The sequence below is a fragment of the Oreochromis aureus genome, linkage group 2 (assembly GCF_013358895.1).
Source record: "Oreochromis aureus strain Israel breed Guangdong linkage group 2, ZZ_aureus, whole genome shotgun sequence".
Taxonomy (NCBI): domain Eukaryota; kingdom Metazoa; phylum Chordata; class Actinopteri; order Cichliformes; family Cichlidae; genus Oreochromis; species Oreochromis aureus.
This window is the reverse complement of record NC_052943.1, coordinates 15,887,121-16,019,503: the sequence shown is the minus strand read 5'-3', so window position 1 is coordinate 16,019,503 and position 132,383 is coordinate 15,887,121. Positions and strand designations below refer to the sequence as shown.

The window sequence follows — 132,383 nt, the reverse complement described above, 5'->3', positions numbered from 1 at the left end:
CCCCACAAGCCATTGATCACATGTCTTCAGGACTGCTTTTATATTTTATTATAACCATTTAACTGTGTGTGTGTGTGTGTGTGTGTGTGTGTGTGTGTGTGTGTGTGTGTGTGTGTGTGTGTGTGCGTGCGTGCGTGTGTGTGTGCGTGTGTGTGTGCGTGTGTGTGCTGCCGGGCTCATCCTTCTCTCCTCTTTGTTCTGTTTAAAAGTTGCTGTGACGATCGTCAAACTCTTCAATGAAAAGTGAAGTCCTTTTAATGAATGGCACTCATGAATAATTTCAACGCACGCGCAAACGCGGGCCAATATTGCGCAACCTGCAAACCCGGTCTCCGGTTGCACGTGAGGTAAGCAGCGCCTGTTTCTAAAAATAGACCTCACCGTTGACCGACACAAGGACTGCGAGGCGCGCCCCCGCACTCGGCTCCGATCGTCCCTATTTATAGAGGAGAGATTTCACATCTCAGTCTCCCCGGCATCGGTCTGTAGTAGATGTGCTTCAGTCGCGGAGCCGATCACAGCTGGATCTGTTTTGCCGTCCACACACATATATGCACATATATACGTTTGTATTTCTTTGTTTATCTCTGATGTTTGTGTGTGATAGACGGGAGCGGTTTGGTAAAAGAGGCTGGGGAGAATATTTTGGCACATCTCTCTTTTCGATTATCAAAGCCACTTTTCGAAGGTGATCGAAAATCTACTTTAATATATTCAGTATATGTGTGCGTGTATGTGTGCGTTTGCTTGTATTATTCGTGTTGCGGAGACATAAATCTGTCTACAAGGTCGCACTGTAGAGACAAAAGAATAGTCCCCCATAACGCCAGTCGTTAAATTTAAGGGGGAAAGACTTTGATTACAGGGCAGCCTTAGTCATCGGGAAATTAATGTAAATCAGTGCATTGCTCTTTGAAGTGCAGTGTGTGTGTGTGTGTGTGTGTGTGTGTGTGTGTGTGTGTGTGTGTGTGTGTGTGTGTGTGTGCGCGCGCGCACTGATATAATGTTTCCTATGCATACAGAACCTGATCCGTTTTATCTTCCATTATCTAGATTGTCTATAGATCTTGAAACCACTGTTTACCCACTGCGACATTTTCCAGCCCGCAGAGGATATCTCACTGATGAATTCTCTTTTTTGGGGGGACCCTCAGCTGTATTTCTTTCAGCTCCTGTGTGTGTGTGTGTGTGTGTGTGTGTGTGTGTGTGTGTGTGTGTGTTTGTGTGTGTGTGTGTTTTCCCATGTATTTGTTGCTCAGGTGCTTGTAGGTCTACCTTCTCTTATTCTTATTGGATGGCTCAGACACATCTGCTTCCTCCTCAGTAGCTGTGTTTCCATCACTGGTTCCACTTCTGTAGTTTGGTGGCATCTAAGCAGAGAATGATTACAGATTTTCACCTAAAGGTATGTTAAATGGACCGTTTTCCTCTAAAATTGACCCCTGCGCGTACATTTCTGTATTTGTAGACTTTTAATTTATTGTCTTTCCCCCCCAAAAAAGAACCCCGAAGCCATAAAAATGAGAGCTATGAGTTTGTCCTCTCTGCTGCGTATCACATGGGTGAGCAGCGCCCCGAGAGCAGGGAGAAATACATCAGACAACAGTCTGCTGTTGAGGTTGTGGCCACAGTATGTCAGGAGAGTGACATCAGTTTTCCTTTCGGCTATTCTGGATGCAGCATCACACTCATTCATTAGTGCAGATCAGTCAGAGAAAGAGTAAAGGACTAAATGTGAGTCATGCTCTTTGTTTCAAGTGTGTCACATAACCTTTTGTTTGATGTGTCAAATGTCATCCAGCCAGTGATTTCTGGATTTGCTAAACTCGGCGTGAACGCTGAAGAAAGGTGAGTTTAAAAAAGATTAGTTAAAATGAGCATGTCATGAGGGCAGCATTAAAAACTAAAGCAGTCGAAGATGTTATATGCTGTATTCAGGGTCAGTTTGGACACACTGTGAGACTTTTTTAAACTGTAGATGTGGACTTCATTCATTCATATTAGCTCTGAGCAACTTGAGCACATTGCCACAGTTCACACAGTCTAAATTCCTTGTTTGTGAGGGGCAGTATTACAATTTGTACTACATCAAGATTCAAGCTTATTGTCTCCACTGAGGATGTTTTGGTTTATCTATTTCTTTCTTCACTGATTGATTTATTTCCACCACAATTATACTAAAAGACGGGCTGGCTGAACTTTTAAGACTTTTTGTATCACTCCAGGTGCAGAATTTTGGGACTGTGGGCTTTTCAGAACAAGTCTTTACTATTACAGATTGGGGCAAAATTAAACATTTTTTCATATCCTCACAAATACATATACTGAAATATAAAAAACCCCCTCAAATGCCTTGTTTCAATTGTTCTTAAGAAAGTACCGTAAAATAATCTGGATCCTTCTGGGTCCAGCGACTCAATTCATTCATGGCATGGAGGGCATTTCTAACCAAGGTTTGCAGTCTTTGACTGTTTGAATTTTCTAAACAACACAAGGTTTTACAAGGAAATTACAGACATAGTTTTCCTTTTTGCTAATCACAAAACGCACAAAAAATCTCTCTAGAAATCAGTTATCACAATAAAAAACAGATAAAGAATGATGCCAGAGATATTTCTTACAAACACAAGATTATTTTTGTTGGTGGGCTTTAAAAAGTTAAGATGCTGTGAAATGTAAATTTAAAATAGAATCTAATGGCTCACAAGTCTCATAAAGCCACATTTTACTCACAATAGAACATAGATAACATCAAAACTTTAAACTGAGAAAACTTGCCATTTTAAGTAAAATATTTACTTTATTGCATATTGAGTTTGATGGCAGCAGCATGTCTAGAAAAAGTGGGGCAGGGCTACGTTTACCATCGTTATAATGGCAGCCTATAAACATCTGGGAACTGAGGATACCAGCTGCTTGACTCTTGGGAGAGAAATGTTTTCCTTTTCTTGTCTAATATAAGATTCTAGCTGCTAAACAGTCCTGGGTCTTCTTTGTTTTCAGGCCAGTTCAGCACATGGACCCTCCCACTAAGAAACCATGCTGTCGTATTAGAGGCAACACATTGTGTTTTTGAAGAATGCGTGGCTTTCCTTGAAAAAAAATGTCACTTGGATGGGAGTGACATCCCAAGTCAATATCTTTGTCCATGTAGAGTACATAGAGAACATTTCCTGAGCAGATAACAGTGTTAGGAGCTCAACCGCATCAGCAACCACTCCCGTTACTGAAAATATCACTGATGAAAGCTTTTTTGTCATCTGCATGCTTCTCGCTCTGGGATGGTAATGCTAAGGCAGCCCTTTAATAACAGAATAGGTCCCTCTTATATCCCATGTCGTCACCCACCTTCACATCATGTCGAGCGTATTGGTGGAGCATTGGTAAACAGCATTACACTGAAAGAATACTCTAAGTGTCTCCAGCTGTAATCGAAAGCTTTCCCTCTGCTAGTGTAAAGAGGTTGTTTATTGTATTGACCCATGCCACTTTCTGAGGAAACAAGCTCTCACTTTCCTGACATTTCCCTTCAGAATAACCACACGCTGCATCATGGCCATTTCACTTCCTCTTTGGTAATCTTATATGAAGACATTTTCGCTCTCTCTTGTCATCAGTTTGACTCAGAAACTACACAAACCTCTCATGTTTTGGTTTCCATGAGGTAATGAATTCTGCTTTCCAAAGTACACACATTGTGGTTCTCTGAATCTTGGTGTCATCTGCTATTAGAAAGTAGAATATTCAGATTTTTCAGCATAACTACGCCTTCATTCGTCCTTCTTGTTAAAAATTCATTAAGCAGATAACACATTTAAGTCTGCTGCATCATTAACTAGCCCATAAACAAGTCTGTGGACTTGTCTCTTATTGGCTATCGTTAAAGTAATTAATGACAGACAACAATCTTTAACTACAAAAAGTTTCTATTTTTACTTTACAAAGGATGACGGAGTACACAATCACTCTCTGGGATGTCGATTCAACCACGAATTAATCTGATAGTGGATAATTTCATTTCTAATACCCTTTATGCTTAAAGCACCAGTCGTGTTTTTCATTTCCTTATCCACATATTCATTATGACTAACTTTTTACTAAAGCTGTTTTGTTTTTTCCAGTTTATGAATCGCTTTTGGAGTCTAAATCATATTTTGTGAGTTTTTTTTGTTCCCCCACTTCGGTGATGTTTTAGCTCTTAAATAATCATCTTGGACAAGGCATAGACAAAGATAACACCAGTAAATACAAAATGCTGTTTTTATGATGAATGATGAATTCATTTATTAAGTGTAGCTATCCAAACCACTCTGGCCCTCTACAGTAAGGTAATTTTTTTGACCTTTTGAGCCCTCTTACACCTGGCGTAAAACTAACCCAGCATTTCATGGTGCTGTGTTTGACATGTTTGACCTTTTTCATGCAAACAATCAAACATGGTTATAGTAGTGAGATGGTTTACAGGCTGCTTGGCTGCTTCAGGAACTGGACGACTTGCTGTAATTATTTATGGCAGACTATGTAAATCTAGATCTTGGACATAAAGGTTGCATGACACCAGCGATGAAAATGTTTATATTTTGGCTATTTGTTTGTCATCAGCAGCTTCTTGCTGGTTGTTGTTGGGGTTTGGAGCTATTTGTCACACAGCTAAACGTCACCTAAAATTCATTTTTTGAACTCTATTGATTACATTAGCTTTTATCCAATTCAATTCTTGCCTCATTCAGTAAATGAAATAAAAAGTCGTAATAGGTGTCATTTCCAGTGTGTGAACCAGGATCTACAGGCTGCTTAATGAGAGCTACAAAAACAGAGTTACAAAGAGCCTGATAAGTACAAAAAAGATGATAAACACACTTTGGTGTTTGAAGAAAAGAGGAGATAAGAAGAATAAGAAAAAATCAAAGTAAAGAAGCTTCAGTGAAATTGAGTAGAGAGCTAATTCAAGCAGGTCACAAAGTCAAGCTCAGTCCTGGTACATGATCTGATAACTGTTGCTCTCAGTGCCAGCCCTCATATGTTTTTATGCATCCAGCTCACAAATCTCATATAGGATACTCTATTAAGCTGTTTTAATCCACTGAAAACCACTCCGCAAGAAGATTTGCAACCCTTTCATTCTGTGTCTGACTTTATCTCACGTCTGCTCTCACTGATGTCTGTTCTTTTCTGCATTGGGTAGTATTGTTGCTCTGCTCAGGCCTATGCACATGGAAGGCTAGGGAGGTCTGAGAACAGAGTCCAGCAGCAACCGCCAACTATAAATTACAGCTGATAGACGTAACCGTCTGGTCACATGATTCTTTAAATTCTTACTCCCTGCGACCAAGAGACCTCTAAAGGGTCAAAAACTTACTAATACACTGTGGATCAAAAGTCATCTTTTAGACAGGAAGTCTGCTCTGATGTGATACTCAAATGCCAAAGAGCTTTTGATCTTGCTGTAGGGAGAAAGATTAAATAAAGTATTCAAAACAGTCTTTTCTTATAAATATTCACCAACTTCTTGCCTTCGACAGAATTATTGTGCAGTGCAATAAACAAGGAAGACAAAATGATTCATGTTTGTTTTGAGGTTTTTGTGATTTGTGTTTTAGCTGTGGTTGCAGAAGCATCTATCAGTGGGTGCACAACTGTTGTCCAGATCTACATATTACAGTTTATATTAAATTGGCTCATATCGTAGCGACTAGTTGATTCATCCTAATGAGGTTGGTGAGCCTGTCACTATTCCTCTTGCATATCCATGAGGTTTACATTTTACTCAGCTGTTTGGATGGACTGCCAGGAAATTTATATTTATACAGACCTTAATGAACTCCTGGTTACATCACTTTGCTCGAGTACTGTGATTGGTTCAAAATAAAGAAATGGCTGCAAAACTGCAAGCATGCTCGTGCAAAATTGTACTTAATGTTTACCGATTATTTAATCTAACCATCTAACATTATACCTTAGAGAGTTGTTAAAAAAAACTGTTTCTTTAGGATTGATGTCATGTGTTTATAGGGCGGCCAGATCCCAACAAACTAAATGTGGGACTAATCTGGTGTTTGTGACAAACACATCAGCAGTAAATACTAGTGACTGCCTCCACCATGTTGGACAAATGATCCAGATTAATTCATCTGATTAACAAAGGAACATGAAGCTGCTTTTCAGTCAGTTATTTTAAATTATTTTAAATCCTCTGATCTGTGTATAAAAATGGCTGCAATTCCTAAACAGAAATGGCAACATTTTTAGTTAAACCCCTTCAATTAACCGTAAAAGTCTGTCATTGACCAAAAATGTATTAACCCAACTGTATCTGATTGGCTAACAGTGTTGACTGTTACTCACTGACTTCTTTTCTCTGAACAGAGCGCGCCCGTCACTCTGCTGTTGCACACGTGAATCTTGTTTTCTTGGTATCTGTGACCAAGCACACGTCACTTTCTTCAAGATGTAGTGTTTTCAGAGATGCCTTAAAAACAGGAAAAAAAAAAAAAACATCGCTGGCAGCGTTTCTGTGCAGGGCAAAAATAGCACACATCTTTATTCAGGAGCTCCCAGAACAAAAACACTCAAAGCTGTTTATTTTTCTCCAGCCAGGAGTCTCGCAGGTACTTAAGCTGTCCCGGTGTCCCACACACTGTTTTGTCTCAAGCGCTGCTATTGTTGTGGTTGTCATGAGAATCTCTGGCATTATGAGACGAGGCTGTGTTGGTATCACTGGTGGGTGGCTGTGGAGAGGTGGATGGATGAAGAGCGAGGGGTCGAAGGGATGAATGCCTCGTCTCCCTGACAGCAAATGGACTCAAGTGAATCCAATTAGTGTGGTGTCTTTGTGCTAGAAACTTCTGTTTGTCTCGATATTCATGTGGAGGCTCATTTAGACTTAAAACCCTCTTTAGTGCAACCACTCATCCAGCCCGCATTAACTCAGATGCTCACTCGCTCATTCATTCACTCATGTCCCCTCTCTCTCACATCTTCACTTGAATGCTCATGAATTTGTTCATTAAATCACTTTTTTTACTCAGTCCTCTAATCGTGGGAGAAAAAAAAGAGGCAATTTATCATGAAAGTTATCAGTTCATCTAATCTCTGTTCATATGTGGCAAATAGATAAAACTGTGAGGAAAGGCAGAGACAAAGAGTAATTAATGTGTTGCTTTAGCATGATCAGCTAATGATCCATAATAAATGTGAACAACAGAAAATATATCTCTACATATTCATCACTTGTTAAGTTGATCACATGGTTTCTGGACATTTGCAGCCCTGTAAATAAACAAAAAAAGAACAAAGTTTGATCAGTTTTTTATCACTTTGTAATTATAAAAATATCAAATAATGTGTCACATGATCTCCAAGAGTCTGCAGCTCCTTTTGACTTCAAATTATTTAGCTTTACTGGGTGTTTTCATCCACTGCAGGCAGCTGTTTTCAACCAAAAAGGTATTCACTCATGTCGTGTGTCCAGAATATGGAACTTGGAACTTCTTCAGCATTGCTAACTGTTCCCACATCCACTTACAGAATAAAGAAGATGCCAGGGCCCCTCCTCAAGTACTACACTCAGCAATGTAGGCCGTTGTCTTTAGGTTGTAGCTGTGTACTGTCAGCAGGAGGCAGTGTCAAAAATATGACGAACAACTAGTCTGTGAGCTGCTCTTAGCTGCTCTTTTGTTTGTTTGCGTGCTGCTGTTTGTTCTTTAGTTTTGTCACAAGAAGGCTGAATTTGTCATATATAAAGAATTCATCTGCAGTGAAAATGAGGGCTAAAAACAATGAAAACTGTCCTCTCCAGCCATTTTCTGTCTGTTAATGCATGCTTTTTCAAATCTTTGGTTTTCTTCTTCTTCCACTTCTTGGTGCTGTCTTTTCTGTTCAAGCAAACTCTTTAACCAATCAGGAGTCTAAGCACAACTTCTTGCACAAATGTCTGCATTGGTTGTAAAGACAATCCTTAATTAGAGAGAGAGAAAAAAGTCAGACTCCTTCTAGATTTATAGTAAAGTAACAGTAGCTTAAATAACCATTTGTTTCAACCGAAGTATGCAGAAGAGCATCTCTAAATGTACAACACATTACAGCAAAGGAAGCCCACATCAATGCCACTCCTATCAGCTAAGAACACGAAACTGAGGCTCGAGTTTGCACAAGTTCACCTGAATTTGACAATATAAGATTGTCAAATTCAAAAAAACATTGCCAGTCTGATGAGTCCAAGTTTCTCCTGCAGCATTGGGATGGTAGAATCATAATTTGACGTAAAATGAAAGCATGGATCCAACCTACCTTAAATTGACAGTTTAGTTGTTGTTGTTGGTGGTGGTGGTAGATATTTATGTGGCACATTTTGGACTCTTAGCACCAAATTAGTATAATTGAAACACCAACGATGTGAAAGATTCTCATCGTGGACATCCAGGTGACCAATTTGCAGCAACTGTGTGATGTTATCATGTCAGATCTGAGGAATATTTCCAACACTATCTTGAACCTGTTCTACGAAGAATTAAAGCAGCTCTTTAAGACAAAGGGCGTCCCAACCGGTACAAGCAAGGCGGGCCTTATAAACTGGCCGATGAATGTAAATTTCCTAGAATTCCATCTTGCAATCAGAATCATGTTTGGAATTACTTTTTTTTTTTTTTTTTAATCTGAGGACCTTCTTTAAAAAAAGAAAGAAAAATCTGACTTTTTAAAAAATAACTTTTAAATCTTATTTAAGGTTATTCTTAATTTTTGTTTACGCTGCACTTGAGTTTTGCATGGTGCTGCCTTAAAGTCATGCACATTGGAGTTTACATTTATGTCTTTTTAACCTTTTAACATGTTAAAAATGGTCTTGAATAATGTTTATTTCCTTTCCTGTTTATATTATTCGTATTTTACTTCGTTAATTACTTGCTTTTGTGGTTTGCTTTGTAGCTGTGATTTAGATTAGTGCTATTTACAAACATCACTATTTTCATAGCACTTAACAGCTAAAGGGCCAGATATTCATCAGGTGTCAAGAAACATGCCTCCAAACAAGTGACACTGTCGTCGTGTGCAACAGTGAATGTGCAGCACTGGGAAGAAATGTCACCAGCAGTGATTTAAAAAAAAAGTATTTTATTTTGCCGGTAGTGATGAGCATATTGTTAAAGTGACTTTAATAGTTCTGTGTGATTAATTAAGTTCAGTGCTGCTTAGTGTAACATCAGGGTGTCAATCCTTTTCAGTGCAGTGTTTAACAAAATGTGCTTCAGCGTTTGCTTAAAAAAAATAACTCTGTTCACTCACTTGTTGTCACTCATACTCATGCTGTCACTCACCCACTCATACGCTCTCAAGTGTGCACACACGCACTCATTGATCAGCGTGTACTCTCTGTCACTGTCCTCTCCACACATACACACACACACTGAGCAGATGTTCAAAGGGCAGGAGTATTCTGGCTCTCTCTGTGCACACACTTTTTCAACAACAGGTGTGACTTTCACAGCTTCGGCTGTTGGCAGCGAGTAAAACTGTGGATGAGGGCTGAGCAGCCTGTTCCTCCACAACCTTAGTCATCACATCACAGGGTACAGAGCGGACAGATCATCAGCACAACAGCTCCATCATAGCCTAGTGTGAAAGTTTATTACAGACAGTGAGAGATGCCTTGTTTTTATCTCAGATGTAAATGCAGCTATAAATAAGTGAGTTATTTTTGGACCACTTCAGGATGTAGATGAGGAGCTTCGGGGGGTGGGGGGAGAGGGGGAGGTGGTTGTATGGAAAATATTTTCACGGTAAACAAAGAGTGTGGCTCTCATGCCAGAGGTGAATGATACTTGTCCTTTTCTCTCTAAGTCTGTCTTTTCTTTTTCTGTTTATTTTTACACCCAGAGAGTCAAGGTCTGCACTCTTTTTCTTGAAAAGAAGGAGCGGATCTGTCGCCTAGCAACACCTCCCACTCCTGCATCGGAGCGGGAGAGGATGAGAAGTAAATAGTAAGAGTTGAGAGAGAGAGAAAAAAAACATTTAGGGAAATTTAGGGGTACAGAGAGACAACTGGGAACACTGGGAGCTGAAGCTGTAATCACCTCCTGAAGTCTAAAAAAGTGGAGGTAAATATTCCTCTGCTCTCATGTGAATGTGAATGGAGTCACGTACAATACACAAGCCATAGAGGCACGAGTCTGTGGAGCACATTTGCACAGTCAGCTTCATCTGCTCTCTTGATTTTATCACAAATCTGTTGAAACAGTTTGTTTCTTTGGTGTTTTTTTCACAGGAAACTGACAAATTAGTTTTAGCCAAAGTCCTCCTGTAATACGGTTTCTGTGCTCTTCGTGTTGAAGTGACTGACTTAGGGCACTTGCAAAGAGTTCTGAAAATTACTGTTAATATGTAGAAGCCAATTAACAGGAAGTTTATAAACATCATCCAATCTTCTGCTTTGAGAGCGAATGGAAATGTGCTTTCTTTAAAATGCATAGTGATTCTTTATTTTCCCCTTTTTGATTAGGAATCATCCAAATATAGATACCTACAAAGCTGTGGAAAGATGTGGAAAGTCCAAACTTGTACCTGTGGTATTGAGATCATTGTGAGCTGTAACCCCTCCAGAGGTCTCTCACATTCAAATCCTTCTCCTCACTTTCAAGGTCTTGAATAATCAGGCTAATCTTAATTTACCAAATCACCCCAATTGAGCACTTCACTCTCAGACTGTGGGCTTACTTGCCGTTCCTAGAGTATTTAAAAGTAGAATGGGAGGCAGAGCCTTCAGCTTTCAGGCCCCTCTTCTGTGAAACCAGCTCGCAGATTGGATTCATGAGACAGACATGACTCTCAAGCCTATCTTGAATGCTTTGCAATAAGCCTAGGCTTTTGGAGAGTGTTTCTTCTTCACTCACCGTGTGTTTATACGCCACTCTGCATTTAATCATTACTTATCATTAATCTCTGGTTCTCTTCCACAGCCTGTCTTTGTCCTGCCTTACTCCCCTTGCCTCCAACTATTCACAGCAGATGACCTCCCCTCCCTGATCCTGGTCCTGTTGGTGGTTTCTTCCTGTTAAAAAGGGTTTTTTCTTTCCCACTCTTGTCAAGTGCTTATTCTCAGCGAAGCTGTCTGGTTGTTGGGGTTTTTTCTCTAATATTGTAGGGTCTTTACCTCATATTATAAATAAAGCTCTGTGAGATAACTGTTTAATAGAAGATTGCAGTCCTAGGAGCAGCTAAGATACTGCACAACGCTATCAAACTCCGATGCCCAAACCACATTGGTGGTGATTTGGATCTCATTATGATGCCTTTAGAGATGGTAGGGATCAATTTTCTTATTATGGTCCTCAAAGTAAATCAGCAGCGACCCTGTGGAAGAAGACAAACTTAGTCCAGTTTAGAGTGGAAGAATTTTGAACTTGTCTGCCACCAATTCAACACCTTCGGACTGCATCAGATTTGAAGCCGACAGACAGATTCAACCTGTGAAAATGAAGTATACAAACACCCACATACACCTCCCTCCCCCCACACACGCTCCTGCTCCTCGCCTCCATCAGTGCCTGCCTCCTTCTCTCAGTTTGGCTTTGTGAGCCAGTAGCCTTGTGCCTTTTCTCTTCCCTTTTCAATATCTGGTTTATTTTTAGCAGCCAGGGCACTGAGCAGGGGGCAGAAGTTTTTCACTAGTGGCTCTTTGTTTGTACTCGAGTTTTGTCTCCTCAAGGTCCCTGGATTATACTTAGACTCACAGGAGAACATGGGGACAATAATTCAGTGAATAGCTCTGATGTTTCTATTGAGGATGGAGTTTGCCACGAGAGGCTTTATTATACTGAATGAGGCTGAATGTGTGCCTTTGCTCAATGATAGGATCTGAATATTTCAAATGCTCTATGCAGTTTTCAAGGAGAAACCTTTGAATTCAAGCAAAGCCTGTGGACAGTTTTAATCCATTTGAAAATAGTCACTAGTGAGTATTCATTTAGTTGCTATGCAATGTTTATTATTGGCATTTATATAATAAATGGAAAGGTACTCTTATCAAATAGAAATTTGTACCCATGGCTCTTATGTTTTCTGCACAGATACAGACTTTTTCTCCCAGGGTACCGTACTGTAACATACCAGCACAGACACTGGCTCTTCCTCCCCACAGCCAGTTGGTGCTGATGCGGGGTTGCCATGGCGACATGATGTAGATGTGTTACATCACGAGAGACCTCCGAGCAGCAGAGCTTTCATTGAGACTCCCTCTCTGCCTTCCCCTCGCTCCTCTGTGTCCTGCTCCTCTCCATTACCTCTCAGCCGCTTTTTTTTTTCAGGCAAAAGGTCAAGCGCAGATAAAGCCGGACAAAAAAGACAAAGACGGCGGACATCACACACGGACGCTTTTTCCATCTGGTGTCAGCCAAAGAGTTCATTTTAATGTATCTCACCTGGACGTATGTTGGAGATGTGCCTATAGATCGAGTTGTTGCATAACAAAAGCAGAGAGTGGGTTGTAGGCAGTTAGGAAGGAGCAGATTGAATGCATGCTTTTCTTAGTCTCAGTCCACCCTTCCTCCTTTCAATCCCTGTCCTTGTGCAGAGCAGCTCAAAATATATCTGCATTGTCCCACTGTTTTGATACCAATCAAATAACTATTCTCACATAACTTCTTTTATTTAATCCCTCCCTGTTATCCAATACAGACCCATTCATTCTGTACTGATTCGTGAATGGATAGGGTCAATTACTATCAGCTAACTATAGCGCTCCAAAAATACATTAACTCACAAACAAGACCTCTGTGGGGGTCAACAAGCTAGGAAACAGTTAGCAGGTTACAGGCAAGCCTTTTACAGGATGTTATTATTATATTTGTATTATTGTAACACTAAATCAGAAACGCCTATTAAAAATCAGGCTCAGAAAAAAATAATTGCAATATTGTGGTCTCTTAATGGCCTGATTCTTGTGGATATTAGTGGTTTGTCGTGCTTTTACCGGCCAGAGGGATTTTTATCTATTTTAGGTTTAGGTTTACTGTTTGTGAGCACATGTAATGGATCCCGTGGGCAGTGTTGGGACGTACCTAAATATATTTACTGTAATACACTTGTGTTTTAATAAAGTATTAACATATTTTACAGCACAATAATTCAGCTGGAAATATCCATGTGTTTACACTACGAGTGGCTTTTATAGATTAAAATGTTGCATATCGTGTTCTACCAAGCAGCAACCTTTGGGACTGAAGAGAGCAAAAAATGGAAGTCCCTCTTGTGACCACTTGAGTTTGCTCCATGAACAAGTCAGTCTCCCCTAGACTCCACTTTTAGAACAGATGTGGTTAAAGCTTAAAGTTAGAGGCTTAGCCACTTTCACTGATGGTAGGAAAGGACACATACAGCTGTAGCTGATGCTGTCCGTTAAGTCCAGTCGTCGCAGAGAGTCTTTCAATATTGTCAATATTTTTTGTGCCTTTCGGCGCATATTAATTTAATTGTCTCACTAATACACTATGTTACCAAAAGTATTTGCCTGTGTGCTTTTACACACATATGAGCTGGAGTGAAATCCCATTCTTAATTCATAGGGTTTAATATGATGTCAGCCCATCATATTAGGAATGTGTTTGTGGGAATTTTGAATGCAGCTGCTCAACCATGGAAACCCATTTCATGAAGCTTTCTACGCTATGTTGTTGAACTAATCTGAAGGCCACATGATGTTTGGAGGTCTGTAGTGATTGACTAGCAATCACTGGAAACTAACTGAATATTTCAAAAACTGCTGTTCTACTGCTATTTTTCATCACAACCATCTGTAGGGTTTACACAGAATAGTCTGAGAAAAGAAAATATCCAGTGAGCTGCAGTTCTCTGGGTGAAAATACCTTGTTGATGTCAGAGGTCAGAGGAGAATGGTCAAACTGCGTCAAGCTGATAGAAAGGCAACAGTAACTCAAACAACAACTCATGACAACCAGGGTGGGCAGAAGAGCATCTATGAATGCTCAACACTTCAAATCTTAAAGTGCACTTCACCCCGCTTAGCACCAAGTGAGCATTGTTTACACACCACAATCTGCCTGAATATCGTTACGGACGTGCCCATGTCGCAAAGCTCAAATCATCTCTAACTGGTTTCATGAACGTGACCACAAGCTAACTGTACTCAGATGGCCTCCACATACACCAAATTTCCATTCAATGGAGCACCTTTGGGATGTGGTGGAGTGGAAGATGTAACTTGATTCATGATTCATGCCGTGAATGTGCGACTGACAAATCTGCAACAGCTGTGTGATGCTGGTTGAGGAAATGAATAGATAAGTGGTGTCTGTAACAATGTGCCAGTGTAGACGGGGGGCTGTGGATCAAATAACCTTTACTTTTGATACCCTAGTTTGTTTATACAGGTGCTAAAACCAAGATTAGTTTGACTGTAGAAATCCCATCATCTACAGCCATCCAGCAGCTTCTTCCTGGGATCTTTACATTGTGACGGTAACACTTGATTAAAATCCAACGGTGGACAAAGTACTCTGGTCTGTTACTCCATTAGAACAAGCAAAGGTCAAATTAGCTTGAGTAGAGGTATTAGCACAGACGATACTTCCCTCTGCATCACCACTAACCCTGCAGTGGGTGGTGCATAATTTGTCTGGCAGCACTTGAGATCTTGAGAACATGTGGGCCTCATCCTCTATTTATTGTTTCCTTATCAACAGGATAATTTGTCTGTTAATGAAACCTTTATTTTTGTAAACCCCGGTGGTTGCGATGGATAAGTTTGTGTTACTGTTTGCAAAATCAAGGCTAATTTCTACAACTTTACACACAGCCAGAGTGTAAAATCTATTTTAAAAAAATCGATCTATAGATCATAGTTTATTCACACACCGTATGTTTTTGAAAAGTAACTATTCAAGTACTCTGGTGAGTTCATACTGAGTTGTTTTTTAGCGCCTCAGCAGCTGCCCAAGTATCTCTTTCACAGTCAGTTTGTGTTTTGTGATTCACAGAAACTCTCTCCAGCCTTCTGTTTCCTGCAGTTCACATACCTTTCATTTTTTCTTCTCTGTTATTTTTCTCAGGGCTGAATGTCTTTTCAGCATCGGTCCCTTTTGCCGCTCTACACCCACACACCCATAGCAACACGTCTCTTGGTAACCACATTTACGCAATGAGTAAAGAAACTGGAAGTAAAGTAGACACGGGTCTCGCTTGGAGCCTTGTATAAATCTATCTCCGCTGCTCTCATGTAATCGAACAGCTCAACTATTTGGTGAAGTTTTATTTGGTGAACCATGCAAGAAGTTGTCTGCGTGCTTCTGAACGGGGCTCTGTGTTCTTGTTTGCACCTGTATTGCAGCATGGTTTCCCCTCACAGCGCACTATGTGTGTGCAGACTCCTGAACAGTCATATTTTTAATTAACACTGTTGTTAATCACTGACACGTGACCCAATATCCTGCTCGCTGCTATACCCCGCTCTGAATTCCCAGGGTGTTCGCGGGAGATTGCATTGACCCCAGGCAGTGAACAAACCCAGCAATTGAACCTGTAATTGGACCAGACTGATAAGATAATTATTTCCAGAGCTAATAAGAAGTGACTCTTGTTGTATTACAGGATGACAGTTTGGAGCGTTTTACATGTAAGCTCCTGTCTTATAACATTGAGTCAAATCTGCTCTAATGATCAGTTTTACACAGAAGAATATCCCACTGAATAACAGAAAAACACTAGATTAGAAAATAGGGTAGCCGTGGACAAATACAGTCAGCGGACACTTCAGTGGGTACGCCTTGCAGATCTTAATTGTATGTATTTAGATCTGCTGACTGTGGAGGACATTTGAGTAAAGTCACATGTCATTTTCAGGGAGTCAGTTTGAGATGATTTGAGCTTTGTGACATAACGAGTTATCCTGGTGGAAGCAGCCATCAGAAGGTGGGTATACTGTGATCATAAAGTGATAGACATGGTCAGCAACAATACTCAGGCAGGCTGTGGTATTGAAACAATGCTCAGCTCGTGCTGAGGGATGCAAAGAGTGCCAATATCCCCTACAACATTACCACATGCCTGAACCATTGATACAAGGGAGGATGGAGTTTATGCCAAATATCGCAGCAGAAATGAAAACTCATCTGAGCAGGTTTGGAATAGTAGCCTCAGTTTACAGTTCTTAGGAGACAGGAGCGGCACCCAGTGTGCTGCTGTAGCACATCAGTCCGTTCTATTCTGCATGTCTTTGCACTGTGGGTTCAAACCAGAATCCACACAAACACAGGGCAAACCTCTGGCCCCAGCCAGACGGTGAAGCCAAACTCAGGATCTTCGTGCAGTGATGCAACAGTGCTTATCACCGCGCCACCGTGTTGCCAGTATAGTTCGACCTGTTGTGTTCACAAATGCTCTTCTGCATACCTTGGCTGTATCGAGTGCTTAAGTTACTGTTGCCAAGCAGATAGAAAGGCCATTCTCCTCTGACCTCTAGGATTACCAAAACTTTTTCAACCAGAGTATTTCTGCTCACTGGATATTTTCTCTTTTTCGGACCATTCTCTGTAAACCCTAGCAATGATTGTGTTGTAAAGCACCCGAGTCACTTAAATCACCCTTCTCTTCAATTCTGATACTCAGTTGGAACATCAGCAGGTCGTCTAAAATACGTCTGCATACCTAAATTCATTAAATTACCATATGATTAGATGTTGATTAGATATTTTCAGTAACAAGCAGTTGAACAGGTGCACCTAACAAAGAGTCAGATCGTCTTTAAAAGCACTTTAAAATATATTTGCAGGAAATAAAAGAGAAATTAAGCACAAAATCTTTGAGAGTATGAAAAAAAGTAGTTTGTTAAATAAAGTTTTTATATATAGTAAAAAAAAAACTAGAAGACAACGAATTACCATTGAACAGATAGGCCCAAGGAAAGGTAGGGAAAGCAAACATATACTATAATGACAATGTCAAACTATAATGTCCATTCTAATTTTCTTTTACTATTTTGTTGTTTTAATAAGTAATTAAATTAATTAATTACATTTAAGAGTTACTGTCAATTATTAAATTAATGTTCAGGTAATTATTTTAGAGAGGTATTAGAATATCTGGTCATTGCTAATAAGTGTTTCTACCCCCACCCCACTATGTCACCATAATACAATCTACTGAAATAGTATTATTCACACCATAATGCACAACTTATAATTTAATTCTCAGTTTTTATGAACAATAAATAAACTACTGATAAACCTCACACCAGTTTGGCATGCAATATATGTGTTTACTATTTTTAAAAAGGATCTATTACATATTTGCTTATTTTCTGTCACATATATACAGTTACAAAATAAATGCTGAAATTATCTACCCATGTTCTTCCACTTATCTAATTCAAGGTCACGGTTGCACTGGAGCTTATCATAGCTGTTATATAGCGTAAGAGGCAGGGTACATCCTACACAGGCCACCAGTCTATTGCAGGGCTAACCACTTAATCACTAATTAACTTAACCTCCATGCGCTATGAGAGGAAGGATACTGGGAGAGAACCCATGCGGACACAGGAAGAACATACAAACTCCGGTCCTAGCCAGCCAGTGGATTTAAAGCTTTAACTGCTCTAAATGCTCAATTCCAGACTGTCAGACTATCTACTGTTGGCTTTGCATGATGTTACTGAAGGCAGATTTCCTTAATCTGCCTGTTTCAGGTACCTACACAGGTCCAAGAAGAAAACCTCACCTATCAAGACCAGAGTTTTTCTGTCTTGTTCACTAATGTGCATTGTCTAAATGTGCCAAAACATCTAAAATTAACTATACCCCTCTGGGAGGTTGGGCTTGTGTGACCGAGCTCCACCCAACTCCTATTCAAGCCTTCTGTTTTTGACAGCCAGCCACTCAGAAGTAAGTTACCTCAAAGGGAAGGTGGTTTTTAAAAGGGAGAGGAGCTAACACAGTGGATGAACTAAGGAGATGTACCAGGGCCTGCTATAAGATAAGCAAAGATCTTTTTTTTCTTCTTACTTTTAATCATGCAAAGCTACACTAGTAGAGCCCAAAAATAAAAGGATGGAACTTGAAATTAGTTTTTTTTCCCCTTTAATGCTGTAGTTTTATTCCTTGCAAATTAGCTGATCTACTCTGCTATCTTTCCTGCTGTACACAGCCCGCAATATTATTAGCGATGTAATGACTGCACTTAGTTTAAGTCCATCTTTAGGCTTTATGTTTTTATTTCCAATCAGAGATGTTTGATTGCACCTAAAAATGCAATACATTAGTGCATTAATGCACTCTGTTTATGAACCTGTGTTGTTTGTGGAACAAAACACTGTCTGATTTATAACCTGTCTGTAAATGGCAGTATCCAGAGTCAGAGCCATGTCTTGTTTTTTTGTTTTTTTAAATTAGTCCTTCATGCTATTGTTTATGTTGTATTTCATAATTGCCCTCCCCCGCTGATCACCCCTCTCCATATATCTATATATACTCCATGCAAATATCCAGAGGAGAGAGCCATTTCCTGCCTCATGCCCTCACTAATTTACACTCTCTAATCACTCAGCCCTCCTTGTACTGTGCATCCTGTTTTTCATGTCCTGCAGATTTCGCTCCCCGCTCTTTTCATTAATGAACTCATTCAGTGTTCGGGGTTGTGGGTGGAGGGAAATGACACTCCACCTCGCTCTTTCATTCATAAATATAATACCTGCATTGTAGTGTAGTGGAGGGGGAGGCTTTGAGAGCTTTTTGTAATGCAACAGGAGGAGATCAAAGGGGAAAAGATTGCTCCTCCATCATGGCAACATGTCTCAAATTGAGGAACAGAGCATGATTGTACGACATGGAAAGATATCATTTCTGTCGGCCATGCTTGTTCCATTGCGTCGAAGTGGTTGGTACCACCACATGAAGCTTCAGTTCTGAGCTTCCGCACCCACGCCATTCCCCCACTGCGGCCTACGGGGCACGGCTTGCCCAGAAATGAGATCATACTCCAGCCATGGAGCCAAAAAAACTGAGGCCCAAACGCTCCAGCACTCCCCTCTGCCACCCCAAACACTCCTCCCCCTCATCTGTGTGGGCACTGACACTCTCAAACACATGCTCGCCTATGTAAACACCCACACCTTGCACTCACAGCACTCACACATATATATAATCACATAAACATAAATACATGCTGGATGCACGCACAAATCTACTCACGCACTCTCCTGTGGATCCTTTGAACCATTACACCCCGCAAATATGGATTATGAGACGTACACAAGACCTTGCTACACCATCTACACCATCCCAGACGTTTGTGCTTCATTCTAATCACCGTCTTCATCGTTTGGGCCTCTTTTAGCTCCGTCTATGTCTTTGTCTTCTTGGTCTCTTTGTTGTCATCTTTCATCTACTTTAACCCAATTTTCACCCTCTGTTAGTTAAGATCATTTCTTGTCATATGGGATCATTTCTTGGTTATTTTGTATTACTTTATGGTCTCTTGGGTGTCTCTGTGGGCATTTTGCACCCCTTGTGGCTGTTTTGCACCTATTTGTAGTCATTTATGAAGCTTCTCTTTATTGCAGATATGTGACACGCTCAGTAAAATTTTGCGGGTGAAGCCCAGAGGCCGGCTTACCCACTGAACCCCAGTCCTGCTGAGAAATTCCTGCCCCTGTCAGGGTCTATTTCTGTGTGAATGCAAACAGGAAATGCCAGGGCTACTCTCCCCTTAAGTGAGCACACACACACACACACACACACACACACACACACACACACACACACACACACACACACACACACACACACACACACACACCTCCTACTCTGCTGCACTCTTTAACACCATCACCAGACTCATGTTTGTTCTCCATGATGTCAAGTTATACAAAGGGGGGAAAATGAGCTTCTAAGTTGCTGTACAGTACATTATTTGAGAAAAGTAGACAAAGTTCCCATCAGTTGTTCCTCCTACAGGTGCATGAGTCGTGGAAAATTGGAGAAAATGTAGGCCCGATAGTCAATTAGGTTATAAAACCAAGCACTGTCTCCTCTGGTTGTTGCTATTCTTGGCCTGCTGCAGAAGATATCTGCAGGATCTGCTGCCCCCTGGTGGCTTAATCCTGTCTGCTCCGATTACGTAAAACAGGGCAGTGGGTGAGTCATCATCACCCCCCCATCTCCCTCCCATCTTCCTCCTCCTTCTCCGCCCCCCCCCACTGAGAACAGATGGGAGGTGTGCGTGGTGTTTCGGTGTGTGAGTGTGTTTGTGTGTAGGACTGGGCGGAGAAAACAGCAGTGGACTGTGAAATAAGGGCTTCCCCCTCTCTCTCGCTCCCTTTTCTCCCTCTCTCTGTCTGTTTTTCCTCAGTTTTTTTCTTTTTTTTTTGTGGGTCAGGAGAATCAGTTACTGCTCCAGTGAAGTTGCTGTGACAGTAAAAATGGAGCAGATGCAGCAGAGCTCCAGTGGTGTTTGACTAAAACACGGCTGGAGGTCCTGAGGATGTTAGGAGGCGCATATGAAATGCAACTGCCTCTTCTTTGTGCAGTTATAGGGAATATCCATATCATTAATGAATGAAACAAAAAGGGAGAGCAGTTTCTCTGTCTTTCATCACTGAGTTTGTTTTGGAGAGCCTGCTGAAAGCTGCCATGATGTTGAAAACAGGAGCACATTCTGTACATCTCTTTCTTGGGAGGCTCGTGCTGAGTGTGTGGGTGCAGGTAAAGAGGAGGTGGTTCCGGGACGTTTGAGCACACTGTGTGAGTTGTTCTCGCTGTCGTGGGCCAACTCAGCAAAACAGCAGTTTATGAGACGACCCTGTAGACTTGGCTGCACTCATATAGTGCCTGACATACAAAATCAGATGATCATTTTTTCCTTTGCTGTAAAAGGTCACGGGGCAGACTGAGGGATAGAGTGGGACTGGTGCAACTAGATAATTTAGGTTGGAGTGCCGGTCTTTGCTTCAGGTAAGAGTAGGGTTGAAGGACATTTTAAAGGTGCATTAGGTCAGAGAGCAATGTCTAAAAGTTTCTGATCCAACTAGCAAGAGTCTGTAAGGCTAAAAGAGGGAGGATGAACTCTACAGGTCATATAGATGAAGCAGCACGTCAGCTGCTCAGCCATGATCAGAGCAGGCAGATACAGCACGGCTATAAAACTCGGCTGCGGTTTCTTTGTTTGTGGGAAAGTGCAATTAAATGTCAGCTTAAAGACACTCCCCACTGTGCGGGAGACGGTCCTGGGTAGACACTGCAGTGCTGTTTATAGAAGGAGGGTCAGTTAGGCAGACATACCAATCAGTCAGTCCAGTGAAGCATCTCATTTGTTTGATGATAAGCAGAAACTTCCAAGCATTTAAGTACAAACAACTGCAGTTCCTCTAGTGGCCACGTGAGGGTGGCAGCAAGTCCATTCTCACCATGTTAGCAGAAAAAACGGGTTCACAGCATGGAACAGAAAACTATTATGGTCTTTGTGACTGGGTCCTTTCTTCTGTACAACGGGTGACTTTCTTTAATTTACTTCTCTTAATTGTTATTTATGCATTTTCTTTAGGAATTTGTCTGCTTTGAATAAAATGTGCTAATTAATTAGGTTAACTAGATTTTTGTTGGGCCACTACAGCCAAAATGGCTATCTGTTTGAGTGCTTGTAAGCCCGGCTAGCTCAGTCGGTAGAGCATGAGACTCTTAATCTCAGGGTCGTGGGTTCGAGCCCCACGTTGGGCGTTCCCATTTTGACACAACTGACACGGTGAGAGTAGAAAAGAGCATGGAAAAGTGAATGTATGTCCTCAACACCACAGGAATGTGGCCACAGTAAAACAGGTCTCATTGTGAAAATGAAAGGAGCAATGAAAGCGGCTGAGCTTGAAAAGTAACAGTACACAAAAGAAGTAGAGGCTAGCAGTAAAAACGAAAGGGACTTTCTCAAGATGACAATGAGACCTGCTAAGTTTAATGTTTCCCATTTATATCAGGCAGGATTTAAAAAGAGTGCATTAGAGAGCAGGCTGTTGATATAGAAGAGAGGCAGGGCTGAGATCATTTGGTCATTTGTAGTGGGGGATATGGTACATATTTGGTCATAAAGAGCTTAAAAGTTGTTGGATGAGTTTTATTAATCCGATTCTTATCACTGAATAGAAAGTTTATATGTTTGTGTTGAACCCAGACAAGAAATAATAAGAGCATCATGGGCGTTTCAGGCTGATAAAAACAAAAAAAACAAAAACTATAAATTATTTGATGTAGACAGGCAGTCTGTGGAGTAACAGGCTCATTACAGCTTTTTGAAACTGAAGGATGGAAAACACTCAATGGTAATAGTGGTTTTTCCACCAGTGGCAACTCAACAAGTGACACAATGGTCAGGTTCTTAAAAAGAGTTTTTCTTTTGTTTTAAAAGAAAAAGAATTGATAGATCAGGATTAACGGGTTAGTCTGGGCTTCAATACAGAAGTACAAAGCAATTTCCCAGTGCTACACTATGCTTGTCAGAGAATATGAGGTTTTCTAATATTTATGATCTGCTGACCACTCCTTAATTTTATGGCGCTCCAAACATATTCCATTATATAATATATGAAAGATTAAATGAACCCTCACCAATTAATTTATCAGAAAACCGACTACTTCTTTCAGCTCTCTAAGCGTGTTAGAAATTCCACAGAGACCTAAAATAAAGAAACTGTATTTAGTTCTTGACACGTGGTTGAAAGGGTTTATTGTTTTATTTAGGTTCAAATCTTAAAAACAAAAATTTAAAATTAAAAAAAAAGTACAACACAAACAGCAACGTGACGAACTCAGGAACAACAGTGGCGGAGATTTCATTGGGAAATGAACAGCGGCGGGCGAAGGAGGAGTGTGGGTGCTGAGGTCTGATGTGAGTGGTTACTGAATCACGTCTGTCAACAGGAAACAGGGCTGACAAGAATAAAGTGACAAACAGAGGAAGATAAGGGTGTAAACTGTGAAACAGATAAATCTGGTGACGCTGGGCGTGAATCATTCCACCTGAAGGCAGACAGAAAATATGTCACACAGATTCGTTATCGCCACGAACGCAGAAAAAACCCCCTCTTTTCTACACGAATGACTGAATAACCGTAAACATGATAACAGGAAAACGGGGAACGACTTTGACAGGACTAATTATTTTAAGGCTGCTGTTTATCTGTGAGACATTGCTGCTACGATGTGTTTGCATAGGGTACTGCATGTATATTTTTACGCATAGTGAGGGCAGACAGAAAACTGTCACTCTCTTTGGACAACACAGTATAAAAAGCTATTAGTTTAACATCACAGTGACTGGTTGAACTGCATCCACCACTTGTGTTTTACAGCTTCTTTTTCCTTGTTTGTGTCTGTGTCTCGCTCTCTGTGTCCCCTCCAGCTCTTCTTCTTTAAAAGGTGTATGGCCCGACGTAGATGGAGAGTCTGAGGGCGGAGCTTGTCTGATAGTTGTTCTGGTAGTTGACCAGAGGGTTAATGGACACCATCTCCAGGTCCAACGTGTACTCTCTGGGCCCTGACACGGCACGGGCCAGCACCAGCATGGCACTGATGTTATTGATTTGCTGGGGAAGACAGAAAATAATAGTGTTAAAGCAGAGTGGCATTTACACTGGTGCTCTTCTCACTGTCACATGTCAAAGTGTCTTCATTTGAAACGTCTTATCACCTCTATATGAGGTGAGCTTCTTTTTTTTTTCAAGAATCTGCACATCCACACAGATGTTTTTCATTTATTCCAGCTGATTAAAATTCTCCTCAGGCTGACATTGGGCTGCGCTTACCAAAGTACATGTACCAATAAAAATGGTAATAGAGTCAGTTTTGCCCTAAACAGGAGCTAGAAAACTAGACGAGTGAGGGAAAAGCTGAACACGGGCTGCACGTTAAGAAGTCCAAGCAGAAAAATAAAGAAGAAATATGTGTAACGAACCACGTGTGCTCATAAAAGTCAAAACAATGTGAGATAAGGTTACTTATCGTACCTTTGTTTTGTGTGTCCGTGGAGGAGGTTTCAGAGATTTTAGTGGGTGTGTGGGCATTGTTGGGGGCAGCTAAGGGCTGATAAAACACCCAACATTACATTTCTTATCAAGTTTTACTTGATAAGACAACTATTTTGCAATGGACGGTAGTGAGACCTGATATATGATATGGTTTGGAGATGGTGGCACTGACCAAAATAGACAAGGCAGAGCTAAATATGTTGAGTTTTTTGATGGGGGTTACCAGACTGGACAGGATTAGAAATGAGCTCATCAGAGGGACAGCTCAGGTTGAGCAGTTTGGAGACAAAGTTAAATAGGCAAGGCTGAGATGATGGACATGTGCAGAGGAATACAAATATTCAATGTCAAACACATACGAGATTTAAAATAAGTGAGTCTTGCCTTTTAAAATTGTACTAATAGCATATAAACTCTACATGTCCAGGCTCCTGGGTATATAACTCAGTTATTGAGGTCAGCCTCTCCAATCATGTGATCAGGGTCTTAACTGTTTCAGCTCATTCAGTGGTTTGTTTTAAACAACTATTGAACATTTATTTTGATAGGATAGGTTTTCTTTAATCATAATTTTTGGTTATGGATAAAAGTGTGTATATGGGAATAAATATGAGACCATATGTTTACCCTGTGTGCTGGAACATGTAAACTTATTTTTCAAGTGTGGTTTTATTCAAACTGTGAAGTGCATTGCAACTGTTATTGTTATTATTATTATTTTTATTACCAGTCTGAAGTTTGTATTTAGACCTAAAGACATCTGGTGTTGTGATTACAGGATCCCACTCTCCTCACCCTGATGTAAAAGTCTCCGTTTTCATCACCGGAGCGGATGCGGAAGGTGTTGTAAGCTCTCGCAGAGACGCTGGTAGCCTGAATCTGGAAGATGTCCGAGGGGACGGAGCGCTCGGAGGTGATGCTCATGTAGCGGTGCACGATGGAGAAAGGCAGCTCTCGACAGGCAGGGTTGCTGACGGGGCACACGCAGCGGCTGGATGTACAAATGCACACACAGAGGAACAAACGGTTAAATTTAAGAGAACAGTTGTGCGTTAGTGGTAGGAAAACATCATGGGCAGTTAGAAAACCAGCCAGCAGAGGGAGTAGTATGACTGAGAGGAAAAACCTAAACAAATATTGAACAGTGACCATTTTTTCCTTCATGTTTTTCTAAAAATCATTTTATACTACTAAATCTTCAGGGATATGTTAATAGTGACCCACACCTGTTCCTGAGCCAGCACTTGTTCACAGATGTAATGGTTTTCTTATTGCATTGGAACACGTTCAAACGAAAAGGTTGAAAAGTTGGACTCATACGTGGAAAAAGTAATTGGGGTAATCTTAGAGTTTGAGCCAAACTCAGCACAGGGGCTGATTATACTCGGAGCCGATGGCCAGCACATATTTGAGTAATTGAGAAAAGGTGTGTGGAGGTGCGTGTTCGTGTACGCACACAGAAGCTTTCACGAAGTGTCACTCACTTGTCAGACACTTGGATGTAAGGTTCCTGGCAGCTGTTCTTGTCCATACACTGGTATCGTCCGTGGATGTTCACGCAGTTCTGCGTCTCCGTACACTCGTGTTCTCCCGTTTCACATTCGTTTATATCTAAAGCGAGCAAACAGCTTGTGATGTTTCGCTGAACAGCAGACAGGGGCACGAGAACAAGGATGAATAGGCATTGACTCAGTGCACCATTTGTGACTCTGAGAGCACAGAGGGGAAGGTGTTAGTTTCAGGAGGAAATGGAGGCGGGCGCGCTCACCCTGACACATTCTGGTGCCCAGCAGTCGGTATCCCTCTGGGCACACGCAGGAGAACTTCCCTGGTTCGTTGACACACTGGTACTGGCACAGGTAACTGGAGTAGCTGCACTCATCGATGTCTGACGATTCACAAGGTTGGGTTTTATTAATTGTCGATCAATAAGCGTGCGGGATAAGCGTGCACTATCACTGTAACTCCTTTTATCCCTCATTACCTTTACATTCAAAGCCATCGGGCCCGAGCTCGTAGCCCTGATCACAGCGACAGAGGAAAGTGCCGTATGTGTTGTAGCATCTCTGCGAGCACGGGGCACCCATCTCACATTCATTCACATCTGAAAAGAGGAAAAGCGGAGAATCTGAGGTCTGTTGTAGGCTCTGGATCAAAGGATTTTAATAAAGTTAAAAACCCCAAACTCTGTGCTCATGTCAGTGTGTACAGGTCCAAGTTGAACATGCAGTTTTCCAGTTTTATTTTTAATGTAAGAGTGGATCTGGTGGAAAAAGGTGATGTCATGAACTTCTGGAAATCAAAGCACCGATTAAACTTGAACAACATGATTTATTATGTAGTGACAGTTGTGGAGTTATAAGCTAATGATGCAATTCAAATCCCATCAAATTTAACTCACATGGATTTGATGAAGAAGAAGGAGATCAGCTGAGTTTTCCCGAGGTCAAAGCCTCAATAAACAATTCCAACTTAACTTTAATAACTACTCATTTCATCATGAATATTGAACGTTTCACTCAAGCTTTTAAGAGCTTTACTTTCTAGCTAAAAGCTGGGTGCAGATGTTTTGTCTGTATACTTTTGAAAGTAGCTGTGACAGCTGTACTCACATACAGTTTGGGGGCCTTTTTTTTACAGAATAGGCAACTTATTGGACTATTTGGCAAAAACTATGCAACTAATGTAATTAATTGTTTTATTGAAGCCCTAATTCTTTTAGAAAATGTCTTATTAAACTGCCAAACAAATATAAAGAAGTTTAAATTAACTGCAGCATTAACAAGAAGTAATGGGGAGCGATACTGAGAGAGGGAGGCAGCAATATACATTTGCAAGCAAAACATCCAAAAACTGACATCATTACACATCAACTATTACAATTCTTGATGTTAACCTGACATACTCTTACTTTAAATTGTTATTATTTCAGAGTTTTTTTAAGGCAATATTAGAAATGCAGGATTGTTACTCACACTGCTGTACTCTTAAAACTCACCAATGCAAGATCGATTGTTTCCTGCCAGCTGGAAACCAGGTTCACACTGACAAGAGAAGGAGCCGGGCACGTTGACACAGCGATGCTGGCAGTACCTGTACCTGCACTCATCAATATCTGCGAGACAAACAAGAGTTATTAAGAACAAGATTTACATTTCTAAAGATTTTTGGGCACATTGCCACAGAGGGGGGGCTATGATGCTCTTTTCCAGCTTCATATTCGTACTCTGCGACTCGAGTAGCTTTGAATGATTCACAGTTCAAACAAATTGTTATTTATTTCTGTCTGTTTCAAAGGGCCATGGGCTGTTAACACAGTGCTTATAAGCCTCGCCTTATTTCCATATAAGGAGGTCTTTGCTGAGCTGCCATTTGCTCCCACAAGAGGAGAAAAAACAGTTGGAAACTGGGCATTTAGAGCAGTCTGAAGTCTGACTTCTTGGCTCACACTTTTATGTATGCAGACTTCATTATTTGAGGCTCAAATCCACCATTGTATATATGAGAGAAAATAAAGAAACGCATAATAGCCCAGTTAAGCTTAATTACACCAATTAAAGGTGAAATTCAAAATATCTCACCAACGCACTCTGTGCCGACTTTCCGGTATCCGTCCGGACACTGGCAGGTGAAGGCGCCCACCGAGTTGATGCACTCCTGGCTGGGTTGGCAGTCGTGCTCGTGTCTCTCGCACTCATCGATGTCTGTGTTTGTGGGTGAGGCGATACAAAGGTACACGTTATTGTGAGCGAACACAGCATCATGCAGCATGACTGACATATACAGTGTGAGTGTTACACGCCACTGGCCACTACGTTCCCCTCACTTGCACCCAGCAGCTGAGAACATCATGTTGAGTCATGTTTGCTGTGTCATGCAGGCCACTTTCTCGCTACAAGTCTTAAAACACAGCAGCTGTCCTCGTGTGAAATCCTCCAAATTCCTGCACTGTCTGCCTCCCGCGGACTCATGCTCACTCACACCCACACAGATTGCACCCACATGCTGCCTCCAGTCCTAACACCTGTTACAGCCACCTGTCCCTCACAATCTGTGGCCGCCAACAATAAGTTTACACAACCACACACACAAAAACGTTTAACGATCGCTCATCCTGCGGCCACCTGTCCACCTCCAACCCCCAGACCCACAAACCAGACACCCACCCACACAGCTGTTTCCCTGAGGCTCGTAGCCTAGAGGGCATGGGTTTAAGGGCTGAGCGGGTGTAATAGGAGGCTCTGGAGCAGGGATGAGTGACGCAGAGCGGGGAAGGCACAGGTAGCCTCCATAGTGGTTGAAGCACTTCATTTCCCCCTTGCAGGCATCAGGAATGGTCTCACACTCGTTTATGTCTGATGGGAAATAGAAATGTAAAACACAGGGCAAGATTTGAGAAGCAAGAGGAGAAGCAAGGTGTTACTTGATTCAACATAGCCTTACCTTTGCAGTGCTCAGTCTGAGGATCCCAATGATACCCATCTGTGCATTCCTGCAAAACCCAGCAGACACAGCGCGTGTGTGAGAAAATGATGGAAAGAAAGATGTGAACATCCCCCATGTGCCAAGTAGTTGCATAATGTATTCATAATACATAATAAATTTCCCAGTAGTGAGACATGTAAAAAAAAAAAGAAAAGAAAAAGGGGAGGATAGAGAAACTTGTTTCCTCTGCTAAGCCAAAAAGACAAGAAGCCTGCTTCTGTTAGAGGATTTGTGACATGTAAACTACTTTCCTAAAGCAAAATGTCACCCTAAAAAACAAAAAAAAGTATTTAAGGCCAATGTTTGGAAAAAGGGTCATTATCATTCAAGGGAAAAATGCTGCTGTAACCTGCATGGAAAGAAAAACCCGAGGCCTGAAGAAACATGGTATTAAAACCAAATTTAACCCCAGCAATGAACACTGTAAAGTCCTGAGAAGGAAACATTTATGTGGAACTTTGAACAAGAAGATGATGAGGCAATGAGAAAGAACAGAGAGAGGATTGGAGGCCAGCATTTCAACACAAAACCTGTAATGCGAAGTGACAGGTGTGGAAAAGAGATGCTAATAAAAAAGAAAGGAGTAGGAGAGGGAGAGAGATTCATCCATCCTTACCGTGTAGGTGTCACTTTCTGAACGTGGCTGTGAAATCGCACTGCGGAGGAGCACAGTCACACATATGCACACACACAAGATTGGCACACAAACACCCTGCATACTAATGCACTATTTGATGGGAGATTGGGAGATCGGACTGGAGCATGCACACGAGCGCGCACACACACAACAATCAGACAGGTAGCGGTGCCCTGAAGACGAGCCTTTGTGATGTGCAGAGCAGTGGTATCTGTGTTCACAGAGAGAGACAGAGGGAAAGAAGGAGTGGGAAAAAGAAAAAAAAACATCAAAAGACAAGATTCGAAACTCAGAAATCACAAAAACGGTTTGATTCAGTCTCAAAACTCTCCTGTGCTGTTAGCTGTTCCCACAGCTGAGATGGATAAATCAACTGGAAGCAAAGGCACCAGAGCCAATTTTTAAGAAGTCAGTCAGAATGCAAACAGTTCGTTTCTTGGACTCTGTTCACCGTTTGACAACCAAACAGTTCCCCCTTGATCACAGCGAGAATAAATGGAGTGAATCTCTGTGCCAGGTAAGAACATAAACACTGTGACGTCCTCCAACTTTCTGCTGAAAATAACAGAGTCAACATCCCAGAAATACTTTCATATTAGCTGCTCACAGAAAGCTCTCTATGTCTGCACGCTGGCAGCCGGCAGGGTGACAGTCCTGCTGAGCGCTGCCTCCACAGGTTCGGTTTACAGTGTATCAGCGCTGCATCGGTGGGCCCACATAAATACAGGTCAAAACATCAATTTTTTTTTACAGAAGCCTCTCCTGCTCAGTTGCTTCAGTCTCACAGATTACATTAGTTTGCACCTACCAAACTTCTTTTCTGTAGAATCAGACTCGTGCTTGTTTAATGGACGGGGGAATCTGTCTTTGCCAAAATAACCAAACACATTAAATGCTCCACTTAGGTAGAATTTTTGGTTCTTTACTTGTGTAACTTCCAATTTTATGGCACTTTCAGCTAAATTACATTTCAGAGGGAACATTTGTACTTAGTAAATGAATCTTTATTTAACAAAAACATTGCTCATAAAACTTTATGAATTTTTATGGATTAAAGGGCATGTTATGTTGTTATATGTCTAAGTGAGTCTGTTTCGGTGTATATGCAAAGCTGTGCAGAGAAAGCAACTGAACTTCTTTTAAAAAAGTATGTGCAATCACACTTTTATTATTTATTTTATTATTCTGTGAAAGCTTTCACAGAACTTTATAAAACACTTTTACTGCTTCTATCAGAATTAAGAGTTTAAGTAGCAGCCAGGAGCTGATAATGAAATGGACTCGATTAGGTGATCATCAGCAGCTGTGACCACCTCTATAAAAGCAGATGTTTTGGCAGTTTGCTGGTCTGAAGCATTTAGATGTGTTAACCCAGTTTGAGAAGCAAATTCAATCTGTGCAATGGTCAGAGAAACTTAAAAATTTCAGGCCTCAGTTAAATGTTGAAGTTCATGGCAGTCCAGTAAGAAAAAGACTCAACAAATATGGCTTGTTTGGAAGGGAAAGAAAAAAATGTCCATTGCTTACGTTTGAAAGTTGCTTCTGAACAAACCACAAGACTTCTGGAACAATGTCCCTTGGACAGGTCAGCCCAAAGTGGAGATGTTTGGCCAAACACAGAATAGCAGCACAAACTGTAACTGTCTAGCACTGCGGTGGAGGGGTAATTATTTGGACTTGGGCACCCTGCAGTCACTGAGTGGACGGTGAATTCCTCTGTATACCAAGTTATTCCACAGTCAAATGTAAGGCAATCTGCCCGCTAGAACTGGGCTAAAACTGGATCATGGAACAGGACAATGAAACCAAGCACAGCAGCACATCTTCAACACAATAGCTGAAAAAGAAAAGAATCGCTGGACCAGTCATACATGACTGAAATCCTGTGGTGGGCCCTTAATAGTCTTTATGCAAAACTCTTTGACAATCAAGCCGTACATGAATGAAAGAAGAGTTGGACAGATTACCTCCACAATGATGTGAGAGGCTGATAGATGATGACTACTTCAGAGTCGTGCAATAAAAAAAAAAACATTTTTTTCCTGTGACTGAAGAGTGTCACAGGGTTCAATCTAACCAATGGACCAGTGCAGGGTAAAAAGATCTGCACAAAGTTTACTACATTTATTTTAAAGCTTCAGTTACTATGGCTATTTTGTGATATAGATTTAAAATCTAAACTATATTTGCCCTGCAACAACTTGGGTATCTGTCTATGGCAGGGGTGCCCAATCCCAGTCCTCAAGAGCTACTGTCCTGCAGCTTTTAGATGCATCCCTACTCCAACACAGCCGAATCAAATGGTTTGATTACCTCTTCTGTATGCCACCAAGTTTGGCAAAGGCCTGATAACAAGCCATTCATTTGATTCAGGTGTGTCTGACCAAGGATGCATCTAAAAGCTGTAGGACGGTAGCTCTCGAGGACTGGGATTGGGCACCCCTGGTCTATGGTGTACCCTGCCTAGATCTATGTAAAACATAAATCTATCATTAGACTTGGTTACATACTTGTAGATTAAGCTAGCAGCAAGTAATTCAACTGGCTTTTTTGTTGTTCAGGACAAATACACAATATACAGAACATAAAACAGTCCGTTATTAACACTATTTTATCTGCCTGGATTATTGTAGAAAAAATTATTCAAAACGCTACTAATCAAGTTTACAATATATTATGAAAATACAAGGGTCTTTGTGGCCACTATTTAAGACATCTTTGAAGTCTTAGTACCGAGTGCACAGGAAAGAAGGGGTCTTTTACCCATCCCAGAGGCCCTGTTAAAAACTAAATAAAGGAGACAATATTTACAGTCAGGGACAAAAGGCAAAGGAGTCAGTGATCAGCTTAAAGTCCCATTTAAAAACACACTTTCATGTGACAGTTTTCCCATTTTGCTTTTATTTTACCTTCTTTACACTTTCTCCTTTTTTTCATTTTATAGCTTAACGTTGACGGTTACTTTAGCACCTCTTGCAGGCTTTTCCTATAGTAGAATATTTTTTGACACTGCTATATTGCTATTTTTACTTTAATACAGTGTTCTGTACCATGTAGTGTATTTTTAAGGTAAATATATATTGCATGGTTCGGTATTGATGGATTGGGCCTCTCTGGCAGCAATGACACAACCATCCTTCAGTTAATGTTCCTGAAAGAAGCTATAAGTGTTTAAGCTGAGCCTAAACATAAACAAGTTGCCCGTTCCATCTCCGCCAGACCGAAAAGACAGGAAAATTAAACAGACAAATTGAAGTAATAAAAAAATCCTAAGCAAGTGTTGTTTGCAAAGTGAGTGAGCTCCAGTTAAAATACAGGGAGGAAGGTTATAATCACTGCCTGTCTACGTGCATACACTCACGCTCTGATATAAACTCCCGAGGCCACATTTGCAGGCATTGCTTATTGTTTTATTTCAGGCTGAGACAAACAGAAGGCCGCAGGGTGACTTGGACACCCTGAAATACTCGAGGAATGACATCACCGTGACCTTTGAGTGGTGAAAAGCAGCAAAATATGCTCTCACACTGTAAGCTCAGACGGTAGCGCATACCACCGCGCAATCAGACGGCCGCAGTGCGTGATCTCTCTGAATTGGCCCAACAGTGACTTACAACCAGCAAGAATTTGACCCGAAACCACCCAAAAACAAACTGACCATCAGCCTGGGGTCCAGTCACTCACTGGCTACTCAGTGTGGGCAGCAAGGATGCATGGGTGTTTCCCTCCTGCTGCTGGAGATCAAGTGGCGGCGGACCTCTGGAATGCCCGTGGCAAGGATGTGGGCACCAGTTCTCAGCTGGGATGCCCTGCCACTGCAGTGGTTCCCAGAGTATCAGGTTCTGGGAAACCCCCCACAGTTCACATAAGAGGACAGCTGGTGCCAGACCTCCGGCCACCTCTTCCCTAACCTCCCATCCCTTTGGAGGATGTGTAGGAGGATGTCAGAGAATGCGGCTCTGATACAGAACTTCATTGTCTGCGTTCGACCACCACTGACAGGGAAAATACACCATTTGAATAACTGATGAGTCAATCCATAGAAAATGAATCAGGAGGCATTTTCATGACTCGCTTTCCAGCAAAAATGTGAAAGCAACTACACAAATATGCAGTTTCCCCTGCTTTTTTCTGTCAATACGAAAGTAACCCAAATATTCAGCAGGATATGATTATTAGTGAGGCAAAATGAGACATCTGAAGACGTCATCTTGGACTCTGGGAACTTGTGGTGGGCTTCTTTTTTATACAAGTGTACCATTTACTACCCCACAAAAATAAAAAATACAAAAAAGTAAATCATCGATACTTTATGAAGGTGCAATCTTAGTTTCATTTGGAGCTTGGCTCAGCTTCAGGACTGCTGGTTGACCCATTTTTAAATTCACACATTCAGAACAGCTTAACAAGCAAAATGTCAGGCGGCTTATATCAGTGACCACATGGAAACCAAAAAAAGACCAACAGCTGGACCACACACACACACACACACACAGTTTAGACTCCAGGATGGTCACTTGTTGTAGTGTATACACAAAGTTTGCGTCGCTGTGCTCGGCTGTGCGTGGAGCAGCCTGAGAACACGGTGACCCAGCGCGCTCCACCAGCTGCGCTCTGTTACAGTTGTGGCAGTGAACCTGCAAATCCACAACCAGGGAGTCTCCATCTCACACTCGGCCTGACTTCTGTTCCGGGAAGCTCCACAGGTAAAGACAGAAATAACGCCCTGTAGGAGAAACTCACTCACAAGGTAAAACATGTTCCTCCTGAACTCTAACGTGTGATGCTTTTGTGTTGGAGTTCAGAAAACTTTGACATGCTTGCTTTTTTCTAATCCCCACCTTAAAGTGGAAACATCTGCTTTTACCTGCAGGAAATTGATTGCACAAAAAGTGAAACAGCAGTTGTGCACTGTGAGGTCATCCAGGTTTAGAGAACTCTTCTACATGTTGGCACCTGTTTGTGTTTCAGATTTCGAGCTTCCCCCACCTAGAGACTAAACTGAGCTTGTGACACTGACGTTAAACGTTGTACAAGAGGGATGAGGCGGAAGGATTTTGCAATATTACAGTACGATAATATGTGCCCTGTGACTCACTGCCTCTCTTCCTGTCTAACCCCATATTACAGTCAGAGCCAAGAAGTAAACTACTCAGACAGAGTTAGCCACGTTATCTTGGCTCTCATAAGGAGCCAAGTGCAGCTGGGAGAGCAGAGCAGAGAGCAGGGCAGTGGTGCAAGTGTGACGTGTATGGCCTGTACTAGAAAAAGTGGGTAAGAGGTACATCTCACCTCCCTTACTTCTCCCTAAAATGCTCGCAAAACATAGTAAGTCATCCAGCAAGTCTCTCTTTAACAAACAGACATTCTTAGATATGTGTATGAGGCTAAAGAAACACAGGAAAACTCACAGAGGAATCTTCTGTCTCTCAGTCGCCGTCTGACCAGTGTGTCCTCCTGCTGGCTGCGGTCGTCCCAGCCGAGTTGGCGTACAGAAGTGGTCCCTTAAACTCCTGCCTGTATGACCCTGAGAGAGAGAGTGAGTGGGGAGACCGACAGCTGGAGCAGCTGAGCACATGGAAAGGGAGGGAGAGAGAGAGAGAGAGTGAGCAAGACAGGCAGAGGCAAGAGAGAGAGAGAGAGAAAGGGAGGAGAGAGGAACAGCCCCCTTACCCCCCCTCTGGCCCCCTGCACTGCCATCCTCCACTCCCCAAACCCCCTCTCCCTGACCCCCCAGGATGCAAATTCCTGGTCTGCGGCCCAAATACCGAAATTCCAAATCCGTCCAAATCGCAGGCACAACTCACAGATTCACACACACACATGCCCCCACATCTTTTCACCCTCTCACTGGTCCCACAACACACCTGGTTTCATTTAAACCAAACCCCTGCAAAATCCCCAAGCTCTCCCACCCATTCTTCCCTCCCTTTTCCCATTTACCCCCCATCTATCTATACTTACCTCCCCCATCTCTCACTCCCCTTTTTTCTTTTCCATAAAGCCACTAAAGCCTTCGCTCTCGTCCAATCTGACATGCAGGGATATTTATAGCCAGAGAGAGAGAAGTTAATGGAATGCGGACAAAAATTAGAGAGTGGAAGAGAGCGACAGACTGTGTGTGTGTGTGTGTACGTGTTTGGAAAATTTTTATTTTACAGAATAAACCAGCGGTGCTTTCTGGGACAAAGGACAGAAAATAAAGAAGTATCATAAGTCTTGACCCACGCAGCAACTCTTGCTCTTCTCGTGTTTGTGCGTGACTAATGCGTTACTGCGCTTGGAATCATTTCCAGCAGCATGTTGTCTTGCAAAATTTGTAGTCTGTGATGATGCAAACGGGTTAAGATGTTGCTTAACTCACATTAATACTCATTAGTTTCAGGCTCATTCAAATCTAATGGGCACAAATTCAGACTATCCTCAAAATGGGATCAACAGCAGCGGCAGCGCTAGTCTTAATTTTCCTTAAAAATATCTCATCACTTGCAGAATAGCTCCCTGCATTTTATTTTTAGACGGGAGGCGGTTTCTCCAGCTACCCTCCAGTGTTTGGTTTAAAACCCTTCACTCGGCCTCAGCTTATTTGTCTGCCTTTTGTTTTTGTCGGGTGGCAGAGATGGCAGCTGTCACTACAGGGGATGTTGTTAAAAATCACACTCCCAGCTGGACTAACTGTGCCCCCACCCCTCACCCAGTTGGTCCCTTATTCCCATAACCACACACAGAGACACCCCACACACTGACTGGAGTCACAGCCTGTCGTGCATGTGATCCGCTGGTCCTCTTTAAGAGAATTAGTGAAAAAAAAGCTAATTCAATTGGAGTCAATATCAACTACAATATCAAATCCGCTGTTTTCACTTCTGAAGTATGGTTCACCCAACCCCCAACCCCCGGCAAAAGATCCTGATTCGGGGGTTAATCACAACATCTCTTCCTTCCAGAATAAACATGAAACATTGCATAGAAATGAAACAGAAGGGCATTTTTAATGTAAAATCTTCATTTTATTTACAAACCAAATTTACAGACAATGTTGGGGGACGCTAGGAGCAAGGCAGGCAGACAAACATACAGCGATGACAGAAGAAGCAGAGAAAGCACATCCGAAGGAGCAAAGTAACGCCTTAGCAAACTGAAAGGAGAAGTGAACCGCTAAGAGAACGCTTCAGTCGTGATACATTTTGAAGATGCAGCTTTTGACGACGCCCATGTATCTGTCCCACACGACCTGATGTCTGAGGGCAGAGAAGAGAAAGAAAAGGAGAGCAAACGGTGAGTAAACGGAGTGAAAAGAGGTGCTCTAAATTTCATGTCAGACTGTAATTGTGAAATCAGAGTGAAGAGAGTAAATGAGGCAATCTCTGTCCCCTCTGTGTATACGGCTGGGGGGGTGGGGGGTCTATGTTTCTTTTTATGAATATGTCTTTGTTAAGCTTGTAGTGGTTCAGGGCTGTGTAAACCCTTAACTACATTCCTGAGTGTTTGCACGAGAAACAAGGTAACTACAGTTTAAGAAGTCATGAGCAAGATAGGGAGACACCCACTGGCAGAACAAGGGCGTCAATTTTTGGGAGGGTTTTAACATACAGCTTCACGCTTCAGCAGTGTTTAACACCACCATGTATATCCTTATTCGGTTATTTCGAAGTTTTCCCCAAAAGCTCTCTATGAAAATTACAGCTGTATTTTTAGCACAAGGATACCTCGGGGGAATTGATAACCCTGGCAGGGCCGGTGCCGGGCTCTGACTGATAAGCTTCGGAGAATAAAAGCACATTAACTCACTTGAATGTGTCGAGTATGTGTGCAGAGTTGGTGTAATGAGTGAGGTAGAGTTTCATGTCCGCAGCTGTCCACCGGTCTGAACGGCACGGCTCAATAAACTGTGGGATAAAAGGAGGTGAGAAGGTTACAGCATAAAGCCTCAAAGGCAGACTGATGCTGAGAGAGACATTAAAGTATTTGGGCTGGGTGAGCAGTCTTTACTTAGATATTTATATTTTTAAGAAAATCTCACCTTCTCTACGAGATCAATAAAGAAATCTCTGACATCTTTTGTGTTGGTCAGCTTTGCAGCTATGTTGATGAGGCCTCTGGAAAGATTCTGCAGAAACAAAATTACATTCGAAACTGTTATTTCCTTTTCAGTTATTCTCACGGAATTTCATGAAGATACTTATCATCGCTCACCTTGAAACTAGCCTCCATCTCAAGGAAAACTTTCGTCTTTCCTCTGAGGGCTGTACAGACCAAACTGAGCAGAAATAAGAGAAGAAAGAAAAAGAAAACAGATGAAATTATTTTTAGAAGGTTTTTCAGGAGTCAGCAAAACGTGGAAGTGTCTTGAAGCGTGTTCCTGTTACCTTTTGTGTTGATCGAGCAGATCTTTGTCAGTGATTAAAATCTTCAGCTCTTTCAGTTCTTGTAAAAACTCTTTGTCAAGATCGACGTCCATGTCTTCCACCATGTTGTCTACAGGAAAATTCAGACACTGTCAAGTTAGTTTAATTGGAAATTCTTCTAGAAATTATATTGTAAATATTTGTGTTCTTATAACTGCTTGGTTATTAAGTATAATGACTCAGATGCTACCTAATATTATTTCCTTTTTCACTCTCCTAATTGTTAACCTGTGAATTTAAAATTCATCCTCTTACTGATGAAGTAAAGCCTGAAGGACCTCTGGTGGTCAGTGAACCTCACTGACAGCGCCACTGGTCTAAAATTTATTTATTAAACACAATCAACATATAGTTACCAGCCACTTTGTTAAGGTACACCTTGCTAATAGCAGGTTTGACCAGCTTTTTACCTTCAGAACTGCCTTAATTCTTCATAGGGTCAATAAAGTGCTGAAAACATTCCTCAGGTTTGACATGACAGCATCACACAGTTGCTGTAGATTTGTTGCTAGTGAGAAGATGGGTACAATATCTTCATAAAGGGATGGACATGGTCAGCAATAGTACTCAGGTATGCTGTGGTATTTAAACGATGCTGAGCTGGTGCTAAGGGGCCCAAAAAGTACCAAGAAAATGTTCCAACACCATCACACAACCACTACTAGCCAGAACCATTTATGCAAGGCAGGAGGGATCTATGCTGGCTTTACCTCAGAACATCACAACAGGAGACGAGACTCATCAGACCAGGCAACATTTTTCCAATATTCTATTGTTCAATTTTGTTGAGCCTGTGTGAATTGGAGCCTCAGTTTCTTAGCTAAAGGGAGAGGTACCCAGTGTGGTCTTCAGCTGCTGTAGCCCATCTCCTTCAAGGTTTGATACTATGTGTGTTCAGAGATACTTTGGTTCTAATGAAGTGGTTATTTGAGTTACTGTTGAAGCAGTCTGGCCATTCTCCTCTGACCTCTGAAGGTATTTTCACCTCAAGGACTACTGCCCACTGGATATTTTCTTTTTTTAGGACAACTCTTTATGAACCATAGAGATGGTTGTCATGGAAAATCCCAGTAGATCAGCAGTTTGTGATATAATCAGACTAACATTCGCGCCACGTTCAAAATCACTTTTTGTCCCCTCTCTTCCCCATTCTGATGCTCAGTTTGAACCTCAGCAGGATGTCTTAATCACATCCATGTACCATGTACATGCTGTGGCGTGTCCAGCGGGGTGGCCTGGGGGGGCACAGGCCACCCCCCCAACCAGACTGGCCACCCCAGGTGCCACCCCGAAGCCAAAACAATAAAATCCAATGAAATATCAAATGTACGATTTTGTTTTCACAGTGAAGCTCAGATATCCGAGTGTAAGTGAATGCAGCATCGGCTTCTGCGCTATGAGCATCATGTTAGCAAAGGTAGGAGAGCCAAGCACGAATGACAGCACCACAGAAAACAGTTTTTCGGCGAAAGATTAACAGTTTAACATAGCTGGACTGGCCATCGAGCATGGCGGAGCTTCCACGGCGGCTAGCAGGTGGATGAGGGAAAGGGAGGCAGGAGGAGGAGAGATCCGAGGCGGCCGCCAGTCCGAGTGTCAGGTGAACTGAACTTCAGGTAAGAAGTTATGACCTGCAGTCTATCTGGGTCAGATATAAACCAAGTTTAAGTGGAGTTTATTTTCGTTGTGCTGACTTTTTACAGTCAGTTACAATAACTCGTACTGCGTACTAGCTAGCATGATGGAGTTTCTATACAGCTGGGCGGGTGCTGTGATGTTACTGATGGTGAACTTTATTTTATTCATAAGGTTAGTTAGTAGAGTTGCCAACGGTTCCTTAAAAATGGAATGGTCCCTCATTCAGAGAAAATATTACAGGTTTTGTATTGAGCTGAGAAGAGACGCAGTTTGTCCCGGACTTCAGCTAGAATGAAAAAGACACAAAGCTGGAGTTATTCTGTGTCTTTGCTGCACAGCTGCCTCTTCTTCTCTCATTCTCTCCCCTCCCTCTCCTGTTGCTACTTCAATCATGAAACTGATCAATGATCAGCTGATCGGCTTTTCTCTCTTGTTTATTTATCGCCCACTTTGCGCCAGAAAGAGGAAACCAGCAGATGTCGCGTTAAACAACAGCAGCACCTTTAAGCTTGATCAGCTGTTGTTAGAATGTATTTAATATTAATTTCTAGTATCAGCTGATGTTTGCTGGAGCCACAGCTGTAAAAGCTGCTGGTCATGATATCAGTTTGGATATGTGGTGAGAGGGAAACATGAAGATGAAACCAGGAGATGTCCTTACTGAATCATCAGAGCTGAACAGGTGATGGAGAAACAGGTTTACCTTTTAGGTGACATGAATGAGTTGAAGGGAAGTTATGAACTGTTTCTGAGAGACCAATAACACCAGGATCCTTTTCTAAGTAGCTGACAGCTGGTAACTGTGCAGGGGCGGGTCTAGCAAAGTTATGCCAGGGGGCCAGGAAGGGCATTAACAGGGAAAGGGGGGCACAAAGATATACTTTTCTTTCTTATTCTCATTTAAAATATCTCGCTTTTATTAAACAATTATCTGAATCTTGCGAACAAAGTTTTTATCTGACGTAAAATTTATAGAAATCATACATAAACCAACAAGACAGTGTACATCACTGTCACAACAGCATTTGTTTTCATTCAAAGGCTTTATGGCTTTAATACCTGGTGGGCCGATCTCTGGTCAAAATGCCCAATTTTTTGTACCAGTCCAGCCCTGCAGGTTAATACTGGCAGTGTCACCATGCCAGCTGACTGTATTTCATCATCAGCCAGTGTTGTTCTTTATACATCAGTATTACCAAAGTTTATCATAAGGCAGCATAGAAAGTATTTACTTGCTTTCAGGTTTCATTCAAATGTTAGTCTTTTCATTTGTTTCCCCACTTTTTTCCTGTTTCAAAATCAAACACCAGTTTGTGAGAAGATTATCTTCTTTTTTTAATAGGCAGATAAAGTTTTGCATTGGCTAATTTGGCAATTATATGTTAAAAATGTTTGTATTTTAATATTCAAAAATGTTTTTGCCCAAAACATATGTGCCCTATATGTCAGTAAAAATACTATGCAAATATTGCTGTCCTTGAATGCTGAATAAACACTGACAAAGCACTGATTGTATCTCTTGTACTTCATCAACGCAGTATCTAAAAACTTTGCACTGTAGTGGTTAAAACCTCATTCTAATAAGAGTCAAAAGCAAATTCAGTTATTAGGTTTACAGGGTTATTGAATGATGGTTAACGGTTGGTAGATTTTTTTTTTTTTTAACATTATCTGCCAATTACATCTGCCACCCTTCTCCAAATCTGTGCCCCTACCTGGCCCCCCCAACAAAAATTTTCTAGACACGCCACTGTGTACATGATGTACCTCGCCAAGTGACTGTCCAATTAGATATTTGCCTTAACAAGCAACTGAACAGCTGTACCTAACAATGTGGCCTGGTGAGTGTAGACAGCATCCATTCTGTTCTCAAAAGTAAACGTTCTTTTGAGAACTTTTAAAATTCCTCTTTTATAGTTTTTTGTTCACCACTAATGTTTTACCAATTTGTAAAAAACACAAAGACAAATTAAGACATATCATATCTTATATCAGCAAAATAGCCAAAGGAAACAAAACTAAGCACTCACCAACAGCCCCAACTGTCCAGTTGCTGATAAGCTGGCCGGCACAGAAAGCAAAATCCTGGAAACTGAGGTATTGCAGCTTTCTTTTTCCCGTCTCAAACCGATTGTTGGCAAAGAAAACGATGGCAGCGTAATCCCTGTGATGAAGAAAATAAACACATGGCATTTAAAAAAAACAAAATAAAACCAAGCAATCAGAGCACCCAACCTTTTTATGTGGTATTTCGTTAGAATTTGTTGCAAAATAACATCTTAATCCATCACAACACTACAACATAACAGATTTTAAATTATACAACAGCTGTAAAACATAAACCTGAGGCAGAAGGCTTGTGCTGTGTGCCCGTTGCCGATTACCTTGCAAGTTTGTCAGACAGAAGAAAATGCTGACGTATGTTCTCCACCAGGGGTCCCTTCAGCTCTTCCACAACTTTGAAAACACGTTTGAAGTTGTCGAACTGAAATTACACACACAACGCAAGAGATTTACTAATACTGAAAGAATCTGCCCCACAATCAGAAATCCCACCACAAGTAATAAAATGTACCCAGAGCTATAAAACCAAATTAATTGTTCAAACCGGCAGACAACAGGAGCTCCGGCATGGTTTGTTGTTTGTTTCAACACTCAGCTGTATCCTACCATTCAATAACACCCTGCCACAGAACTTTATAATATCAAGCTTTACAATGTGTAGTGAAGACTTACCTGTCGTCTGCAGCTTTTTAGTGTCACACCTGTCTTGGCACTGATGTCGTCCAAGTCTTTCTTTGTTCCCTTGGAGAGCTTCTTTCCCAGGACCTCACGAACAAATGTATCATCAAAGGCATAGTATCTAAACAAGGAAAGAGACGCAAAAAACAAACTGCCATGAGAAGAAACATAGCAAAAAGGAGGAGGTTTGACAAATAAATAGACGAATTAAGAGTCGTGACTCCTCTGAAATAAATGGGTTAATTAAATTAGAGCGTCATGGCTGCACCTCTCTATGAGCATGATTTGCCGATGAGGTGGGATCTGGAACAGCAGCTGGTTGGCTAGTTTGGCCGGACTGTGCAGCAGGCGCTCACACATCTGGAAAGTCCTGTACTGGTCCATGGTGTCACTCAGCAGGACATCTTTACTTGCCTCACACTCGTCCATCACTCCTCCCTCCATGCGTACCTTCACCGCATCATTCACTGTTGGATAAATCACAAGCACAGTTCGAAGGGTTGATGAACCGATGATGCCTGAAGTTACGTGTGACAACATGAATGAACAGTCACTGCTGTGCTGTGAATAATCAGCAGCCTGAAACAGCTGCTGCACCATATTTGGACAGGTAATTAAACCCTGAATTAAATTACCTGACCTGAAATCCTGAAATCACCACACCTAAAGTGTAATCCTGCTAGGCGCACCCAGGAAGTTATACAACCCTGCCTTTCTGGCCTGCATAGCCCCATTCCAAAGAGAGAACACCTACTCCTATGTTTAATACTGATGAGAATGGAAACAGTGGATGGATTCATGAGGAGGGTTTTGTGCATATTTTTATTTATAATGGGATGTCTACATGACTGTATGTCACATGTATTTTTTAACACCTGTTCTACACTTACTTGATTAAACAGCTTTTTCACCTTCACATGGGGTGGCAGTTACACCAAGAGAGGGTTATACATTATGTCATTTATCCTCAATTAATTTAACCAGTAATTAACTTTATGTAAATCCTGCCTGGCAGTTTCATCTTCATCAACCTTTGTCCAATATATCCACCATCCCTCCTCTGCACATGTCCAGACCACCTCAGCCTCACCTCCCTACCTTTTCTTCAAGAATTTGAAGCAATCTAAACTTTTTTTTTGTTGTCTTTACAGACAGAGCAGCGTGTGTTTGTTTGCTTTGTTCAGATTCATTATTGCAATTACTATGAGGGTGAAAAATTAAGCCTTTAAGCACCATTTGTGCTTTCTGACTGGATCCCCATGAGGATATCAAGCCTCATCTCTGAATCTCCTAATTAACACATCCCATATTATGACTAAAAATTAAAAACAAAACTAATAAAAACTTTAACTGAAAGGAGTAAACACACCCTGGAAAGGAACTAAATTGAAACACTCGACAGCACTGTCAGAAACAGTGAGCAGATCACAGGAGACAGAAAACGATCTGCCTGACTGAAGTATTTCTGTGTTCTCAGAGAACGTTCGACCTCTGTATGCAGAGCTCTGCCTTCAAGCTCAAACTATAGATTAGGTGGAATCATTACAAATGCTCAATAGCTCCTACTGCAATCAAACTACTACAGTCGGATTATGTTTTTATGTTTGTTTTTTAATTCTTATGTGCATTTGCGTTGGTGTAATGCTGCAGCCTAACTGCCAAGTCTGAGCTTAAATATTACACTGAATCGTCTTCACTGTAGTTTTTTTCCCTTGCCTTCTCAGATGCTTCATTTTAACATTTTTAGACGCCTAAGATGTGAAACTATTATGTATTTCACAAAACTATCTTATTTTCTGTAAAAACAGGAACATTAATTAGTTTTAAATACTGAGGTCCTTCACTGATCCCCTCTCGACTGTTTGGTTATAACACTTTAATTTATTTTATATAATTATAAGTATGCCAGTCACTCTGTAATTATAAGTTTTCAACAGGCTGTGTAGCAAAATCATGGCCCAGTCATTTACAAATGTGTTAAGAGGTGTGATCAGTATTTCCTCCAGTTAAATGTGGCTCAGATCAAAGAATGCTTATTGATTTTTGGAGGAGGCCAAGTCCCCCTGTTCCTGCACCATTTCTCAATAAAGGTGACCCATTGGGAGAAGTGCAGCAATACAAAAATCTGGAAGAGAAGTTAAATGATGTTTCAAATACGGATGCTTTGTTCAGAAAGGACAATCATGGCTGTTTTTTTTAAAGGATCTCGGAAATGCTTTATTCTCTTTTTACTGAGTCGCTGCTTTCATTTTCTGTGAAAGCAGAAAATTGCTTATTTGGCAAAGCCTTAATCTTTAAAACAGGTGAAAAGTAGAGAAAACTGTTAAGTTGTCCTGTAAGATTGCCGGCACCACCTTTAGTGAATTTCAGTATCTGTGTGAAATCAAGAGTCATCTCAAAGGGACAGGCTATCATTTTAGAATCTCAGCATCCTTCCCATATTAACAACCACATGTTTCTATCAGGGAGAAGGTTAAGTCGCCCCAGAGTTAGCACTAATAAATGGTAAATGGCCTGTATTTGTATAGCGCTTTACTAGTCCCTAAGGACACCAAAGCGCTTGCCTAATAGACTCAGGCAGTCACTTGTTCTATCTCCTGCTGTATGTTTTAACTACATTTTGAACCTTTTCCCTCAGTTCACTGTAGGAGTTTGCATTCTAAGTCTGTATTGAGTTGGATCACTCAGTCCTTTGTCTGCAAAACGAAGTGTCACATGGTGATGTCGAAGCTTTATTACATGTTATTACTATTTTTGGATTGCTTTATTATTCTGAACCACCCCTTAAAATATACTGTGATACTTGAGGTGGATGACCTTCAGGCTGGGTACCTCTGCTTTAGACTGTGTTAGCAGCCAAACTCCAGTTAAACCCACTCTTTTTATAAAAACGCATCTATTAATAGGATCGCTGTGACCCAGACTCTCATATCTGTTTAGCGTTACCCCTACCTGTGTATCCATCCAACCACAGCTGGTAAACCTCCTCATCCATGATGGTGGTGTTACCCACGAACACATCCAGCTCTACAGACATCTGCTTAAAACAAACAAGAAAAACATGTTTATTGTTTAGCTCAGGTATCACCGACATATAGCTGATTAGCTCAAGTGATATTATACCTTGCTGTCAGTGTTGCCTCAGGTAGCTGGCTGCAATAAAATCGTGTCTACAAAGTGAACTATTTAATTCTATTAGCTGGGCTTAAATTTGCTCTCCATGGCTTACTGATTAGCTAACTTCCTCCATAAAAGGTTAGCCTCCGGAGCTAGCCGAGCTGCCAGTTATCGGCGGTCAATAAACGCACAGCACAGCGGCGAATTCAGACCACGTTAATGTGACGGTATGACACGATTATTAAGCAGCTTTTGAATTTACAACGCCAACGTCTATTAAATATTACAGCCCGTGAAAGACACGAGTGCGTAATGTCAACAACAGCAGTCACCCAGCATATACTTCCGGTTCGATGATGTCACAGGAAAAGCTCTCGAATTAAAAATATGTTTTTGTTTTTTTGGTTAATTTAAGCTTATTTTAGTTTATTTTAATTTAATTGAAATTTTAATTTCTTTCTCATGTTTTTTTCTATTAATCAGTTTTTCGGTTGCATCTTTTATTTGTATCGTGTGAAATTCCTTTGCTCGTTTATGTCCGGTATGTTCATTACCTTCCTTGAAATGAAGCTTTTTTTTTTTTTTTTTTTTTTTTTTTTACATGCCTATTAAGTCATCGTCTTATGACAAAACTCAGGCAATGAAAACATTCACTGTACACGTGACTGTTTTTTATAGTATTTAAAGAAATATGTTTTTTTATAATAGGCACCCTTTAAAAAAAATTATATATTCATATTAATACAGAAACATATTTCTTTGCTCACTCGGAACTCACCACAGATCCACAAAGACACAGTGCAACTCATTCACACCTTTATCAACACACTCAAGGCAAATAATATTAATAATATCAATACTGCTGCTGCTGCTGCTACTACTACTGCTACTACTACTACTACTACTACTAATAATAATAATAATAATAATAATAATAATAATAATAATAATAACCCTGCTTTCCCCGGAAGATCATACAGTGGCCACAAGAGAGTACTTTTGCTGCACATATTGAAGGATATCACCTTTCTCGGGAGCCCGGCCATGCCTTTTTTTGTTTGTTTACAGCCTCTGTGTTGGTCTTCCAGTTCAACCTGTTGTAGACGTGGACACCCAGGTATTGGTACTCCTCCACCACATAAACACCCCGTCACAGGATAGAAAAGGTCACAGGGTCGTATAATAGGCGTCCTCTTCTTTGTGAAGTCCATCACCAACTCTCTGGTCTTAGATTATGATGATTTTATTTATTTATTTATTTATTTATTGTTGCAGGATTTTGCTATATGTACATTTGTTCTTCTACTTATAGGCTGCTTGTAAATTGTGCTTTTATTCTGAAACACACCAGTGGAGTCACCTGTTTACCACTACAGCACAGCCCTTCCGTTTTTCCCCCCAATTATCTTTCATTGGCTTAAACACCAGTTATCTGTGGAGGGAGTTCTTGCTTTTTTCCCATTAACAGTTCCTGCAGACGTCTCATATGACTATGGGCAGCATGTGACACAACTAGGAAACGCCCCTGAGGATTACCAGTATGAACAACACACCATTCATCTGCAGTTTTTTAGGAGCTGATTATGAGCTTTTAAGGTGTGGCTCTGACAAGTGAATATGTAATAATAGGAAATGTTAGTGCAGACAAAACGGTAACTTCTGTGATATTGGAGTGCTTAGATACACAGAAAATCATTATCATCGAAAGCTTGATAAATGGCCTTCAGGGTCGGCTGTTTTCTTATCATTTATTATAATAAGAAAACAGACATTGAAGAAACATTATTTCTTCAATGTTTGGCCTCTCTTCTAAGCCAAGCCTACTTTGATTGACCATACAGCGCAAGGGGTGGATTAGAGGTGAATTACCCTACAGTAACTCAACACACGACATTCATATAAAGAAAGAAAGACTTCAGTGACCGGACAAGAAAATCCAAAAGATAATGAACGATTATGTGAAGACTCAAATTACAGTACTGCGCCTGGCAGCCTCACAGTACCCTATTGTTGATCAGTTGTTCTCTAAGTTATTATAAAATGTGTCAGATCACAGATAGGCTTCTTTTTGAGCACCGGGGCCCACAGTGCTGTGCGCTTTGCTTGCTGCCTGCGTTTACACAATCTGCTCTTTTCCTCCGACGATTAATCTAAATAAATCCCCGTAAATCCCTCTCCTCGCCCTCCCTTTCTGTGTTTCTGCATGTGTCCTTCAAAAAAGAAAAATCACAACACGGGAGGGTGAAAACGAATCAGCTAAACACGCCTTTTTTGTCGGCTCTCCTGCTGCACATCAACACTCTCATTTCTAACCTCACATGACACCCTGATTCCATCCCCAGATCCCCCTTGCGCGGTTAACACCCTACATTGTTGTGGCCTCAGTGAAACAATGGAGGTGGGACAGAGGGCGGAAGGATGTGGCTGAATGCCTCAGCATAAACCCATGGAAAAAAAAAGGGTCTGCAATCACACTTTCCGTCAATGTTCTTTGAAAAGTAACAAGTACAACCAGGAGTCACTCATGCACTCCACTGTTGCTTGCCTCTGAACTCCACTGTCATCGACATATATCTGCTTTTTGAGGATGAGATCATTCTAATGAACAGGAAAACCCAAAGGAAGTGGGTTTACACAGGCTTTTCCTATCAATTTCCTTCATACAACCTGTTTTGGTTTCATAGCATGAAAAGGATAAACATCTAAAAAATAAATAAATAAATAAATCAAAATGGGTTTGAATCCAAATGGGGGCGCACACGTTCCTCATTGAGGGAGCGCGTGGAGAGAGGATCTTCCATGTCAAATCTCGTTTTTTATAATGTAGTTAGAGTGGAATTAGATGAACCACAGAGCTTTAGATTATTAAATGTTGCCACTTACGACTGCAAAACAGGCTCAAATTACGCCATGTGGAATTGCCACACTGGAAAGATCAGAGAAAACCACAAACAGTTCTGATTACTAGCTTATCTAAGGAAATTTGCCAAGTTACAAATCCTGATAAAGCAGTAAAGTTTCCTTTAAAACCTCTACAAAATAAAAGCATCTCTGCTGAGCATCGGGGTTTCACTAAAACTTGAAGAAAACTAAAAGGCGTAACACGTTACAAATATATAATCTAGTTCAGCGGTGCTCTAAAAGCAATATTTGTGACCCCTCTTTTCTGAAAAACAACATTCGGAAGCTTTTATTATGAAGGCTGGTGGTACTGGTCTCCGTCAAAGCTCCAGCTTCACGCGCAGCTCTCTGCTTAGCGGAGTCACAGCCGTGAAAGTGGCGGAGGCGGACATTGTTGTGGTAACAGTCCATCTCCGGAGGATGAGCACAGATGATGATGTACATATTCTGAGCGGTGAGCTTTGTTTGTTGTTTATTTAGTTGTTTATTTTTTTAAAATATAAACAATGAATCGTTTTTAAAGAAAAAGGAGGAAAAAGCTGCTGCGCCGTGCGGACTCCTGCAGCCACCGGGGTTCATTCAGCCGAGGCGACACAAGCACAGCCCGATGAGACGATGCCAGCGGTGTAGAAATCACAACATCTGCAGGGTGTGCTGGGTTAAGCCTCCGTGGACTCACCGGGCCTTTGTACAGAAAAGCCCACGGAGCAGCTGTTGCCTTGAAAAAAACAGCGCGGGGAGGAGAAATAAGGGCTGCTGTGCTCCCGGAGGCCTTTGGAGAAAGCAGCCTTCTGCTGAGAGGATGACAGATTGACATTAATAGGGGCTTGCGGTGCGTTTTTCACACACGACCTCATTAAGGCGTTATCCACGGAGAACAGCACAAAAAGAGACTGAAGTCACAGCCTTGGAGATAAAGACAATCTAAATACAGACACCACATGTTTCTGCCTTGATTTTACCTCCGGTGATCAAATACATGACATCTGGATTACAGCGGATGCATGTGTTGAGCATTAAATATAGCCACATCTCAGCGCTTTTAATAGATTCTCAGGTACCCATAGGTGTCGTTTTTTACTGAAAGAAGAAAAAATGGGTAGCGAAGGTGAGATAATAAACAGAGAACTGTCAAAGATGTCTGACGAGGACTTGCTGGCGTGCTCCAAAGAGGAGCTGGTGAGCCGGTTGCGTAAAGAGGAGTCAGAGAAAATATCGGCTCTGATCCAGCGCGGTCGGCTTATCAAAGAGGTAAATAAACAGCTGCAGGGACACCTCCTCGAAATCAGGGAACTGAAAGTCATCAATCAGCGCCTGCAGGAGGAGAACACGGAGCTGCGGGACCTGTGCTGCTTCCTGGACGACGACAGGCTCAAAGTGAAGAAGCTGGCCCGGGAATGGCAGCTGTTCGGGCATCACGCGGCCAAAGTGATGCGAGAGGACCTGGGCGGGTACTTGAAAAAGCTTGCCGACCTGGAGCGCATGCAGGACGGGCTGGTGAAGGAGAATCTGGACCTGAAGGAGCTGTGCCTGGTCCTGGAAGAGGAGTGTGTGAGCAGGAGTGACTCCAGTCCAGGAGGGTCCACCGAGCTGAATCTGCCCTGCATGGTGGCCCGGGACCTGGGAGATGGGAGCTCAAGCACAGGCAGCGTGGGAAGCCCAGACCAGCTTCACCTGGTGTGCTCACCTGATGACTGATGGCAGGGGTGTGTCAGCAGCTGAGGACTGGAGGGAGACACAGGTGCTCTGTCAGATAGTACAAATTAATCTGGAGGATTAAAAAAAACAAAACAAGCATTAGGGCTTTCTGAATGCTGCAAAGATTTGTGTGCCACTAGACTTGAGACTCTTTCCACATTTCAGGACTTTACAAAGACATTTAATAGATGTTTGCCAGATGATAACATGTCTAAATTTTACAGTGTTTTTTCTAAAGATTCTCCTGAAAATTCTCCTTTTTCAGTGGTCTGTTGTTGAGAAAAAAAAATGGGACCAACAAACTGGGTCACATATGTAAATTTATCTCATGCACTGGATTAGCCTACACTGGTAGAAGCCTTTTTCTCAATTGCACTGGACAGCGTTATCTTGGATCTTGAAAACGCAGATCTAAAGATTTATTTCAATCCAGTTTCGAGCCATATTTAGTCCTCTGAATTCCAATAGCACTGAAACAAAGGAAACTATTTGATAATTGCTTTTTTTGCTAATGACGTGTAATATTTTATGCACTCTCGCTTCCTCAGGACAGGATTGGAGTGCCATGTGTGCATGATGATTGTCACCATTTGTAACAAAGCCTGTGAAGCAGCCTGACATGAAGGCCCTTTAGGTTTCCTGAGGGGTGGGGCCACTGAGCATAATGTAACACGTGCAGACTTACACACTCACTTTGGATCAGGCATGGTAGATGTTGTTGGACCTCACGCAGAGCTGAACTGAAAAAAAGTTCTGTCACTATTTTTAAAATTCAACTGGAAAACTCTTTGTATCAAACTGGAAGGTCTACGAGTTTTGGTTGATTTTTATTCTGTTTAAGCCGAGCTGTTTAAATTCTTTTTTTTCTTCTTTTCTTTGTTTTTTAATGAAGTTGTTGCTGAATTATCATAAGATTTCTTAGCTTCTTCTTCTGTAACTCATGCTTTGTATTTAATCTGTAACATTAGGAGCAAGCTTAACTTCGAACCTTCTTTAATCTTGATTTGTCTGTATTAACTAGCTTTACTAACCAGTTTCAGTTTAAACCATAGCACCTGGATTACAAGAGGTTTATTTTGTTGTTAGCTGTTTATTGGTGGGCTATGCTCGTAGTGCACTGAAAAGCTTTAAATACAGTGGCTATGACACTCAGTGGCTGTTCTGACCTTTCTTTGTGTGTTTGCCTTGCAGAAAACATGCATTTAACATGACACACACGACAAATTGATTTCTGCATTTGTTCTGACCTTCGTGTCTGAACCAACTGCGCTTGATTGATGCTGCCTTCATGTCACACTGACTGACTTTATGGATATTCATCAGTTTTATTTTTGGAGCCCTATTTGCACAGTCTGGAGAGCTGATGGGGGTGGAGGGGGGTGATGCTTTTACCCACTTAGTGATGCACAGACGTCCTTTGACAGCAGCATACATACAGATTTTTCCTCCCTCGTGCGCTCCAGCTCTCAATCTGACTCTTGTTCCATCTCCGCCTCTCTACCTCACTCATCCCATTTTAGCAATCCAATGTTCTCTGAGCCGTGTATGTATTAGCAAGAGATTCACTTCATTTTAGGGTAACAGAGGCCACAGTGTTGAGAGTGGAGGGTCAGAGAGCGGCCAGCAGAGTTTGTCAGCGCATGGTGCAGTAATCAAACTCTCTTACTGGCTGCCACTAATGATTAATTCAGTATTTATTACTGTGTCAGGTATTTTCTAAATTAAATTAACTGATATGAAGTATGGCCTCAACACCCAGAGACAAAGGGTAATGTCTTCAAAGTATTGGATTTTTTCTGATCAACACTCCGAAGATGTTAAGCTCAAAGACCACAGAAACCTGGAGAATCTGCAGTCCAGGGGCAGAGCCAGGCAGTGGTCTGGGGTGGCTTTGTCCCCAGAACCAAAAATGAAGCTTGGGGGGGGGGGGTCTTCGCACATACTCATAGGAGTTAAGAAGTAATCAGACACAGTTGGGTATAATTTTAACAATGAATTAATGTTTAACAACAGTTAAAAAATAATTAAATTAACAACCGTTACAGATTTCTTTTAAAATAATTTAAAATGTGACTATATGTGAGTCTTCACAGTGTACATGTCTACATTTCTGCCACTTAAAAAATAATAAATAAATAAACAATTTCTTCATTTATAAGTAAAAATGCTGTGTTATTACCTCAAAAATTTGAGATGACATTTTGAGACAATAAACCAAAATTTTGTCTTCGGATGGCAGAAAAATGTCGATGGTGGAAAGAAGCAACTCAAAAATTTTAGTTTTGACCTAAAGACAACTTTCCATCAATTTGTGTTTCATCCCAGGCTAAGTAAAAAAAAATGTGTATAAAAACTGTCTGACTCCATCACTGCTGCGCCTGGAGAATATTCAGCATTACTGCTCAATTAAAAATAAATTACTAGAACATTAAACTTCAATCAGGCAACTGATCAATGAGTCGAATCCTCGTTTCAGTCGCGTTGTCATGTCTCATTTACATTTCTGAATCTTTTTCACACATTTCAAACGATCCAGACAATTGACTCTGAGCAATCTGCCGTTTTTCAGATGATTTTCAGTCACAGTCTCTTGCTTATTTTGCCAATAACTGCACACCATTTCTCTTTGCACACACCTTTGTTCTTTATTGTCTGTTTTTTTAAACAAAGACAAAAGTAAGGCACTGCCCTCCAAACAGTTCATTTCAAGAGAAAACATAAACAGTACCAAAAAATATATTATATTCTCCATAATAAATATGTGATTATATCATTTATAATAACTCCTATGGCCCAGCCTTAGTGGTCAGTAATTTGCATAAAGATAATATTAGGGTTCTGAAAGGTTCCACACATAATATGGACCTGTTAGTTTAAGCTCTTCGTTTCCCTTTTTGAGGACTTTAACAACACACTGTAACAATGTAGTAACTTATCAAAGGGAACATTTTAATGTATTATATCTAATAATATATGATTAAATGGAGTTATCACAGTTAAGTCTACAAAGTTTGTATAATTAGAGAATATAGTCTGCATGCAGTGCTTTCGCAATAAACCTCAAAAACACTCATTCTTATTTTATAACTCTGAAAATTAGAAATATAAAGACTTTATATTCATATAAAAACTACAAAAAGTGTAACATTCGTCTTCTAATAATGCCACAGATTTGCATATTATCTAAGAAAAGCATCAACTTTCTAAAGAAATCGAGCAGCTGCACGTTGCTCGTTTCGAAATGATAAGAGCCGTCGTTTTCACTTCCATCACATTTCCTTGACATCCTTTATCGCACGCACTGTGACTGCGCTGAAATCAAGCTTAGTGTATTGCCAGGAAGGCAGGGCCGTCGATCACAGTGAGAGGATGGTTGGTGAGTGCAGGGAGTGATCCGACTGGTCACCGCTGCTGCTGCTGCGGCGATGAGCTATCCCACAGGGCTGTGGGGCCTGAGACTGCTGGACACTTCCCTGGTGTGATGTAACGTGGGATGTGCTGGAGGCACTGGTGTCTAAAGAGGCAGAGGGGTAGGTGAAAACTGTGCCAGCTGTGAAGGACATGATAGAGGGCGTGGAGAGAACTGGGGTGTGGAGTGACTCTGATTCAGTAGCAGCAGCAGAGGCGGTTGATGTTACAGGCTTTGTGGGGATAGTTATCCTTGGTCTGGGCTTCTCCAGCTTTATGGGTGGTTTGATTGAGGGTCCAGGATTGCAGGAGTCCGCTGGCTCTAGTTTGATGGCTCCCAAAGAGGAAATGGATGGACCTGAGTCAGAATCCGAATCAGAGTCCTCTATTTTGCAAATGGGTCGGTGAGCTTCCAAGACCAGTTCAAGCTTCTCTTTCTCCTTTTGTAGTTCAGCTATTTCCTTCTGCAAGCGGGACTTTTCATCCTCCAGCATGTCCGTCTCCTACAGCAGGAGAAAGACAGAGTTAGATTCATTCATGCCTGACTGAGACAGACACCTTATATTTGGAGTAATATTATATTAATGATCACTCACAGTTTCCAGGGACTCTGTCAGCTCCCGTCTCCGATTGCGACACTTTGCTGCTGCCAGTTTATTCCTCTCCCTTCTTACTCTGCGCCTTTCGACTTCTTCCTGAGATAACTGAAGAGGAGAAGAAAGATTATTACAAAACACAAAGGCGACCTAAACTCCTGAACTGGATTAATCTGGCTTGTTTTAGGCAAACAGCTAATTTCAAAACATCACATGCACAGTGAAATTCCACCACAGGCAGCATGACACAGGTGAAATACTCCCACCATGTGTCCACACTGAGTCATCACAGTCATGGCAGCTGCAGGATTGAAAAGCGTCTGCGCTTTTGTGCCTTTGTAACACCCGAACTCTGACTTCATCCAACATTCTACTGAATAATTGCAGTTAATCCAACATTTCCCGCCCTTTCGGGAGGATGAGTCACGCTCAGACCCCTACAGTGACTCAGGTGTGAGTCACAGAACATGACTTGCCCCTATGAGTCACATGACAGTCCACTTCCTGTTCAATGAAATTACAACTTTATGACGAGGATGTGTGCCAGCGCGTGGCTGGGGAAACGTACAGAATTATACTGTGTGTTGGAAGTCAAATGTAAAGTTACTTTGAATGGGGTGATGTTTCTATAGTAAGAAAAAGCTGAAAATCACCTGTTAATTCTACTGTCAACAAAAACTCACAGTGGAAAAAAGGAGAGTACGACAGTGTGTGTTTAACTCCAGAGCTGAGAAAAAGATTTAAAAAACATATCTTTATATTTTCTTCCTATTTCTCCATACATCTAGAGGAAGTGGCACTATTGTGTCACAGAGAATTACAGGATATTACGCACTGATTACACAAAAGTGATTGAGCCACACTCCACACCTCAGCATCCACACCACATTCCCTCGAGGGAGAATGCAACTTCCAAGAGGGCTCATTCACTTGTCTCTTAATGGAAAAACAAAAAACCCACAATCATTTGAGAGCTATGTGCTTACATGTTCATCATTCCTGCGCCTTGTTGAAGACGGACTGTTTGCAGAAGCTCTTATGACCCCTGGTCTGAGAAGGTGAGAGTGGGAAGGTGGTGGAACCAGCGGCCTCGCCCCTGGGTGGACTGGGTAAGGAGGTACTGGTGATCGCGAAGGGCCTGGTGGATGCATGAGCGAGGGCTGGACCAGCCACTGGAGGTCCTGGTTGCTTGTGATGGCATTGAGGCTGGGGATAAACTGACTGGACCCTGGCATTGTAAACTTCTAGGGAAAAAAGAAAAACAGTTCAAAAGAAGAAGAGTTTATATAATAAAATATTCACGATAAGTAACAAGTGCTGGATAAAAAGTGTAAACTAATATTATTGTGTAACTATTATATAACCATCATTATTAAATATTATTATTTCTGATCTATTACCTGTACAACTAAACTAAATTACAATATGATGATTTAACAGCTTTAAATTTGTATTCTTTAATGTTAGCTAGAACATTTTTAATTATTTCTCAAAACTTTAACCGTATTGTTCTTATTTGACCCCTAACCTTTTACCCAGTTCAGTCAGTGACAGCACACCTACCTGCTCCTGTTGTGTGGCTGAAGTGCTGGTGTTTCCAAGGGAAGCAGAGTTTGTCCCAGAGGTGCCTGTGTACGGTGGGTTGCCTCTTTCTTGACTCCCAAAGTTTCGATACATCCTCTCTTTCTCAGTGAAAAGAAAACTGAATCCAGCTGTGGCTATATAGTCTTCAGTTCTCACGAAACTAAGTGGTTGAGTCTTGTGTTTTAATTCAAATAGGGGGCAAGCCCACCGACTTGCGTATTCGGTAGAGTCCAAAGAAGTCTTGATGGGGGAGCGAGGAAAGAAATATCTCCTTGTTTTTTCCCCAGTCGTCCAAAAACCTTCGAAAACAACTTTCAGCGCTCGCGGTAGTCCTCAGTCGTACATCCAGGATCGGAAGTCTGGGAATGATCGTGAGGTTGTAAACTCTTTAAGCAGCAGTATATGCGCACCACGCCCCTACGTACTTACGGGAAATAGTGTTGTCTGGAACCTCTCACGAAATTCTCCACGTGTCGTGACGTCATTTACCATATTTGGTGAGAGTTTCCTCCAGAGACTAGTACAGGGATTCCTCTCAAAGACAGCCCACACCTCGTGCTCTGAAACTGGCACTGTAGTGATTTCTCTTATCTGGAGGAGGCTTAAAGCACTGGGTACACTTTATAACTGAAAGCCAAAGCACGGAGACTCTTTGTTTATACTGCAGTGAAATTTGTACATGTTATCAGTACAAGGATAACCAGTTAAGATAAGGGTTGGAGTTTAAAAAAAAAAACACACACACACACACAAACAAAAAACAGGGGTTTCTCCCACTTGAAAAAAACACTGATCTATTTTTATTGATGCGCACCTCTATTTCCAGGGCTTATGGGAAGTTTAAGACATTTCTTCTTAGAAACAAACATGAAACAGTGACTAAAAGTACCAGTGTGACGTAACTCCCCGCCTTATCTCCATTAGAGATAGGCTAAGGAGCAGGTGGTTCTTTTATACCTCTTGGTAATTTTCTTGGGCTGGGAGATCATGTCTCATCAGCTTGCTTGGGAACACCTCACTGTTGCCCCAGAAAAGCTAGAGGTGGCTGTGGAGAGGTCTGACCCAGTGACATGGACAACCAGGAAAACACTAATGAATAGGTGGATTAAATCAGTTCAGCCTGCTGCTACTGATGGTGGTGTAATGATGTGGGTGATATTTTCTAAGTGAACATCATATAAACACCACAGTATACCTGAGTGTTGTTGCTGACCAAGTCTATCCCCTCCCTGATCAACGTACTCATCTTCTGATGGCTTCTTCAAGCAGAATAATGCACCTCATCACAAAGCTCAAATCACCACAAACTATTCTTCTGAAAATGAGTTCACTGTATTCAAATGGTTTCCCCAGTCAGCAGATCTGAATCCAATAGAGCACCTTTGGGATGTGGTGGAACAGGAGATTAATAAAACCGTTTTATCATTAAACTCAATGTAAATTAATACTTGCATTTTATTTTTTCTGTAATGATCTCTCAGATTTCTTTTGTTTAAGATAATTTAATTTGATTTTACACTTTTTTCATTGATGTTTTTTTGTTTTTATATGTTATGTACTACTCTATTTCCACTTGTACAATTTGAGTTGTTACACCTCACGGGGATTCAAACAGCACATTTTTCAACTGAAATTATCCTTGAAGATAGATTAGACAAGTTTCTAGAAGTTATTTGAACATAATTTAAGCATATTCAATAACAGTTTAAGTATACTACCTAAAAAATAACCCTAACAAAAAAAAATAAATAAATCACAACGACAGAAACCTTTACACAACAGGGGTAAACCCTACTGCTGTCATCTTAATAACACACAACTGTAAGCTATATATTATCTGATGAGTAAAACACATTTTTATATTTTATATATAAATCTATTTGAAATGTGTCATGTATCCTATGGGGTTAGTTGGCGGCACTTTTTTGGCTGCCACTCTCACTTTTCTAACCACATCAGTGTGCATGCATGCTTGTGGATATGAGTCAGTCAAACGGCAAAAAACTGTTTGCTTACTTACTTCACCACACATTTCAACTGCTGTTTTTTACTTACAAGGATAATATAGTAGGAAACAGCTTAACAGACTGTATAGAGGGCCTGGACAGTCTCCTAGACGCCATAGAGGAGGTGGGTGAGAAGAGGACGTTAGCCAAGCTAAGCCCCCCTCCCCCTGCATGACACTGTGGAGGCCCTGAGCAGCTCCTTTAGCAGTAGACTGTTACAGCCCACACCACTTTATGCACAAATATTAAAAAAAATAATACTACTAACTTTGGTGTATTTTACTTTAAATAGCAACTATCTGTCCATAGTATTGTATTTTTTTTTAACTATTTTCTTTTCTATTTTTATTTTCTAATCTATCTTTAATTCACTTTTTCTTCCTGGCCCTTGTGCTGCTGTCACAAATGAACTTCTCCAGTGTGGGATCAAATAAAGTCTATGTCTATCTCTAGCTAGTAAAGATTCAAAAAATACATGCTGTAGATCTGGTAAACGTAGCATGTCCAGCAGCTGCTGACCTTGCAGTCCCTGGGGACAGAGTTCCTGGCTGCTGACTGTTGCATCAGTTTCTCATATTACCAGTGCTTGCTCCAGGATCAGTATTTTTCAAGGTTAATTCCAAAGACAGATAGCTGTCTACTTGAAAAGGTGTGTTTTGGGGAGGAAAAAGAAAATGTATGCGTGTGTTTCTGTGACCAAGAGAAAAAGAGTGAGAGAAAGACACTGAACATTGAACTTTGGATTCAAATTTCATTTTACCAACAAAGTCTGTGAAAAGCTGAAACTGCCCCGGGGCAAGACATTTTACAGATTCAATACCTGTTGCTCAATGACACATTTCAATGAGCGTAGTGTTTCAGATTTTTGCAACTACACCCCGTAATAATAAAGACAGACATCACATGGTATCATATGGGACAGTAGGATAAAGGTGAGCGTCACATGACTAAAGCTTCCGGAATGCAGTGATGACACACCTGCAGTAACTCTGTTGGGACATGCCACAACTTGTCTTCACTTTTTTTTCTCTGTGATTACACCTTCATTCGTCAGCTGGAAGTTGTTTTTTTTTTTATTTGATCAAGACAAGTCTGGTTTATTTATGAAATAGATAAACATCAGTGTAAAGAAGGGAAGTAGTGCTTTAATGTTACATTTTTTTTATTCTGAGTGTGAGTGAAACCTGTTGGTTTCTGTTTTACTCAACTTTTTCCCTCTAAAAGTTAGGGGCAAGGGGGGAAGAGGGGGGAAGTGTAGATTCCATTTCAATTTACTCATCCTGAAAAAAAAACATTATCCACACCCACCCACCCACACACACATCCCACATGCGTGCTTCACAAAGTGTAACGCTACTGTCATGCCACTTTAATTTATTTGATTTAGAGGGTGTTGCATTTCACACCTATTTAATTTATGATCATACAACATGAAGCAGATTATCTTACAGTAATCGTGCCATGCTTGTGCCAGGACAGTACTGACAGTGCCAGCCACTGTCAGTACTGTCTCAGGTCTCAAATTAAGATGTAACTGGATATAAATATAACACTAATGCAAATTTCTTGCTGTGAAAATAGTTAGGAATATTCTTTTTTTTCTGTGTTGTAAGCCTGAAATTTTAAATAGAAAATCAAAAAATTATATTTAAAGTACAAAACGACTAAATACTACTGATAGTTGGTAAGAAAGCTGATAAGAGGTATGAAATCGATGGCTATGTAGCAAATATAATTAACTATTAAAAGATTAAGGACTACTGGCAAACAAATGTTCTGTTAGCGAAACTAAAAGTATGTTGGTGCAGCTGATCCAAGTGGAAAAATATCTAACCCCTCGATCCGGAAATGTCAGTTATGCTGCCCTGGAGCAGAAGGAGGGCTTTTGGACTTTTGTTTTTTTGTTCTTAAGAATGGATTACATGACAGAAGAGTTCCTGTCATGTAACAGAGATGTATCACTTTTAAGACATTTCATTCTGTTCATTATCAGTTTTCTATGACTCAACAGTTTATTATTAGAAATTCATGATACACTTAAACCTTTTTGCACAAAAAGGAAGACAAACAATTTGGAGTTTGTTTGTTTTTTAAGCCTATTAGGAGATCAAACCCATTTAGGATCAAATTAGGCTATATGTTGCCCAGGAACTAAGGAGTTTGATGCGCCTAGTTTTGGGTGAAGGGTGTCAAACCTTTCACCTGCCATGGGATATAAAGCAGGCCACTTAATGTTTTTAGAAAATGAGATAACTGCAGATGAGGAAGGCTTAAAATTTGGGGCTTTTCACTGTATTTTGTTTTAAGAGAATGGTTCAAATAATTCATGTTCAAACCTCTCAATGATGAATGATTTGGAGGTATTTTTGACAAAGAAAAGAGGTTATTACGTGATAGTTTTAGTGATGCAGCCCACTTAGCAGCTGCTAGACTAAAAGTTAAAAACAAATAATTTTGAAGAATCTAAAATACAATAAATCACAATTTTCCTAATATCAGTCCAAGTGCAATTTGAAAAACCCCAACAAATGTTTGTCTTGCATTTAATCAGATCATCTTAATAAGTGAGTAACTAATAGCCATAAAGCAATGACTCAGTTTATAGCAGTGATGCTACTGAAACTGCTCCAAAAATTCCCAACAACCAAACAACCACGTCTGACACATCAGAAATGAAGTATAACAAATACCTGTACATATATTTTAGTCACAGTAGTCAGTGGCTTCTTCACTGAATATACCAGGCTACTGTTCTGAAAACAGGATTAAAATAATTGTTTATAACAAATATGTCTTGGAAAAGCAGCTCTGGGGTAAATTAAACACATTATATAGGCTAGTGTTTATTTATTTATTTAAAAAATATTTCAGGCTATTTGCATTTAATATCTCCATGAATTGGGATTCGATACTTTTACCTATTTTGCATATCTCTTACTGAAACATAGATGAAACAAATACAACCAACATTTTCTAAACACATAAAAATACCTGGCCTAATAAACCCTGATGAATTAGGTTAACCTTTTACTTGGTTTATTTATGCTGAATTGTGTTTATTACACTATTTCAACAGATAGCAGAACAAATTATCTAAGTGAATTCATCTTTTAATGAATACAAATGTGTAGGTGGCTGGCAATCCATTAAGTCATTAGCATCACATCTTTTGATGGAAAGGTTTTATTAGGCTTTGAAAGGAAAAGTGATGAGATTAAATGCAAATAGAAAGTGGGTGATACAGTTTCTCCCTTAGTTACCCAGTCTCTTTCTTTCATCCTGTATCAGCATGTATAGTTTTGAGTGTGGTTTTCTTTGCATTTCCGTTTAATCATGCAAAGGTCTTAAGTCACCCATTATTTCCTCATATTTTGTTAGGAAAGTATATAATAGGTGCAGCGATTTATTTTCAACACCAAAAACATAGATGGAATTACAGTATAAAAGGGAAAAATAGAGTTTGTACAAATGTAATGAGCTTGAAAGTCAATATTTTGTATGACAACAACACAGCTTCTTGAAGAAATTCAAAGCTCTTCTTCAGATGTCGGTTGCCTTTTGTTCTTTTCTCTATCAAGATGATCCCAAACGGCTTCAATGATGCTGCGTTCTGATTTGGATCCATAACTCAATAGAAAATGCTTGTAGCAATTTTCAGTCCATTTCTTGTGTAATTAGGCATATCTCAGCCTTTTCTCTCTTTCATTTCCTCCTAACAGCCACCCTTTCACTGAGACCATTTGCTTTGGTGATGACTCAACTGAAAATGCATCTCTCAGGTCCTGTATCAGGTCTTCGCTGAATTTTATTTTCTATTTCTCAAGGAGATTATTTTTGGATACTGTTCATCTACTCTAGATAATTTTCTGTTTTTTCCTGTTTTGTCCTCCACTCCAGTTTCCTCAGATTATTTTAAGGACTGCACACCATGAAGAGATATGCCAAATTTTCAACTAATAGCTTTTTGGGAATCACCTTGCTGGTGCAAAAAAAAAAATGTTTTATGCCTGCCAAACTGTGATATATTTGGGATATATTTTCGTAGATTTAGTTCAGAGGTTCTGGACTCAAGATCAGAGATGGGGAGTAACACTTTATCCAATTACTTTTTTCACGTAACGAGTAATGTAAGGCATTAGTATTGCAAAAAAAAGTCATTAGATTACTGTTACTTTCCCGTAAGCCCGCTGCGTTACTGCCTTACTAAACCGTCGTGATGAGACGGTCTCGTGACAATGACGTAAGGGCGTGCAACGTCCGTGGCAGCAACAGACGTGTGTAGATAAACAATGGATACCATGGAGTACGGGAGAGAGTACGACCATGCAGCGTTTAAAGCGTGGACGTACTTACATTACTTTGAGTTTGATTCCGTAAAAAGTACTCTCTGCGTGGAAAGAAAAGTTCTTTCTACAGCGAAAAATTAAACTTCAAATCCGAGCAAGCACCTAGCAAGCCGCCACGGGAATGTGAAATTCACAGAGAAACCCCCGGATCCCCCCACTGACCGCTGTGGCACCGGGCAATCCTCCACCCGCCCCACTCCTGTTAAACGGGTCAAAATAGATTTAAGAGCGACAGGACTTAGTGCCGCTGAATCTTTGATTTTATTTTATTTTTTTTTTGCTGTGTTTTACTTGCATCTATTTGAAAGAGCGAGTGTAAACACAAAACAATATTTTATTTTATATGCTGAAATATGCAGAAAATTTAAACCTATAGGTTTAAATGTTAAAAAATGTCTTCAAGTCAAAGACAGTTGCATATAATTTATTTTTTGTTTAATGTGTTCAAATATAAAAGATTAAAACTAATAAAACAAAGAGAGGCTTTCCATTTGATTAAATTTTATATGATGGATTATGCATAAAAATGGAATTGGGCTGAAAGGTCTATTGCTTTATTACGTATTCAGGTTGTGTATCATGTTTTTTAAAAGTAACTAAGTAACTAATTACTTTTGAAAATTAGTCATCAGTAACGGGATTACTTTTTGGAAAAGCAATCGGTAATTAGTAACTATTTACTTTTTTCAAGTAACTTGACCAACACTGCTTTATATATATATACATAGATATAGCCTATATATAAAGAAGGACGGCTGGCTCAAGACTTTTGCACAGTATTGTACTTTTTACTCCACTGCAGGTTCCGTTTGCTTGTTATTTTGCATTATTCAGATTTTTAAGCTGTTGCTTCCTGAAAGTATATCAACATAAGACGGAAAAGAAACACTCTAGTACTCGTATTATGAGCTGTGTGTTGTGCTGTGTACTCTGCCTTGTGCTTACACCGTTTCTGCCACGCAGGCACACTGAGGTCCACCAACCGCAGTGGATGGGTGGGATCAGCAGTCACTGATAGCCACGTAGCTAGCTACCAACGTTAGCTGTGTAGGTAAGTGCTCTCATCCTCACAATTTTTCTTTAAAAATTAAAACAATATATTATCCCCCCGACCAGACAGACTATTTGGACATGTTTAACGCTACTGCTGGAGCTTCTTATATCGGCTCCCCCTGTTCTGCCTAGTTTGAGCTAAAAAGAGGATGTTGTTAACTTAGCTAGTTTGGCTAGGTAGCATCTGGTTAACATTAAGTGGAAGCAACAGTAAGTATGTGTTAGCAGCGTACCTAGCAGGTGTTAGAGAAACGCTAGTCCCTTGTAACATTTAGGGTGTTAACCCAATGTCAGCATTAACGTTAGCGTAATGCATAGAGATTTAATGCTAAGTAAGCAGAACTGCTGCTAACGTGTCATTGTCTTTATTTCAAGCTAACGTCAGCGAGTGTTACAATGGACTTGCCACATCATGGGTACCGAGCAAGTAAGTGAATCACCATGGATTGTTCTATCTGCAAAATTTTCTCAAATATCCTCACTTCCTATTTTTTTTCTGGTCACACAGGGTTCACCAAACTCAGCTGGTTGAGTCACATAATCAAACATGCCAGTTTATTAGGTACACTTACGTATCTTGATGTAGGTTTTAACTGTTATGTGATCGCATAGTGCAATATACGATTATACACTCACCGGCCACTTTTTTTTAGGTCCGCTTTGCTAGTACGGTTTTGCTGGCGGAACTGGCTCAATTCTGCGTGGCACAGATTCAACAAGGTGCTGGAAACAGTCTTTACAGAGTTTGCTCCATGTTGATATGATATCATCGCACAGTTTGTGCAGATTTGTTGAGTGCACATCCAGGACACTGTTTGTAAAAAGATGGACATGGTCAGGAACAGTGCTTACTTTAAACAATGATGAGTTGGCACCAAGGGGCCCAAAGTGTACTCAGAAAATATCATCACCACCAGCACGAACCATTAATACAATGTAGGATGGAGCCATGGTTCATTTTATTTAGACCATATTCAGATACTACCATGAGAATAGCACATATCTTGTTGTGCACTTATAGATGGAGGGTTGTTTATCTTGGTAAGTGGTGTTTTGAGTTACTGTTGCCTTCCTGTCAGCATTAAGCCATTCGGCCAGTCATGTCTGACATCAACAAAGCAATTTCACCCAGACAATTGCTGCTAACTGGATATTTACCCTTTTTTCAGACCATTCTTTGTCAACCCTAGAGATGGCTGTGTGAAAATCCCACTACATAAGCAGCTTCTGAAATAGCCAGACATGCCCAACTGACACAAACAGCCATGACATCTTCAAAGTCACTTAAATTCCCCATTTATTCTTATGCTAAGTTGAACATTAACAGGTTTTCTTGACCATGTGTACATGCCTAAATGCATTTAGTTCCTGCTACTTGATAAACTGATTAAATATTTCAGTTAACAAGCAGTTGAACAGATGTACCTAACAAAATGGCTGGTATAATTGCTTTGACGTAAGAGTATCATGCAAGGCAAATTAAACCCAAAACAGGAAATTGCTGTAGGTGGGATTTTCTGTAGAAAAAATGGTGAGGAACACTGGTGTGCCTTGAAGCAATCCTGGTGTATATCAGGAAATTTGCATCAACAAATCATTATTACTGGAGCTGCGGAAAAAGTAATGAATTACATTTATGGTTATTAGTGTACGTCAAAGGTCGGGTAAAGCAAAAAGGATCTCTTTGTTGTGTGGACATAACCACACAAAACCAACTCAAGACATTGAAAATTACTGAAAGACTTACCTGTCTCTACCTGTCTGGCTTCAGCTGAACCAGGCATGTCAGTGGGCCTCGGCCTAAGTGCGTCATTTGTTGGGAGAAGTTAATTACTGTTTAGAAAAACACTTCCTTCTGAAAAAGAGCAGAGGATGTTAACCATATACAGAAAGAACATTTGTTGGATTGTGTGAAAATGCCTAATGAGGTTGTGGAACTAAGTTGGATACTAGTGGAGCTTAACACAAAGCAAAAAAATAAATAAATAACTAAAGGTGTCATGCCCAGAGTGCTTTTGGCTTGTTCTTTAATGTTCCTTAGGGAAAAGATGTTCCCAATTCCTCTTGTGTACCTTACTACTAACTAGGTTTAAATATTTGAGGACTTTGAGGGTCACTGGGAAATTAATATTTTAAACAGGCACTTGTATTTTTTTTTAATAGATTTTCACTTATTAAGCTCCTTGTTATATTTAGATACTCTTTTACTGTATTTCATTTCCCTTCTTTCTATTAAATTTGACTCTAATTTTTAACTTATTGGGCTGTTTTTTGCCACATATGACTTTTTATTTTATTAAGCCCTTCTTATTTTAAGCTATTTTCTTATAGGTTGTGTTTTAATGTTTTGGCTGCTGTAAAACAATAATCCTCGTTTTTGTTTTTGTTTTGTTTTTTTTAAATGAGGAAAGGATATCTTTTCTTATTAATTAATCATGTGTTATCTTGCACTCCACTAAAATGTCTCTCTTGCTTTGAGAAGTACTAAAGTGTGATCTCATTAACTTATTATAGTGGATTTCACTGTCAGTGGTTAATAAGTGGCATGCCTGAATGTTTCAGTCAGTTAAATATTAATGTTGTCATACTCTCCGTTTACCCTCCTGTGCCCATTTTTCCACAGCTAAGCCGAGAGCTCGTGCAGCCCCCCCCGCTGGTGACTCCGTCCTGTTTGAAGACACTAGCTCAGCAGCTCCTGCAATGAACAGTCAGGGGTATTACACTTCTGGGTACAATATGGGAGAACCCTCAAATGACATGCAAGGAGGTGGTGGAATGAACAACCTCTTTGCTGACCCCATGGCCAATGCTGCGATGATGTACGGCTCCTCCTTAGCCAACCAGGGGAAGGATATGGTAAACAAAGAGGTGAGTCTCCTATTTGGGGCCGTTTGAGACATAGCACCAAATGTGACTGAATGGAAGATAGGGTGCTAACCAAGAGACTTGTAATTAAGATCAAGATCTGGACTGGTAAATGGTCCAGCTTTAAAGCTGCCACACATTTTTCTCTGTAGTTTTTATTTTTTGCTATTTATTAATTTGATCTTCTCTCTTTTGCACGTTTGCTGGGTTATTTGTTTTGCCATATTTTATTTAATTTTATTAAATTATTGTACTTTATTTAAGCTCTTCTGGTATAGGTTGTGTTCAGTGTTTTGGCATCTATAACACAGTAACTCCCACGTCTGGGATCTTTTAGGACATTGGTTCTAAGTAGGACTAGAGTATCTTAAATACAGCATTTTCCTTTTCAGCAGGGACAGAACTAATGCACTCTCCTGTGTAGATGGTTATTTTTGTGCTGTTTTGTTTATTTGTTCCCTAAAGTGTTTCCTGCTGTTGTTCATAAGTTCATAATGTATTTCCCACCAACCCACACGAGCACAGAGATGAGTTATTTTCATTGACACAGGGGTAATGTTTCCTGCTTTCCAGCTACTCTCCTGGACTCTGAAACATTCTGGTGTTAGTCATACCCAAAGCCATTTCACGGTTGAAACTTTAATGTGTTGGGGTTGCCATTTTAAATGACACGTTTTCCATCAACTAGACTATTTTCTGCTCTGCTTTTTAATATTAAATAAGAGTTGATGATTGTCTTAACAATTTGGGGGGAAAGAACAATTTAAAAACATGCAGTATGTCAATAATGAAGATGTTGTTTTACTGGTTTGGCAGCTTTGATTCACACCATGCCAAAATGATGCATAATGCTGAGAAAAGGAGCAACCTCTTGTAAAAATGATTATGACTCAACCGTATTTATTAGTTTTGGCAGACTTTCTTATCTGTTTTTGTTAATATTTGCATTTCCTCTGCCTTTCAGATCAGCAGATTCATGTCTGTGAACAAGCTGAAATACTTCTTTGCTGTCGACACCAGATATGTACTGAAGAAACTTATGATCCTCATGTTCCCTTATACACATCAGGTAATCTGAGCCTTCTCAGAGTCAACATAGGGAGACTACATGACATTTATCAAACTTAAGACATTTTCTCTGATATGTTTTGAAACACATATCAGACACTTTATCACTTCTGCAGCTTCGTTTTTGAACATTATTATGCTGTGACTACTTGTTTGGGTATAAAGACACACTGAGCTCATTCAGTTCCTGCACAGTGTAACTTACTCTGATTGTAAATGTGACACCACTCCAAACAATATGTGCCTTGATAATATGCAGATGTTCCTTAAAAGACCAGGATCACATTGTATTTACAGTTAACTGCTATGCAGTGGTTATAAGCTGCTCAAATTCAACAATAGACAACGCGTATTATATGTGTAGCCAAATTCCTTTTGTCTATGTTTTCATAAACTGTTTAAAAAACAAAATGGGACACCACTGCTCTGAGTCACGCAAACATCCAACACCCGAGACACAAGAACTGTAGCTCATTTTCAGGTTATTCCATATAGAGTGCCCTCTAAAAACATACGTACACAGACTGGTAATTCCATTTGTGTTCACAGACACACATTATCTGTTTGTTTTTCATGATGGTAAATGGCCTGTATTTATATAGCGCTTTACTAGCGCTTTACTGATGGTCAATATGAATTGAAATTGATATATTTTGGTAAGAAGCTTGTGTCTGCAATACGTATATCAGCTTTTATGTGTCACCCTGACAACCACAAAAAGTTTTAAAAGATATGGCAACCAGTGTTTTTGAACCCAGAGCTTTTTATGAACCTAACCAAGTTGTTGTCCATGAACAAACCTAATTGAATCGTTTACAATGCTAAACCTAAAATCGTCATTTTGAATTAAGAATGTGCTAAAAATAATCCTAAGGAAACATAAAATGCCATCATGTCTATTACTGGAAATTAACTTTTTGTTTAGAGAGGCAAAATGATTCACTCCATCAGTCCATCCAATGCAAATATGGACATGAGTCAGCACAAGTGAAACTGGACAGATGAAAAAGGTATTTAAGAGATCAAATGCAAGGCTGGGAAAACGCTATTCATGTGCATGAATCAGTAGACTAGAAGTCCTTACTATGATAAAGACTAGAAGTCTCTTGCACAGTTAGAACCTTTTTTGGGGGGGTTTTCACTGCAACAACACAAAGGTATCTCAATTTGGCTGTTATAAACCAAAAGATTTGGCTTTTGGGGTTATGGCATTTCCATAAAAATTTCCATTCACGAGTCTTTGAGTGTATTGTCTCTACTTTTTAATATCTGTGGTTAACAGCAGATTAAAGTTCACTTTGGACATCATCCTGCTGCTGCAAATACTGAGCTAAAACTGGCCTACTACTGCTCGATTGTTAATTTTAAAAAAGCTGCAGCGCTCTGCTTTCCTTGTAATTAAAACAAGCTGATTTGGACCTGAATTTTTTTGTTCTCTGAGGGTGATTCATGTCATATTTGTGTTTTGTATTTGTTTCTTGGCAGGATTGGGAAGTTCGTTATCATCGTGACACTCCACTGACTCCAAGACAGGATGTGAATGCATCAGACCTTTACATACCAAGTCAGTTTCATGTACACACAAAATCATTCCAGGCATAATGTTTTGGGATGTTTGTGTAACATATTAAGTGGGGGGATTTTTTGTGTGTGTGTTTTTTTTTAATCCTTTAGCAATGGCTTTTATCACCTACATTTTACTCGCTGGAATGGCTCTTGGCATTCAAAAAAGGTGACTAATCTTTCTTCCACTCATTTGTTTTATGACTCACAGGGAATCTGTGTATGTGAGACAAGCCAAATGTTGACTTTGTGTGCAGGTTCAGTCCAGAGGTCCTCGGCCTGTGTGCCAGCACTGCCCTCGTGTGGGTCATCATCGAGGTCTTGGTGATGTTGCTGAGTTTATATCTGCTGACAGTACACACCGACCTCTCCACCTTTGATCTCATCGCCTACAGTGGATACAAATATGTTGGGTAAATAAATCACAGATGCACATATATTTGCAAAATGATTCTTTATTATTTAGAAATTATTTGCGAAAGCTCCTCCCAGTCATGTATTGTTTTTAAATAAATCATGCTGAATTTACTGAGGGAATGTGTCTGTTTATGTCTTCGTCCAGGATGATCTTCACAGTGTTGTGTGGCTTGCTGTTTGGCAGTGATGGCTATTTTGTGGCGCTTGCCTGGTCCTCCTTTGCTCTCATGTTCTTCATTGTGAGTATTTTCAGTCTGTATTGACAGTATCCTTCAAATCTAAAGTTTATAAGTTTGATGGACTGTAGTATTTACATTTCGTCAGTCTAAATCAGGTGTGTTTAATTCATTTCCTGGGCCAGACTGTAAAGTGAGTCACACTGCTACACCTATTGTCTGATAATCTTTTTTTTTTTTTTTTTAAAGAAAAAAATGCCCTTTCTTTCATTTCTTGTTCCTCTTTCCTGTGTTATTTAATTGTCTCTTACTTCACCGATACTTAGGCACAAAAGACAGTACAGTAAGTTCAAATTTTGTGCGCTCTCGTGCCGTTTTCTAATTTTGCAAAGCCGTGCAGTGGGCTGAATAAAATTCCAGGCGGACTGCCTAACAAGCAGAAGAGCCCCGGTTCAATCCCAGGAGACAAAAATCACATTGGGGTTACATCAGGAAGGGCATCCGGTATAAAAACTGCCAAATTAAACATGCAGAGCTTACCCGCTATGGTGACCGCTGTGAAGAAGAAACCAACTATGTACTCATTTTTAAAAATGATTTTCATTTTCATTCTCATTTTTAAAAATGAGAATGATAAATGGTAAAGAATCATGCTCCTTTTAAAAAATATTTTAGAAGTTATGTTTTTATTGTTTAACTCACTAAAGCTACAATTAATGGAAAAAAGGAAACAATACCCAAAAAAGGCAAGAAAAAGCAGATTAGTAACCAACATTTACATTCATGCAGCATGTGTACACATCCATATATTTTTCAGATATTTGTTGTTTTTCCAGTTTATCATGTGATGGGGTGTTTACTTTAGTGGCACACCAATTGTACAGCTCTGGCTCTATACTGATGTTTGAAATAATAATAGCTGGTGCCAGTTTAGCCTTATTGGGTCGAGCAGGTGACCGCATGCTGCAAGGCTCAATACAGCAGCCCAGCTTCAAGTCTAATCTGGGACCTTTTGCTGCATGTCATCCCCTTTTCATGTTAAATGTTGAATTGAGTAGTAGTAGTAGCAAAGACTTAAAGTATGGGAACAGCTGATGTGGAGAGACAGTCAGCAGAAACTCATTAAAGATACTATCAGTTTGCATAAAGGTTAAAGCTTCTATCACACATCGGTAAGTATGTTTTTGACGTGCTGTTAGACACAGACTGAATATCCGTTTCCCCTCTGCTTTCAAACTATGTACTTCTAAAGATTTTCCTTCTTCCACAGGTTCGCTCTCTGAAAATGAAGATCCTCCCCTCGCTGTCCTCGGACTCTATGGGAATGGGATCGAATGCCAAACCTCAGCTCCGTCTTTATATCACTGTGGCATCGGCGCTCTTTCAGCCAATCATTATTTACTGGTTAACCTCTCACTTGGTCAGGTGACTGTGAGGTGTTCAGTAGCCTATAGTCCAGGAGTAGTGGACCCCAAAAAAATGTGGTTGTGAGTGTTTGTATACCTGCCTTTATACGCTCTTTTGTCATTAAACTCAAAGCATACGTAAATGGTGTTGAGTGCAGCGTGCACTGAGCTTGTTGTTGATTTAACAAGAAAGTGTGAAATGGAAATTGTCTCGTCCACCGTAACTGTACAGAACTCTGACAGATGCTTATTTTTCACCACCTAACCTTGAACAAAAGGGCTTTCACTGAGAGATTTGCTTAATCAGAAGCGATATGGTTCAGATCTACTTTTGTATGAAGGCTCGCAACATGCTTCTCAGTATTGACGTTGCACACATGATTCCAGTAACATATTTTGTTTCAACGGTAATGCTGCTGCATTATCTCCCTTTCTTCTGAATCCTGGATTTTATTTATCTACATTTGACAAAGCATGACAATGTTTGGATTTTTCTAGAAAAAATAAATATATTTAGCTTTGTGTACTGAATTCAGACGGCTTCTTTTTGCTTTTTGCTTCTTTTTGCTTCAGGTCATAACAGTATAAATGCAATGTAAGGTGTAATAGCCTACATTTAGAATTCATTCATTTTACTAGAGGTGAAATTAACCTTCATTAACTCAAATATGCACTTGACTATAATGGTGTTACTTGAATTGTACTCAAGTATTTTGTATCAGCTGCGGTGGCGTCGACTTGGTAAAGAAGTGAGCAGCTGAAGGAAATTGCCTTCTCTTTCCATTTAGTGCTAATTGGACCTTACAGCAATTAGTTTTACCGTAAACCGAGTGTTTGGTTGACATTTGCAAATGCAAAACATCCAAACCTGCATTTGGAAAATTGCTGCTAAGACATTTATGCATAAATTAATAATTACACATGATTTAGCGTGTTATATAACAATAAACCTAACTAATGTTGTTTGAACCACAAATTTCTGAGATATCCTCAGTATGTTAAAAGTTCAGAGCACTGTTATTCTGCCCGTCCAAAACATGGAGACAACAAGTAACGTAATATAATGTTATTGTTGGCATTAGATTCAGATTTATTTGTCCTTTTGGAAATACCATTTGTGCCTTTTATCAAATGTAATCACAACAATAGAGACCTCACAATTACCAACAATAAAGACATAAATGGCAAGAAAGTTCTGCCGTAACATCACTAAAAAGCAAACGACGATGTGTAAGTGACACCCATATCACACTACATCATATGCTCTCACCTGGATTTGTTCTATACAGTTATACTACAAGTCCTCTGGGCACAAGATGTTGGCAGAGGTTGGACCGTGTACCTCCATGCTAATGGTAGTAAGGTGAATCCACCATGAACAGGCTGTAATGCACAGGTGTCAAACTCCAGGCCTCGAGGGCCGGTGTCCTGCAGGTTTTGGATGTGACCTTGATCCAACACAGCTGATTTAAATGGCTAAATTACCTCCTCAACATGTCTTGTAGTTCTCCAGAGGCCTGGTAATGAACTACTCATTTGATTCAGGTGTGTTCACCCAGGGTGTTATCTAAAACCTGCAGGACACCGGCCCTCGAGGCCTGGACTTCGACACCCCTGCTGTAATGGATCTCTGAGGATGTCTCACCTGTTTTTCAGTACTCATGACTCCCAAAGTTGTTAACATCCAATCTTACAGCCCATGTTTACAATCTTATTGAGTTTGTAATTATTAACTATGAAAAATAAATACCAGTCAATAAAACATAAAGCTAGAATGATTTCTACAAATGAATGATAAAAAAGAACCAGTGTACCGTGCCTCTCACCCTAAGACAGCTGGGATAGGCTCCAGCGACCCTGAAAAGGAGAAGCGGATGGATGGATGGATGGATGGATGGATGGATGGATTTCCTGTTTAATGTGTTATATATTGGTGTAGTATGGTAGGTTATAAGGGATGGTTTTGTCAGTAAGAAACCTGTAAAACATCCACTTTTCAGAATTTTGGCTCCTGATGTTCAGACTCTTATTATATGACTCATCTGTAACCACAAAATACAGTCAGGAGTTTAAAATGTATGTCCTTCTACTCTGTAATTTTCACGTGTTTCAAAGCCATCCTGTGGGCCGGACTGGACACTTTAGCGAGCCATTTCTGGCCCCAGGACCGTATGTTTAATATCCCTTGTCTGCCGCCTGTGGCTGGTGTCAGACCAAATGTTGTGGGAACGCGCCCGGATACGCGCACCCTGCACAGCGTCCTTATGGTGTCCATGGAAACCACGGACCGCCACAGAGAGCGGAGTGAAAGGTGTCCGAATGAAAGTCTACTTCTGAACATCAGGATTTCACCTTTAACTTTTTTTTTTTAACGACATCGACATTTAAGAGGAGGCAGTTCCCACCATAGTCCCTGCTTTGGTGATTTGGTGAGTAACTAGTTTATATTATACGTTTGAAAGACTAGCTAACAGCGCCGAGCGGGTCACCTGTGAGGGGGGAAAAGGCGGCTTTCTACAATAGCTAAATGAAACTTTATATTGTTCCGCCATTTCCCCGCTGAACTGCTTTGTAGAACCATGTGGCTTCACACACAAACCTCCAGAGCCTTATAAGTGTAGATTAGATATGCTATAAATGTCTTATTGGTCTTGGTTTTCTTTTGTTTTGTTTTTTTAATGTTTAATAAGCCTGGTCATGGTCAGTAGACTACGATGAGCAGTAACTTTCTCTGGGACCTGCACTTGTCCTCTGACTTCGTTTGCCTTTATTAAACTGGAGCAGTAGGAGTGGACTTTGGACGTTTAGTGGATGCTCATCAGAGGGGAACGGGTGGCAAACATTTACCTGCTATGGAGTTCTTATTTTTCCAGCATTTTCAATCTTTTTTTTGTTTGTGTGTGTGGTGATCTAGTATGTTTGGCAGTTAAAGTCAGGTATATTATACCTGAAAACAATAAACAACAACTTACAAATACAGGTACAGTCCTTGCTGTTCCTGCCTGTCCTGGAAGTAATTTGTATCTTGATGACTTCATCTTTCCTCGCTCTGATTCATTTCATCCTCATCTTTCAGCTGCATGACCCTGGAAGCTTCACCCTGAGAGTGAGATGGAAAACAGCTCTCATACACTGCCACACTCGTGCCCCTCTCCCGCCACTATCAGAGGGCCTCTGCCGTTGTCCTCCTCACCCCACCATACCTCCTCAAATGGTCCCATTTCACTGCCACTTTCGCCTATCTCTTTCCCGCCATCCCCAGCCTCATTTTCTCCAGCAACAGCAGAGTCTGTTCACTCCTGCTCCCCTCTTTCACACTTTACAGTGTCTCATTGCCTCGAAGGACAAAGCGTAGCTGACCAAGATGACCTGACCTGTCTCAGCTGGCTGCATCAGAGAGGGAATCTGCTGCCACTGCAGCCCCTCACCAAAATGACACCGCTGCCTCAGCAGGAGCCCTCCATGGCTTCCCAGCTTCTTCCCGCTGCTTTGTCCAAGCCACCGTACTCCTTTAGCAGTCTGATTTTCATGGCAATAGAAGATTCGCCACAAAAGAGGCTTCCAGTGAAGGACATCTATGAATGGATTGTGAACAATTTCCCCTACTACAAGACGGCAACGGGTGGCTGGAGGAACTCTGTCAGACACAATCTGTCTCTGAGCAAGAGCTTCCGACGCATTCAGAGAGACAAGAGCCAGGTGGGTGCTTAAATAACAGAACAGCACCAAACTCATTGATCTGAGTGAACTCCTCATTGAATCCAGATGGTCTGAATTCAAAACATTGATTACAACTCCCGAAAATGACTTGTGCTGTGTTTTTGAAAACTAGCATCTGTTACATGGATTTGTTTGTTTGTTGCAGTCAGTGGGGAAGGGATCGCTGTGGTGTGTGTGTCCAGAGTACCGGCCAGCGCTCCTCGAAGTGCTCAGGAAGACCCACAGTTATCACAGCAACAACAGCAACCTGTTACACAAGCCTGCACTGTGAGTATCTGCAATAGGGATTTGTAAAAACTAGCTTTAGCGCCCCATGCTAAGGAACGGCCAGAAAATCCAAATTGTTCAACAAGAAATGAGTCACCCCTCTTTTCTTTATATTTTACTCTGAAAATGGGGAAATAGAGACAGAGATTTATTGGAATATGTGCAGACATACATGGAAATATGGGTACTTTTTAAGGCTTGAATGATTCATAGGTCAACGTAAAAATTCTTCTGAAAATGGTCAGGTACAAAACCTGGAGTGTGAGTGACTGAAAAGGCAGCCAACGTCCGAAGAAAAACTTTGAAAGACGTTCAGAAAGCTGAGGGAACTATTGGACAGGACTAATTTTAAAAATTACAGTAAATTCGGCTACATGGAAGCAAAATAAAGATTTGAGGGTGGCTCAATATTTTTGCACGATACGGTAGTTGATGTGTAACGGATCTTCAGTTTTAAAAAGAAAAATATGCAAACATTTACAGGCATCGACCTCTCTTAAGGTTTTGCTGCCTTTCTAGTAAGTTTTTAACACGGTGCTGGTGAAACATTAAGGGGCTTCCACACAGGAAGTGACTCGCAGCAATGTGGTTTCCAGAGAAGTCAGTGACATTCAGTGACTTCGAGTGACGATGGTCCCAGGTTAAACCTTTCTCAACTCCTCTGGTCTCCACGTCATTGCAACTGAAGGTGATGCAAAATGCTGACTTTATTAAACTGAATATTTGGGTATTCCTTCACTATCGTTTGCCTTTTTTTTTAAATAAGCAAACATATTCACTGATATATTGCAGAAGTAGGATGAAATATCATCCATAGCTGTCGTCCTACATGCTATTTTTTTTTTTAACACAGTATATTTCTCTGCTTACCCACCACATCAGTAAAATCTAATATGTGAATAGTGAAGGAATGTTTCTAAATAATTTTAATGTCTCTCTTGCTGTGATGTGTGTTGTGCGCAGGTTGGAGGGAGAAAGCTACAAGATGCCTGCTGAGTGTGATTCGATGGAAATATCAGGTCAGGACCTACATACTGGACCCGGTATGAAATTGTTTCAGTCGTTTTATCGGCGGAGTAACAGCCCTCTGTGACACTTTTATCACCTGCAGCTTGTCTGTAGCTTTGCACCTTTCCCAGCATGCATCATTGTTCCTGTGTTTGTGTTCTGTTCTCATGGAAACTGCCTTCCATTACCTTGGCAACCCGGCAATAGCCTGGCTTTTTATGAGTGCCCCCACCCCACCCCCTCCGTTTTATTTCCAAGCCTCTTTGCCACACGGGCCCACGTCCTCGCTAAAGAATCCCGCAAGTGGTTGTTCAGCAGAGCTGCAGGAAGATGGGTTATTAATGTTAATGTTGTCTTTCTCATGCAGATCCCCTTTCACACACCCTCCTCCTGTCCACCGCCGATAGTCCGATTTTAGCCGAAAACCCGCTGTGCCTTCTGACCCCGGATCATGAGGAGCTCGTCACCATGGAGTCTGTGGAATACCAGCAGGAGGAGGTGTGCGAAGACATGGAGAAGGACCCCCTGTCTGACAGCGGTTACATCGAGCTGCACTATTACGAGTCTCAGCAGTACCAGTACCTTGTGCTGCCGGACGACACCGAGCTCGACCTGGAGACCGTGGAGATCCTGCAGCTTGATGCCGAGGCCCAGGAGGCCGCCGGGTCACTGCTGGACCTCGCAGGCGGTGGATATTAGTTCAGATCCTCAAAGAAACCCTCCTGGTACGACAACACTGCCCTATAGCCTGTTTACTGCCCTGTAGTGATGTTACAGTATAGATCAAATAAACTGATGGAGTATCGTTCCACATAATTTCAGGCTTCCAGTACACAAGCTGAATATATCACCATAGCATCCCATCCAGCCTGAACAGAGCCTTCAAGGTGTAGAACTGAGACAAAAGTATTAAAAATTAAATGATTCCACAGTGATTTTCTAACATGTTAACATCGTTCTCAGGGGTGGAAGGAGTGCTTCAAGCTCAATACAGTGCTGTTTCTCGATCGAGAAGTTTCCCATTTTCAGGGGTGACTAACACGCTGTTGAAATGTTCACGTTTAATGTACAGCGAACAGCACATTGACTCACTTCCACATCGTTACCAGTAAAATATGAATATGTGTTACCCTCTTTCACTTGTTCTAAGCGGTGACCGTCTTTTCTTTCTAAGAAAGTTTCTGTAGGACATTCAAAGTAAACTGTAGTTGACAGTCTTTGTTGTTTTCAGCAACACTGTTGCTTTGATAGTTGAAGAAAACAGATAAAAAAAATTATTTATAATGTAGCTATGATTTTAGATTGTACTTAAGAAGTACAGGGAAGCACTTCTCAGTTATACTAAGTACTTCAAATTTTATTTCTAATGGTTTTTAATGTCCATTATTTTCAAGATTATCTTTGCTTGAGTTTATTTTATTTGCACGATGTCTTCAATCAGGAACAGTTTGATTGACTCACTGCCATTTTAACCACTTTACATGTCGGTTACACTGAAATTCTCTTCATAAATTGTATGTATTTACAACAGTTTTGGGTTTTGTAATCTAATAAATAAAATCTGTGATGCCGTTCTTCTGAGCTGTGCATCGGTTGTTATAGTTTTGTTTTTATTTTGTTTTTAATGTTTGTTTTCCGCTTCAGTGAGTTTGCTTGGTTTGGTTTAGTTTGATTTGGTTAAATAAGTCTTTAATGATAATGTCAAAGTTATGATTTAAGAAATTCAGAATAGATTTGTACAGGACAAATAAAACATTTTGTGCAGCCAGTGCATTCACAGTTTTAATATGTGCACCGGTCCCTCTGTATACCGCACTGGACCCCTACATGTCTTCATGTGAGTGGTGGACATGTAGCTCTGTGGGCTAACACCTGACCATCAGGCACTTGCCCCAAAATAGCTTAAGAGCTATTCTACAATTATGGGACATTTTCTTTTCCAGCCATGAATTTTAAAATAGTCCATGCACAAAATACTAAACATACATTTGTTGTGTGCACCTGAGACAAAATGCGGACCCAGTTGTTGAAAAAGTTGTTCCAAAATATTATTTCAACTCCTCAAAAAAGGACATTTATCTTTTGGCCCAACTTCTTGATAACCAAATTACATGTCGTATATAACTGTTTCAATATTTTGTTTATGCTTACAATTATTTAGCTATCTTCAAGATCAACATATTTTAAAGAACAGTAATTATGAACTGCAAGTTATGTCTCACAACATATGTGCCACCCTGTGACCGAAACTTATGTAGCCTAGAAATGGAAGAGATAAAACAGTGAGCTGGCATGGTAAAGAGGAAGTGGCATGAACATCATGGGTAGACCAAAGGTCAGTTCTCTTTGACATATTTGCATTTTTCTTGACTTTTCTGATTATATTGAATGTGTCACTGTAACTAATGCAACCGTGTTACCCAATTTACCAGAAGAGGACAAATGAAAGGTTCCTTAATTTTTAAAAACTACGTTTATCTTTGACTTTCAGTCCATTACATCCCATCAGTTTTTTTCCTGAGAAAACACTAATACTACCACTATTGCCTTTGTAATAGTTTGAATTATTATATAAAAGATTGTATTTGAGCAAAGAGTTGTGACTCTTGAAAAGGTAGAATTCAAAATTTTCTTAAATTGATATAAATTAGGTTTTATCGGAAACTGAATAAGTATTTAGTAATGAAGTATGCTAATTAAATTGTCTACTTTTTTAGGTTCTGGGATATTAGTGAGATGCACCAAGCATCCACGACTGAAACACTTTTGATGCCTGAACTGTACAAATCGAATTTCTTTAAGGTTTAATATTTGTTTTTAACTGAAAATTATAACATAAAGGGTCTATTAGTCCACATTTTACATTGTTTAAAGCCCAAATGGGTTATGGGTTTATAGCTAAAAAAAAAATAAAAATCCATAAATAGAATAAAAAGGAGAAATAAAATAAAAGAGCCCAGTAAATACAAATGTGATTATAAATCAGTAGGCTGCTTGGCAAGTAAAAAACAAAGTAACTACAGGTACGAGGAAGGAACGTTTCCATCTGTATGTCATTGTGGTTGTTTTTTTTTCTTCTCTAGTTAGTTTGACTGTTTGTTTAAAAATAATAATCTTGTTAGCTTTAAATGTTAATTTTCTGAGTCTATCGGCTTCAGGTTTGCTTTAAAATGCTGCTGGATATGTTTGGGTGTCTCTGTGTGATGAGTTTTACCTGGTGGCTTTATAGACAGTGATTGGCTGCACCGGGAGAGGGCGCAACAGCCACGGCTTACTTAACGCAGACACACATATGTGACAATGAAAAACAACCCAAACAAAACAAAACAAAGCCCTTTTGCAAACCTGCTGTGTCTGTTCAGTTTCCTCTGCGCAAATCCTTAGGCTATTATTTGTATAAACGCAAAACACCCGGGACTGTTTTACATTACCTGTCTGGTAGTTCCGTATTCGTAACTTGACGGTAAAAACTACATTTCCCAGAGCTGTTAGACATTTGGCTAGTTGGGACGTGTAGTTCATAGAGATACTGGAGCGCCGGCAGAGAACCCTGTTGTAAAACTACATTTCCCTTGTGGCATTTCGCAGGCTGGAGGCAGGAAGTGTGTGGAAGTTTGTTGATGGAAAAAAGTTCTAATGGTTATTTTCATGCCAGTGTAAAAAGTTACGTTTCTCTGGTTTGGCGACTCTCAGAAGACTGTGCCGAAGCTGTTTGGAGACACCAAAGGTAACATTAAATCACTAAACAGGAGCTAAAGAGCGCAGAAGCGTTTTTAAAAGCTAGTTTTAGATGTTTTAACACTTTTTTTTAGCTAACAACGGTAACGTATGTCAGCGTTTTGCTGGTGTTTGAAAGCTTGTAGCCACACAAGAATTTAGCTGCATCCGTTAACTTGTACGTTAGCTCAGTGATTGTGAGCTGTAGTTTGTTATTTAGCTTTTCGGAGAAGTTCAGGTCGATGTCAGCACAGTTCGGCTTAGCTGTGCTCTTCGCAGAGCTGTCAGTTCAGTGCTAATATCATGTAGCTTCATCACAGATCAGTCTCGTACACTTAGTTTATCTCGTTTTTAGATTGCAAAGTGCAAGCAGATTTGGTCTGAAATGCATATTTTTTTCTGCTTGTTAGCATCGAGGTTTATGAACACAGTCACTGCAATGGTTGGTATGCTGCTCCTCACCGCCACACCTTTGAGGTAGTGAGCATTAACCGAAAGCAGGCAGCTTTCTGGGTATTATAAACTTGTATCCAGACACCTCCCTGTCTTACTCATCGCGGGAGAAGACATCCACCCTGCAAAATCAGCGACAGTGGAGTGTATTGAAACCATCAGGGGTAGCAGGGAAAGCATGCTTCAGGCAAAGCAGCGTGACACCCATAAGAGGAGCCCTCCGTCAGCTTCACACAGAGCCTGATATTGTCCCTGATGGAGGGACCGGTGCACGCCTGATTTCTGTCAGCAAGCCCAGGAAGCATAAGTGAAGTCTTAGTGAAGCTGGAGATGTCTATTGTCATCATACATTCAGCTAATGATGAATGAAGCTTTCCTAATAGTTTTCTTGTGACCAACTTGAACAAATTTTTGAATGATTTCTTCTCTGGTGATAGGCAGACATAGGCGATATTTTCTTGTTAGCTTCTCTAGTTTGTTAGCACAAATGTCATAGGATTGTATCAGCATTGCACAAATATGTTGGCTGATTTTGTAACTCAGTACATCAGGTTTTTGTGGGCAAAATCTACAAAACGAGTGCAACAAAGAGCTGAAAGGCTTTAATGCAGTTTAGGTATTATTTATTTGTAAAGACAACTGAACCACTTTCCTGGCAAAAAGGAGAAGATTAAAAAACAAACCAAAAACATACAGAGGCCCAGAATATAAAAATCAGTTTATTACTACCCTCACTGACCACTTTATTACTGAGTTGGACCTTCTTTTTGGTCCCAGAGCTGTCTTAAATCTTCTTGGCATATCAAGATGCTCGAAACATTCCTCAGAGATTTTGGTCCATGTTGACATGATGGCACCACACGGTTACTGCAGATTTGTCCGCTGCCATAATGCGAATCTCCTGATTCATCCTAAAGGTGCTCTGTTGGCTTCAATATGGTGTAGAGGCCAAATATTTGAATATAATGGACTCATTGTCATATTCAGAAAACTTCTTTGAGATTATTTGAGCATTGTGACATGCTGCATCATCCTGCTGGACGTGGCCATCAGAAGATGCATACACTGTGGTCATAAAGGGATGGGCATGGTCAGCAACAACACTCAGGAAGGCTGTGGCATTTAAACAGTGCTCAGCTGGCCCTAAGGAGGGCAGACTATGCCAAGAAGATATCCCCCACAACATTACATCACTGCCACCAGCTAGAACTGTTAATTCAAATCACAATGGATCTGTGCTTTATTGGTGTTTATGCCAAATTCTGATCCTTCCATCCAAATTTTGCTGCAGAAATTGAGACTCATCATCAGCCCCGGCAAGATTCTTGAGCCAGTGTGAATTGTAGCCCCTGTTTCCTATTTATCTGCCGCAACCGGTTGGGGTGATGGCAGGACGATAAGACAAATTTATAGATGCTCTTCTGCATACCTTTGTCCTAACAAATGCTTATTACTGATGTCTTCCTGTCATTTCCAGACAGTCTTGTTTTTCTGCTCCAGCTTCACCAAGCACATTGCTGCTTACTGAATAGTTTCTCTTTTTCAGAAGATCTTTCAAATCATCTTCTGCAAACCCTACAGATGGTTATGTGGGAAAATCAGAGTACATCAGCAGTTTCTGAAATACTAAGAACAATTTAATGTTCCAAGTAGTATGATTGTTGCTATATAATAATGTTCAGCTAAGATGCACCAATCTATTGCCCAACATATTGGAGTATATCGTGCCATATCGCATGTGGCAGTGTGTTAGTAGGTGAATTTCATCTGTTGCTTCATGAATTTTGCTCTGATTTACTGTTCAAGAATGGCATAGTATATGCTTGTTTTTTTTCTTTTTTTCAAGAAAAAAAGAAAAACATTCAATTATAAAAATTCATTATTAGTGTTGATTTTGTTTTGGTGTTTCTTTGTTTGTGATCTCGCACAGGGACCAGAACATCAAGAATAATGGGGAGCGAACCAGGCCCAGTTCAGATTGTCAATGTGTGTAAGGACGATCACTCTTTCACCTTGGAGCTCAATGCTTTGAGTCAGATCCTGCTGAACCCCAAGGTCCGAGACAAACGCGTGGTGGTGGTGTCAGTGGCCGGAGCCTTCAGGAAGGGGAAGAGCTTTCTGCTCGACTTCATGCTTCGATACATGCACAGACAGGTGAGACGTGCTGTAACCTGATCCTTCAGCGTGTCTCATCATCATATCTCTGTAAGATCAGCTAAAGTGCACTTCAGAGATCAGCTGAAGTGCACTTACAGTATCAGATGCTGGACTCTCATTGTGTGAAGCTAAGCTTCAGAGCAGGGTGCTAGAGATAGATTTTTGTCCTAAAGGTGTGATAACCTGTAGAATTAGTCCTGGTGTATGGATTGCATGAGGACAGATGTGCCCCTCCCTGCTCTAACATGTGAACTAACTAGTTTACTGACTAGGAGTAAATGAGAATTTTGCCATGACCACTAAGGAGTAGAGTCTGTGAATGCCCTCTCTTAATTTCATTACTTTTATTCATTACTTTTACCATAGTGCCACCATCTGGCCTCACAACATGACTATTATGACATCTTTCAGTCACTGAACACTTTACACTCCACTGGGTACTTATTTGTTATGTAAATTATACAAAACAATTGGGATCTCCATTCATAATTCAGGGTATGGCTGAGTGAATAGCACTGAAGCTTTACCTGAAGGCCTCGGCTTTGCTGTGATGGGGGTTTAAAAGTGAAGTTTGCATTTCTGTGTTAGGACGAGGAGAAATGGATGGGTAACGATAACGAGCCTCTGACCGGGTTTTCTTGGAGAGGAGGGTCAGAACCGGAAACATCAGGCATCCAGCTGTGGAGCGAAGTTTTCCTTGTCCAAAAGAGCGATGGTGAAGAGGTACTCTAACATTTATGTGTGATTATTTGTTTTAAGAGAGTAAACATGTAAGCACTCAGATTTACTAATGGAATTCATATTGAAATATTGAGCTGATGTTCATTCATTGTTTTAGTTTTTCAGTGCCATAGTAATTTCTGGTCTCAGCCTTTCCTCTAACCTTTAGTCTGTGCTTATTACTTTATTACTCTAGCTGTAAAGGAATAAACGACATTTTGTAGGTTTGTATTTTATATTATTAAAAAGTGATGATTAAGTAACAAAGGTTTATAAATGCAGTGGACAGATCCCTGCATGCTGCAAGTGTCACTGCTACAAAGAGATGAGCTGGTTTCTGTTAGCCTCCAGCAAAGTTTAGAAGCAATCTTCTAAATTTAGACCAAGCGGTTCATCTGCCTACAGGCGTCTTTAGCTGCTTTTTCTGAAGGCAATTGTTCTGGGAGGATTTTTTTTCCCTAACTGTCAAAACAGGTAATCTGGTGACTTTCTTATTGTCATTTTATTAATGTAAAAAAAATTGAGTTAAAGAAATTCTGCTTCTCTAAGATGGACTTTTATACCCTTGATGACCTTGACCTCAAGGTTAGAGGTCAGACATCCGTAAGCTGTATAATCATGTTTTGTTTCTAAATTCCTTGCATTCCTCATTTCTGCGTGTGGTGTCAGAGTATTTCAGTCATATCACAGATGAGTATAAAAGTTGAATGAATGAAAGCAAGGTTGGACGGTGGTTCAGATGCAGTGACTCATTAATACACGCATTTCAAACCTGTTTTAGAAATGTTTTTATGTCTAATTTCTCATCCATCGCCATATTTGGTCAGGTTACTGTGAAAGATCCCCTCAGTGTTATTTGTAAATTATTATTACTGCTAACTAGCTTGTCCAAAACCTTTTCATTCTATGTTTCACTTCTATCTGGCTCACTGCCCAGGTCCTCAATATCATGCAGAGTCTCTTATCTTGCAGTCAGATGCCCTCTAACTCCACTGTGTTGAACTGCGATGGTATTTCTGCTCTCTGAACCGCTGCAAGCTGAACCAGCAGCTGGTGGAGAACTGCTTCATATGCCACTGCACTGAGCTTGATGAGGTTTCAGAGCGAAACTGGAGGCAGTCTAAAATCTGAAATCTGAGCACATGTCATAGCATGTGATTCCTACATTTACCCCATGTGGCGTATCTTCTCCCTCTCTGCTGCTGCAGGTGGCTGTGGTGTTGATGGACACTCAGGGAGCGTTTGACGACCAGTCCACTGTGAAGGACTGTGCCACCATCTTTGCCCTCAGCACTATGACCAGCTCCATACAGGTGACGATCTGCTCTGAGCATCACTAAATCAGTATTTTCTTGATACTGTTGTAAAGTGTGCCAACATGTTTTTGTCTTGTTTAGATCTACAATCTCTCACAGAACATCCAGGAGGACGACCTGCAGCAGTTACAGGTCAGTTTGGATTGGTGTTTGGAAAATCCCACCAAAGATTTTAAGCTCCATACGATTAAAACTAGTTAATGTTTAGACTTAGACTCTCACACATAATACTTTCCACGTGGTGCTGGCTCTGATATTGTATTAATTCATTCACAGCAGCTACTTTAAGGAGTCAACTTTTAAACAGTTTTGTTTGGTCTACTCTGTTATGCTCATGTGTTTTATTTCATACTTGAAGTTTTTTCTGCATCTGATAGAAGTAATTTCACTGCCTAACATCAGTCATGCGCCACATTTTTGAATTTCACTGTTAATTTTCCATTATGGGCGTCGCCTCCTCCTCTTTCTCCTTGTAGCTGTTCACCGAGTATGGTCGTCTCGCCATGGATGAGATCTTTCAGAAGCCCTTTCAGGTATCAGAAACAAAGACAGTCAGTGATCTGTGTTTTTTGTTTTTTTTTTGTTCTCTTGTTCTCTAACACGTTCTCTCTCCTCCTGCAGTCTTTGATGTTTCTGATCAGGGACTGGAGCTTTCCCTACGAGTACAGCTATGGGTTCAAAGGCGGGAATCAATTCCTGGATAAACGGTTACAGGTACCAGCCACGTGTTGATGATTTGGCAGAGTATCATAAATGCACTGTGGCTGTGAATTTTTATGTAACTGATCTGAAATGATGAGTTTCAGCAGTGCTTGTTTGTTTTTTATTTGTTTGCTTGGTTGGTTGTTTTTTTTTTTTTTTAGGTTAAGGAGGCTCAACACGAGGAGCTGCAAACAGTCAGGGAGCACATTCGTTCATGCTTCACCAACATATCCTGCTTCCTCTTACCTCACCCTGGTTTAAAAGTTGCCACCAGTCCTGCCTTTAAGGGACAGCTCTGTGGTAAGGTCCTCAGGTTTTTGTGATATTTTTAGTTGGATGGCCTTCAGCAGAGTGCACTCCTGAGTTTAGATTTTTGTTTTTAATTTATTGTTATTTATTGTCAGATGTGGGTCCTGAGTTCAGAGACCAGCTGAAGATTTTGATTCCCAAACTGCTGCATCCAGACCGTCTGGTGGAGAAAGAAATAAATGGAAACAAAGTCACATGCAGCGGCCTGCTCGAGTTTTTCAAGGTGAGATCACAATCAGATATTTACAGGCCTTTTTCTTTTAGTTCATTGGCTAGAAATGTTAAACATTTGCTTTACTTTACCTGCTCTGAAGTTTTCTCTTTCTCTGAGTATAAAGAAGCTCATTTTGAAGCTGTTCACCTGAGCTAGAGACAGGGTTTAAAAAAGAAACAATGGGGGGGGGGCAATGGAAAACATGCCTTAGCCCACTTCCTTTAAAATTTGCCAGATGTTTTGAGTCTACTGCCATCCTGTGTCTATTACTGTTTATAGATCACAGTGAAAAGGCACAAAATCCTCATGTTTTTTGTAACTAAATATTAGTCTATGATTTTACGGTTCAAACAACTCGTCTACTTCTAGAAACTTTCCTTCTGCTTTGCAGTTGTAGAAATAGAAACGTGTCTTGCCAGTTAGCAGGAATCTCAACAATGGCTCTGGGCAGGTTTCAAGCTACCAAGATCAAGTATGTAAGGAAGTAAGTAGTAAGGAAATCCACCAACCCATCTTATTCCAGTTACCCAGTTCAGGGTTGCGGAGGGTGCTGGAGCCTGTCCCCACTGAGGGGAGAAAGCCATAATTGTGATTTCAAGAGCCACCAGGATATTTAAAAAAAAAAAAAAGCTCAAATTAAGTTTTATTAAACTTTTTCCTTGTATGTTACATTTACACCAACACAGTCAGCATCTGTGGCTCATCTCACAGGCACAAAGTGCACCTCCATCTTGCCGGTATCTGTGGAACAGATGTGTGTGTGATTGGATTATATGGTTATATGGTATATGATTATATGGTTCCTGGTTAAGCTGTTACAAAGTAGATGATTGTCTCTCTAGACAGCTGCTGTCTTGGATTTCTCTACCCAGAGTTCTCCAAATCTGTGTCTGAACAGTCCTTTCTGTTTTGTGTCACCAGGTTTATATCAAGATTTATCAGGGGGAAGGCCTACCGCAGCCAAAGACTATGCTCATGGTACGTATACTGTTTATGCCAGTTTGACCAGGCACTTAGTTTTGCTCTTGAGTAGGTCACTCTTTATCATCTTTACCATGTGTGTGTCTGTCTCACCAGGCCACAGCAGAGGCCAATAACTTGGCAGCTGTGGCGTCAGCCAAAGACCAGTATTACAGGAACATGGAGAAGGTGAGTTCATGTTAATCTCTGTGGTGATCCCTGATTTTTATCATTCCCATTAGTCACTACCTTAAAGTGCTTGTTGCCTCAGTAATCTACAGAGTAAAGGGGGTTACATTTATCGGCTGTAATGTTGAATTTGAAACACCCTCCCTCTCTATGATTCTGTATTTTACTAAGGTGTGTGGAGGAGACCTGCCTTATGTTTCTCCAGAGTCCCTGGAAGAGAAACATCAGTTTTTCTTCCGGGAGGCTCTTCATGTCTTTGCATCCACCAAGAAGATGGGCGGACAGGAGTTTTGTAACCGTTACCAGGAGAAACTGGAAAAGGAGCTATTGGAAATGTGGGAGTCATACCAGAAGCACAACGAGGTAAAGAGTGGTTTGTTTTACCCTCTTTTATTATCTAAGTATAAAAATCAATTAATGAACATGGGCACACATGATTTAATTTCAGTTTTGTTCCTAATCACTTGCTCTTTCTCTTTGTTTTCAAAGTCCAAAAACCTCTTCAGCGCCTTCCGAACTCCAGCTGTGCTCTTTGTCCTGGTGTGCCTCCTCTACGTGCTCTCTGGCTTGCTTCTTTTTATCGGCCTGTCCACCTTCGCCATGTTGTGTGACTGCACTCTTGGTGCGGTCATGGTGGCCATGCTGACGTGGGCCTTTATCCGCTACTCGGGTCGGTACCGAAATGTGGGAGGAGCCATCGACCAGGCTGCCGGCGTCGTTCTGGAGCAGGTGAGAATAAAGGAAGAGAGGCATTTGTGTCTCAAAGCTCTCATTGCTGGATTCTGTTTTAGTGTAATGCACCAGTTACAGCCACTAGAGGGAGCACTTGGTGTTGTAGAGCAACAAAACCACCAATCACAGGATTACAAATAAAAAGTCTGGTTCTCTATATAAAATCGGCTTATACAACACATTTGAATAGTGTGAATTATTACTTTAGTGTTAGTTAAGAGGTTTAAGTGTCTGAGCAGATAGCTTTGTCCTATGTTAAGTTTAAATGCTTCACTGACAGTATGCGTGTGATAGGGATCTGGGGAAAGTTTACAAACTGGTTAAAGCAGTTGTGCCCGAGGAGTTTTCCTGAGCCTAGATAAAGTGTGTTCAAACCTTTTCAGAGTTAACTTGAAAAACTTCAGCAACGAGGACACTAAGTGGACCTCACTCACTAAGCTGATCTTGAAAAGTGTTGGCAACGTGAAATCTGAAAGTTTGAAATGCCTGTAAAAGTAGAAGTTACTTTCAGCTGCTTGCTTATTAACAAGGGGGTCTGTACGGGTAGCGCTGCATTTTTGATTTGTCAGGTTTTTATGCTGGAGAAACTTCCTGACACAACCCCGAAGGGGATTTGTGTCTTCTTCTGGGATTAAACCGGAGGTCTCTTTGCTTGTTAGGCTAAAGCGATGCTGTGTGTTTCATGTTGGTTAATGACATCAGAATCATCAGGCAGTTATGCAGCTGTTTAAAAGTGCTGCAGCAAGTCGGCTGTCCACTAGGGCTGGGATTCGTCACTGATTTCTAGAATCGATTTGATTCGGATTCACAAGGTCCCAATTAGATTCAATCCATGATTTGATTTGATTTGATTTGATTTGATTCGATTTGATTTGAATCTGGGAAATTTTGCCTCAGACAGTCAGAAATATTATAATTCTGATCATTTATCAGTACATATCCATATTTTTATATCTGTAAAAAGAAAGCTGGCACCTGTGAGACTTCATCAGAGGTGTAAGCATCACAGCAGATGTTTGTGTTTGTGTCAAAGTAACTGAGCCTAAAACACTGAAGAACATGAAGGAGATTTTCCTGGCCTGGCTTTTTATAGCAGATAACCACCTTAAAAATATTCGGCAGTAGAACAAAAATGGAAGAAAACCATGAATCAACAGACAAACATTACCTGATGCTGCTGAAGTGAAGCAGAGCAAAGGTTTGCAGATGTTTAATTAGAGACTCAGCTAAGCGTTTTGCAATTTCGCATAATTTTAAAAAGTTTCTTCAGTATTGAACAGCAGAAATTAGGCTTTCTTGTTGGAAGTCATTTAAATTTAAAAAAAAAAGCGACTGTGCTGTAAACAACAGTAGACTGGTGCGTAATAAGCAAGTGAATAATGAAGAAAACATTGATTTTTAGAACTGTTCTTGAAGTACACTGAGAGAGAGAGAGAGAGCTCTGCAGGAAGTGTGATTTTTATCGTGATGGAAGCAAAACAGCAAAAGTAAGAGGGAATTCATGACGATCTTTATGTGAAGCGAAATGTGGAGCTTATTTTGGGTCTTCTTTTGCTGCTGGTTCAATCAATTTTGGTTGGAGAGAGATAAAACCTGCAGCTTCAGAATCTGGCGCAAAAAAAGTGGTAAACGCAAAGTGCGGACCCGCCAACGCATCAGAATCTGTAAGCTGTCGGCTTTCAGCCCCAACGGCGTGTCCGTGTACAGACCTAAAAATAATTCGATATCACGTTATTCAAGCTAGAATTGATTTTAATCGGAAAATCGATAATCAAAAACCACCCCTACTGTCCACTCTCATAAAGGAGGTGGTGAAGAAAGGAAAAACATTCAGACAATGTATTTAAAAAATGACATAGAATCAGAATCATCAGGCATCATTTTTCTACAAAAATGATAAATTCCTTAAAAAAGAATATGGGACCTCACAGGTGTGACTACATGAAAATCACAGGGTAATTATGTGAGCTGCTAGAAAGCTGACAGCCTCAAGTTGTTAAACTGAGTGTATAAACGACTCTGCTTCATTAGTTGATAATCACCAAAAAGCTGTGAATTTTTTTCCCTTGCCCTCTAAACCTCTCCCGTGGTTAAATATTATAGTCACATTTCTAACTCAAGGCTGATAAATTGCAAAAAAATGTCTATTTCTTATTTTTAACCACGTGAGAAAGCAAAATTGTTTGTATTTGATACAAACTGCACACAAATGTGACTGACCTATGGAGATAGCTGCATGTGTTTTCTGGTTTCTCCACGAAGACATTAACATCGTTGGCTTTGGTTGTTCACCAGGCATGAATTGTGAGAGGAGAAGTTTAAACGCTTCCCATTTTCTTGCCTTCATTCACCTGGCTGGTGGCACCATGAAGTGGATATCCAGCCCACTGGACTCTAGCCTGTGGCTCTTCTGAGGGACTTCAAGCCAAGAGACATAATTGTTTTTTAGGTTATCCTGGGTCAGCTACATGGTCTCCTTTCAGAATACCTCACCTGGGGGGCATCCTAGTCAGATACCCGAACCACCTCAACCTGCTGTGTAGGAGTAGCAGCTCTGCTCTGACTGAGCTGCTCATCTCTAAAGCAGAACCCAGACACCCTTCAGAGCAGGGATGTCAAAACTCATTTTATCATGGGTTGCATACAGCCCATTTTGATATGAAGTGGGACAGACCAGCAAAACTCCTTTTCTATTAGTTTAAAGACATTTAACTAGACATTTAATCCTATTTAATATAAGAAAAAGAAGTGCATTTTCAGCAGCACATCACAGTTTTTTTTAATGGTAAAGAATTGCTGCTGCAGTAAATGAAAGTAATCTGTCAGTGTGAATAAATAAAAATGTATATTTACAGATTACATGTGTAACTATATGTACACATGTAATCTGTAAAATTACAAAAGTTCTGGTAGCTCTCTGCCCAGAGAGGGGGGCAGATCCCTTATCAGTTGGAAAAGCTGCGAAATTTATATAAATTAATGCTATCCTATAGTTGTTTCAAAGCCATCAGTGGGCCAGATATGAGTCTTTGCCTGCCCAATTCTGGCCCCCAGGCCTTATGTTGACACCCATGCTCCAGAGGAAGCTAATTTCCGCTGCTCATATCTGTGATCTCATTCTTTCCGTCCCTACCCTCATGGCCATAGGTGAGTTAGATCTACTAGTATATGGACAGCGTTGCGTTCACGCCTTTACCACAGCAGACCAGTATGACGTGGACATGAATGTCAGAAAGCCTAACACTGGGGACACCAATGGGGGAGGGGAGTGGACAGGGGTGCTACACCCCTGTTTCCTGCACCCTACCCGGTGTAGGGGTGGGATGTTGTTTCAGAGGGTGCATCCACTCACCCGCACTTTAGAGGGGGGATGCGTATGTGTCATTGTGTCACCGGTGTGTGGGTGTGTGTGTGAATGATTGGCCTGCATGTTTGTTTATATAAGTGTACACGGTCAGTTTGTCTGTGTGTTTTTGTATAACTAAGCCTGAGCCAATAGAGTCTATAGAGCTCATCTTGGAGCAGTCCAACACTGAGCTGCTGTGTGGGGCGGGCATGTCTGAAGCTGCTGAGCCATCTGACGAGCAGCTGAAGCTGAAGGAGTATATTTGTTATCACATTGTGGTCCAACTGTATAACACATGCCAGTTTTCACCAGTTATTTGCAGACTGTGTTGGAGCTTGATGGCCTACATACAGCAGAGTTATCAGGGCTTGTTTTCTGAAAGTGGCTCGACTGTTACTTCTTGTAACGGAGCTGATAAGAGAGGTGAGACTGAACCATGACCATGCAGTAAATGTGTGACCCACGAAGCCTCAACAATGAGCTACTGAAGGCCAGTTTGATGGTGCTCTTTGTGGATTATTGTAATGCTTTCACAAAAATTTGTTGCTGATAAATGGTGATTATTAAGAACACATAAAAATAAAAATGTATGATGTATGTATCCAACATGAAAAAGGACTGAAACAGAAAATGAAAGTGTTCCAGCCCTCAGAGGCTGTCTGAAGTCCATTCTCGAATCTTGAGTTCACTTTCCTTACAAGTTCCTCGACCGTGCCATCGCTGGCAGAGTTTAAAAACAGTGATGGATACAGCAACCAGAACTGAAGTCAGTGAACACTCCAAACACTCGCATCAGCTCTCTCTCTCCTGTTCTTTCTCCTTTCAGGCCACTGTTATGCTGAACAAGTCGAGAGGGACAAGCATGGTGGACCACAAGAAAACCCGTTAAAAGACCTCCAAGCTCTCTTCATAATCCAATGCAAACGGCACCCACAGCAAGCACACAGTCAGCACCCAAAGCCTTATCATGCCACCCAAGCTCAACAACACTGACACGGGGTAGCAAGATGATGCCACTTCACCAGCATCTCTATTATGCATAATATTCTGCCTGTCAAAGGTTCTGTTATTCTCTGAGGCAGGGACGTAAACTGTATTTTATGTCTTAAATTGACACTGCCATTACTTTACAAGTTTACAATTGGTCTTAATAGACAAGTCAATGTTTACCTTAAACCTAAAAACACTTTTATTTTCTACTTCAAGCTTAATGCATCTTCATTGGCTGTATGTTGCTCAGACAGGGTTTCTGCGGTGTATCTTTTAATAGTTTCCTAAAATGCTAGCTTTAAAGCGTATACATTTATTCAGGTTTCTGTGAGGTTTTCTGCGTTTTCGCTCATTGACTTTAAAACATTCCAGCTTGTTTGTAGATTGGCTTCATATTTTAATATAAACTAGCATTTCTTGGGAGGCTGAATGGCACTTCTTTGAGGGGAGAATAAACACAGTTTTTTGCTCTACACAGCACAGCATGGAGCCTGTATGTAATGTGAGATTCACTTGTTTGTTCTTTTATGGAAATATGCCATCCTTTGTTTATCCGAGTACTAAATAATAGACCACATGGAATATACACTCCATAAAAAATTCCAAAGGAAAGACAGTATTAGAATGCTGATAAGTGTTGATTGACCAAATAAACTGCTTTAATTATGTTAAGAGTCAGCGCTAATGTCAAATTGTAATGATGTCAAAAATCAGTGAGTTTAAGCGATAATACAGTCCAAAGCATGGGATAGGATACAGGATAATTCCGTCTCTTTAAAGACATTTAAACATGCTAGTAAATTAATTTAAGACATACGTGAAACTAATGACAAGCAAAATGTTTGCATAGAACAAAAAAAACAGGAGAAATGAGCAGAAAATTGTAGCACAGCTGTTATCCTGAATTTTTGTACAAGTGTTTCATTTTTCAGAGGGCTGCAACACTTGGACTTGGAGATTATAATCATGTAACATATGGCATTGTTAGTTATGCTTTCCCCTCAAATGATCTTGTGATGTTTTAAGTGATGGGTAATGGTCTATACTGTCAGCAGAAAGATAACATGGTGACACCCCACCCTATTCAAAAGCCCCACTTTTAAAATAGCTGTAACTAAAGTGGATATTTAAACTGCTTCGCATTAATTTGTTCTATTAAAAAAAAAACAATTTAAACATTTGTTAAGTTGTGTGAGGTAAAACTTGGATTTATCTGCCTCCCGGTTCAGCTCAAAACTACCGTTTCAAATGACAGACTTTTACTGCGAAAGAAAAATAATCAATATGGGCTAACTTGATTCTTACATCCTTGTTTGCATGCAGCCAGTTAACCATTTAATCTTTAGCAAATCAACAAGTTATACTGAGGAATAAAAAGCTGGACCACTCAGTGGATTTATTGTATTTTAGTTTGTTTTTGTGGGGCCAAGCAGGCACTGCTCCGGCCAGCTCAGAGTAAATCAGGTAGTGGATTAAAGGACGATGATTATTTGTAGCTATGCCCTACATCTCTAAATATGTAACGTGCATGATAACGTGAAGATGGCTCCTGTAACTATGCAGCAGTATGCACTTTAATAACTAATACTAAAAAAAAACCAAAAAAACCAAAAAGCTGTACAATGATGCTTTATTCTCACAGTGATTCCATATTACTCTTAATGATACAAATCCACATAGTAAAGGGCCAAAAATTCCCAAATTGAATATGATATTGAATATTTGTGATTTTTGACCATCATTTTGCACTTTCCATTTCTGTCTCTTTCCACGAGAGGAGGGAACTGTTTAAATTGTTTTTTAAAAAAAGCAGTTATTATTGCACTTCCCCTCCTCTTTGGTGCTTTTTGTACACAGCTTGTTTCAAAGGCGAGCAAATGCATGCAACGCTGCAGCCCCAGCTAATGCAGTCATCTCTTGCAGGTATATGGTGGCTTTAACTTGAGAAGTGCTGTTTTATAGAGAATAAACAGGAGCCTCAAACTGTTGATCCAGCGTTTCTGGTCTGTTCATTTCTCTGCTGTTTCCACCAGCAGGCTTACCTCTGTGAATAAGCAAATCAGCACAGTTACAAAAATACTACTTATGCAAAGCTCTTACATCACCATTGCATTTGATGTAACTGCGCAGCCAAAGAATTGATTGCCACAGATTGCGTTTGAATTTTTGAATGATATTGGATTAGATCAAATCACATTAAACTCTGTTGTCATCGTGCAACGAGAGCCAAGCAAAATGCTGTTCATAAAACTACATAGTGCAAGCAGTACTCAAGTGAATGTAGGTCTTATAAACACAGATTATTGCACAAATGAACAAAACACTGATAAAGAGAAAGTGTAATATGACAGGATACATGTGTGTTTACAGTACAAATAATCAAGCAGTTTACATTATGTAATATTCAGTCCAATGAATGAGTAATGCACATAAACAATGAGTCAATACAGTATGTCATGTAACATGTAAAGTATATGTACTAGTAATACAAAGTGGGTACTATGCGGTAGGTATGTAGCTACAATATGAACAATAATAAATTGTAGGCTACTGTATGAGTTATTGTAGCTGTCTCCATTAATCTGTGTTGCATCTTTGTCCAACAAACTAACTGTATTTTTTATAGCTTTCCCTCTGTACCCCACCACCGTGGATTTTAAATCAATCAATATAGGATTGGATTTTAGACTTTAATTCAGGATATTTATCTGAAGTGTTGCATTAACTGGTTAGAAATTACAACACTTTTTATACACAGTCCCCTGTTTTCCGAAATTTGAAATTGGACAGTTGACTGACAATTATTTTCATGGCCAGGTGAGACCTGGTCCCTCTTATTACATCACAAATGAAGCAAACAATGTGTGAACCTGATTCAGTGTGTGAAATTTATATTTTACAGCTTTGGCTTTAATTTTAAATATGGGGACCAAGGAGATGTCAGTACAGGTGAAGGAGGCTGGAAAGACCACACAAGAAAATTTAAGTGCATGATGACAGAATTGTTTCCATGCTTCAGAAAAACACCTTCACACCATCGAACCAAGTCAGGAACACTCTCAAGCAGGTAAGTGTATCATTGTCAAGGTCTAAATTCAAGCCACACCTTCATGAATGGAAATGCAGAGGCTTTGGAACAATGTACCAGATTAGACTTTGCCAACACATGGGCAGATAAAACCAAGATTAACTTGTACCCGAATTTGTATTATTACAGGACAGTCTAGGCAATGAGACAACAGTTTTTTTCTGTAATTTTACCCATTTATTTCTTACAAATTAAGTCCAAAGACTCCCACTGACAGATTTATTTCATTAATTTGAACTTACTACTAGAAACAGCACTCTAATGTGTAGTTAAAATTCTTTACACTGACAGAAAGGGGAGTTTAGATGGTCTGGCCCACTTGAAATGTGGCCCATAATGTAAAATGAGTTTGACATCCCTGGCCTAGGCCCTTAGAAAGCAGGGATCTTATAATAAGTTTTACTTGCAGATAAGATAAAAATTCTTAATCCTTTCAAGAGTTTTACTCCCCACATAAAGGGAAAGATATTCCACTAATGGCCACGCATTTCTGTAGCACTTTAACATCACATGAGAATAATTATGTTGTATTTAAAATATATCAAATTTTCCTCCTGGAACCATTCCCAGCTGGTAGTAAATGAGATGCCTAAAATTATAAGCAATATAGTCCTCTTTAAGTGAAAGCCTTACTTCTTTTATATATTAATAGAAAGCATTAACCCACCAGTGAGGGAACTCGGGATGTATACAAGCCATAAGAAAGGACAGCTTTGTTGACATTTGTTTCATTTTAATGACTTAGATCCACAGTGATAAAGGAAACACTGTCCACCTCTTTGCTGCCCTCTCTTGTAGTCTTTAATGTATATATAGTGTTGTTCTTTTTTCTAACAATGAATGAAAGGCCATGACACCATCTTTGTTTTTATTCCGCGTAATGAATGTAGGTCATTTTGCAAGCAGCGTGTTTACATAGCATCACCGTAACTCGACCCATATTACGCATAAGTCTGCGTGCACGAACTGAAATTTTAGCCTCATTTCACACCCTGTATACATGCACGGACTCTGCTATCCGCCTCACGTGTCATTCTCGTCACTCATGTTCCACGCTGGCTTCGTTCTGCCTGAACATCTGCCCCTTATCCTCTCCTCTCTCCCTAACTGCGTGCCGACGCCGTCCGTACAAAAACTCCGCTACAGCGAATTTCGGGTCCCTTGTTTCCTTATATGGTGATGAGCGTCGCAGCCTGGCCCCTCCCTCAAACTGTGAGCGAGGCGCGTGCACTAACCGCCGCCGCCGCCGCCGCTCACCGTTCGCTTCCATATTTGGAAGTGAGTTCAACAAAAACCGCAAGGAGGGGAGGGCAGGGGAGAGGAGAAGAGAGAGGATGGATGATGAAGATTTTCCTCCCACTCTGGAAACCCGCTCCGCGTCCGGCTGGGAGATGAATGTCGGTCATTAACAGCGACAGACTGGTCTCACCTATCAAACACCCCTCACGCGGTTTATGTAATAATTATCACGGCTTTTAAAGGGCAGTTAAAAATGGCAACTGGAATAAACGCTGCAGTCGTGCTATTTTTACTCACCATAAAGTGCCACTGAAGGTTAAATAGGCCTCACTAGCCAAGATTTGTAGGTTTTTCCACATTCTAAGAAAAACACATATTCCCATAATGCACTCTGTTATCGGTTTGGTATGTTTGATTTGTTCACGTACACTTGCCGCCACCACCCTAATGAAATATACATACATCAGATGGCAATGGGAAAATTGTGAAACGATACATATTATATATTTAAAAAAATATTATATATTTAAAAATGAGTTGAAAATTAAACCAGCCACTTAGTGCCTGGTTAGTGCCTGGTTTCATTTTGCGTGGATTAGATTCGAGGCCCTCTCTGTGTTATCGTCATGTTTGTTAATGACCAGTAAGCACAACAGCCGGACTACCGCGGTTAACAGACATTCACTCCCGCTCGTGCACTTTGGTGTAGCCGGGGCCGCGCTTAAGGGCGCGTTCACGCTTCGCATCCAGTGTTTGTGAGCAAGAGCGACGATTCAATCGCCCATTCAATTTCTACCAGACGCAGACGAATCCAGAGCTACAGCTATGGTAGGTTTAACACAGCCTTTTCGTACTTTTGTATTATTTATGCATTCTCGACGGGGTTTTTTTGCCTAATAATGATTCAGTTTAAGCCCGCGGGGAGTTTTAACTGGGAATTAACGGAGTTTAATTTGTAGGTGTTTTAGCATCACTCGAGCCGGCTGTATGCCGCAGGAGCCTGTGCTAGCGCTTGGCTAGGCTGGGGAGCTGACTAGGAAACTGGATTGGTAATAATGCCGTAACGCAGTGTAGTCTGTCAGTGTTCGCATTCAGTGAACTTTCCGAGCGGCAATTTTCACACGATGGAGATAACAGACTAGGTTAATCACTAACGATTCTTTTAAGTAAAAGCCACTGGCGCCATTTCGTTTATCTCCAAGTGTTTCGCCGACAAAAAGCCGCTTTATCGAGGGGCCCCTGTCTGAGTTAACGTCCGCACCGTTGCCATGACACTGCTCCGGTGTTTCCACTGCATCATGTTTCAGTTATTTCACCTGTGCTCGCCCGTGTTCCCGCATCACAGGGCTGCGGCGCTGGCAGGTGCAGCAGCACCAGTGCCTCCGGGGCTGCCCGGCTAGCAGTATTGTTAGCCGGACTAGCTGCGTTACAGTGCAGCCAGAAATGACACCCATTATGGCGCTAGCTGAGATTTTCTTCTTCTTTGTCTGTACACGGCTCCCATACTGACGCTGTTTTAAGTGCTGGTGCACTCGTAAAGCATTATTATTATTTCTGTTATTATATTATCCCACAGTGAGGGCAAAAGCACAAACCGCATGATTGTGTTGGAGGAATGCCGTGAGAATAAATGTGCGATTTGACAGACGAGCGGTCCTTTTGAGAGCAGTTTTGCCTTATATAGCAAGCTAGCGTTCACATGTGCGTGTGCTGCATTCATGGCCCCACCCTGAATTTGGTGCAAAGACCATTTTGTTTGGGGCTGTATTTTTTATGTCTCAGCAGTTAGATTGGACCTATTGCAAGGCCCCCCCCCCGGTAGCTTTACTCCGTTTCTTTACGGAGGAACCGCATCTTTGACCGGATTATTACCGATATGAAACGCCAATTTGGCAGCGTTAGGGGCTTGCTAGAGGCTAGCGGGGCCGCTGTGTCTTCACGTTCGGCGCTGCGCATCTTTTATTTTGCGTTGCGCATCTAATTCATACAGCTGTTTACTCACGCGGGTCGGGGTGAAAATAAACAGATGTCTGTTCATTCATTCATACGTGAAACAATAGAGAAGCAGGAATAGTTTCCCCCCCATCGCCCCCAAAGGGAAAAATAATGTTTATCTAAGTACTATCGCCATTTTCCTCGCTATCCTCACAGACGTGCACTAAATCACCCTGAGAGTCTAGATATAAGCCTGCCGTGGCCTTCCAGTGAAATTGTCCTGCATCATAAATGTGAGAGGCCTGTAATCTTAAAAAGGAAGACTTGGACTGTGACTCCTTTGTACTGATTCAGTTGAACCTTGGCGTCAGTGATTAGCATTAGATAAGATTAGAGCTGGGTCTGAGCGCAGTCATAACGATTCCTCATCAAAAAAACCTAGTACCATCTCTTTTTATTATTATTTAACAGTTGCAAGCCATGTTTGGTGGTTGTAGCCCTTGTCCCTTCCTTCGAGGAAGAATGCAGTGAGATGACTGTGCTTTCTCATGTGCAAAAAAGTGTGTAAACTTGACTAAATTGCAAAGGCACGGAGAAATGGTGCAGTACCAGTCTTACTTTCTTAATTAAGTAGGGCTGCTCACTGGTTAATTATTACTCTGGAATTCTCGTTATCTTACAGGCCTTTAACGCCCTGAGCAAACATACAATGTCTGCCCCGGGCTGCTTCCCCAGTTTTCCGTGTTTCCTGCCCCATTATTTCCTTTTCATTGTTGTCTTTTTTTTTTTTCTCTCCCATTGCTGGGGGATCTGTTTTTTTCCTTTCCTGTAAGTGGCCTTAAACAGAGTCAGAAGACATGACTGTGACAGTGAGCTTGGGTAGCCTGTGTTATACATTTCAACAGAAGCTTCATTGTTCATGACTAAGGCCGACGCTGAAATGCTCAAATCCTGACCACACCCTCACCCACGTGGTCATCTTTATAGCAGAGATGCCTGTTGCGTGGAGAAAGGCCGAAGCTCGGTAATGTTTTATAACTCCTCGTCCAGTCATAGTCACAGAAGTGTAGACACACCTGTTAGCTGAACTTACGGGGTTTTTTTATGTTCAGTGTGGACTTTGGACAGTCTAGACTGGAAATAATGAAAACAAATAATGAAAACAAATAATGAAAACAAAATGGCAGACTGCAGTCTGCCGTTTTGTTTTCATTATTTCCTTGTTATATATTATTAAGGAAATCGTGTTTTTATGACAAAATCATCAGTGTTTATTTAATTGAAACTCATGAAAACATTCCGATTTGTTTTATCCAGCCCACATCTGGTAATCACCACATCTTTTGTGCATTCAAGCCTCCTCATCAGTCACTGGGAGTGTTCCTGCTCTCTCTCTCTGTGTGACGGTCACATGCCACCCTCTCAGGCCATTCTTCAGCCTAACGATGTCTGTATTTACTGTAGTTGTCACGTCTGGCCTGTTGAGACCACAGCCTTGCGTTGACCAAGCAGTGACTATAGAAAAGTGACAAAAACCCACCCTTTTGTTTGACTCCAGCTTAAAATACATTCAGTTCCTGTGCATCTCCTGCCAAGTTAAACAGTTATTATAAAAATATACCATCACCTTTTATAGTAAATGCAGAGGGGCTGAAAAGGTTTTTTTTGAAGAAAAGAAATTGCAGCAGACCCGAAGCCATTTCTGCTTGGTTTGTATCAGGGAGGACACAATTATAATAAAAATGAACATCAGTATTTTACATGCCAAAATGTTCATGGCATTGTTTTTTGAAAAAACTCGTGCAAAGGAATGATTAATGATTCCAGTGATGGGCGAAGAAACAGGTTTGGGAACCTTGTTTGAACTTTAATTCTCTATTGGATGTTTCTCCAATCTGAATAACATATTTGTGTAAACTACGTAGTGTTTGGCTTGTTATGTTCTGAATGATCAAAAAGTTTTTTAGTTAATTGTAAACAATTAAAATAAAAAGTATACTTTAAAAAAAACATTAAAGCTACCTTAAGTGATGTATATGAACTTGGAACACTAAACAAAATGAAAAACAAATTTAGAGGAAATGCCTTTTTGGTTTTTAGTATTAGTTAGTTTGGTAAAACATTGTTATTACAGCTTTCCTAATGAGATAATATCCTGGATAACCTGTTTCTCTGTCAGATCCGCCTCTTGCTTTTCGCATCTGGTTTCAAAAGATGGTGATGGCAAAGACACTTAGTTCAAGGCTTCATAACAAGCCTTCATAAACTAGTGGATGACATCAGTGGCTGCGTCAATCTTTTATTCTGTGGATAATACTCACATTTGAAAAGTTAAAGGCATTTTTTGCAGACTTGTTGATGAGTAGAAGCATTAGTCAGTTCACATTAATAACATTTTGTTCTTAATTTTGGAACTTAATGAACTAGTGGCTCCATATTTTGTCAATTATGAGTTATATACTGCACTGAAGCTATTCAGGCATGTTAGGGAATTACTTGAATTTTGAAGAGTTGCTATAGGGCAGCTGTCGTGATGTTGATATGTGAGACTCTGTATTAACACGTGGTTCGATCCTTAGGCCTCCGGTGTGAAAGTCACAGATGAAGTCATCACGGTCTTCAATGACATGAAGGTGCGTAAGGCTCAGCCAAACGAGGACGAGAAGAAGAAGAGGAAGAAGGCCATCCTGTTCTGCCTGAGCAAGGACCTGAAGAACATTGTTCTGGACGACGGCAAAGAGATCCTCGTGGGCGACTTGGGAACCACCGTGCAGGACCCATACCAGCACTTTGTGAAGATGCTGCCCCCAAACGATTGCCGCTACGCTCTGTATGACGCCACCTACGAGACCAAAGAAACAAAGAAGGAGGACCTCGTCTTTATCTTCTGGTAAAAGCAACCGTTATTGCACATTTAAAAGTTTTTGAGCTTCATTAAATTGACATTAGAGTTAAATTGTTTTCCTTACGTCACAGGGCTCCAGATAGTGCTCCTTTGAAGAGTAAGATGATCTATGCCAGCTCAAAAGATGCCATCAAGAGGAAATTTGAAGGTGAGTGTCTGGTTGTGATCAGAGAATCATCAGAAACAAGTATTCACACTTGATCTTGAACCACACTTAAACCTGAATTATGTAAACGCTCTCGAGACAACACAACAGAGGGTATCACCTGACTCTGCTGTCACCCTCAGCTCACAAAGGATGAATGCATCTTTGAGTTAATTGTTTTAGCCCCAACTTATAACACTTGTTATAAGTTGGGGCTCGTTAATATTATAAGCGACGAGCCCCCCGTCCCCAGTATCAGAATCAGAATACTTTATTAATCCATAGGGAAATTATGTATTGGATGTTGTTGCTCATAGATGCGATGGGTGGATCCTTTAAGTATGGCCACATGTGTGAGCTTAAAGATGAAAATAAGATTTTTGGTGAGTAGAGACGCTGTTGCCATTGTGGTGTTTAGTGAGGGCGGACATAACGGTGAAACCCAACACTGCACAAGACTTATGATTGTCATTTTATTAGCCAATGAGCTTTCTGATTCTAATAATGACCACAGGTTACATGTTTTATTAATTATCACATGAAATTAGTGGTCAAGTCTGTGTGGGATGTGTTCACTGAGGTCTCAGATAGAGGGGCACTTCCATAAAGAGGTGCCCCCTGCTGGGCTGCAGTCAACCAGAGATGGAACATGAAGTGAAACATGACTTGAAGTGTTTCTTTTGGTCAATAAGTTTGCTGATGGTGTTGCACCCACCTTTTATGTGATTTTAAACTTATCATGGTCCCTGTATTTTATTAAGGGTAAAAACAAGATTTGTGACACAAGGAGGAGCTTTGTTTGTTTTTTGCAAGCCATAAAATGTTTAAGAACCAGTGCCCTATGAGCAAATCCTTGGTGATGGTTGACATGAAGACGAAAGAAGAAAATGAAAAGAGGAGCAGAAAACACGAGAAACTAACAGGGCCAAGCTACAGGAGAGAGAAAAGACAAGAATTAATGACATGCTGTAGTGGCATCTAATAGGACTCAGTGCATCATGGGAAGTTCATCAGCAGTCTGAGTCTATAGCAGTATAAGTGAGAGTGGTTCAGGATCACCTGATACAGCTCTAACCATCAAAAAGAAAGGTTAATGCTTGATCTTATGAGCAGAGAGGAGTGTTTGTCTCCTGAACACTACTGGAATGAAGTGGATTTGAAACGCTTCCTAATGTCAGGCATTGTATGTAGGATGAGTGAATATTTTCTCCTGTTAAATCTGTTTGTCAGTGTACATTCATCAAATGAGCTCACCTGCTGATTTTTTTTTATTTTTTTTATTTATATTTTTTTAAATTTTCCCTTGATGAATAACTCTGGCTGTGTGTTTTGCAGGTATTAAGCACGAATGGCAGGTGAACGGTTTTGAAGACCTTAAAGACCGGCACACTCTGGCAGAAAAGCTCGGCGGCTCATCGGTAGTCAGTCTGGAAGGAGCTCCTTTATAAATATCCCTCCCCCTCCTCTCCGGCTTCGATCGAGGCCTTTCAGACACATCTGTCGGGTTTAGCTGTTCATTCCAGTGTGGTGTGGAGAAGGGCAAAAGCAGAACCAGCATCAATTCATGGGACTCTCGGGGAGGGATATCATGGGTGGGTTTTTGGGGTCAAGTGACAGTTTTAAAAACGACAACAACAAAAATAAAAAAAACACGAATCAGACTGTCATTCCAGTTCATGCAACGTAAAGATTATGAACAAAACACAAAGGAAAACATTAAGATACAACTGAAGAAGGAAAATGATGGCGATGATTAAAACTTAAGTACACACAGTTCATGTTTAAGGACAGGGTTTCGTTCTTTCCAGGTTCCATTTGACTGACTGCAGAGAAAGAGACAGTCAGCAAACCTTCTACTTTCCCAACCACTGAATCCTGACAGATAATTGTTCCAACTACATTTTTTTTTTTTTTTTTTTTTTTTTGCCAAACTTCTAGTTAAGTTTTGTAAGTGTGTATAGTTGAGTAGGTGTAGTAATGAACTAATTCATTCGATTACAGGAGCTGTATAAAAACACTCTGGGGGAACACGGTTAAATATTTTCTTTGTTTTGTTATTCCATTGTTTCTTTTTTTTTTTCTTTTTCTTTTTTTTTGAAAGGTTCCAAAACTTGAGCAATTCCTTTATATTTCCAGTTCCGGGTGAGAAAAAAACATGACATTTGATGTAGTGAACAGACATTCCTTGTACTCGTTAAAACCAGGATTTCCTCAATTTAAAAACTTTGGTGTTATGAAGGTCTGATGGGGAGCGATGTGTATATGAAGGACCAGTGGTCAGAGTTTAGACTGAATACTGAATGGTGGATGTTTTGTATCGTCTCCTTATCTCTAATAAAAAGCACTAAACTACTGACTCGTGCTGCTCTTCAGTTTGTTTACTCTCAGCAGTGTTTTGGCTTTTTGATGATGCGTGCCACAGAATTATTTTTAGTAGCTACATGGTCATGGGGGACCAGTATTTAAAGCACAACCTGCATGTCCAGTCCAAGAAAATCCATATCATTTGGCATGAAAGTGTCCTGTGTTCATTTAATGTACTGAACAATGTTTCTTGATGAAATATTCATGTTGAAAATCTTTACTGACATATTGCCAGCAAAACGACAGCTGGTGAAAACCAAAATAAACCCACTGAGGGCTGAAAAGTTTTAGAAATCGGAGTTAAAACTGGCTTCAAAACTTAAAACTTAATTTACAACCTGATATTAAGTTTAGTCAAATGTTGACTATATTTGCTTGACTAATTGACGGCCTTGGTCTAATAAGAAAAATTCATTCTACATCCCCCAGTTCCAAAAAAAAATGGCATGCTGTAAAATGAAAATTAAAGAAAACCTAATGCAATGATTTGCAACTCCTAAACACAAAGTTTATTCACAAAAGAACACAGGAAAGATTCCAGCTCCAAATGTTTTCCGTTGGTGGTAGAATGACTGGTTCTTACATAGCGCTTTTCTACTCAAAGCACTTTATGTAACTTGTGTCATTCACCCACACACACCCGTAAGTGCTTTCTATCTAATATTCACACACCGATGAATGCAGAGAGCAACTTGGGGTTATCTTGCAGACTGGAGCAGCCAGGTATCAAAATGGCAACCTGCCAATTAACAGATGACCTGCTCTACCTCCTGAGCTTCAGCCACTTCCTGGGCTGCAGGTCAGTTCAGCACCCGGACTGCTGTGAAGCCATACTGTTGTAATAGAAGCAGTATGTGATTTAGCAATGTCTTGCTGAAATATGCAAGCTTTCACTGAAGCTCCATCATGCAAAGATGAAGCAATGTATGCTTCCATCTAGATGATGTATGGAATATACAGGGAGTGCAGAATTATTAGGCAAGTTGTATTTTTGAGGAATAATTTTATTATTGAACAACAACCATGTTCTCAATGAACCCAAAAAACTCATTAATATCAAAGCTGAATGTTTTTGGAAGTAGTTTTTAAGTTTGTTTTTAGTTTTAGCTATTTTAGGGGATATCTGTGTGTGCAGGTGACTATTACTGTGCATAATTATTAGGCAACTTAACAAAAACAAATATATACCCATTTCAATTATTTATTTTACCAGTGAAACCAATATAACATCTCCACATTCACAAATATACATTTCTGACATTCAAAACCAAACAAAAACAAATCAGCGACCAATATAGCCACCTTTCTTTGCAAGGACACTCAAAAGCCTGCCATCCATGGATTCTGTCAGTGTTTTGATCTGTTCACCATCAACATTGCATGCAGCAGCAACCACAGCCTCCCAGACACTGTTCAGAGAGGTGTACTGTTTTCCCTCCTTGTAAATCTCACATTTGATGATGGACCACAGGTTCTCAATGGGGTTCAGATCAGGTGAACAAGGAGGCCATGTCATTAGTTTTTCTTCTTTTATACCCTTTCTTGCCAGCCACGCTGTGGAGTACTTGGACGCATGTGATGGAGCATTGTCCTGCATGAAAATCATGTTTTTCTTGAAGGATGCAGACTTCTTCCTGTACCACTGCTTGAAGAAGGTGTCTTCCAGAAACTGGCAGTAGGACTGGGAGTTGAGCTTGACTCCATCCTCAACCCGAAAAGGCCCCACAAGCTCATCTTTGATGATACCAGCCCAAAGCAGTACTCCACCTCCACCTTGCTGGCGTCTGAGTCGGACTGGAGCTCTCTGCCCTTTACCAATCCAGCCACGGGCCCATCCATCTGGCCCATCAAGACTCACTCTCATTTCATCAGTCCATAAAACCTTAGAAAAATCAGTCTTGAGATATTTCTTGGCCCAGTCTTGACGTTTCAGCTTGTGTGTCTTGTTCAGTGGTGGTCGTCTTTCAGCCTTTCTTACCTTGGCCATGTCTCTGAGTATTGCACACCTTGTGCTTTTGGGCACTCCAGTAATGTTGCAGCTCTGAAATATGGCCAAACTGGTGGCAAGTGGCATCTTGGCAGCTGCACGCTTGACTTTTCTCAGTTCATGGGCAGTTATTTTGCGCCTTGGTTTTTCCACACGCTTCTTGCAACCCTGTTGACTATTTTGAATGAAACGCTCGATTGTTCGATGATCACGCTTCAGAAGCTTTGCAATTTTAAGACTGCTGCATCCCTCTGCAAGCTATCTCACTATTTTTGACTTCTCTGAGCCTGTCAAGTCCTTCTTTTGACCCATTTTGCCAAAGGAAAGGAAGTTGCCTAATAATTATGCACACCTGATATAGGGTGTTGATGTCATTAGACCACACCCTTCTCATTACAGAGATGCACATCACCTAATATGCTTAATTGGTAGTAGGCTTTCGAGCCTATACAGCTTGGAGTAAGACAACATGCATGAAGAGGATGATGTGGACAAAATACTCATTTGCCTAATAATTCTGCACTCCCTGTATGGAAGCATACGTTGCTTCATCTTTGCATGATTGAGCTTCAAGCTGAATTTGTGGATTGAACGGTGAACTTTTTTAACAAACAATGATTTCTGGAAGTGCTCCTGAGCCCGTGCAGTGATTTCCATGACAGAATCGTGGGTGTTTTTAAAGCAGCACTGCCTCAGTCCCGGAACATCACAGGCATGCAATATTGATTTTCAACCTTGTTCCTTGTGCACACAGATATCTTCGGATTCTCTTAATCTGTGGATGATAATATGTACTGTAGATAATAAGATATTGAAAAATCTTCACAATTTTACACTATCCTGAAATTGTTCCACATTTTTTTACAGACTGATGAATCCCAGCTTTACTTACTGAGAAACACTGCCTCTCCAAGACGCCATTTTTATACCCAGTCATGTTACTGACCTCCTGCCAGTTAATCTAGTTAGTTAAAAATGGCCCTCCAGCTGCTTCCTTTTAGTACCTCTTACTTTCCCAGCCTTTTTGAGCCACCAGAAAATTCAAAATTAAATAATATTTTATCTAAAATGTTAAACGTTTTGGTTTTATGTTTTATTGTAAATAAAATATGGCTTAATGAGATTTGCTAATCGTTCTGTTTTTATTTGCATTTTACAGTGTCCCAACCTGGAATTTGGACTCCAGCTTCTGAGCCACGTAGACACCTCAGTTTACCTTAAAAGGAGCCAGATCATAAAATAAATACAATAAAATCATGTAATAAAAAAACAACAACAACTCTGTGTGCCCTCTTTAACGCTAATGTCTTTAGTTTGCATAGCCATCCAGGCCACATGTTGACACTCCTGTGTTGGATTTCTCAGCCTAAAACAAGGCCACATATAGCCTAAATTGTCTTAATCAGGATCAGCCTGTGAAACTATCTCTTAATAACCCTTAAAAAAACAAATGAAAAAAAATGCTTGTCTTTATTTAAGCGTAACAAATTTTAAGTAGATTTTGAAAATGTTCACATCTTAACATCTAAATGTCAACTACTGACGCCCACCCAGCCTGAGATATCTTAATAAGAGTAAGACGTCTCAGTTTTTCCACATTACAAAGAAATGATGCCATAACAACTGGCAGCTCATTACCTAAACTCTGCCCCACAATAAAAGAAAAACAGTAACTTTTATTGATTATTGACTTTAAAAACCACAATTTTATGTCTTTAATGGTTCATTGTAGAGTGGAGTAGAGTTGGTCCCCTACAGATCACATGTTGGGTGGCTCAATCTCCAGCCTTGGGTAAGACACTGAACCCAGTGCAAAAGAATAGCTAGAAAGTGCTTAAAAGCATAGACTAAAACAAATAAATGTGTGAGTGAATGTGGTTTGTAGTATAGAGTGCTTTGGTATAAGTACCAGTCCAAAATGCACACCGCCTGCATTTTGCAAAGCCTGTCAGACAGGTTTGGGCCTCCGCTTGAGGCATGCCGTGTTCTGTTCTGCAGACTCCTCTAACTGGATCATCACCCCTCCACAGCTGCAGCAGGTGTTATGACCACAGGAGGGCAGCACAGCACCACTCCTGAACCAGAGTCAAGACTATGGACACACACAGTTATAAATCTCTGTTTATTAAAATATACCAAGCATTTTTTTAAAAATAAAATAAAATCAAAACTCTGTGTTTCCAGTCCGGACCAAGAACAGCAAACTGTCTGAGCTCTCAAGATACCAAAGATCAAGTCCCCCAAAGCCAGAGCAGGAAAGATGCAAATACAGACTCGGTGGATTACACTCATCCACAGTAGGAAAATAATGTGCAGCTACTGACACACACATGAGTTACAGTGTTTTTTCCCCCTCTTGTTAAAAGTGGCTTCTGTTAATGCTGTGGAAACACTGACTTATTAATCTGACTGCGGGTGAAAACATATTAAAAGATGCCGTTCTGATGATCTCACAGGCTGGTTTATTTAACAGGCCCAGAGGTTACAGGGAGCAAATTAAAGACAGGAGAGAAATAACTCAGTGTTGAAATGGATCAGATATTTGACCCTGTGTGTGGTTTTTTTAAAGTCATTTTGAGCTTTATTGTGTTTTTCACGCTCTGCTTTAAACCTCCTGCCTTTGGTCTTTCTCAGTCCTGGACACAGTCTAGCCGATTTCCATGAACCCAGTAACAGATCTGAGCGAACTTCAAAGGAGTGATGCGCACGGCCACGTTGTAATCCCGGTTCTCGCCGTCTATCTCCAGCCACTGGTGTCCAGAGAATATGCCGATGACCTTCCTTTCCCAGCGCTCTAAGGTGTTGTCCCACACTCGGCCGTACACTCCAGAGCCACTGGCTCCGGGTCGGGCATCGCAGTGCTGATATATCAGGTCGTTGGACTCTTCTTCCACGGGACAAAACCTGTACACGAGCTGCCCGGGCCTGTCGCTGTCGAAACCGGAGAAGTGGATGCGATGGCCTGCCAGATCGTCAGAGGACGGAGCCACAGAGAGGCGCATGAAGGGACGACGGTGAGGCCAACGCAGCTCCAGCAGGGCATAATCGAACTCCATGCTAACCTCCTGAGGACCCTGGATCCAGCCCTTTGGCACACGGGTGCGTCTCACCCGCACCCAGTGGACCAGAGGCTTCTTGGCAGAAGTGAAGTGTGTTTTTGTGCCGTTGATGGATGGAGGGATCAGGAAGCCCACCCTGAGCCTTCGCGCCCCATTGACATAATCCTTCCCATCGTGCACACAGTGTGCAGCTGTGAGGACGTGCCGCTGAGACACGAGAACGCCGGTGCAGCCGGTGGAGATCCGCACAGCTGTGGAGAAGGGGTAATCCAACAGGAAGTTGTCACCTTGTATGTTAAAGCGGCCATCCGCTCCATAGATCTGCCGTCTCACACGCCTGGGCTTCACTCTCCGGGGCGAAGGGTGAGCTCCTCCGAACTCTGCGTCATCCTCCACATCTACCGTGGTGAGAGTGCGCGAGCCGTCGGCGTACAGAGTCTCGAATGCCAGTTTCTCCGTGAGCTGCTCCCTCTGCTCTTCCTGCTCTCCTCTGTGGAAGCAGCTTGCGTTGCAGTGAGTGGTGAAATCCAGCTGAGCGTGAGCACTGAAGCGGGAGCGGGTCAGAGGCGTTGGAGCGTGAGGGACCAGCGTGGGGACGTGGGCTGGAGGAGGGTGGAGGAGAGAGAAGGTCAGGGGGAGCTGAAGAAACAGGTGAGTCAGGAGGGAGCTCCCGGACGGCGTCATCGTGGTGATGGAAAACACTGAAAGGACACAGAAAATGATCAGGCATCTCTGAGATTGCATGGATTCCTACACGTTTGCCAGGAACGACAAATGTGGAAAACATTCCCAAACAAGATGCCCCAGAAATACACAAACTCTAATCCCTTCATAAATCTGCACTTGTTTTCAGATGATTATTGATTGTAAATCACGCTGCAAGTGAAGTCAGCTTAGAAAGTTTTATGTTGCAACGCAGGCCTGAACTTCATGTGGTGTAGAGAGGCAACAATGAACCTCTTGTTCCTTCAATATAGATTACCAGGAAAATGGGATTTCAGCCCAGTGGAAGCAGAGATGTGGTTTAATGTATGACAAATTACAAAGAAAAGTCAGTGAAAGAGTCAGAAAAAAACCCTCTAAAAACTCTCAAGTTTGTTAAACTTCTTTAACAAACTTGAGAGTTTTTAAAGGCACTCGGATGTAAGGAGGTATTTTTCATTAAACATTAACTATGTTACAGCGTACACAAGGCTTTCGGGCTTTCAGGGCAGATTAGCAGGGATAAGCAGACACTTGATCCCCTTTAAAGACTGTGGATCCCCAGGCACTCATGGCACGAAAAGAGCAGGTGTGTAAAAAAAGTGAAAAGGCTACAAGTCCAGGCAGGGCAGCAGAACAGAGCATTACTCCTAACTAAAGACAGGGTGGGGCCTGTCCACACACCTATGAGCTGCCCCATAAAGCAATGTAACGGAGGTAGAGCTGCAACAAAGGGTTCCTGTAAGCTGGGAAAGTACAAATATCCTTCCATAGCAGCTGTGAGGACATCCAAAGTGGTAACAGCCCTGGGAAGACATGTAATCCATGTTTTAGGATGTAAAAATAAATGAAACAATTGTCTTTTCACAGCCTTTTGTTTAATGTTGAATGTTTTAGAGAACTATTTTGATAGAAAATAAATAAATAAATAAAGATGAAAACACAGGAAAAGACACATAAATCTGGAGGAGGGATGGTGGGAAAGGTGTGGCTTTGTGGCCACTGCAGTAACCTGAGATCATGGTGTGTCTTTGAGCAGACCAAGTGCAAACAGTTTTTGTATCGCATATCAAAGGGGGAATACAATAAGTCAAGCCCTTACAGGAAGTGAGTCCTGATGTTTGGATTTGTTTTTACTTATTTTGGTAAGCAGTTAGGATAAGATAAAGAAATGGCTGTGTCCTACATTACAAACAATCCGTTTCCTTTTTTTTAGACTTAAAATATATTTATAGAGCTGTTATATCATATTTGTTGCCCTTTCTGCTGACCCCAGGTCTTTCCAGAAAAGAAGATTTTTAATCTCAATGAGACTTTTTAAAGCATATATAAAAATCACCTTGCCAAAAACTGATTTCAGCTTTTACCTTGTTTCTGAAATGTCTGGTTATCATTCGTGAGAGACTTGTTTAGCTGATTATAGGTCAACAAGTCATGTAGAACAGTTTAAATATCTGCAATCATCCCAGGCATGTATCTAAAACCCTGCAGAAAACTTCCCGATCAACATCTGATATAGTCCATATGCTGCAGTGAGATGGACCGTAGCTCAAAGTTTGCTTAAAAAACTTCTTATAAAATCTTTCAACCACCTCATTCAGGAAAATGTTCACGTACAAAAATAATTTGTAAATGTGAATGTAACTCAATTTTAGCGCTTTATGTATCCCAGTAGAGACACCGCAGCAGTTCCCAGCCAAGCCTCCCATTATTACCTCCTGATTAGAGATCGATAGTCCGTGTTTACATCCCAGTCAAGTTCTCCTCCCCATCAGACGACTCCTTCGGGATCATTTCCCCAGGTTGTCCTCCACCTCTGCGCTGACAGGTTGGCTACTTTCTCCCACCTCCGGCAGGTAAATCTCAAAAGCTCTCTTACAGCGCGTGCACATGCAGCTCCAGGTGTGGAGCGAGTCTCGGGGCGTGCCGTGAAACCTGCTCAGCTCAGCCTGAACGCCACAAATAAAACCTCGAGCCTGAAAACAAGTGTTTTCTCTTCATGCACCGGCCGGTCTCGTGGTCCTAGTGCCCCTCAGCTTCCCGCCTGCCTGCCGAGGGTCAGCACGCGCTGTAGTTTTACAGGTTTATTCGTAAACGGACTTCTTGACTGAATGGGGCTGAATGGTACTTGTTTTAAACGGTTTATAAAGTTTTCCTTCTTTTTAAAAAAAATACAAGTTTTACATGATAAATTTCAAATCACAAATCATCTTTCTATTGAATGTTCCTCGGGCTGCCCAAACCTTTCAATTTAAAGCAAGGTTTCAGTTCAGTTCAATTTTATTCCATTTTAACTATATAACACCAAATCACAACAACAGTTGCATCAAGGTGCTTCATATTGTAAGGTAAAGACCCTACAATAATAGAGCAAAAACCCCAACTATCAAACAACCCCCTTTGAGCAAGGACTTGGCGACAGCGGGAAAGAAAAACTCCCTTTTAACAGGAAGAAACCTCCTGCAGCACCAGGCTCAGGGAGGGGCGGCCTTTGGGGGTGAGCGAAGGAAGGCAGGACGAAAGATTTAAAGTTTAACGTTAAAATAATTAAATTAATTAGTTATTCTGTTACCCAGTGTATACGAGCCAATATGGCAACCAAGGACAAAAGAACCAACAAAACATGGCAACACTCACAGAAATGTGCAAACAGGCTTCAACCTTTTAAGTTCCAAGCTGCTGAAATGATAGTCTTAGTTACCTGGGTCACAAGCTTCATGGTAGAAAGAGTTTTCCAGGAACCGCCACAGCTGGCATGCTTTTATACTCACAACTACAAAAATCTTCAAAAACAAACAGTTTAGATACAAAATACTTTCTTTTTTTTTTTTTTTTTGCTTGAGTGTTTTTTTTTGTTTTTTTAAAAGTTTGCTTACAAGGATTTAGGACTTTGAGTGACTTTGAAATAACTCCACGGTTCAAGTTCAGGGGTAGTTATTTTCACAATAGGGTATCGTGCTCTTTTAAATTTTAAGGTATTAAACTGTCATACTGGTAAAATTAAGGTAAGTGAAAAATAAACAGGAAAATGTTTATACAGTACATGTAAATCTACTAAGGCTTTCAGTTGTTGTCAGAGATTTGCATGCACTCATCGTGGGCGTGAATATCATGGTAATTTGGGCCTTTTTACAGCATACATCACATATATACATACACTAATTTAAATCTTTTAAGTGGTGCAGAAGGTTCTACAATGTCACTAAACTTGACAAGGCAGAGGCCTGTTAGCGTCTCATGAGTGATCATGATTGAAAACAACTGATAGCTTCTCTTTGCCAGCATGAAAAGGGATTTGTTTGACAGTACTCATTGTGTTAACCAAAACTAAGAACAATGGGAAAGTCCAAGGACTCCAGTGAGGAAATAAGAAGGAGAGCTGTAGGTTTACACATGCTTGGAAGGTCTCGTTGAGCTATTTCTAAACAACTGCAGATTTCAAGATCATCAGTTTAAAAAATTACATGTCAGTACCAGTTATTCTGATGTGTCACCACTTTTCCAAAGTCTGGTCTTCAAACTTCATGGCCATGGTGAGTGCATGCAAACTACCAAGCATAACTGTATATGATTCACCAATAAAAGCAACCTACTTTTTAAGTTTTTGTTATAGGTGTAATTATATGACTTAGTATTAAATATGTGAGCATTCTCTTTGTTGCATGGGGGAAATTATATAAGTCTCATCGGACATATAGTTTATATATGTCATTTTGGAGGGAATGGGAAATTCCCTTTATTAGAAAAACCCTTTCTGTTTCTTTCCATAACACTCTCCCGACTGTAATATCTTTAGTGTAGCTCTGTTGTGACATGAAGACTTAACATTCACTCCCATGAATCACCGTTCCTGATTACTGTTTCTCCTCTACTGACTTACTCACAGACTATAAGTGTTCATTTTCATATCATAATAAGTGTCTGGTATTGAGTTTTGTAGCCCACAGCTACACCATAGCAAGAAAAATCTTGTTCCTGGCTTCATTGCACTCCAGCTTTTCATGCGTGCCAAAAGCTGGGATAGATAAGTATGAAGACCAACTTCAGCGCACTCAGACACTCTAGCTGGCAGGCAGACGACTGTTAGGGCATGTTAGCTGCAGAGTTCACCGCGTCCTCTGACCTTGATTTCCAGAGGTCTTTCAAATCTGTCAACCTGTGGAATTTGGGAAGCCCTGGAGTGACACTATTCGACGACTTGTTGCAGAAAACAGAGCTCCCAGTCAAAGAGAAGGTGCTTTCAGGGAAGCCAAAGAATCTCCCACCGAAGACAGAAATCTGTCTGTCGCTGCTGTCCTCAGAGCAAATGTCACCCGAGAAGAACACCTACCCAACCCGCTCCTCATCTCTGTAATTAGACATTCAGCTGGTGCTCAGGGAGAACTGTGGTGCTGACAGATTGAGTGTAAAGTATATTCCCTCTGAGATATGAAGGATGGTAAAAAAAATAGCGTACAAAAGGCTAGAGAAGTGTTGATGCGATTTCTGTAAGCAAGATGGTATCATTGCCTGTCTCTGTGCTACAGGCAGCGATCACAAGAAGTTTTGTGTGTATGCATGTGTGTGTTTGGCACTGAGCAGCTTGGCTTATGTTTCTCTCTGGAATTTCTCTCTTTCCGTCCTGTTCTTTTCAATGTTCCTCACAAAACGTTCTGCTCAAATTAAACAGGGCAGAAGATCCACACATGTTACCAGAAACATTATATAAAATACTGTTTGCTCTCCTGCCAGCGCGGCGATGAGGAGATTAACACCCCTCTGCAAAGAATTAACTCCCAGACACCAACCTGTTAGCTTAGCTTACTACAAAGACTGGAATAAAGGGGTAGTTTCTGTTCAGTCACATGACTGCTAACCACACAACAATAACTTTGACTGCTATTTGGGGACACTATCAAGTGAACAGGCCCCAGTCAGACAGGCCTAGAGACCAGTGAGAGATCCCCTGGCAACTACAAATCTGTACTACCAATCCGGTTGGCAAGTAGTTATTGGCAGTTTCAAGGTGAAATTGGTTGCACAGATGGCTTTGGGCACTAGCAAATTGCATGGAAGTTACCCACTTGACTGCAAACATTCCCCAACTACTCTACAAGTGGTAGTGAAGCAGTGCGATGCAAACTGGAAATGGAGAACATTTTCCTTCAAAGTAAAAGTTGCACTTTTTTAAATATGGGTTGGCTGTAGAACTGCGGCACAGCTTTTAATTGTCTCAGTTTCAAGTTTGTAACTCATTTTTCACAGTTTCACTATTTCAGCCCAATTCAGTTTTATTCATATAGCACCAAATCATAATAACAGTCGTCTAAAGGCGCTTTGTCTAAAGGCAAAGGCCCTACAATAACACAAATACTGCTTGGCGAGTCGTTGGTAACTGTTTGCAGACAAGTCGGTGGCCTTCATGCAAATTACAGGCTATAAAATACTATCAAAACTTGTGATTACCATCATAATATTATTGTAAATTTATATTTTCAACCATCACTGAACATGTTGCATGCCAGATGTTTACATGCATGATTAGACGGATAAACCACCAGTAATTATGCAACCCAGCTGTACATAATTTTGTTATTAAGTGCAGTAATTAATCATATACACAATCATTTAACATTATATGGCATGCCTACCTCTAATGAAATGTTGAATGCACAATCTAATTTAAGCTGTAGGCTCTGCAGTTTCTTGCAATTCAATATCACGTTCTATCCAAATCAGCAGTGAGAAGGGAAAGATTTTCTTTCTGTCCTCGATGATTACTGCACCCAACAGTGCAACAGAATATAAGCTTTGTAAAAAACAGTGGTAATTTGTGTGAAAACAATGTGTGAGTGCAATGTCAAAGGTCGTGTCAGTAGGTTGTGGCCGTTGTTTAACCACAAGTGATAAAATCTACCAACAGACACTACATCTACACAAAATCTCTGCAAAAGCTAAAGGATAATAAAAACAATCATAGTTTGTATTTTTACACCACTTTAGAAGTTGCACAGATAACTTTGCACTTTCTACACTTAAAGAAAATTAAATAAATGTGATACAAGCAGTGAACTTTAGAGGTCCTGTATGTGGACTAAGCTAAGAGGTATGATGGCACCTGTCTAATTAATTTTACCTTCCAAAATATGAAAAAAATCCTTTAAGTGAAGAAAAAATGTGTGCTACTAGGTGTGTTAGCAAAGGTAGAATTATAGTAGAATAATATTCCCTTCAAAGAAAGCAGAAAACCTGATTTCCCCAAAAGCTTTTAAAGCATGTATTTGTTCAGCTGTATCCAAATTTATTACACATGACTGAAACTCTCTGATACAATTTACTCAGTTTGTTATCCTGCATAAATCAGTGTGTATAAAAAGCCTCCTAGTGTCCCACCTGTCTCCTGTTGTGGTTAATTAGCAGATCATTGTTAAGCACATGTTTCAAAGTTCGTCCATGGTTCAGTCTTTAGGAAATGGAACAGTCGCTATATTCAGTTAAAGGAAGAAGCTGTTAAAAAAAACAGATGGTGGTGATATATCTTTCCTTCCCAAAAGAATTTGTTATGCTTGCCAGCATTAATTCAGTTCTTTAAGCTGTACCTGCCGATTCTGGTCAAAGGTCACAAAGGGCTAAAGCCTAGAAACCAAGCTGCCAGTATGCTTTGGGTGCTGTTTCTACATTTCTACACGTTTCTAGACTAGTTTGCATATTTTAGACTGTAAAAGTGCCCGACTTTCACGTTTTTGCTATTTGGAGGAAACACGTCAGCTCCACATGAAAGAAAAAAAGAAAATTCCTGGCCTGAGAATTGACTGATGCTGACACACTGCTGCCTTTGTTAGAAGACAGATTTTTTCCCACTGCATTGCAGACCTCAAACGCCACGTTACAGATTATGCTCATTCATTCATGGACACCAGGTGGGACCCTCACTTCAGTGGACACTCTTTGTCTAAGCACCAGTTCCTTCACAGACCAGATGTAAGAGCGATTGACCAACACAGCGCATCCATCCATCTCTCTGACCATCCATCCGTCTGGCCGTCCGTCCATTTTTTTAACCTCTTAACCAATTAAGGGTCACAGGACGGTCGTTATCTTTCATGTCTCTCTGATATTAAAACCTTGTCATCACATACAAAGTCTTAAAGAGCTCAAAGTATCCAATAATCCCAGCAGGCTTACTTGAAGTTCCTGCTGTTTCTACAAGTACCCCCCTCCATTGGAACCAACTCCCAAGTTGAATTCCTACTTTTAAGATCAAACTTTAAACTTTCCTTTGATAAAGCTTATAGTTAGGGCTGAATTAGGCGACCCTGAAGCATCTCTTAGTTATGTTGGTAAATGCTCAGACTGCTTGGGGGAAGTTTTACTACTGCATATCATTAAGTTTTGTCCTCGCTCTGTGCTCTCTTTTCAGCTCTTCTCTTTCCCCAGCAGTCACCCCCAACGGTTGTGTCAGATGACTGCTTCAATGAAAGTGGTTCAACCAGAGGTGTCTTCCTGCTTAACTGGAGTTTTTCCTTCGCACTGTCACCAAATGCAGTTCACAGGGGATTGTCAGATTGTTGGGGTTTTCGCCCTAATACTTTGGGGTCTACCTTACAATATAAAGCAACTTGAAGTGAGTGTGGTTGTGAGTTCGTACTATGTAAATAAAACTGAATTTAGTAGCCCAGCTGTCATCGAGTGTGTACACACTGGACAGATTACCAGTCTAGTGAATGTGTTAACACAGAGAGACAGACATAGAATCACAAATTAACCTAAAATGTATGTCTGTGGACTTTGGGAAGAAGGTGGAGTACCCACACAGACACTGGGAGACTATGCAAACGCCACGTCCAAAAGCTGTTCATATTAAACTGTCAGGCATGAAGGAGTTACTCTAATTTACTTGTGATAACTGGTCTCAAGTAAACAAGGACTCATTACAAAAGAAGTAACTGGTCAAAAAGTTCAAAAAGTCAGAAACCACTTCTTAGAAAAACTTGACTATTTTCTGATTGGTCCGTTGCATTGATGGTCTCCCACATGGTGCTATCAGAGTGTGCCTTAAATGAGACCTATTTCACCTGTGTGGATGAAGTCCTTTTTAGATGAGCGAGCACTTTCTCCTCCAGTCTGTAGATTCTGCTCTGGATGGGAAACAGAGCAGCTTTACTGAGCATCCAATAAATGCTCATTCTAGAAGAAGTACAAAAAAATATTTTTTGTTGACTAGTTGTGGAAATTCACTAAACACTACATATCTCAGATGTTTAACATAGTTTCCTGGTGTATTTTTCCTCACCTTCACGTTTGTGTCTTTAACGCTTGGCTCCTGAAGGTCAGTGACCTCCCTGCTTAGCTCCCAGCTGACCCCAGAGCTCTCAAAAATACCTCTCTCGCTGACCCACACTCACACTTTCCAAGGTGATTCATTTAAGTAAACAAAGGGCCTGACTCTACACTCGTCTTTGCACCTGACCACTCTGAAGGGAATTCAGTGCTTAGTCTGTCACTGCCTGAAGAGGAAAGAGAAGAAAATAAATACAGGACACTGAAAATGAAAGTATGTGTGCCACTTTTTTTTTGCTTTTATCTATAATTCTGTGTTTGAATAGGGCTATCTAATATATCTTGTCACTCCCACCAGTTCGGACTGAGCTTATTCAGCCTGCAGAGTTCATGCTCAGTACAGCAGTGTGCAGGCATACCTTAAATTTTCTTGAGAGTGGTGCTGTGGCACTGAACACATGTCAAAACCTGTAATAGCTCCATACTGTACAAACAGAGTTCATTCCTAACATATGTCACATGCACTTCAGACTGAAATAAATAAACCAGCATGCAGTCTCCTTTCCTATTATCGAGCCAGCACGGTGGGCCGAGAGATCAAGACTTGTGTGACCGTTCAGCTGACATGCTGTGGGGGCCCCACGACAGTCTCTAAGAGACTGAGGGATTTATTAGCAGGATCAGAGGTTTTTCTCTGCACTCTTTAATCTGATAATTGGCTTCAAATTCAAACAAACTACCCAAGCTTTAAAACAGTAGAATGAACTGTTTATAACAATCCTGATGCTCTTGACACAATCTCAGCTGGGCCCTCCTGTCACTTTGAAAACACACAAACTGGAGCCTTTATTACAGAGCAGCTCTTTTAAAGAGCAGGGCCGTGAAAAGAAAGAGTGTTTCATTTCTCCCCTCCAGCCTGTGCCACAGTGTTTTATGCCCCCCCCTCTTTTTCCATCCAGATATATTTATTGCGTCTTGACTCCTTCCCTTTTCATCCCATCTGTCTCTCCTCATCATCCGTTCAAAACAGACCAGATATTTTCCATATTTCAGTCCTTGCGCTTGCCACTTCACTAAAAGCTTCATCTGTGCCACCAATGACCTTTTCAGACGTAAGATTTTCCTCTTTGATAACTATCTCATCCTCCTCTTGAGCAGATACCCTTCCTGCCATTAGTCCCTGGTTCTCCTGCAGGGCCTTGTGGGTACGCATTCAGCCTGACTTCCCCTCGGCATGATGTCATTTCAGTTTTGGCTGCACGAGCTGTAAGAGGAAAGGAGAAAAAAAAGGGGGGAAAACACAGTTAGCAGAAACAGAAGTAAGGAATGCAAACTGACTGCGTTGAAATCCAGGAAAGACGAGGAAAGTGTGCCTCCTGATATCTCTAACCACTCTGGGCAGAGAGCGTGGAGGGGAGTGTGGAAGTCATCCCAAACAGCAGGCTCTCGATTTCAGGCCTCCTTTAACAGCCTTTGAACTGGACATATGGAAAGGAGAAGGGCATCTGTTTGTTTAATCAAGTTACAAGTGATTGTGGGAGCAAAAATGATGAAAATAAATCCACTGATCACTATAAAATTGCCTCCCAGATTGTTGCTGCATTAGTTAAAATCTTAGTTTTCATGAGAAAACACTTTTTTTTTTGTTTTATCTTAACCCTGAACAAACCCTGACCTTAAAAACAAATAAATAAGTTGTGCTTTCAGCTTAGCTATCTCCAAGCAAGACTGAAAGATCGCTCCTAGAATATTTGATAAAACTCAAGAGTGACAGGCACCAAAGAGCTGAATATCTGGGTAATTTATACCAGAAGGACAAAGGAATGCTGGCAATCTTTGGAGGTATTTGGTGAGACCAGACTTAATGCAGAATTGTCAATTGTCAACAACAGCGAAAGTATCTGGAGGAAAAGACAGGCGTGGATATGTTGTGCAAAATGCAAACACGTGTCTCAAGTAGGCCGACTGAGTGCGGAGCTTTCATCGCACCAATAAGGTCTGGATATCCAGAGATCATCAAAAGACTCTGTGACAGGAACACAGTGCAGGCGACTGCAGACCATCTGACCACAAAAGATGGATCACACTAAAGCTAAAGCTGTTTCTTCGGAGGTGACGGAGACAAAAAGCAGTCAAGCTATTGGAGCACAGGAACAAGTCTGGTGTAAAGGACTCTGTAAACACACTCAAATATTTACAGGCTCGGGGTGAACATTCCCACTGACACTCTGGCTGTGTGGATCTCTCGTGCAGGCACAGGCGCAGCAGAGTTTCACTGATGAGTTTGCTGCTAAAAATACCCTCTTCTCCACCTGCATGTCCTCACTCGACCCTCTGAGTATGTGAGCGTGATATTCTGTCAGATCTCTGCCTACCTGCCCTGAAACCGAGCTTAAGTTTCCAGGAAACAAATATATATTTAACTAAAACCAAATGAGCTCCTTTACATTTAATTTATTATATTTGATATTCTTTAACAAGTATCACCAATTTGTGTACAATCAGTCTTGGTAAAAAGAGTCAGGCCTATGGATAACAGATAAATAATCCTTTTTTTTTGCACTGTTTATGAAGTAGTTTACAAAGAGTAAAGCATGCATGGGCTACTTTGATTCACTAACATAATACATTATGTTATTTAAGGCTGCAAAGATTGATAAAGGACATATAAACAAACTAAAAAAACAACTTTTAAGCTTTGCAGTGGGAAAGTGTTAGAACTAACTAATTTGCGTATCCAGTAGTAGATGAACATAGCTACTTCTTTAGCTTCTTAGTTGCTAATTGATGCACTGTTGAAAACACAAGCATGTATTGTTAGTATAGAAAAGGTCATATACAGTTAGGCCACTAATTTGTTGGACAAAGACAGTTTTCAGTTGCTGTCGGTGCGTCTTTCTGCATTCAGTTTTGTGTTTGATGACTGAAAAGCTGCTCTGTTGAGCTGAGATCAGGTGACTGGCTTGGCCATTGAAGAATATCTCATTTGTTTGCTTGCTTTTGCAGCTTCCTTTGGCTCATTATCCACTTGCACCAAGTACAGAGTACAGCCCTGTACACTTCACAGTACATCCTTCTATTTCTGTCTGCAGTCATACATGTCCATGGTATGACACTCTATCCACCATGTTTGACTTTGTGATATGTCTTGGATCATTCCCATAATTCAGGTGCAAGTATACCTTGGTTTCATCTGACTAAAAGATTGGTTTGGTTTTTGGTGTGCAGGCTCTTCTAGATGCTTTCTGGTCAAGTCTAATCCAACCTTTATCTTCTTCAGTGTAACCGGTGGTTTGCACCTTGTATTCGTGAATGCAACTCTTGATTGTAGACCTTGACAGTGATACCTAACCCCCTCTAGAGCGTTTTTGCCTTTGATGTTGTGAATCTTTTTTTCCTAACCATGGAAATAATTCTGCCATCATGCACTTTAGTTGTCTTCTGTGGTCCTTTGGGTCTTTTGGTGTAGCTGAGGTGGCCAGAGCATTCGCTCTTCTTAAGAATGCACCAGACTGATGATTTACAAAAACCTTTTGCTGTCTCTTTGACCTTCACCACTTGCACATATCTCTTTTGGCATCATATTTAAAATGACAAAAGCTCCAAATCACAAATTAAACACTTTGAATGAACTTTGCATATTATGTCTGCTTCATTTGTCATGAAACAACAAGGTAGCTGAGTGTGGTCCTGTATAAAAATGGCTGTAATTCCTAAATAATATTAGTGTTTTTCACAGTGCGTGTTGATTGTGATTCAGTTTTAATTCAGTGTTATTTTACTGAAGCTTTTATTGGAGACCACAGAAAAGGTTTACACGACTCACACAGTAACATGTCTTTAAAAAAACGGAAACAATAACGTGATTTTTTTCAGTCTTGCATCATGTAGTGGACGGTTACATCCACTGAGTCAAGCCTGAGGCTGGGTGGTGGTGGTGGTGCTGGTGCTGGTGCTGGTGGAGGGGTACCTGAGTCCTGCATGGAATGTTCTGCGACATTCTGGAATGTTATCGCCATAGTTCTCCACTCTGAAGAACTCACAAAGAGCCCACCCACAAGAACTGTGCGGTTGCTGGGAAACTAAGAAGCCCTGATAATGACCGCAGTGTGGAGTTTTGACTGAGGAGAGGAATCCAGGGAGTGTGTGAGTGTGTGTTTGTGTGTTTACCCAAACCCACCAAACACAACACACAACAGCACCTTTTAGAAATAAAGCAGTTCATGCTTGTAAAACAGTCAGGACTGAGGGTCACCAGCTAAACTACTTTCAGAGCTTGCTTCACTAAATCACATACCAGAAAATCTTATATTAACTTCAGCAAAGCATAAATAATTTCAGAATATATATATATATATATATTCCTCATCAAGAGAAATCATCTACTTAAAACTGAGGTACAAATCAGTTTTAGACACAGATAACTGCTGCATTTATATCCGCACAGAGGAGTTACACGCGATAACACTGATTGTTATTGTAATGCAGATAATAATGATTAACACATTTATCTTACACCTGAAAGAGCCCTGGCTCTATTCCAGGAGAAGACACAGATCCGACCTCAGGGGTCCTCCTAGTGCTGCTTCCAAGCCCGGATAAATGGGAGGGTTGGATGAGGAGGGAGGCATTTGGCATAAAATCAAATATGCAGATCCATCTGATAATAAGGAAGCAGCTGAAAGTACCGACTGCATGTAGACATTTCTTTCACTTAAATCAACTAACGTCCTAGAAAGCTAAAGGTAAACGGTTCTTACATAGTGCTTTTCTACTCTCCCTCAAAGCGCTTTATACAACATGCATTATTCACATAAACGCTTTAAAAAAAAATCTTTTCTTTCTATTCCCCTGGCTGACTTCCATCACACCCACCTGAACTGGTGCAAGTTGCCCTCTGGCCTTTTAAAACACTTGGCATTTCCCCCTCTTCACTGAAAAAGCTGATGTTCTTTTATTGTATGTTTCTTCTATAATTCTGTTATTTCGCTTTGTTTAATCAACTCCAAATTCATGATGGTAATGGCTGTCTTCCCCAGCTAGCAGAGGTAAACCAGATGCTGGTCTGACACACAGATTTGTGGGGGTGCCAGATCATTGTTCTTATCTGCAGCTGCTAATCCCTCCACTTACATGCAATATTAATTTGGTGACATTGCCTCGCTATAAAAACACAACAGCAGTATACACGATCGCTGTCAGGATCACTTCCTTGACAAAATACTGAACAACTTCTCTGTGAATGAAAAAAACTGGGCTGGATTCAAGAGCCAGACACACCCCATCATTGTCTCCACCAAGCAAATTAAAGTTCCTAACAAGGTCTTAATTACCAGTGCATGTGTTGGGCTTGCTCTCACTGAAATTAAAGCATTTTTGTTTCACCGCTCACCTCTCTTCTCCCCCCGCCCAAGGATTTTTATGGTCATGACTATGCCAGAGCTGTGCAAGTGAATGAGCAGAGCCGTGCAAGCCAAAAGCGAGAATGCTGAAAAACAGTCTAAGAAGGACAAGAACGTGGCTTCCTCTGCCGCATTCTTTCCTTCATCAGGAATTCACTGAGGTTTGGCCGTGCATTTAAAAAATTTTTTTTTTTTTTTTTTTTTTTACTGGAGCCTTTTCCTGCTCGCCTGGGAATAACAAGGCTGTCCATTACTTGTCCCAGTGAGCTTTGAATGGGGAAGCCGCAGACTGGGCTTCAGAGCTATCCAAGTGCTCAGGGCAACTACACACCCACAGTTTCATCCTTAAACACTGCATAAAACACAGGAACAAAGTGTCCGTAACAGACCTCTGAACACAGCAGAGCTCATTTTCCTGAGAATAACACTCTCTGTGCAGACCAGCCCAAAGCTTTGACTCAGGGTTTTGTCCCCCAAACTTGTACTCCTTTCAGCTGCAGACAGATTCATGAAGAAAATGCAGCTGATAATTAGATTCCAGCACGGGCACATCTCTCCTTTGTGCACAGCTGGATCTTTTTTTGGTTTTGACCAACTTTTAATCCAAAGCTGACTCTGGTCTATAAATCCAGCAGACAGGAGGTGCAACAGATTTACAGCTCCAAAGAGACGTTAGTGCAATGGCAAAACATTCCAGCGACAACTGTTTAATTGTAAACTTATCTAAAGATTATCCGAAGCCAGAAGAACAAAAGGCTCAGAGGCCTTTGATTTGTAGCGATCACAAAAGCTTTTCCTAAACCGTGTCTGTTTATAATAACTTGAAGGGATCCAAAACACTCAGAGCCAAAGAAAAGTTGGAGAAAACACCGGAGATCCAGTTGGCGGGCACGTCCTGTATCACCAAAACCAGTGTGTGCAGTTAATCGGCACTGCAGTTGTGTCTACCTGTTGCTCTATTTTATTCTCCTCTTCTGTACCCATTAAACATTTTAGCTTCCACTGTTCACAATTATCTCACTCTCTAATTGTTATGTAAGTGTGCAATCCTGTGAAAAATTACAATCCACGATAATCACTTGGATACCCCCCCACCCCCACTCCCACTGATGAAACGCCTCTGACATCTCGCACTAATTGTTCCTGTTTTTCCCAAAAACATGCAAGGCGGCCCAAATGTCTGAAGGCACGGAGCAGGCAGTGGGAAGGGTGACAACAGTCTGAAATCGCACTGAAAAAGAGACACACAAACACACACATGCACGAGGCAGCCGAGGTGGCCAAGGCCTGATCTCAGCTAAGACAAAGCTGGGCTGCAGCTGTGTGTCCTCATGTTCAACTCCCCTTTAGATCCAGATTAGTAACACTGTTACTCAGCCAAGACCTGCTCCCACTGACACTTGGACTTAAATGCACTGTGGTATACATTTACACAAAGCTGGGCTCTTTATTTTTCTATTGATGTTTCTGCAGTATGTGTCTGTTCACAATTTGTAAATGGCTTCATTATTGCATTAACTACACGGACAAGGGTGCAGATGCAAACTGTTAGCATGATAAATAGGCCTGCCTGATGCACTAGACTGAGACATTACTCAGCTGGATTTTTACCTGGCACAGGCCCTGGGCTCAAGGAGGCACAGGGCCTGATATTATAACAGAAAGTAATGCAAAACAACGCAAATGAGACCCAGAAACAATGCACACAACCACAAAAAGAATAAATGGCAGTAAAAGGAAGCAAAAGTAACCACAGAGAGACAAAAAGCTCCAAAAAAAGACCAGTAGGATCAACTACAGGATGCACAAATCCTGTTTGTTCTTATGTGCGCTGAGTCTGACTGTGCCCAGGGGACCATTGTCTTATAATCCATCCATACTGAAGTCTAACGCATACTGACAGCTGACGATGCTGTAATGTACTATACCACATATTAAAGCAATTATAAAAGAGGAAAGAGGAAAGACACCAAGCAACAGCTGTCCCATAACTGAATATTATCATTTAAAGACCTTTATATCATGATGCTAGGGTGTGATCATGTGGTCTTGCTTTAAGTCAGTAATTTTTTATAAAATGTAGTACATTTTTATAAAATTTTACAGGCCAGAGAGTCTCACAAACGCTAGTAGGATTTTAGATTTTCACATTCGTTTGTCTGTTACAGCCAAATGAAGAAGAAAGCTCGGTCATATCTCAGCATGCAGTGACACCAAAGCTTGGTGTATGACTTGGAAAGCCTCTTCTGAGGTCGTCCAAAACCAGCTGCATCACTTTTCTGCTGAGGATGTTTCAGGACATCCAGTTACCAGGAAAAAAAAAAAGGTTTGTAGATCCAATGCTAGAACAAATTTGTGACCTAAATATTCAGATTTTTTTTTAATCACATAAATTAGAAATAAAACTCTGATCTCATGTTGATCCAAGGAATCAAACTTGGTATAGTTTTAGTTCAAAACGCCTGTGCTAGATGTGCAGACATGAAAAGAGTCAGTTGAGTATCCACAGTTAGTGGGCCAAGCTTTCAACCGTTACATCAGGATTTATGAGCTGTTATAGACTCCAATGGCAGGAAGAAGAAACGACAGAAGAAGGGTTTCACTGCTTGGCCACAAAATTAGTAATAAAAAGTAATAAAGTAATAAAAAAATATTTGTTGTTTTGCTTTCTTCATCTTTGTGCGTTCAGTGTGGTCAACACCGATGTGAATTGGGTGCATAGACCGTCTATAAAACACGGACATAATCATAATGAAGTCACCCACTGGCGGGTGAAAGTGTCGCTGTAAACCGTGCACTGGATGCAGGAATGATGAGTGTTTCTGACTGAGGGCCCTTTCTCACAGAAAATGGCATGCGCTCTGTAACCAATTTTTTTCTATGGTTTGTGCCGCACAATAATGGTTTCCTGATGCGTTGAGTAAGCGCACTGGCTGGGGAGCACTTGTGCAATGTGATGTACATTCATAAGGCCAATGGAAATGCAGGATGACAGCTCGCTGATGCACGCAATGAGGACAAAATTATTAGCCACCACCATTTTTGTCAGATTTTTCCCCATGTGCTTTCTTTCAAAGCATTTAGAAAGAAAGCATAAATTATTTCTAATTACACACAACAGCAGAATTATTTCAGAAAAAACTAAAATTGAGTTTTTTATTGAGTCAATGCACAAACTACTGCTGTGCAATGATGTGCTTTGACTTTGTAACGCTCAAAGCTTGTAGAAATCAAGTTAGAATTAAGGGTTATCTTCCAGGGTCTTCAAGGGTTTGAGCTGTCACTCCAAAAAAAAAAGCATGCCAAAATCAAAATAAATCAGTTTAGACTTGAGAAACAGAATTGTTGACGCTACAAAGCAGGAGATGGATATCCAAAGTTATCACAGCGTTTCCAAGTATTAAGAACTGGAGTGAGAAGTATCATTAAAATATTCAAAGAGAGCCACACAGTAAAGAACAAGCCTGGCAGAGGTAGGAAGATTCTGGGAAGACAACTAGTGAGAGATGTGACTAAAGACCCCAGAACAACTGCCAAGACACTTGGGAATGACTTAGCCAAGTCTGGGACTGTGGTCTGAAAGAAGAAAATCTTTGGAACCATGCACAGTAATGGACTACGAGGTTAGAGACCAAGAAAAACTCCAGTTCTGCAGAAGAAACACCTTTAAGCCAGACTGAAGTAACCTAAGGACAACCTCAAGGAATGTTATGCATATTTGAAGTGTGCTCAGCTTGAGAGATTCACCGAAGAACAGACTGGGATTGCTCCGGAGGCACTAGGAGACTTACTGAAAACTGCAACAAACAACTTCAGGGTATTATCAAGCAAAAAGATACATAATTGACTATTAGGCATCAGGTGGGCTAATAATTTTGACCCCAGTAGTTTTTGTGAAAGCAGCCAACTCAGATAGATTTTGGAGGATTTTCGCTCAGCCAAGTTGCCAATCACAAGCATAAGGATACCCTCCTCTTTGACTAAAATACACACCATGTTACATCCATTAGGATTTGAAGGTAATAACTGAGATCACAAACTTATTGGTAACGTGGCTACTGAGGCTACGTTACTCATCTGCAGATCATGTGGATCAGTTGCCCCCTACTGTTCATTACAAAAATTGCAGGCTTCATGCTTTTCCTTGGTGGCTTTACTTGTCAGACCTAGGAGCTATGACCATCTTTTATATACAGTCTGTGTTATGTAGCCTATAACACGTATACATTTGCATTTGAAAAAAAAACCCTCTGATACTGATTTACTGTGAAACAGGGCTAAAGCCTATAAAAGCAGGTTTGAACCTTAACATTGACCTTAAACAGAAATTTGAGAAGAGATGAAAGCTTTTTGGCTTTCTCTAGCTTCCCATTATTATCCTGTATTGTGTAAATGTGCTCCAGGGTTTGTGTGTAAACTAATCTAATCTTCAGAAAAAGTCATGACACAGAGTGCACATAAATAAACAACCTATGCTTTCAATAAAGTTCCTCTGGGTTCCTCCTTTAATTTAATCAGTGTATATATTTTGTTTCTTGTTACTCATTATGTATTACGCCTCTCTGAAGCTCCCCTCTGCACTGGGTACAGGGTTTGTGTTGTCGTCACCCTCTCTTCTAATGCAGGGCCCCTGGAGCCAGAAGGTGTTTCTGAATCATGAGTCTGTGACTTGGCAGCGTGTTGAATGACTGTCAACTTAAAGAGCAGCAGTTCACCAACTCTGCTGTAAAACCAAAGCAACTCCATTCAGCCGCCAAGTCACCCACAGCAACCCCGTCACTCCCCCCGGGGACACATACAAAGCACAAAGGATGTAACCTGAACCGTGCCGTCATTGGGTCCCCAACATTAGGTAAAAAGAAGCACAAAAAAAAACCCTTTACAACCATTATTATATTTAAAACAGCTCATAAATACTTGATTCTTAGCACCCTGTTTCACAGCTGATTGTTGCATTTGCAGTTTAAGGGTGACTCTAGTGAACAATGTGTCACACCCCCGTCCCCATCTTTTTTAAAGTTATTCATCAGAATGACGTACAAATGTCTTCCTTCAACTTCCCAAATATTTGTCAGGTTTGAATTGGACAATATAAGAAGTAACTTGCAGATGTAATGGTAAATATAGTTATAAATGGGCATTATATGCTTTATTTTATTTCTCTCTTTCTCTCGCTCTTTTTGTTTTACATTGTGTCACTTCCACACAAAAGAAAAATGAAACAGAAGAGCTGTAAAAACAAAAACAGCTCAGGGAAAAGAGCATATAATACTGTAATCAACAGTGATTTCAACAAAAATGAGAAGATGTTCTTGTGCTTTTATCTGAAACATCTTCACTCATTAAGCACACCTGTTCCACTGCTCGTTAACACAAATCTTTGATAATCACATGGCAGCAACTCAGTGCATTTAAGCATGTAGGCTCCAGATGACCTGCTGAAGTTCAAACTTCAGAAGAGCATCTCTCAGTCCAAATGAGCTGCAGCAGAAGACAGAACTGAGCCTTTCAGTTCAGACGGGGACTGGACACTTTAAGATTGGAAAAATGTTGCGTGGTATGATTAGTACCAAATTCTGGTGCAACATTCAGATGGTAGGATCAGCATGAACGCTTGGATCCACACTGCCTTGTATCACCAATTCAAACTGCTGCAGTTGGTGTAATGGGGTGTGCACGTTTTGGCCCCCTTAGTACTAACTAATCATCATTTCAGCACCACAGAAAGTGCATTGTATGTAAATGCACTTTCTTTCAAAAAAGGTTTTTATAAAAGCAGCGTATTAAGCTCTTAACCCCTGTTTTGAATAATATTCATAAGCAGCATAAACATGTATTAGATGCTACTTAAACTTCACTAATCCACAGCTAACCTGTGGATCAAGTATTCTGTCATGCACCATTTCCATGCTTTGCATGTTTACACTTTAACAACAATTCAAGTACAGCCTCAGCAGATTGACTGATAGTAAATAGTAGTTCCAGCTCTGCTCTAAAGCTGCTATGATTAAAGTTCGAAAGTGAGACTGTGCAGAAATTGCTCTGCAGGGTCTGCACGCTGTTTCCCGTCTGTATCTTATCTTCCTGTATATGAAACAAAAATATGGAAATAGTGGGTGAGTCAGGGCACCGCAAACAGTGTGAACCTGCTGCTCTGTAACAATGGACTCCACCTGACCTTTCTTTGTTGCTGCTCTCAGCACCAGAGCGCCTCTGCTGCTGCTGCTGCTGCTGCTGCAGGGTGGTGTGAGTCTGATGATCTGTGCAGCCCAGCAGGGTTACGAGCATGAGCGCCGCTGTTTCAACACAAAATAAGGAGTGTGTGAAAGCACCGCGAGCTACGTGCCACAGTATGCTTTATTATAACTGGCTGCTGACACTTCTCATCACAACCTTCTCATCAACCATTTGATGAACAACATGGAAACAAACACGCTGAAGGAGGAGGTGGAGAATTACTGAGCTGTGTTGTTGCTTTTAAAGAGTCGCCCAGACGCCATGTGAACCACAGATGGGGCGTTAAGTCGTGACTCACACAGACTGCAGCGACTGAGCGTGATGAAGGTTTAAGATACACAAAAGAGGACAGAGACAAGCTGAGAGGAACAATTCCTGCTCTGTTGCAATATCTCGATAAAAGGGATGATTTTCTCAGCTGGTCTCCTCTTTCACAGCTTTTTTCCCCTGAACTCTTTATTTGTCCTCCAAGTTAAGTTTTTCTCACTCTGTCCTCTTTCTTCCTCCCTGCCTGGATTGCTGGGAAACCCCAGAACACATACAACAATGTCACTCAAGTCAAACAGAGTAGAAAATTAACATTCAGATGGTGTCCCAGCGCTCCATCATCTGATACTCTCTCAGCGACTTGCACAAGGAGTCAGAGGTGTGGAGAGGCAGAAATGCTGCAAATGTGCAAGGAGAGAGCACACGTAAGATAGATCCCTAACAATCTGGGTGTGAGCACGTAAATCCCCTTCCACTTTTGTGTATCCAGAAGATGTTTAGGTTAGAGCAGCAGCAGGAGCAGAAGTCTGAGCATGTGCAACATATTTGCTGTGCCCCACATGGCCAGGTATCTTAATCCCCACCACCCTTGGGATTCCCCACCAAGAGATCCCATTAGTGAGGATAAAAGCTGTAATGTAGTCCAGAGAGGCCTGATGGACGTGTGGTGCACTGCAAACCCCCCCACAGGCCAGCGGTGACCTCCATCTGATCCCTCACTAACTGGAATTACAGCTCCGGCTCCAGCGGGCAGTGTAAAAGAGCAATGAACTGTAAAGCATTTTGATGTCTTAATGAACAACATGCACACACAGCAACAAGTCCAATAAGGCGCACCTATAAATTCAAAACGAGCAGCAGAGTTTGCAGACAGCAAAGAAACCCCTTCAAACAAGTGAAGGCTCACAGTGAAGAGGGAAAATGTTAAACAGTGAGAAACACTTGGAGAGCTGAAGTTTGGACAGATGCAGCTTGGCGGTTTTTAAAACTGGTGGAGATTATAGCTCAGTGCATCTTCATGAGTCTTAATGCAAATCTTCAACTTTAAAGTGAAATTAAAGAATCTGAGGAGCGAGGGGGAAAAAAGCTGTCTACATTCTTCTCAGACCTACAGAAGGGTAACATAGCTCTGGGTCAGCATCTGGTGTCACTGAGCAATAATCACACACGATATGAACACGGGAAATAATTCAAGGACTGGATCCGGAGATCAGGAAATTTATTCACTTTAATGATGTCTGGAGAGTGATCAGAGCGGGTGTTGGAGCATGAAGGTGAAGAAATCGGAGACACCTGAACACAAATCGCAACCCTGATCCTCAACATAAAAAGGGAGGGAAAGGAAAAAAAGGCCGATCACGTGCTGAGGAGAGCTGATCAAGGCTTGCGTATAAATTCAGCAATCGTTAGAAGACCTATAATTCAGGTATCCAAGTCGCAGGTACACAAACAAAACAGTAATCAGCAGGAGATTATGGGTAATGAGCAAGCTTGAATTACTCTGGGCTCCATTTTCCACATTTTGGCCTCAGCTCTGAGTGTAATCACTTTAGTATGTTTCCCCTCAAAGTTTGTGCTTTTCAGTCGAAGGGAAATAAAGGCAGAAAGTTCTGGTGAGAAGCCAATACCCTCCAGTGACCACTTGTCCTAACAAAACAATGAGGACACCATTTCTGGAGCCAAGAAGAACAGAAAAGCGTTCCTGTGGGGGAAAGATTTCTAGTGTTTGTAATCATCTGAGCTATTACAATTCTGGTTTTACTATCGGGTTCTGATGTGTAATATTGCAGCTTATAAAATAAAGATTCAATGAGCCGACTGGTTTCTAAAACCTTATTACTGCCACTGACACCTTTGGCCTCCAGCTAAACTTTGAATTTTTTGGCGAACGTTCACTTTAGAGCATAAAAACTGCACTTTGAAGACCTGAAGTTTACTTACACTCATCAAAGGCATGAAGGTTTTGGTAATTTGGGGCTTTTAATAATTTCTTTAAACTGTCTGTTTCGATAGGGAGGAATGATTGAACAGCACACATCTTTAATGACTTAAAAAAACAAAAATGCAAGTTTAATTTATTTCGGATTTTTGGTTGGTTATTTGATTTTTCCTTAATCCACACAGATATATACAGACTCAAATATACATACATATATGTACATATACTGTACACTTAAATCTTTTAATAAGTGTGGCGGAAGGTTTTAAACTTTAAACAATATTATTATAATCTGATATTTTCCCACTTTGTTAAAAATACAAAAACCAGGAAACAGGTTTGAAAATTAGGCTAGTTTTAAAGACTTGACTGTGCAGCTTCTGGAGAAAATTGCAGTAGGATTGTTGCTGTTGCCAGTTATTGTCTTCTTGCATTGTGAGGCATCAGTGAGGCTTGAGATGTAAAATCTTGCATTTTTCAAAGCATATTTATATTCCATTAATAAACTGAAAGTCTTTGTACTGCCTGGAAGAAATTCAGAGGCCTTTTTACTGTTGTCTGCCAGCCTTTGTTGTTTGCTGCTCAGCAGGTGTGGCTAAAAAAGCTGAAGAGACAACATATTTGATAATAAGAAGTTTAAAAAGCTAAACAGAATGCTTTTATTTTGAAATTCTAATTCTTTAAAGCATGCCAGTAAATATTTTCTGGATTATTTGGATTATTGCCGGATTATTTGTCACATGAGCCACATATAATACATACATTAATAAGTAATGTGGATCTAACCACATTAAAATTAAAGGAGTGCAAACATGCAACATACGGACAATGTGAAAGAGGTCAAAGTTCACCCCTGTTTTGGACTGAGGGAACTTTTACCCAAGCACACAAATTAGAAAAGACTATTTGTAGAATAATGATAGAATTATTTTTCAGACTATAAATTATATACAAGCATATCAGCCATGAAGTTTGGTCATTTTTTTTCCTGAAGGAGTCAGCAAAAGTCTGTTTTTTTTTCTTTTTTATTGCACCTTTAAAGGTTTCTTGTGCCAAAGTACTGCAGAGAAGTGTTTAGATTTCCATTTTGTATATGAGCCCTGGAGGTTTCCTGCTCTCTCTCCCATGCACAGGGTTGACCTTCCTGCTAAAGCCATGGCTCCCTCACAGCAGCACATTACAAGAAACTGGGGACCATCTGGGAAAATAAATGGTTAATAAACCGATCCATCCTTCAGTCACGCTTCTGCTGCGGCTCGGTTATGGAAACATCAAAGGTAAAACACACACCTGGTTCAGAGTCCCGGTTACAGTCCCTTCATTCAGAAACCAGGAACCAGTGTCGTTTTCCCAATTAGGAGAAGAAAGGAGGGCTGGAGATGAAGAGAGACAGCAGCAGCTTCTGGAAGCAGCGTGAAAGCTGCTCATTTGCTAACACCCTGCTGGGTTAATTCAACCCCTGCATGAGTGTGTATGTTTTCACACTGGCCTACTGAACTCTTTCATTTCATGCCATCAGAGGACCTCTGGTGTGGACAAATAGACTCAAAGGAGGGAAAGGATGATAACGGACACATAGAGCTGCCAGCGTCTTACATGCGACAAAAATATGACGAATAAGAAAAAGTGTTTGACTTTGATTTACGTGGCTTTCAATTTGGCGTGGCTGTTGGTGGCAGACTGGCCCGTCTGACTATTTCAGTAGCTGCTGATCTACTGGGATTTTCCATCACAATTGTCTCTAGGATTTACAGAAAAGGTGCAAAAAGAGCAAAAATTCTCTGGGTGTCTTGTTAATATCAGAGGTCAGAAGAAAATGGCCAGACTGCTTTGAGCTGATAAGAAGGCAACATTAACTCAAATAACCCCTCGTTGGAACCAAGGTAAGCTATGCAGAAGAGCATCTCTGATTCCAGATTGGCTACAGC

The 132,383-nt window shown here is 40.8% G+C and overlaps 9 protein-coding genes, 1 long non-coding RNA gene and 1 other non-coding gene across 18 annotated transcripts; 6 read left to right on the top strand and 5 right to left on the bottom strand.

Annotated features, from left to right (window-relative positions):
- Positions 1-21,643: 21,643 nt before the first annotated feature.
- trnak-cuu lies at positions 21,644-21,716 on the top strand. The gene has a single exon. It is a non-coding gene; the product is annotated as a tRNA-Lys (tRNA).
- Positions 21,717-22,687: 971 nt separating this feature from the next.
- efemp2a (EGF containing fibulin extracellular matrix protein 2a) lies at positions 22,688-34,720 on the bottom strand. The gene is made up of 11 exons (XM_031745802.2): positions 34,547-34,720; positions 29,115-29,346; positions 28,457-28,505; positions 28,180-28,368; positions 27,595-27,717; positions 27,012-27,128; positions 25,998-26,117; positions 25,782-25,901; positions 25,498-25,624; positions 24,809-25,004; positions 22,688-23,572 (listed from the first exon to the last, which is right to left on the bottom strand). Exons 2-11 carry the CDS (start codon positions 29,214-29,216, stop codon positions 23,399-23,401), a joined length of 1,317 nt encoding a protein of 438 aa, XP_031601662.1. The 5' UTR covers positions 29,217-29,346; positions 34,547-34,720; the 3' UTR covers positions 22,688-23,398.
- Positions 34,721-36,132: 1,412 nt separating this feature from the next.
- fibpa (fibroblast growth factor (acidic) intracellular binding protein a) lies at positions 36,133-45,392 on the bottom strand. 2 transcript variants are annotated; one of them, XM_039619554.1, is made up of 11 exons: positions 45,047-45,392; positions 44,876-44,963; positions 42,192-42,390; positions 41,918-42,044; positions 41,566-41,666; positions 41,212-41,345; positions 37,505-37,613; positions 37,332-37,395; positions 37,159-37,245; positions 36,927-37,024; positions 36,133-36,376 (listed from the first exon to the last, which is right to left on the bottom strand). In XM_039619554.1, exons 2-11 carry the CDS (start codon positions 44,958-44,960, stop codon positions 36,307-36,309), a joined length of 1,074 nt encoding a protein of 357 aa, XP_039475488.1. In that variant the 5' UTR covers positions 44,961-44,963; positions 45,047-45,392; the 3' UTR covers positions 36,133-36,306. The 2 variants fall into 2 exon arrangements, with proteins under 2 accessions (XP_039475488.1, XP_031601758.1); XM_031745898.2 differs by having other exon boundaries at positions 44,876-44,960.
- A 2,919-nt stretch (positions 45,393-48,311) lies between these two features.
- Positions 48,312-50,791, top strand: ccdc85b (coiled-coil domain containing 85B). The gene is made up of 2 exons (XM_031745997.2): positions 48,312-48,395; positions 48,465-50,791. The coding sequence occupies exon 2, from the start codon at positions 49,037-49,039 to the stop codon at positions 49,637-49,639; it is 603 nt and encodes a 200-aa protein (XP_031601857.1). The 5' UTR covers positions 48,312-48,395; positions 48,465-49,036; the 3' UTR covers positions 49,640-50,791.
- A 1,467-nt stretch (positions 50,792-52,258) lies between these two features.
- On the bottom strand, positions 52,259-55,598 carry fosl1a (FOS like 1, AP-1 transcription factor subunit a). 2 transcript variants are annotated; one of them, XM_031746180.2, is made up of 4 exons: positions 55,207-55,598; positions 54,630-54,884; positions 53,644-53,751; positions 52,259-53,550 (listed from the first exon to the last, which is right to left on the bottom strand). In XM_031746180.2, the coding sequence occupies exons 1-4, from the start codon at positions 55,318-55,320 to the stop codon at positions 52,996-52,998; spliced, it is 1,032 nt and encodes a 343-aa protein (XP_031602040.1). In that variant the 5' UTR covers positions 55,321-55,598; the 3' UTR covers positions 52,259-52,995. The 2 variants fall into 2 exon arrangements, with proteins under 2 accessions (XP_031602040.1, XP_031601972.1); XM_031746112.2 differs by having other exon boundaries at positions 54,630-54,887; positions 55,207-55,597.
- Positions 55,599-62,486: 6,888 nt separating this feature from the next.
- Positions 62,487-70,658, top strand: yif1a (Yip1 interacting factor homolog A (S. cerevisiae)). Of its 3 annotated transcripts, none has more exons than XM_031746373.2 (9): positions 62,487-62,626; positions 63,008-63,059; positions 65,256-65,500; positions 66,462-66,566; positions 68,051-68,129; positions 68,240-68,297; positions 68,386-68,541; positions 68,691-68,784; positions 69,992-70,658. In XM_031746373.2, exons 2-9 carry the CDS (start codon positions 63,029-63,031, stop codon positions 70,148-70,150), a joined length of 927 nt encoding a protein of 308 aa, XP_031602233.1. In that variant the 5' UTR covers positions 62,487-62,626; positions 63,008-63,028; the 3' UTR covers positions 70,151-70,658. The 3 variants fall into 3 exon arrangements, with proteins under 3 accessions (XP_031602233.1, XP_031602152.1, XP_039475463.1); XM_031746292.2 differs by having other exon boundaries at positions 62,487-62,630; XM_039619529.1 differs by lacking the exon at positions 62,487-62,626 and adding an exon at positions 62,770-62,842.
- A 1,738-nt stretch (positions 70,659-72,396) lies between these two features.
- Positions 72,397-76,709, top strand: si:ch211-145o7.3 (forkhead box protein N2). Of its 2 annotated transcripts, none has more exons than XM_031735514.2 (5): positions 72,397-72,556; positions 73,204-73,826; positions 73,993-74,114; positions 75,078-75,133; positions 75,490-76,709. In XM_031735514.2, exons 2-5 carry the CDS (start codon positions 73,239-73,241, stop codon positions 75,819-75,821), a joined length of 1,098 nt encoding a protein of 365 aa, XP_031591374.1. In that variant the 5' UTR covers positions 72,397-72,556; positions 73,204-73,238; the 3' UTR covers positions 75,822-76,709. The 2 variants fall into 2 exon arrangements, with proteins under 2 accessions (XP_031591374.1, XP_039475440.1); XM_039619506.1 differs by having other exon boundaries at positions 75,078-75,157.
- A 1,985-nt stretch (positions 76,710-78,694) lies between these two features.
- On the top strand, positions 78,695-92,915 carry atl3 (atlastin 3). Its single transcript, XM_031746489.2, has 14 exons — positions 78,695-78,849; positions 81,223-81,446; positions 82,038-82,172; positions 83,378-83,482; positions 83,567-83,617; positions 83,962-84,018; positions 84,107-84,199; positions 84,349-84,487; positions 84,592-84,719; positions 85,632-85,688; positions 85,788-85,859; positions 86,031-86,222; positions 86,349-86,588; positions 90,764-92,915. Exons 2-14 carry the CDS (start codon positions 81,243-81,245, stop codon positions 90,824-90,826), a joined length of 1,536 nt encoding a protein of 511 aa, XP_031602349.1. The 5' UTR covers positions 78,695-78,849; positions 81,223-81,242; the 3' UTR covers positions 90,827-92,915.
- LOC120442639 lies at positions 91,710-95,825 on the bottom strand. The gene is made up of 2 exons (XR_005614832.1): positions 95,552-95,825; positions 91,710-92,971 (listed from the first exon to the last, which is right to left on the bottom strand). It is a non-coding gene; the product is annotated as an uncharacterized LOC120442639 (long non-coding RNA).
- A 112-nt stretch (positions 95,826-95,937) lies between these two features.
- cfl1 (cofilin 1) lies at positions 95,938-102,595 on the top strand. The gene is made up of 4 exons (XM_031746599.2): positions 95,938-96,082; positions 99,769-100,079; positions 100,166-100,242; positions 101,575-102,595. The coding sequence occupies exons 1-4, from the start codon at positions 96,080-96,082 to the stop codon at positions 101,685-101,687; spliced, it is 504 nt and encodes a 167-aa protein (XP_031602459.1). The 5' UTR covers positions 95,938-96,079; the 3' UTR covers positions 101,688-102,595.
- Positions 102,596-106,695: 4,100 nt separating this feature from the next.
- LOC116325702 (serine protease 23) lies at positions 106,696-117,741 on the bottom strand. Of its 3 annotated transcripts, none has more exons than XM_039619484.1 (4): positions 117,713-117,741; positions 116,624-116,837; positions 116,406-116,517; positions 106,696-108,350 (listed from the first exon to the last, which is right to left on the bottom strand). In XM_039619484.1, exon 4 carries the CDS (start codon positions 108,331-108,333, stop codon positions 107,221-107,223), a length of 1,113 nt encoding a protein of 370 aa, XP_039475418.1. In that variant the 5' UTR covers positions 108,334-108,350; positions 116,406-116,517; positions 116,624-116,837; positions 117,713-117,741; the 3' UTR covers positions 106,696-107,220. The 3 variants fall into 3 exon arrangements, with proteins under 3 accessions (XP_039475418.1, XP_039475424.1, XP_031602570.2); XM_039619490.1 differs by having other exon boundaries at positions 116,406-116,468; XM_031746710.2 differs by lacking the exons at positions 116,406-116,517; positions 116,624-116,837; positions 117,713-117,741 and adding an exon at positions 110,067-110,329.
- Between the last annotated feature and the right edge of the window lie 14,642 nt (positions 117,742-132,383).

What these genes read in the sequence shown, in the direction of transcription:
- efemp2a (XM_031745802.2), bottom strand. Translation starts at nt 29,216, where the DNA reads ATGCAGGGTGTTTGTGTGCCAATCTTGTGTGTGTGCATATGTGTGACT. An exon ending in AAACAATCGATCTTGCATTG is followed by an intron (nt 26,118 to 27,011) that starts GTGAGTTTTAAG and finishes TCCTCTTTTCAG; the next exon opens with ATGTGAATGAATGTGAGATG. An exon ending in ACGGAGACTTTTACATCAGG is followed by an intron (nt 23,573 to 24,808) that starts GTGAGGAGAGTG and finishes TGTCTTCCCCAG; the next exon opens with CAAATCAATAACATCAGTGC.
- fibpa (XM_039619554.1), bottom strand. Translation starts at nt 44,960, where the DNA reads ATGTCTGTAGAGCTGGATGTGTTCGTGGGTAACACCACCATCATGGAT. An exon ending in CTGCTCGATCAACACAAAAG is followed by an intron (nt 37,396 to 37,504) that starts GTAACAGGAACA and finishes ATTTCTGCTCAG; the next exon opens with TTTGGTCTGTACAGCCCTCA. An exon ending in CACATACTCGACACATTCAA is followed by an intron (nt 36,377 to 36,926) that starts GTGAGTTAATGT and finishes CTCTGCCCTCAG; the next exon opens with ACATCAGGTCGTGTGGGACA.
- ccdc85b (XM_031745997.2), top strand. Translation starts at nt 49,037, where the DNA reads ATGGGTAGCGAAGGTGAGATAATAAACAGAGAACTGTCAAAGATGTCT.
- fosl1a (XM_031746112.2), bottom strand. Translation starts at nt 55,320, where the DNA reads ATGTATCGAAACTTTGGGAGTCAAGAAAGAGGCAACCCACCGTACACA. An exon ending in CAGCCACACAACAGGAGCAG is followed by an intron (nt 54,888 to 55,206) that starts GTAGGTGTGCTG and finishes TTTTTTCCCTAG; the next exon opens with AAGTTTACAATGCCAGGGTC. An exon ending in GGCGCAGGAATGATGAACAT is followed by an intron (nt 53,752 to 54,629) that starts GTAAGCACATAG and finishes TCTCCTCTTCAG; the next exon opens with TTATCTCAGGAAGAAGTCGA.
- yif1a (XM_031746373.2), top strand. Translation starts at nt 63,029, where the DNA reads ATGGACTTGCCACATCATGGGTACCGAGCAA. An exon ending in AGGATATGGTAAACAAAGAG is followed by an intron (nt 65,501 to 66,461) that starts GTGAGTCTCCTA and finishes TCTGCCTTTCAG; the next exon opens with ATCAGCAGATTCATGTCTGT. An exon ending in AGTGGATACAAATATGTTGG is followed by an intron (nt 68,542 to 68,690) that starts GTAAATAAATCA and finishes GTCTTCGTCCAG; the next exon opens with GATGATCTTCACAGTGTTGT.
- si:ch211-145o7.3 (XM_039619506.1), top strand. Translation starts at nt 73,239, where the DNA reads ATGGAAAACAGCTCTCATACACTGCCACACTCGTGCCCCTCTCCCGCC. An exon ending in CTGTTACACAAGCCTGCACT is followed by an intron (nt 74,115 to 75,077) that starts GTGAGTATCTGC and finishes TGTTGTGCGCAG; the next exon opens with GTTGGAGGGAGAAAGCTACA. An exon ending in GGACCTACATACTGGACCCG is followed by an intron (nt 75,158 to 75,489) that starts GTATGAAATTGT and finishes TTTCTCATGCAG; the next exon opens with ATCCCCTTTCACACACCCTC.
- atl3 (XM_031746489.2), top strand. Translation starts at nt 81,243, where the DNA reads ATGGGGAGCGAACCAGGCCCAGTTCAGATTGTCAATGTGTGTAAGGAC. An exon ending in AAAAGAGCGATGGTGAAGAG is followed by an intron (nt 82,173 to 83,377) that starts GTACTCTAACAT and finishes CTGCTGCTGCAG; the next exon opens with GTGGCTGTGGTGTTGATGGA. An exon ending in GCCTGCTCGAGTTTTTCAAG is followed by an intron (nt 84,720 to 85,631) that starts GTGAGATCACAA and finishes TTGTGTCACCAG; the next exon opens with GTTTATATCAAGATTTATCA.
- cfl1 (XM_031746599.2), top strand. An exon ending in GACCTCGTCTTTATCTTCTG is followed by an intron (nt 100,080 to 100,165) that starts GTAAAAGCAACC and finishes CTTACGTCACAG; the next exon opens with GGCTCCAGATAGTGCTCCTT. An exon ending in CATCAAGAGGAAATTTGAAG is followed by an intron (nt 100,243 to 101,574) that starts GTGAGTGTCTGG and finishes TGTGTTTTGCAG; the next exon opens with GTATTAAGCACGAATGGCAG.
- LOC116325702 (XM_039619484.1), bottom strand. Translation starts at nt 108,333, where the DNA reads ATGACGCCGTCCGGGAGCTCCCTCCTGACTCACCTGTTTCTTCAGCTC.